This window comes from Ranitomeya imitator, chromosome 6 (assembly GCF_032444005.1).
Source record: "Ranitomeya imitator isolate aRanImi1 chromosome 6, aRanImi1.pri, whole genome shotgun sequence".
Lineage (NCBI taxonomy): Eukaryota > Metazoa > Chordata > Amphibia > Anura > Dendrobatidae > Ranitomeya > Ranitomeya imitator.
In genome coordinates this window covers 50848431-50992609 of record NC_091287.1, presented here as the reverse complement: position 1 = coordinate 50992609, position 144179 = coordinate 50848431, and the positions used below count along the sequence as shown (strand labels likewise).

General features: G+C 45.0%; 1 protein-coding gene across 11 annotated transcripts; it reads left to right on the top strand.

Annotated features, from left to right (window-relative positions):
* The first annotated feature begins 42668 nt into the window (after positions 1 to 42668).
* On the top strand, positions 42669 to 136180 carry ARHGAP12 (Rho GTPase activating protein 12). Of its 11 annotated transcripts, XM_069729647.1 has the most exons (19): positions 42674 to 42836; positions 59183 to 59886; positions 97022 to 97279; positions 104851 to 104994; positions 105606 to 105686; positions 107524 to 107652; positions 107842 to 107922; positions 112145 to 112219; positions 113756 to 113817; positions 114065 to 114137; positions 116539 to 116643; positions 117788 to 117886; positions 119216 to 119327; positions 119524 to 119640; positions 120471 to 120569; positions 128157 to 128234; positions 129349 to 129483; positions 130759 to 130861; positions 132157 to 136180. In XM_069729647.1, the coding sequence occupies exons 2-19, from the start codon at positions 59248 to 59250 to the stop codon at positions 132329 to 132331; spliced, it is 2565 nt and encodes an 854-aa protein (XP_069585748.1). In that variant the 5' UTR covers positions 42674 to 42836; positions 59183 to 59247; the 3' UTR covers positions 132332 to 136180. The 11 variants fall into 11 exon arrangements, with proteins under 11 accessions (XP_069585749.1, XP_069585755.1, XP_069585748.1 ...); XM_069729648.1 differs by lacking the exon at positions 107842 to 107922 and having other exon boundaries at positions 42669 to 42836; XM_069729652.1 differs by lacking the exon at positions 97022 to 97279 and having other exon boundaries at positions 42701 to 42836.
* The last annotated feature ends 7999 nt before the right edge of the window (positions 136181 to 144179 follow it).

Here is a 144179-nt window from a genome sequence, read left to right as displayed (position 1 = left end):
CTAGTGATGTGTTGGAGTGGTTTTTTGGTTTGTTTGTTTTTTCATGATTCCATATTCTTTTCCTCAGAATTGAGTGATTCCATAATTTTTTTCCTATGCTTTGTTAAAAAAAGTAACCATTAAAGGGACTCTGTCACCTGAATTTGGCGGGACTGGTTTGGGGTCATATGGGCGGAGTTTTCGGGTGTTTGATTCACCCTTTCCTTACCCGCCGGCTGCATGCTGGCTGCAATATTGGATTGAAGTTCATTCTCTGACCTCCATAGTACACGCCTGCACAAGGCAAGATATACCGTATATATATATGTGTGTGTATCAATAGCATGTTCACAAAAAGCACAAAAGTACAGCTTAGACTTTGTTCACATGTGTGTTGGCAAAATACTGATCAGTTGGATCCCATTAGGCAGTGGGGTAGTATGTAATAGAAATACAGAGATAAGAACACAGTTTCAGTATTGTAAAAATACATCATTCTATTGCATCATTGCAAAAATAAAAGAACAGAAAACATTTTGGAATTTTGAAATACAAGGAACCAAAAAAAATGGTTTGGAAAAGATTTATAAAACTGTCTAAAAAAACTGTTTGGCTTGCCATGTCAACCAGCCATAGCAAATATTTTAACAAAGACAATTTTCTTTTAGATAGTTTTCATGACTCTGTCCTTTGCTCCAAAATGCTAAAACCTGCTTAAAGGGGCTTTCCACTACTTTTGTATTGATGATCTACGTATTTTTAGAGAATATCAGATTCGTGGAGGTCCGGCACCAGCACCCGTACTGATCAGCTGTCATCATCTTCATATTTAACAGTGTGCGGAGCAGAAGAGCTCAGCTTTTTAGGAGGTGTAGTGGGCGCTGCCGAGTGCTGCAGCTCAGAGCCTACAGAAGAGCATCGAGCCTGATCCACCCGGCAGCAGACAGCAATGTGATGGAGCTGGTCTGTTCCGCACACTTTTTGCATCCAGCTGCCAGAGGGGGTAATAGTGGATCAGCAGGTGACGGACCCTCCCCAATCTTATATTTATTCCCTATCCTAAATATAGTCTATGAATATAAAAGAAGTGGACTGGGTCTGGTATCGCATCTCAACTCCATTAGAATGACTTAGGATGAACTACAATAACGCACACAACCTGCGCGTGGCACTGTTTTTGGAAGAAAGCAGCCGTGTTGTTTTCTTTCTGTACAACCCTTTTAAGAAGAGTGATAGAACCTCTCTCACTCAGATCTTAAGGAAGGTCTTTAGGAATAAAAAAAGAGCGTGATTGAGGTGAACGGCGTTAATTGGATATGAACTTCGCTCACCTTTCTCACAACACCACGAGGCACCAATGATGCGCTATGACGCACAGCTCCGTGTCTCTGCTGGCTGCCAGGCTGAACACTCACATCATACCAGCATTCAGCCTGGCAACTAGATGTAGCTAGACTCGTCAAGGGACAAATCTTCTCGTAAGAGAGGGGAGAAATATGGTTGCTTGTTTTTCTTTTACGGGGACATGGAGGATAATCTTCATGTTGTACAGGTGAGGGACATGGTGGTTAATTATTTTTGGTCTTTTACAGGGGACATGGGCTTCAGTGGCTTAGGTGTCAAGTATAACTTTCACATTGAGAGAAATAGTCAGCACCACCAGACCACAGCTTTTATTAAAAAAAATGTATTTATCACCCTTTTGATAGAACAACTAGCTTTGTCAATAAAATGGAATGGTGGTTCAAGGCTAACAAAAATAGTAGTTGATCCATTCCATAGAAAGAGAAAAAGCAGCACTCACCATTTTGAGGATTAAAAGTCCTTTATTGTGGCAATCAGGATATGCTGGCAGCATTCGGGGGAATGAGAACAACTGCCATTTCGTACCTACTGTGACATGGGCTTCAGTGGATTAGGTGTAAAGGTGAGTATAACTTTGCTTTTTTATTTTTAATTAAAATAAAGGTGTGTCTTTTCTCAATGAAAGTACTTTATTCAGGGTGTTTTTTGCTTACAATATGAGAGCGTTTTTAGATGCCACTCCATTACTAACCCCTGGGCTTGATGTCAGTTGCCAAAACAAAGCTGACATCAACCTCAATACTATTACCCCACTTGCCACAGTGCCAAAGCAAGTGGGAAGAGCGAGGCTAAGTGCCAGAATTGGTGCATCTTATGGATATGTCATTTCTGGGAAGGCTGAGAGCTGATGTTTTTAGTCTGGGAGTGGGTCAATATGCATGGCCCCTAGGCTGTCTGCTTAGCCATTGCTGGTTATTAATTATAGGGGGCCCCGTGTCTTTTTTTTGGGGTTCCCCCTATTTTAATCACCAGTAAAGATGAGCAGGGAATCATAGAATAACATTAGTCAGATTGCAATCAGATTTTTTATCAGATTGCACTGATCCGTTTTTCTCGCATATGCGTATGAGCCCTTACTCTCATGCCTTTACTTAGGAGTGTAATATCTTTATGATAGGTTCCCTTTAATATAGGGCAATTCAAAACATTAAAAAAAAATGTGTAATGCATGTGAAAATTCTAAACTTGATCTCCCAGAACAAAACAGCTAAAAAAAATAAACAATGAAAAAATGCAGAAGCCTACTGTATCCAGGCAGTATAAATGGTGAGTGATGACTCCCACTATCTCACAAACAGAAGGCCACAGGCATAATAATAGCAGGTTAACGTTGACACTAAGGGTACCGTCACACATAGCGACGCTGCAGCGATACCGACAACGATCCGGATCGCTGCAGCGTCGCTGTTTGGTCGCTGGAGAGCTGTCACACAGACAGCTCTCCAGCGACCAACGATCCCGAGGTCCCCGGTAACCAGGGTAAACATCGGGTAACTAAGCGCAGGGCCGCGCTTAGTAACCCGATGTTTACCCTGGTTACCATCCTAAAAAGTAAAAAAACAAACGCTACATACTTACCTACCGCTGTCTGTCCTCGGCGCTCTGCTTCTCTGGTCTGGCTGTGAGCGCCGGGCAGCCAGAAAGCAGAGCGGTGACGTCACCGCTCTGCTTTCCGGCTGACCGACGCTCACAGCCAGAGCAGGAGGAGAGCAGAGCACAGCGCTGGAGGACAGACGGCTGTAGGTAAGTATGTAGTGTTTGTTTTTTTACTTTTAGGATGGTAACCAGGGTAAACATCGGGTTACTAAGCGCGGCCCTGCGCTTAGTTACCCGATGTTTACCCTGGTTACCAGCAAAGACATCGCTGAATCGGTGTCACACACGCCGATTCAGCGATGTCTACGGGGAGTCCAGCGACGAAATAAAGTTCTGGACTTTCTTCCCCGACCAGCGATCTCCCAGCAGGGGCCTGATCGCTGCTGCCTGTCACACTGGACGATATCGCTAGCGAGGACGCTGCAACGTCACGGATCGCTAGCGATATCGTCTAGTGTGACAGTACCTTAAAACCCACAGATTACAACCAGCTACGGCCAAAAGCAAACAAAATCTAATTTAACAACTTTTTGTTGCCTTTATCTTTTTCTCTCTATTCTATGTCATATGTCATGGTGCCGTATATAATTGAAGGACAAAATATTAAAAATGTGCAGAGGGTGAAAGTAGAAAACACATTTTGTAGGGGTCTCGGCTAAAATTGCAACCCAAGCACTATGGCCCACATGTGAAGAACTATAACATTCATGGCAATATAATAACTTCAATAATAACACAGAATAAAATATTTTTTTCAACACTATTGGTAGTGATGGATGTCATTATTTTGTGTCTACCTGTATCCACAAAGTTAAAATAAAATGTTCTCACATAACGTGTTAGAATGTGAGAATTTTCTTTTCTTTTTGATCTTTCTTCAGTTTCCTTGTTCAGGAGAGATTTCAGAGAAACTAAAATTTTGCGCATCTGCCATGTACTCCTTGCCCAGTGCATTAGCGGTCTTCTCCATACTTTAGGTGATGGCCGGACTCATGTACTGCACATATTAGGGGGGCTGTTGATCAGAGCAGTAAGAGATTTTAGTGCCGGTCGGAACAGTGCAGTCAATTAATCAAGACCACGTGGGAGACGTTAGGCAGAGTTTAATGAGAACTAGAGAACGAGTGTGGACCACCATCAGGGAACTCGCCAGCTCATTTGCCTAATAAAAAAGTTGATTTTCGCGACAACACAAAATTCACCTGGGGCCACATGGGTAAAGTCCCCCACCCAGCTCTATGGATAGTTCAGACGGCATAAACCATCTAACAGACTCCCTTTAAAGTGCTTTAACACAAACAATGAATTCTTGACTCTTCGATGTAGGATTGAAGAAATTTTGAAGGACAATTGTAATAAAAGGCAAAATTAGTCATTTAAGATATTTACATAAACCCTTCTAATATGTCTTAATTTATTATAGTTGAGCGTTCACTTGGGTTCATGTGGCATGGGGTCACCTGGTGAGATGAATTCTATAAAATGTAGGTCAGGGTGAGTAACAGGGAACGAAGGTGATAGCACAGCTGATAGGACTTGCACCTGGATGAGGATATGCACGTCAACAGGCAGACAAACAGAAAAAGAGAAACTAGAACAAACAGAGCCAGAAGTTTAGACACACAGACAGGAACTGTAGACGTACAATTATTCCGGGGCTTGCAGCAAACAAATGAATAAAAACAGAGTTGTATGATATCGGCAAATAGATGGTGCATAGCGGGGAGAAATGCAGCAGTGATGAAAAGGAAAACGGTATACTTGCATGTAGACAAGATATACACTGTCACATCAGGGTTTTTAGTTTGAACAGCACCAGAGAAGAGTTTATGCTTACAGCAGGTAAAGGGCTAACTGCAGGCCTGAACCAAATACAATTTTGCAGAAAAGAGGATTACCAGCTCAGAGAAATTAATGTTGAGGTACACTAGAAAGGAAAGGGTATCTGAACAGAAAGCTTACTGAATACTCAAAAAGACATAGAGTGAGAAAGTCATGGATGTTCGCCAGGCTGCTTGAAAACACCACAGTAAAGGTTAGTAGCCATATGGGAAGGGAGTGGGGCCCAACCATAGAGCCGTCACCATGCTTGCTTTTAGTGGGCACTTGGGTACTCATGATCTGTACCTGACTGACCCCTAACGACCCCTACGATGCCAAAAATAATGGAGAATATTGTAATTATTTTTAAAGGGATTGTGTCATCAAGACAAATTACTTCTTATGCCCTATTCCTTAGTCCATCCAAAATCACCCAGTAATGTGAATGGCCACCATACAATTCCACATTAGTAGCTTTCCCCTGAGATAATGGTTTTCTTGACTTACAGCAATCAGCAGATTTCTGAGCCAGAATCAATCTAAATAAGGGTTTGGTAGGCTGAAACATCAAGGGTCATCCATTACAATGGTTTTATAGTGGAAACACTGTTTGCAGATCCTGACCTCAGTGATCAGCCCAGGAGTGGACTAACGAGTGTAGACTTCAGTGTCTATTATAAGAACTTCCATAAAATTCAGTAGAAAATAATTCGAAAAACTTCGATGCCAGCGGCATATTTCCTAGCTGCATGGATCTTGGGATTCGTCCAGTCCCGCAACCCTTCAAGTCGTCCACTGGGACTTTCTGCATGAATCCTCTATTAACTAATCATCAACTTTTCAGTGTGATGGAGACGACTGCAATATTTATCTGGAGTATTCAGCAATAAACCTATCACTATCTTAGCAGACGATAACATAAATAAATGTAAGAAGTAGAACACCGCGCAGCTGGGATTCATGCATGAATGTAGGAACGTTATTGGACGTATGCGAATCAAGAATTTTATTTTTGGTTAAATAACTAAAAAAGGATAATGCGGAGCACAGATGGAATAGCATTGCCAAGAAGAAACATCACCATTCTTAAAGCAAGAAAAAAAACACACTTCTTATTCTCTAAAGACAATACGGTCTAACGTGTCCAAATCTGGAAGAAAAATCTGATGCTCAAATGTGAAAAAAATAAGCCAAGAAGAGAAAACTGAACCTCGGTACATACCGGACACATCTGGTTCTCTGTAATGCGGCATGTGTGGAGTAATAGAATCAGTTTATTGTATATTATGTATTTTTATAAAAATGCTACTAGTTTGTGAACGTTTCTTGAAAAGCCGTGTCCGTACACCCTATAATGGGATTTGGTTGTCATAGTGGAGTTCCACTTGTGCAAGACGCCATTTTATAAGGTAAAGAGTAGTTCCCCATACGGAGGACTCAGCACGGACGAGTTTGTTACTAGCATCGGATAATATCACATTTCTTCAACAGAAGTCAATAATGCAGGAGAAATGTACGACTCTCCCTAAAGAGAAAAAAATGGTCACCGAACGTTTCAGGTACCCAACCCAAAACAATGACCCTATTAGCAGCGGTGTTGTTGTAGACAATGGGTTGTCCAATGTGTACAAAGTTCTAAAACTTTCTAAGAAACTTCATCTTTCAGTTATCATCCCTAAGGTCTCTTGTCTCTGCTTATATCCAGTAGCTGAAAACCATTATGGGTATAATATGTCATACAACTGAAGATTTCCCAACAGTTAACCTAAATATTATTAGGACAGAAACTTGTAAGTTGGTGGACCTTAGGAATGGGCAATTAACGTGAGACACCGTGACTGTTGTATGGAGCTGAACCTAGGCTGAAATTAATTCTGCTCAATATTAATGTTAATATATTAATTATAATTATAACTATTATTTTATTTAATATTACTACTTAATATTGAGCAGAATTAAGTATGCTGACATCCCTATATATCGTATGAGCCCGCACACAGTGCCCTTATATACAGTGTGAGTCCCCCACAGCACCCTTCTAACAGTATGAACCTCACATTGCCCCTCAATATAAAGTATGAGCCCCCTATATACATATAGTCTCTGTATATACTCTGTGAGCTCCTATACAGCCTCTCTATATACAATTTGAGCCCCCAAATAGCTCTCTATATACAAAATAAGCCCCACATAACCCTATTTATACAGTGTTAGCCCCCTATATGCAGTATGAGACCTTACATAGCCTCTTTATACAGTGTGAGCCCCTCACATAGCCTTCTAAACACAATATAAGCCCCCACTTAGCCTCTTAAATACAGTATGAGCCCCCACATAGCCTCTTAAATATAGTATGAGCCCCCACATAGCCTCCTAAATACAGTATGAGCCGCCACATAGCCTCTTAAATACAGTATGAGCCCCCACATAGCCTCTTAAATACAGTATGAGCCCCCACATAGCCTCCTAAATACAGTATGAGCCCCCACATAGCCTCTTAAATACAGTATGAGCCCCCACATAGCCTCTTAAATGCAATATGAGCCTCCACATTGCCTCTTAAATACAGTATGAGCCCACACATAGCTTCTTAAATACAGTATGAGCCCCCACATAGCCTCTTAAAGGGAACCTGTCACCCCGTTTTTTCAGTAGGAGATAAAAATACCGTTAAATAGGGCCTGAGCTGTGCTTTACAATAGGGTATTTTTTGTCCCCTGATTCCCTCCCTATGCTGCCAAAATACCTTACAAAAGTGGCCTTTTTCGCCTGTCAATCAGGCTGGTCAGGTCGGATGGGCGTGGTCACAGCGCTGTTTCTCCCCCACATCTTGCTTATGTTCCCGTTGGTGGCGTAGTGCTTCTCGCATGCGCAAGTGCCGAATGCACTGCGCAGCTGTAGAAAAAGAGCGCGCTCGCCGCTATTCAGCGGTTTCTCGGTGGGCGCGGCCATCTTCCAGAGGCCGCGCGTGCGCAGATGGAGTCTCCTGCTTCCCGGGGCTTCAGGAAAATGGCTGTGGGATGCCGCGCGTGCGCAGATGGACATCGCGGCGGCCATTTTCTTGAAGCCGAGATTCGAACTCGGCTTCAGGAAAATGGCCGCCGCGATGTCCATCTGCGCACGCGCGGCATCCCGCGGCCATTTTCCTGAAGCCCCGGGAAGCAGGAGACTCCATCTGCACACGCGCGGCCTCTGGAAGATGGCCGCGCCCACCGAGAAACCGCTGAATAGCGGCGAGCGCGCTCTTTTTCTACAGCTGTGCAGTGCATTCGGCACTTGCGCATGCGAGAAGCACTACGCCACCAACGGGAACATAAGCAAGATGTGGGGGAGAAACAGCGCTGTGACCACGCCCATCCGACCTGACCAGCCTGATTGACAGGCGAAAAAGGCCACTTTTGTAAGGTATTTCGGCAGCATAGGGAGGGAATCAGGGGACAAAAAATACCCTATTGTAAAGCACAGCTCAGGCCCTATTTAACGGTATTTTTATCTCCTACTGAAAAAAGGGGGTGACAGGTTCCCTTTAAATGCAATATGAGCCCCCACATAGCCTCTTAAATACAGTATGAGCCCCCACATAGCCTCTTAAATGCAATATGAGCCCCCACATTGCCCCTTAAATACAGTATGAGCCCCCACATAGCCTCTTAAATACAGTATGAGCCCCCACATAGCCTCTTAAATGCAATATGAGCCCCCACATAGCCTCTTAAATGCAGTATGAGCCCCCACATTGCCTCTTAAATACAGTATGAACCCCCACATAGTCTCTTAAATATAGTATGAGCCCCCACATAGCCTCTTAAATACAGTATGAGCCCCCACATAGCCTCTTAAATACAGTATGAGCCCCCACATAGCCTCTTAAATGCAATATGAGCCCCCACATTGCCTCTTAAATACAGTATGAGCCCCCACATAGCCTCTTAAATACAGTATGAGCCCCCACATAGCCTCTTAAATACAGTATGAGCCCCCACATAGCCTCTTAAATACAGTATGAGCCCCCACATAGCCTCTAAAATGCAGTATGAGCCCTCACATTGCCTCTTAAATACAGTATGAACCCCCACATAGTCTCTTAAATATAGTATGAGCCCCCACATAGCCTCTTAAATGCAGTATGAGCCCCCACATAGCCTCTTAAATACAGTATGAGCTCCCACATAGCCTCTTCAATACAGTATGAGTCCCCACATAGCCCCCTATATATAGTACGAGCCCCCACATAGCCCCCTATATACATGCAAACAAAGTAGCGGGCAAAGACATGGTGCGGCCCGTGAGCCACTATTTTCAGCCCTTCGATTGTCTTGGTCCGTGGGCAAGATTGGAATTGCCAGAGGGCCGGATATGACCTGTGGGCCGTACTTTGTCCAGCTCTGGAATAGAATAATATTCAGTCGAAAAGTAATGTAACGGATTAGCCCTCTGTAGCAGTGAGGGTGGTAGAAGGGAAGGTAATTTCATCTGCCCACTTGCAAATTTGGGGCCTTTGAATGGGCCAAATTAGTAACCACTATTTTAATCTGAAATTAGTAACCACTATTGTAACCTGAAAATATGCAATACTGTAGAATTCTTATTAAAGGCTCTGGACACCTTTGATATGAAAAAAAAAAATACTTTCACGTATGTTAGTGTTATCTTTAGTTAATAACATCGGAGTCTGCAATCTCCAGTCCTTAATTCATTTTCAGATGTCTTGGTGTGCAATTTGCAGCTTTATCCAAGTCTTACATTTTTCTATTGTGCCCCTCCCAGTAATATAGGCTCGATGTGAGCTCTATGTGTATCCAGGGTGCTGCTGCCTTCATTAGCTCATATATTAGTACTGCTCCAATACTGTACTTAATTCCTCTCCATTTTTTGTCCTCATCATCTATAGCCAGTTTTCTCTGCCCTTCCTAAGATACTTTCTCCCCTCTCCACTGCAGATCTGTATCCACCTGCTGTTGGTGGACTCGGCCAGGGCCAGGCAGGTAAATGGAATCATTGCTTGGTAGCTGCTCTGTGCTCCGGCTTATAGAGGGAAATGATGTTCTGCGGACCCCCGGCCCCACTACAATATCTACACGTCCTAATAGAATGCAAAGCACCTGATTACTGTGGGGGAAAGAAATGAAGTACTGTGTCTATTAGGAAGATTACATATGAATTCCAAACATTTTTCAAGTTGTTGTTTTCTAAAACTGTCCAAAATTTCCCAGATGAAATGGAATTCATATTCTTCACATCTGTTTTTGCACATAATTGGCGAAGTAATAGCTGTAAATGGGCGCCAAGTGCTCACTGGAAAATATCTCACACTGAATCAAATCTGGCACGTTATCTGCAGAATCTGACGCCAAAAGTAAATGACTTTGCTGCTCTAACTCCATATTTAATAAACATGAGGCATTAGTCTGACAATAGCTCTGTACTTGGATGACACCTATGGGTAATCTGCATGAAGATTTTGATTTGCATATAAAGTCACGTGATAAAAGTAAGGATACCCAATGTACCAAAAAAAAGTAGTATTTTTTTTAAGTAATATATGCAAAGAATTCATATGCCAAAACTTTAAAATGGCATAAGGTCTAAGGGGTGACGTTTCTCATTGTGGAGAGTGACATACCGGCTCGGGCATGCCAATGTAAGGAGGCTTATTCGCCGTGCAATGCTCCTCTGGGAAATTTAATATGCAAATTGCCTCTTCAGAGAGGAAAAGGACTTGAATTCTATAGCGCCACCTGTTGGAAGCAGCAATTCTACAAGTCACAATTGACCCCTTAACAAGTCTTGCAGTATGACTTGGGATAGCAGCAATACCTGATCGTGGGCACGTACCCAGAAAGGGTAGATTGTGACATGTAGGATCACTGCTTCCAACAGGTGGCGCTATAGAATAGTCCTCTTCCTCTCTGAAGAGGCAATTTGCATATTAAATTTCCCAGAGGAGCATTGCACGGCGAATAAGCCTCCTTACATTGGCATGCCCGAGCCGGTATGTCACTCTCCACAATGAGAAACGTCACCCCTTAGACCTTATGCCATTTTAAAGTTTTTTCTTCTTCTGTGCAATGACCTTAAAGATGAAACTTTAATCAGAAAAAAATTACTCACTGTTTAAATCAGATTTTTGTGTTAAATGTATTTGGGGGGAGATATTGGCCAATGTTTTTTTTTTTCATATCAGATTCTTTATTAAAAGATAAACATTTGAAATCTTGCAATTTTCACATTGGCCACTGTGGATTTTTAGGCTCTAACTTCCTACTGTTTCAGGAAAACACACATGTACATTAGCCACAATGGTCAGACCAGGATCCTATCTTTTAAATTGAAGCATCTAATGAGCGTGTGCAATGGTCGTTGTGTAGGAAAGGGGAGCAGTGTCACCTGTGACATCACCTATTGTGATTGGTGGATCCTGTGTTATCAGCTGTGAATAGGTGTTATGCACCTGTCCTGGATCCGCGCCTTGTTTCCCTCACCCCGATCCGCTAGACCCTGTTGTGCTTCATGTTGGGATTTGCATTTGGCTTGACATGATCCCATGTGATCATCAGCCTGGGCCAATATAAAGCTCACCAAGAGACACACCTGCATTTTGGTATTAAGACTTCAGTGTTGATAGACTCTGGTTTGCTCTGCACACCTTGACCTACTCAGCTGCTGTCTAAAGTCTCCTGGATGTCTCCTGCCTCCTTGACTGCAGTCTCTTGGATGTCTACCACTTGCCTACCTGTTGTCTTTTGGACATCTCCTGCCTGGCTTGCCTATGGTGTCCTGGACATCTCCCGCCTGCTTGCCTGTGGTCTCTTGGGCGTTTCCCACCTACCAGTGGTTTCCGGCACCTCGCCTGCTTGCTTATGGTCTCCTGGACATCTCCCAAATGCCTGCAGCTTCCATCATCACGCCTGCCTGTGGTCTCCTGGACGTCTCCCGCCTGCCTGCGGTTTCTATCATCTCACCCGCCTGCCTGTGGTTTCCTGGACGTCTTCTGCTTGCCCGTGGTTTCCTACATCCCACCTACCTGCCTGTGTTCTCCTACCTCTCGGCTATCTGTGCCCCATCTATCTGCTGCACCAAGACCCTTGTGCCCACCCAGACCATGGGATTGGAGGATCCACCTCACCTGATGAGTCAAGCAATAAGATGCTATCAGTCATCCTAATCCTGCCTGTGATGATAAAGAAACTGCTGTAAACTCTCTCTGAAAAGACAGCAAGTTTGAGCCTAAAATAACTCCGATGGCCAATGTGAAAATTGCGAGATTACCAAGTTATTTTTCTTTACAAAGATTGTGATTTAAAGACAAATTGAACTGTATTTTTTAATTTTAAAGTAATTTAACAAAAAACAAACAAACCCATATTTAAAGAATAGGTAGTTTTCTGAAGACACATTTCCTTTAAAGGTAGGAACACATGTAGCCACGAAGGAGTCAAAAATCACCCAGCTAGTCTAAACACGAGTTTTGTAACAGAGCAATGAATATTGATCAGAAATTGGCTGCTTATTGGTATTCGTTGCATGGTTTTGCAGGTTTCCCATTTACAATAAGCAATCAATTAAAATTCAGTTTCTAATACACAGTCAATGGCGGGGTCTTCAGTTGCATTGCAGCCGTGTCGGTGCCATCAGCCGGCTGCGTTCTTTGTCCTAAGCCTCCCACACTGCCAGAGAAATTTAAGTCTTTCAATGAAGCAACACAAGACGTCCCTGGAAAATGACTCATCAGCAGCAACATGACGAGAGAATACATCATGAGCCCTATCCTATTTGTGTTACCAGGCTGCGGATATTATCTTTATCTTATATATCCACGTCTTTTCTCTTTCACCTAGGGTTGTACATGAAACAACACTATAGGGCTTGAAGAGTGACGTTCACATGGATTCTGCACATAAAGTTTCCGCCTGTGGCTTTCTAGAACAAATACAAAAGACAACAATGAATTGAGACAAATAAAGGACACAGATGAATAGACAAAAGCCGCGTTCTGGACTGTTTCAATAATTGGTGAATACAGATGGCCTCCACCCGTGATACAAGTGTTACTGCCCCTGACATTACTGCAGATCACTAAAATATTTAGAATTGAGAGTCCTCAGTGGTTGATACCTTTTAATGGCTAAAGGCCCCTTCACATTAAGCGACGCTGCAGCGATACCGACAACGATCCGGATCACTGCAGCGTCGCTGTTTGGTCGCTGGAGAGCTGTCACACAGACCGCTCTCCAGCGACCAACGATCCCGAGGTCCCCGGTAACCAGGGTAAACATCGGGTAACTAAGCGCAGGGCCGCGCTTAGTAACCCGATGTTTACCCTGGTTACCATGCTAAAAGTAAAAAAAAACAAACACTACATACTTACCTACCGCTGTCTGTCCTCCAGCGCTGCGCTCTGCTTCTCTGCTCTCCTCCTGTACTGTCTGGGAGCCGGAAAGCAGAGCGGTGACGTCACCGCTCTGCTTTCCGGCTCACAGACAGTACAGGAGGAGAGCAGAGCACAGCGCTGGAGGACAGACGGCTGTAGGTAAGTATGTAGTGTTTGTTTTTTTTTGTCACACACGCCGATCCAGCGATGTCAGCAGGGAGTCCAGCGACGAAATAAAGTTCTGGACTTTATTCAGCGACCAACGATCTCCCAGCAGGGGCCTGATCGTTGGTCGCTGTCACACATAACGATTTCATTAACGATATCGTTGCTACGTCACAAATAGCAACGATATCGTTAACGATATCGTTATGTGTGAAGGTACCTTAACTGAAAAGATGGTAACAAATTGCAAGCTTTCGAGACTACATACATCTCTTCATCAGGCAAAGACTAAAAGAAATTCTGAAGAATCACATATTTATGCACAACATAGCACAGAAAAACAAAAACAAAAAACAAACCCATGGATAAGACAGGTGACATGAAGCTGAATTACCATGAGTGATAAACAGTTATGTCCATAAATATTGGACCAGTTCTTAGATAAGGAATGTTCTATTGTCCTCTGGGGTCTGGTTCTGTTGTGATGACCCCTCATAGTCTGAGGGGCAAGTTCCTTAGTTGATGTAAAAAGACATAAATCCATGCGACACATTCATTCCTGCACTAAGACTGTCAAAGCTCGTCATCAGTTTATATTCCCAGACTCTTCTGTCTCTCTTAGATTTGAAGCTACCTTTTAACAGAAGTAATTTCATGTCCATAATGTTATGATTTGGGAGACAAAAATGTATTGCCACAGGTAGATCCATTCTTTTTTCTCTTATTGTGTGGTGGCGAGAATTCATTCTTGTTCTAAGCTTTTGCCCTTTCTCCACCACATACAGACCCCCAGTTGGACATTTAGTACAAATAATTAAGTACACCACATTAGAAGTGTAAATATTTTTCTATCTACTGGCTAACACGGTACCAAGATATATAGCTTTCCTGTATGCAGATCACTAGATACTGATTGTGCGGGGTCATCGGATAATATGCTGGTAAGCTTTACCCCTTATGAATATAAATCAAATCATATACTCAATGTATGAACATCAAGTCAAGTGCAACTTTGAAGTGTGAATGTACAGATGAATAATGAATGTATTCAGGAAATATTACGGCAAACTAAGTACACGGGAGGGATGTTCTAACATTGGGGAATTTAGTAATGAAATATATTTTGCAGATAAAAGATTTAATCAACATAATGACTTGTTTAGAATTAAAGCTAGGAGGCAACTTAAAGGGGTTGTCTACTACTTTTTATTATTTAAAAAATGGGTCAAAAACATGTATTCGTAAGTCCAGAGTTGTTCCATGCAACTGATGTCAGTGTCTGTCCAATTCCTCTTCCAGAGGGATATTGTCAGGCTCACTAAGTGAGGTGCTTCCTCAAAGCCCAAGATCCAGGTAGGCACACGGGCCACAGTTCAGCTGGCAGTTGAGGCACGTGGGAATCAGAAAGCAGATGTCCTGAAAACTGCCGACAGGTAGAAGTCCTGGAAACTGCAGGCTGGAAGTAGAGGTCCTGGAAACCATAGGCTAGAAGCAGAGGTCCTAGAAAGTGCAGGCAGGAAGCAGAGGTCCAGGAAACCATAGGCTGGAAGTAGAGGTCCTGGAAACCGCAGGCATGAGAAAGCAGAGGTCCTCGAAGCCGCTAGCTAAGAGGAAATGTTCTGGAAGCCGCAAACACATGACAGAGGTTTTGGAAGATCAGGAAGTGCAATAGAACAATATTAATATAGCATAGAGTCATTGTTAGAGAATGGGACTGAAGTTTAGCATCCCCCTCAGTACATCAGTGGCGAAAAATTGGACAGTGGAGTACTCCAAGGCATGATCAGCAGGGCAAAAGAACAAAATAGAGTAATCATAAACCACCAAAAAGGTTATGAAAAATCAATTATTGAAACAATTCACTTAAAAATTATTACCATTAGGTACAAGATGAGCCAAATAATGAGGAAAAAGGATCAGGAGCTGCAAAAGAAATCCTAAACATAAAGCAGCACACAGTGGGCACAACACCTAAACAACCAGTCTAAAGGAACCATATGTTATAAAGAGGGACAAGTAGTCTCAGACACAGGGTGGAACAAAAGAAATTAATTAAATATGGCGTTGCTTTCCCATGGTGAGAGGATTAGTTGAGCCCACCAGCACTGCCCCGATGCAGTGTAGCTTGGGTGTAGCTTTCTCAAGGGGAGGTATCGTGTGATGGAGTCCTATCCATTATGCTGGTCACCATCTGCCAAGGTTTGGATTCCCCGGAGGATATCCCCAAGTACCGCCTATGCTGGTCAGAGCCAAGTTCTGCGCCCCGCGCTGGTCAAGCCACCGAGGCCCAACTATGTCTAGAGATGAGGCCCCGTCCTCTCCGCTCCAAGTCTAAGAGACTTCTGCCAACGGTCAAGATGAGAAGAGCTGTGTGGAGACTGTGACAGGAGAGGCACGCCTGCAAATGTGAAGGAACAGTGCAAGCTACCACCTACGATAGCGGGGTCGGCTGAGACTGGGATTACAGGTTGGGAGGGGGCCGGTTGGTACATAGGAGGCTCAACGGGATTTGAAAGAGTACATCAGGAAGAGACTTGCAGCCTAGCGGGAAAACCCGGTAACCACCGCTAGGGCAAGAGCTTCAGAGAGAACTTACGTGGTGACTTCCATGACTGGCGCACCACCTTTGTGAAAAGAACATTAATATTAAATAGTGACTTTCTTGGTTATTCTAAACTTATTGTTATTCGTCCTACTGTTGATTTGCATAGTTGCTAACACTAGTTGTTTAAAGTTGCTGCTGTATATAAATTATTATAATTATATTAATTTATATAGCACCATTGAGTCCATGGTGCTGTACATGAGAAGGGGTTACATAAAAATTACAGATATCACTTACAGTAAGCAAACTAACAATTACAGACTGATACAGAGGGGCGAGGACCCTGCCCTTGCGGGCTTACATTCTACAGGATTATGGGGAAGGGGACAATAGGTTGGGGGTTGCAGGAGCTCCGGCGTTGGTGAGGCGGTAGCTTCTGTAGTGATGAGGAGGCAGCGGGGTCAGTGCAGGCTGTAGGCTTTCCTGAAGAGGTGGGTTTTCAGGTTCCATCTGAAGGATCCGAATGTGGTTGATAGTTGGACATGTTGGGGCCAAGAATTCCAGAGGATGGGGGATATTCTGGAGAAGTCTTGGAGGCGGTTGGATGAGGAGCGAATAAGTGTGGAGGAGAGAAGGAGGTCTTGGGAGGACCGGAGATTACGTGAGGGAAGATATCAGGAGATTAGTTCAGAGATATATGGAGGAGACAGGTTATGGATGGCTTTATAGGTCAGTATTAGTAATTTGAACTGTATACAATGAGGGAATGGGAGCCAGTGAAGAGATTTGCAAAAGGGGGAAGCGGAGGAGTAGCGAGGAAAGAGATGAATTAGTCGGGCAGCGGAGTTTAGGATGGACTGGAGAGGTGCAAGGGTGTTAGCAAGGAGGCCACAGAAAAGGAAGTTGCAGTAGTCAAGGTGGGAGATGATGAGGGCATGCACAAGAATTTTTATAGATTGAGGGTTGAGGAAAGGACAGATTCTAGAAACATTTTTGAGCTGGAGGTGACAGGAGGTGGAAAGAGCTGGATGTGTGGTTTGAAGGACGTTGCATCCAGACACCTGCATTACAATCACATGGGATAACCCCAGGCCACCTGCAAAGCCCGACATGGGGCACTGCGCAGTTCAGCAAACCGGGTTGAGGAGAGCACTGCGGGATCTGGGACAGGTGCGCAACAGATATTACATGTGACTGCTGCAACCAATCAATGGCCATTGATTGGCTGAAGTGGCCTTATGCTGTCTGAGATGGAAAAGAGAGCTAGGAGACAGTGTTATCCAGCACCTAACTGCGGCAGTACATTGGTACCTGCTGCAGCACATTGGTAGCTGCTGATTGGCTGCAGCAATCAAGTGATATCACCTGACGAAAGATGGAGTAAGAACACTGGTGGTGAACATAGGCAGCAGTACTGAGAAACGACAGGGTCCGGTAGGTGATATGTTTTTTTTTTATATACCACCATGGACCTATTTTTTTTTAAAGTAATGAACAGTAGTGGACAATCTTTGAGCGGACATGTGAACAGAGCCTTACTACCTGTGCTCCCGATTATAGATCTTCTGAGTGATCTTTGAGCGATGTGTTAACGCCCCATAGTAAAACATTCCAGTGTATCCATCTGCACATAACTGTGTGTACACAGAAATAGCGAGTCACCAGTATCGGAAGATTGTTCGCTGGATGCAGTACATTTCCTTACTCTTTGCAACAGTCTTGAATGACAAGGACATCACGTTTGACAAGGACTGCCGAAAATGTTGCTTTGCTACATTTGTAGAACACAGAAAAGGTTCACACATCCTCCCTCCCTTCCAACTCTCCATACTTCTATATATCAAACAGAAAGAAATGATAAACGCTCTTCATACAGATAGACATAGATTTCAGTCTCATTCAAGAAGGTGTTCCAGTTTTATGTAAATAAAGCTTAAAGTGTTTGTCCAGAATTTAAAGAAAAAATGTTCCAGAAAGCAACAAATGTGACCACAAAAAAAAAATACACAAAAAACCCCCCAGAACAACTCATGCTCTCTTTGTAAATCCTGTTGTCTAGTGCTGTGCTCCGGTTGTGCCATTGGTCTTTGTTAAATGTCCCGCGGTCAGAAAGTGTCAATTAACTGCAAAAAGTTCAATCATTTAATATTTTTTTGATGCAAGAAGTATCTCCCGATTATTGATTAATACTTACCATAGTTCACATTTGCATTAGAGGCTTTGTCACAGAGAAAAGTACTGTTTTGTTTTTTTTTTTAAACAAACTTCGCCAAGAGAATGGGATTTTCCGATTTTGCTGCTTAGGCCACGTTCACGCGTTCAGTATTTTACATCAGAATTTGTAAGTCAAAATCGGGAGTGAAAAAGTATAAAAACACGTCATCACCACTTCTGAATTTTTCACCCACTCCTGATTTCGGCTTACAAATACTGATGAAAGATACTGACCAGATACTGAACGTGGCCTTAAAGTTAGATTTCCTGTATAACACAACCCCTTTTATGCAGTTTGGATCCAGCTCCTTCCAGGGACATGGCAGCCATTCAGGTGGGTCAGCTCCCTATTATCATACATCAATACTACAGATGAAGCTTCCTATCAGTCCTTTCTGCAGGCACAAGTTGACAAACAAAGGTTACATAAGGTACAGTACAAATGATTACCGAGTAAGCAATAATAACGATTGAATAATTAAACCTCATAATAATGGCTCAGCTTTTCTCCGTGAGCTATAAAATAAAATAAAGAAAGCTGCCAAATCCCATCCAAATATTAATTACCTTCCTTTGTAACTTTTGAATAGTATTTGCAATACTGAAGGTATTAAAGCAAAGTTACGAGTAGGTGGCAGAGGGAAGGAACGGTAACACTTTACAGTTCTCAAGCTGTCAGCTTCTCTTGTAATTAATGTCTAAAGTCTCATTCAAAAGACTGATTTTCTATATTCACACCGTGGGTGAAATTGGCGAGAGCTGTGACAAGAACATGCTGTAAGTCAAGCTAAAGCACATATTAACCGTGGACCTATAGGATAAATGTATGACAGCCCAGTAAGGAACATATATCCATTCCAAATTGTACAAGTATAAAGTTGTTATATACGGTATTTTAAGACGTATGCCTTCCCAAATTAATTTTTGTTTACAATAGATTTGATTAACCTTTGGGTTCACAAACTCATTTTACAGTTAAGATAAACATGCACTTTATATAAATTGTGTGTGTTATTATATAGCTATAAAAAAATTCCCCATCCTCTGATGATTCTGTCCCAGTCTATCCAGCAAAGCTGACATGTGAGATAATTGGAAATATCAGCTTATTAAATGCGCTCCTGTGAAAAATACACTTGAAGAGTTACATAAAGAATGAATTTAAAAGATTTGCAATTCTAATGACACACTTTCCTTTGATCATTGTATACCCTTCCAAAATAGAGAACAGAATCAACAGTCATTTCATAAACTGTAATCCCTGGTTCAGAACTTGCTGCTCTCTCCCACGGTGCTAGCCATATAGGCACAGACCTTTCAGAACTAATGAAAGCCAACCCTGGTACTGTTATATTGTATCATGTGAACTAAGTTTTTGGCAATAAGCTTGTTATTTCCAGTGGCAAAAAGCAGAATTGAGAATGCAGCTCTGGACACATTTTTCTGAAGGAGGTCATCTATATGTAAAATGGTGCAGAAGTAGACATGACCTTTTTGGAATCCTGGCGAAATGTTACTCAGGGCGACCATTAGTTATAATTCTTCACAGTAGAGGGGAGGTAACGGTGTACAGGCACACAGCTATGACACAGTTGTGAGCTGGAGTTGATCACAGGTGTTTTATTCAAGCTTCTTTTCATCACACAGAATCACTTCTCTTCATGCAATGCTTCATCAACATATATGAAAGTCTCTTTATAGATAACTTCTCTTTACACAGTGTTTTAAACTAAGCAGAACTGTACCTTGCTCATGCATTGAGGTGGGGGGGGGGCATGAGTCCAGTGCTGTAGCTCTCTCACTTCTATCTTGAGGTAGTAAAGATGCTCCCTGGCTGTCCTGAGGAAGAACTGGTCTATACAGCTTGTCTGATTTCAATCTGGCAGGAGATTCTCTAGCAAGCACCTTACTCTTGGATGTTCCGGACACAATAACAACTTTCCCAGTATCCCCTGGGGATGAGCTAACCACTCCCTGTCTGCTACTACCATTTTAACCCCTATAGTTGCTGGATGATTCTAAATCAACAGTGCAGCATCTATCTGTCACATATGGCTTACCAGTGAGATACCTCACTGATCCTAAGAGCGGGAAAGTGGGGTGTAATCACCTATAGCAGCTATATGCACTGCTGACCATTAGATCCAATGGAAATAGCAATACAGCCAAGCTGGACTATAATGGAGTGATATCGCACTTCTCATACATTCATATATCCATGCGCAGCTTTAGTCTCTGTTCACATGTGTTATAGTTTCCATTCCTACCAGGAGTCACTGCAATGTGCCATCATACAATAAATCCCAAAGGTGCTCAGTGTATATAAATAGGATATAAATTATGCATAAATATTGTCACAATTCTCTTACACGTCCTTTATTACAGTAGGGTTAGTGTTATAACAGCCGCCTTGTCAGTCTTTAGTTACCTCGGCCGTATTTATGCCTCTGGTATTGTACCCTGCAGACCACATTTCAGCACCACTTTAATTAGTAAATCGGCAGAGGACAAGTTAATCTTTTTTCCGTTTGCCATTATATATATTTTTTTTCCTATGACAAATGGTTTCCACTGAAACGTCAGGTGAAACAAATGATTGATCATGAAGTATAACAGCGGGAACCTGCCAAGAAAATACCTTTCATGCACAATTTATGAATGGTATAATTTAGTTTTCGACATATGGCAGCCAGCCTGGTAACAAGCTGAATATAGGGAACGATGTACAATCCGGCTCATGGGCTGATAGTTTGTCATTTATTTTAGCCTACGATACTTCTAAAGCAATTGTGGGATGATTACATGTAATATGTATTAGTGAATCCGTATGACTTCTAGAAACCAGACTCACAAAATTAGAATATCATCAAAAAGTTACTTTATTTCAGCTCTTCAATACAAATAGTGAAACTCATATATTATATAGAGTCATTACAAACAGAGTGATCTATTTCAAGTGTTTATTTCTGTTAATGTTGATGATTGTGGCTTACAGCCAATGAAAAACCAAAAGTCATTATCTCAGTAAATTAGAATAATTAATAAAAAAAAACTGCAAAGCATTCTAAAGCATTAAAAAGGTCCCTTAGTCTGTTTCAATAGCTCCACAATCATGGGGAAGACTGCTGACTTGACAGATGTCCAGAAGGCAGTCACAGACACTCTCCACAAGGAGGGTAAGCCACAAAAGGTCATTGCTAAAGAAGCTGGCTGTTCACAGAGTGCTGTATCCAAGCATATTAATGGAAAGTTGAGTGGAAGGAAAAAGTGTGGTAGAAAAAGGTGCACAAGCAACCGGGATCATCACAGTCTTGACAGGATTGTTAAACAAAGGCCATTCAAAAATTTGGGGGAGATTCACAAGGAGTGGACTGCTGCTGGAGTCATTGCTTCAAGAGCCACCACACACAGATGTATCCAGGACATGGGCTACAAGTGTCACATTCCTTGTGTCAGGCCACTCTTGACCAATAGACAACGCCAGAAGCGTCTTACCAGGGCCAAGGAGAAAAAGAGCTGGACTGTTACTCAGTGGTCCAAGGTGTTTTCAGATGAAAGTAAATTTTATATTTCACTTGGAAATCAAGGTCCCACAGTCTGGAGGAAGAGTGGAGAGGCCACAATCCAAGCTGCTGGAGGTCTAGTGTGAAGTTTCCACAATCAGTGATGGTTTGGGGAGCCGTGTCATCTGCTGGTGTAGGTCCACTGTGTTTTATCAAGACCAAAGTCAGCGCAGCCGTCTACCAGGAAATTTTAGAGCACTTCATGCTTCCCTCTGCCGACAAGGTTTTAGGAGTTGGAAATTTCATTCTCCAGCAGGGCTTGGCACCTGTCCACACGGCCAAAAGTACCAAATACCTGGTTTACAAGCAACAGAATCAATGCAGAATCCAACCAGAGGAGCAGCACTTTTAGACCTAATACTATCTAATAGACCTGACAGAATAACAAATCTGCAGGTGGTTGGGCATTTAGGAAATAGCGACCACAATATTGTGCAGTTTCACCTGTCTTTCACTAGGGGGACTTGTCAGGGAGTCACAAAAACATTGAACTTTAGGAAGGCAAAGTTTGACCAGCTTAGAGATGCCCTTAATCTGGTAGACTGGGACAATATCCTCAGAAATGAGAATACAGATAATAAATGGGAAATGTTTAAGAACATCCTAAATAGGCAGTGTAAGCGGTTTATACCTTGTGGGAATAAAAGGACTAGAAATAGGAAAAACCCAATGTGGCTAAACAAAGAAGTAAGACAGGCAATTAACAGTAAAAAGAAAGCATTTGCACTACTAAAGCAGGATGGCACCATTGAAGCTCTAAAAAACTATAGAGAGAAAAATACTTTATCTAAAAAACTAATTAAAGCTGCCAAAAAGGAAACAGAGAAGCACATTGCTAAGGAGAGTAAAACTAATCCCAAACTGTTCTTCAACTATATCAATAGTAAAAGAATAAAAACTGAAAATGTAGGCCCCTTAAAAAATAGTGAGGAAAGAATGGTTGTAGATGACGAGGAAAAAGCTAACATATTAAACACCTTCTTCTCCACGGTATTCACGGTGGAAAATGAAATGCTAGGTGAAATCCCAAGAAACAATGAAAACCCTATATTAAGGGTCACCAATCTAACCCAAGAAGAGGTGCGAAACCGGCTAAATAAGATTAAAATAGATAAATCTCCGGGTCCGGATGGCATACACCCACGAGTACTAAGAGAACTAAGTAATGTAATAGATAAACCATTATTTCTTATTTTTAGTGACTCTATAGCGACAGGGTCTGTTCCGCAGGACTGGCGCATAGCAAATGTGGTGCCAATATTCAAAAAGGGCTCTAAAAGTGAACCTGGAAATTATAGGCCAGTAAGTCTAACCTCTATTGTTGGTAAAATATTTGAAGGGTTTCTGAGGGATGTTATTCTGGATTATCTCAATGAGAATAGCTGTTTAACTCCATATCAGCATGGGTTTATGAGAAATCGCTCCTGTCAAACCAATCTAATCAGTTTTTATGAAGAGGTAAGCTATAGACTGGACCACGGTGAGTCATTGGACGTGGTATATCTCGATTTTTCCAAAGCGTTTGATACCGTGCCGCACAAGAGGTTGGTACACAAAATGAGAATGCTTGGTCTGGGGGAAAATGTGTGTAAATGGGTTAGTAACTGGCTTAGTGATAGAAAGCAGAGGGTGGTTATAAATGGTATAGTCTCTAACTGGGTCGCTGTGACCAGTGGGGTACCGCAGGGGTCAGTATTGGGACCTGTTCTCTTCAACATATTCATTAATGATCTGGTAAAAGGTTTACACAGTAAAATATCGATATTTGCAGATGATACAAAACTATGTAAAGCAGTTAATACAAGAGAAGATAGTATTCTGCTACAGATGGATCTGGATAAGTTGGAAACTTGGGCTGAAAGGTGGCAGATGAGGTTTAACAATGATAAATGTAAGGTTATACACATGGGAAGAGGGAATCAATATCACCATTACACACTGAACGGGAAACCACTGGGTAAATCTGACAGGGAGAAGGACTTGGGGATCCTAGTTAATGATAAACTTACCTGGAGCAGCCAGTGCCAGGCAGCAGCTGCCAAGGCAAACAGGATCATGGGGTGCATTAAAAGAGGTCTGGATACACATGATGAGAGCATTATACTGCCTCTGTACAAATCCCTAGTTAGACCGCACATGGAGTACTGTGTCCAGTTTTGGGCACCGGTGCTCAGGAAGGATATAATGGAACTAGAGAGAGTACAAAGGAGGGCAACAAAATTAATAAAGGGGATGGGAGAACTACAATACCCAGATAGATTAGCGAAATTAGGATTATTTAGTCTAGAAAAAAGACGACTGAGGGGCGATCTAATAACCATGTATAAGTATATAAGGGGACAATACAAATATCTCGCTGAGGATCTGTTTATACCAAGGAAGGTGACAGGCACAAGGGGGCATTCTTTGCGTCTGGAGGAGAGAAGGTTTTTCCACCAACATAGAAGAGGATTCTTTACTGTTAGGGCAGTGAGAATCTGGAATTGCTTGCCTGAGGAGGTGGTGATGGCGAACTCAGTCGAGGGGTTCAAGAGAGGCCTGGATGTCTTCCTGGAGCAGAACAATATTGTATCATACAATTATTAGGTTCTGTAGCAGGACGTAGATCTGGGTATTTATTATGATGGAATATAGGCTGAACTGGATGGACAAATGTCTTTTTTCAGCCTTACTAACTATGTTACTATGTATGTTACTATGATTGGCCAGCAAACTCGTCTGACAATCTGCACATGCGCGGCCTCCGGCGGCCATTTTCCTGAAATCAAGTCTTGACAAAGAGCACATGTCGCTAGAAACGCATCAAAAGATGCCTGTATTCTCTTTTTGTGACCACACAATTTTAATCTTTGCGTCATGTACCTTGGATAATAAAATGCACTTTTTTGGATTTCATCTGTGAGCTGGATTTTTCTACTTTCTCCATTAAAATTTTCACCTACCCAAACGATTGATGATAATTTGCTGATCAGGAGACACCAGAACGGAGCAGTGGTTGCGCATGCAAGCCACCTCTCCATTCATTATGGGACTGCTGGAGATGTCTGAGCTTTATACTTGACTATAGCATGGGGCCGTGCATTTCAGGGGTGCACGTTGCTTCTATTTCCATACTAAACCACTATATATGACGCCATACTTTCATCGCATATAACCATCATTGGCAACTTTGGAGCAGGACATCTGTGAATGCCGCACACATTTTTCTCTTCAGCATCATCCATTTATGGATCGCTCACCCTAAGGCATTTCACTCACAAACAGTATATGTGACACCATCCATAACACCCCAAAATGAATATAGGACACACATCAGACCCCTGACATGTCCGCTGACCCCACACAGTCACTGTAAAATATAAGAAATGGCTTTGTAATAAAGCATAATGCTATGCACAGTAATCGGGAGACCCTATGTAATAAAAGAACGGTGCTTTACATAATTCGAGGTCACTTTGTATGTACCGGTATATAAAATATGGGAGGAGATTGTATGTAATAAAGTAAAAGGCTATAGATAATATGGGAGGACACTATTTAACAAAGGATGGCACTATACATAATAAGGGAGGACACAATGTGATAAAGTGTAATGCTATATGAAGGGAGGGGGGAGATAAACATCTGAGTGTACAGTGGCAACAGGACTGATGAGGCAGAATAATAATTTTCAATTTATCAGTTCTTTATAGGTGACATCTACTCTGGAGTCGTTCTTGTTTTTTTCTTCTCCACCAGATCCTGACAATCACGGCGGCTTCTCCCAGCTATGACTTGTCTCTGCACAGGTTATCACCCAGATCACTTTGGTTTTTTACTTTTCAGCATATTCACATATTATAGCCCTGAAAATAACAATGTCACATTTTAACTATCTGTCCCTTATATAAACAATATCTTGCGTATTCTATGAATATATAACTAGCCAATATGTCCCCCTGAATATAAATCTATCCACAACTGTGACCCTGAATTAGTCAACCGAGTGCCCCTAAATTGTTTTTCAAAACTCTGCCCCTTGAATATATTAGCCAGCACTGTGCCCCCTGAGTATATTAGTCACTATTGTGCCCCATGAACATATGATTAACCACCACGGTACCCCCCCTGAATATTATATTATCCATTATGTTGCTCCTGAATATAACATTAGCGACTACTGTGTCACCTAAAAATATTATTTGCCTCATAAATAAAAGAAAATAACACAATCATGCCCCAACCAAGGATCCTGCATGTTTTTTTCCATCTATCCTCCTGATCGGTGGCAGCGGTACAATGACATCACATCAGCGCACTGATGGCATCATAGAGAAACAAGGCAGTAAGCCGAGTGGTCTCTATAACGTCACAGAGACGTTTCCTATTTTTAGTCCGTGAGACAAATCGTACAGAACTTGGATATAATCCAATCCATGTGCCGTTTGATTTTCACAGAATGTTTTAAGAATTTGGGAAACCATTTTTTTTTTCATTGGACAGCCAGCTCTAATTTGTAGTGAGCCGGGTTAGTCAGTGCCAGGAGCACGGTTGCAGGCGCCGCTGTCCATGCACAGAGGGGTGAATGAAACCGCACCGGTGCCACCCCAATGGCTGAGGAAGCGAGGCTTCCAGGAGGCATGAAGTAGATTTTCTTCAGGCAGTGGGGCTCTCAGTGTGGACGCCGCACAGTGAAAGTTATTAACCTGCAGGTTAACTCCATATTTGCAGGGTAATAGCGTTACTTTACATGACAGGTTTCCTTTTAAGGGGTTATCCCACATTTACAGCTTATCACCTATGGAATAGTCATTGGGGCGGTGCAGGGGGTGTAAAAGTCACTGCTCAGTATACAGCGAGCACGATGTAATCACTTTCCAGCACACTGATTGACAGCCGGTGCTTCAGCCTGACTGTGCAGAGGAAGCTGTCAATCAATGTGACGGGCAGCGATTACAACTCGCTCACTTTATAATGGACAGTGACTGTAACTGCTCCCTGCACCGCCCTTATGACTGTGGTGGCTGCAAAGAGGATAAACGCTTTATTTTCTCCCTGTAGCTGCTGCTCTAGTAACGGGGGCAGGCGGGATTTTAACATTACCTGCAAATTAACCCTATATTGGCTGGTAATTAGGGTTTCTGCATATGACAGGTTCCCTTTGATACAAAGTTTTTATTATCTATGAACGTTCCTGCATTTACTTACATTTGTTGCACACTTGACGATTTTTTTTGTGCACAGCTTTGTCCTGATGACAGCTATAAAGTTTGTCTGTTTCCTGGGGAAACATCTTGGAACACACTCACTTTGCATTACAAACACTTTTTTAATATCTCGGGAACACAAGTGATGCCAGGCCTTTGTTCCCCAGACATCCGCAAGCTCCGGAGTTTATTTGTTCTTCAGAAGCTGATCATGGGGTGATTTTAAGAGAACTTTTTCACACGTGTACACTAAACTCGTAACTTGTGACGCAGCTCAGAGAAAGGATTGGACAGGACAGAATAACATGGCGTGAAGACATGATGATCGGGGCCGAGCGTCACTCCAGAGACGAGTGATCTAACCAATGTTCTCAGGCCTGGGCTGCAAAATCAATGTGGCATAGACGTTGCTCCAAACACCTGGTGCGTAAGCGAGCCCAAAGGCCCTGTGCGATATAAGATGATGGCACATAGTAGTTGGGGACCTTATTACAGAGTTTGCATTACGGCCCAGGAGCTCCATGTTACAACTATAGAAAAAGATGTAACGTTCCTGCTCACTACAGCCATTCTACTCGCATGTCAAGTGGATTTGCAGGTGTTTTTTTTGTTAATTATTCTAATTTACTGAGATAATCACTTTTGGGTTTTTATAGGCTGTAAGCAATAATCATCAACATTAACAGAAGCAGTTGAAATAGATCACTATCTTTGTAATGACTATATAATGTATGAGTTTCACTTTTTGCATTGAAAAACTGAAATAAATTAACTTTTTGATGATATTCTAATTTTGTGAGAAGCACTTGTGCATTTGTATCACATAAACCTACAGCTCCCAGTATACCATTAACATGGTTAGGAGATGCTAGGAGTTGTTGTTATCAGCCATCTTCAGCAGGAAGAATCACAAATAATCATTTACATCCATGTGACATCTATCTGATCATTCCCATCTCTTTTGTCTCCACATAGTATTGATACCATGATGAGATTTTATGCCCAGAGCTCGTCCCTACAAACTTCCCTCTGCTCCATGTTCAGCAGCACATCCCGACATGGTGCCCTTAGAAATAAAAGTATCATTATACTGCCCCATAAAGATATCACCCATGCTGGACTACTGAATAAATGATTGCCATTGTGCTTCCTGCACAAAATATCCATCCCACACAGCCCCTCTCCATAACATCCTCCCCACACTGCCCCTCTCTATAATATCCTCTCCACACTGCCCCTCTCTATAATATCCTCCACACACAGCCCCTCTCCATAATATCCTCCCCACACTGCCCCTCTCAGTAATGTCTCCTTGCATTGCCTGTCTCCACCCCTCTCTGTAATATTCAGTCTCACAGAGTTCCTCTTTAGAAGATTTCCCCACACACAGCTCCTCTCTGTAATTTCCCCCCACACACAGCTCCTCTCTGTAATTTCCCCCCACACAACTATCTAGATTTCCCCACACAGCTCCTCTCTGTATTTTCCCCACACACACAGCTCCTCTCTGTAATTTCCACCCACACAACTACCTAGATTTCCCCACACAGCTCCTCTCTGTAATTTCCCCCCACACACAGCTCCTCTCTGTAATTTCCCCCCACACACAGCTCCTCTGTAATTTCCCCCCACACACAGCTCCTCTCTGTACTTTCCCCCCACACACAGCTCCTCTCTGTAATTTCCCCCCACACACAGCTCCTCTCTGTAATTTCCCCCCACACAGCTCCTCTCTGTAATTTCCCCCCACACACAACTCCTCTCTGTAATTTCCCCCCACACACAACTCCTCTCTGTAATTTCCCCCCACACACAGCTCCTCTCTGTAATTTCCCCCCACACACAGCTCCTCTCTGTAATTTCCCCCCACACACAACTCCTCTCTGTAATTTCCCCCCACACACAACTCCTCTCTGTAATTTCCCCCACACACAACTCCTCTCTGTAATTTCCCCCCACACACAGCTCCTCTCTGTAATTTCCCCCCACACAGCTCCTCTCTGTAATTTCCCCCACACAGCTCCTCTCTAGAAGATTTCCCCCCACACAGCTCCTCTCTAGAAGATTTCCCCCCACACAGCTCCTGTCCGTAATTTCCCCCCACACACATCTTTTTCATAATATTTCCCCCCACACACATCTCTTTTTCATAATATTTCCCCACACACACACAGCGCCTCTGCATACTGTGCCTCCTTCACAATCCTCTCCCCCATAATGTGGCCTGATATTAACAGCATCTCTCCTCCTACAATTGGATGTTTTGGCTCCGACTAGAGCGCTTACTATTTCTGGCACCAGCAGGATGATTAGGTCACGGCGTGGTGTGATGACCTCATCACGCTGCTGCACGTCGGGGGGCACTGCTCTGCCCCAGTACCGGTGCCAAAGTATTTCACTGTATTTGAATCTGAAAGATGCAAATACAGTTCAATATACGGAGTCTTCTGTCTTCGGTGGGCTGTATGCGGCTCCTATGTCGTGCAGGCTTGAGCTCAGGGTTTGCCCCCACTGGACGGTTTCAAACACATATTGATGGATTTGACAATTCACAAGGTGGTATTACAGCACGTGTGACTGTGGAGCCACAAACAGCCTTGGAAATTGAAAAGATTATTGTACTGCACCAAGTGATTCACTGGTTTGTTTCCTAGGAAACCTGACATTGCATTCTGCTATGTACCTAGTGAAAGTTATGTAAGTGGATCTGCGTGTTCCAACACATTATCTCTATGACTAATGCCAGGCCCAAGTCAAGGGCGCCACAGAGAACCGCCAGGGGCTCCACCATCCGATCTGCATCTTTATGTCTTTTTTTAAGGTATATGGTTTAGCTTGTAATATGGTTTTAGTTATTTAGTATATACGGTCATAACATCGGGGGGCAATTCATCACTGGGGATCGCCGTCTGCTGGGTCACATGGATCACGGACACTCATCGATCTACAGGGAATTAAAGGGTCTCAAAAGAAAAAACGATCTACAGGGTATTAAAGGGTCTAAAAAATATATATATTTTTAAATTTGAAAGTCTCTAATATAGATGTCCTGCTTTAGACAATGCAAAACACGGATATGTATTTATAAAATATATATATACCGTAGTAATAAACATAGTAGATTGCAGCTGTCTAAGGTGAAAAACGCTTAGCTACAAAACTGAAAACCTGAGATTGCACAGAGTGGCCAAATCCTGAGTGTGCCGCTTGGCCTGACCCTGTGTGCGGCGGCCGCCGGCCCGCGGTTTCTGAGCGCTGCAGTATTTGGCAATCATCCACATATTTAGAGTGAAGCTGACCCATGAAGATTGCAGAGTAGGGATGAGAGTGTAACAGGCCACGGCACGCCTGCTGCAGCACATCGCTTAGGTGATGAAGCCGGATGACTATGTGTGTATTGTATAAGGAGCCCAGGGCACAATAATTGTGAGGAGGAACGTCACACATACATTTATAGAAAAAAGTAATTCCGGATTGAATAAGACAAGGTTAGAAACAGGAAACTACTTTATTTTATATAATTTCAAATTTTTTTGAGCATGCCCCTGCTCTCCCTTTTCTTTTTACACAAATCCCAAGCTATTAGAATATTTTAAGCAAGATCACAGACATGCCATTCTCATAACTTTTTTAGAGAATAATTTTTTAAATTCCTAATAAATCGTTTTTATGTAGTTTATACAATTCTTGTTTGTTGGATTGTGCTGAAGCTCCCAATGATTACTGATAAATTACCAATAAGCTGGCGCTATGTACCGTAAGTAAAGAGCAGGTAAATTGCTGTTTAATTGCAAGAAAATCCCCAAATATATTACATTGCTTCACTGTGATCTTCTGTTGACATGAACTAAAAAATAATAATAATAATTGAAATGTCTGCCAAAGGATCATACTGACACACTGACAACCAAAGGATCCTCTGCATGTCAAAGAATGCAAACAACCACAGGGGCCCATACATCCAGCGCCACCCACAGGGGCCCATACATCCAGCGCCAGCCACAGGGGCCCATACATCCAGCGCCAGCCACAGGAGCCCATACATCCAGTGCCAGCCACAGGAGCCCATACATCCAGCGCCAGCCACAGGAGCCCATACATCCAGCGCCAGCCACAGGAGCCCATACATCCAGCGCCAGTCACAGGGGCCCATACATCCAGTGCCAGCCACAGGAGCCCATACATCCAGTGCCAGCCACAGGAGCCCATACATCCAGCACCACCCACAGGGGCCCATACATCCAGCGCCAGCCACAGGAGCCCATACATCCAGCGCCAGCCACAGGAGCCCATACACCCAGCACCACCCACAGGGGCCCATACATCCAGCACCACCCACAGGAGCCCATACATCCAGTGCCAGCCACAGGAGCCCATACATCCAGCGCCAGCCACAGGAGCCCATACATCCAGTGCCAGCCACAGGAGCCCATACATCCAGCGCCAGCCACAGGGGCCCATACATCCAGCGCCAGCCACAGGAGCCCATACATCCAGTGCCAGCCACAGGAGCCCATACATCCAGCGCCAGCCACAGGAGCCCATACATCCAGCGCCAGCCACAGGAGCCCATACATCCAGTGCCAGCCACAGGAGCCCATACATCCAGCGCCAGTCACAGGAGCCCATACACCCAGCACCACCCACAGGGGCCCATACATCCAGCACCACCCACAGGGGCCCATACATCCAGTGCCAGCCACAGGAGCCCATACATCCAGCGCCAGCCACAGGAGCCCATACATCCAGTGCCAGCCACAGGAGCCCATACATCCAGTGCCAGCCACAGGGGCCCATACATCCAGCGCCAGCCACAGGAGCCCATACATCCAGTGCCAGCCACAGGAGCCCATACATCCAGTGCCAGCCACAGGGGCCCATACATCCAGTGCCAGCCACAGGAGCCCATACATCCAGCGCCAGCCACAGGAGCCCATACATCCAGCGCCAGTCACAGGAGCCCATACATCCAGCGCCAGCCACAGGAGCCCATACATCCAGTTCCAGCCACAGAAGCCCATACATCCAGCGCCAGCCACAGGAGCCCATACATCCAGCGCCAGCCACAGGAGCCCATACATCCAGTGCCAGCCACAGGGGCCCATACATCCAGCGCCAGCCACAGGAGCCCATACATCCAGCGCCAGCCACAGGAGCCCATACATCCAGCGCCAGCCACAGGAGCCCATACATCCAGCGCCAGCCACAGGAGCCCATACATCCAGGGCCAGCCACAGGAGCCCATACATCCAGCGCCAGCCACAGGAGCCCATACATCCAGCGCCAGTCACAGGAGCCCATACATCCAGCGCCAGCCACAGGAGCCCATACATCCAGTGCCAGCCACAGGAGCCCATACATCCAGCGCCAGCCACAGGAGCCCATACATCCAGTTCCAGCCACAGGAGCCCATACATCCAGCGCCAGCCACAGGAGCCCATACATCCAGTGCCAGCCACAGGAGCCCATACATCCAGTGCCAGCCACAGGGGCCCATACATCCAGTTCCAGCCACAGGAGCCCATACATCCAGCGCCAGCCACAGGAGCCCATACATCCAGCGCCAGCCACAGGAGCCCATACATCCAGTGCCAGCCACAGGAGCCCATACATCCAGCGCCAGCCACAGGAGCCCATACATCCAGCGCCAGCCACAGGAGCCCATACATCCAGTGCCAGCCACAGGAGCCCATACATCCAGGGCCAGCCACAGGAGCCCATACATCCAGCGCCAGCCACAGGAGCCCATACATCCAGTGCCAGCCACAGGAGCCCATACATCCAGTGCCAGCCACAGGAGCCCATACATCCAGTGCCAGCCACAGGGGCCCATACATCCAGTGCCAGCCACAGGAGCCCATACATCCAGCGCCAGCCACAGGAGCCCATACATCCAGCGCCAGTCACAGGAGCCCATACATCCAGCGCCAGCCACAGGAGCCCATACATCCAGTGCCAGCCACAGGAGCCCATACGTCCAGCGCCAGTCACAGGAGCCCATACATCCAGTGCCAGCCACAGGGGCCCATACATCCAGTGCCAGCCACAGGAGCCCATACATCCAGTGCCAGCCACAGGGGCCCATACATCCAGTGCCAGCCACAGGGGCCCATACATCCAGTTCCAGTCACAGGAGCCCATACATCCAGTGCCAGCCACAGGAGCCCATACATCCAGTGCCAGCCACAGGGGCCCATACATCCAGTGCCAGCCACAGGAGCCCATACATCCAGCGCCAGCCACAGGAGCCCATACATCCAGTGCCAGCCACAGGAGCCCATACATCCAGTTCCAGTCACAGGAGCCTATACATCCAGTGCCAGCCACAGGAGCCCATACATCCAGCGCCAGCCACAGGGGCCCATACATCCAGTGCCAGCCACAGGAGCCCATACATCCAGTTCCAGTCACAGGAGCCCATACATCCAGTGCCAGCCACAGGAGCCCATACATCCAGTGCCAGCCACAGGGGCCCATACATCCAGTGCCAGCCACAGGAGCCCATACATCCAGCGCCAGCCACAGGAGCCCATACATCCAGCGCCAGTCACAGGAGCCCATACATCCAGTGCCAGCCACAGGAGCCCATACATCCAGCGCCAGCCACAGGAGCCCATACATCCAGCGCCAGTCACAGGAGCCCATACATCCAGCGCCAGCCACAGGAGCCCATACATCTAGTGCCAGCCACAGGGGCCCATACATCCAGTGCCAGCCACAGGGGCCCATACATCCAGTGCCAGCCACAGGAGCCCATACATCCAGCGCCAGCCACAGGAGCCCATACATCCAGTGCCAGCCACAGGAGCCCATACATCCAGTTCCAGTCACAGGAGCCTATACATCCAGTGCCAGCCACAGGAGCCCATACATCCAGCGCCAGCCACAGGGGCCCATACATCCAGTGCCAGCCACAGGAGCCCATACATCCAGTTCCAGTCACAGGAGCCCATACATCCAGTGCCAGCCACAGGAGCCCATACATCCAGTGCCAGCCACAGGAGCCCATACATCCAGTGCCAGCCACAGGGGCCCATACATCCAGCGCCAGCCACAGGAGCCCATACATCCAGCGCCAGCCACAGGAGCCCATACATCCAGCGCCAGTCACAGGAGCCCATACATCCAGCGCCAGCCACAGGAGCCCATACATCCAGCGCCAGCCACAGGAGCCCATACATCCAGCGCCAGTCACAGGAGCCCATACATCCAGTGCCAGCCACAGGAGCCCATACATCCAGTGCCAGCCACAGGGGCCCATACATCCAGTGCCAGCCACAGGAGCCCATATATCCAGTGCCAGCCACAGGGGCCCATACATCCAGTGCCAGCCACAGGGGCCCATACATCCAGTGCCAGCCACAAGAGCCCATACATCCAGTGCCAGCCACAGGAGCCCATACATCCAGCGCCAGCCACAGGAGCCCATACATCCAGCGCCAGCCACGGGAGCCCATACATCCAGCACCAGCCACGGGAGCCCATACATCCAGTGTCAGCCACAGGAGCCCATAAATCCAGTGCCAGCCACGGGAGCCCATATATCCAGTGCTAACCACGGGATCCCATAAATTCAGTGCCAACCACAGGAGCCCATATATTCAGTGCCAACCACAGGAGCCCGTATATCCATTGCCAGCCACAGGAGCCCATACATCCTGTGTTAGCCACGGGAGCCTATAAATCCTGTGCCAACGACGGGAGCCCATAAATCCTGTGCCAGCCACAGGCTTCATGCCCACAGGAAGAGAAGAGACCACAATTACAGAGGAATGAGTAAAGAGACTGAAAGGAGTACAAAATTCCCGTAAACTGGTGTTAATATTTCTTTGACATAGTTAAATTAAGGATTTGGATGACTCCTGAGATTTACCTATTTCCTTTTCCTATTTGTGGGATTAACCCCTTTAACTGTTTCTTGCCTCTTTTGATCTTGCAGTAATCTTAGCATAAGATTAACAAGAATGTTTTCCTGGAGCTGTCAGGTCTGGGGACCCATCCGACATGTATGCATAATTACCTGGTGAAGATTATGTACCATTATTTCAAAAACCCTCCATTATCCGCAGCTAGATAACGCCAATTCTTAGACTTCCTTCTGGATTTTTGCATTATTACAGGTTTACACTGATTTAATCGAGGTGTTTGAGAACTGTGATCGTACTAGTTTAGTTTTGCATTATCTTTACGGTGACAGATTGTGGAAATTGCTGGTTTAGCCGAGTCCATTTGGCCGATGAAGTTACCCTGTGACACAAAAGATTATTCTTCATGAAAATTTGCAAAATATACAGAAAACACAAAAATAAATACAAAATATAACAACATGAACCCCTTAGGCTACTTTCACACAATACGTTTTTGTGGTGAGGCACAATCCGGCAAAATTTTCAAAAAATGTATCCGTTTTTTTCTCATAGAGTTTTATTAGGCTATGTGCACACGTAGGAAATGTGGTGCAGAATTTTCTACACAAAACCCGCATCTCCTGGCAGAATCCGCAGCTGTGGATTTGCCGCAATTGTTATGCGGATTTGCCGCGGAATTGATGCAGATTTTATGCAGTTTTTGCCACTGCGGATTTCTATCATGGAGGGGTGCAAAAACACTGCAGATCCGCACAAAAGAAGTGACATGCACTTCTTTTAAATCCGCAGCAATTCCGCATTGATTTTTCCGCACAGCTTTTTTTTTTACCCATTGATTTACATTGTACTATACATCACAGCAAATCCGCATCGTGTGCACATAGCCTTAGCAATGGATTGTGCCTGATGGCCTAACGTTTTCTCTCTCTCTCTCTATCCTCCCCGCAACAGGAAATCCAAACTTTATCCATGGTTAAACCCCCCCACAAATAATGGATCCAGAAAAAAAACTGATCTGTTGCATCAGTTTTTCACATTTTGCAATGGATCCGTTTTTTGAAAAATTCAACGGATCCTTCCTGACAGCAAAAAACGGATGTGTGAAAGTAGCCTCAGTGACCATTTGTGCTGCAACTTCACATGCCTGCCACCTCTTACAATGGGCCAGCTGGTCGGGCTTCCTACACAGGCCAACAGCCCGTCCATGTCTTCACCCTCCATTATCAGTCACTCTCGATCAGAATTATAGTGCAGCGCTCTGGTGCCAGAAGGCACATACCCACGTCCGCATCAGGCCCTACATCGGCCCACAATGAAGTCCCTACTTCACCCAACTGGAAGGCAAGAGACCAAATATTCTCACTGTCAGCCATGTTACATGGGAGGGTGATGTGGTGAGAGCACAACTATCCTCAGCAGTCTGCAGACAACAGTCTCATCAGGTGCGGATGGACTCATTAATGTTGGTGGGACCGCACCACTCTCTCCAACGACGCTCATTCCTTTTAGGATTGGGGGAAGAGAAGTCACCACCACAAATGTCAGGTAGCGGCTTCTACAATTCTCCCTTTTTGGAAACACATGTATGATTAACCAAGCAGAGCGTGCATGCGTAAGGGGGCAGAGGAGGGAACCGCTGTCAGCCAAACAACAAGCCAACTGAAGGCATAAAGCCAGCTGTATAGTGAGGGAGCTGAAAAGGGAGTATATGTTGATCCATCTAACAAGCAGGCACACACAGAAGGGCAAAAGGCCGAGCCCATAAGATTACGAATAGAGTTGAGCGAATTTTTCAAATTTTGATTCCGATTGGCACCGAATATCGGGAGTAGAAATTACCGAACATGTTCAGAACCGATCCTCAAACATAAATAGATTAACAATATTGTATGAATATGGCAAATTCAGATTCAGTGATCAATTCCGAACATATTCGCTCAACTCAGGATCTACAAGGAAAGCGATAAACCCATATTTTCCAATATCTTAAAACTGCTTCCATAAAGAACTAGCGCCCATCTGTGCTTCCACATAGTAATAGTACCCGCAATATAATAGTGCCTCCACACTGTAATAATGCCACCTCTGTGCCTCCACGTGGTAACAGTACCCCACATTATAATAGTGCAGCTCTGTGCCTCTACATAGTAATAGTGCCCCACACTATAATGGCGCCACCTCTGTGCCTCCACATAGTAATAGTACCCACAATATAATAGTGCCTCCACACTGTAATAATGCCACCTCTGTGCCTCCACGTGGTAACAGTACCCCACATTATAATAGTGCCACCTCTGTGCCTCCTCATAGGAATAGTACCCACAATACAATAGTGCCTCCACACTGTAATAATGCCACCTCTGTGCCTCCACATGGTATCAGTACCCCACAATATAATAGTGCCACCTCTGTGCCTCCTCATAGGAATAGAACCCACAATACAATAGTGCCTCTCTGTGCCTCCACACTGTAATAATGCCACCTATGTGCCTCCACATGGTATCAGTACCCCACAATATAATAGTGCCACCTCTGTGCCTCCTCATAGGAATAGAACCCACAATACAATAGTGCCTCTCTGTGCCTCCACACTGTAATAATGCCACCTATGTGCCTCCACATGGTATCAGTACCCCACAATATAATAGTGCCACTCTGTGCCTCCACACTGTAATAATGCCACCTCTGTGCCTCCACATGGTATCAGTACCCCACAATATAATAGTGCCACTCTGTGCCTCCACATAGGAATACTACCCCACACTATAATTGTGCAGATCTGTGCCTCCACATAGTAATAGTACCCACAATATAATAGTGGCTCCACAATGCCACCTGTGTGCCTCTACATAGTAATACTATCCCACACTATAAGGCTGCCGTCACACTTGCAGTATTTGGTCAGTATTTTACATCAGTATTTGTAAGCCAAAACCAGGAGTGGAACAATCAGTGGATAAGTATAATACAAATATATGCACCACTTCTGTATTTATCACCCACTCCTGGTTTTGGCTTACAAATACTGATGTAAAATACTGACCAAATACTGCTAGTGTGACGGCAGCCTAAGGCCGGCGTCACACTAGAGAGTTTTACGGACGTATGAGAGGCGCAAAAACTACGCATTGCACACGGACCAATGATTCTCTATGAGGCAGCTCCTATCTGCCGTATAGTTCTCCGCCGTATTCTACGTGCGTAGAAAATCGCAACATGCTGCATTTGTCAGCGTATTGCACTTTTTTGTGCACTTTTTTGCCACTGAAAGTCTCTGGGGGCGAGAAAAATATGGATTACCATCAGTGTGACTCGCGAGAAATACCGTATATACTCGAGAATAAGCCGAGATTTTCAGCCCATTTTTTGGGGCTGAAAGTCCCCCTCTTGGCTTATACCCAGGGGTCGGCAGGGGAGGGGGAGCGGGGGCTGTCTAAATATACTCACCTGCTCCTGGCACGGTCCCTGGTTCTCGGCGCACCAACTTCTTCCTGTACTGAGCGGTCACATGGTACCGCTCATTACAGTAATGAATATGCTGCTCCACCTCCCATAGAGGTAATGAGCGGGACCAGTGACCGCTCAGTACAGGGAGAAGCAGCAGCGCCGGGGAAGCAGGAACTGCACCAGGAGCAGGTGAGTATAACGGGGAGGGGGAGCGCTGCGCGATATTCACCTGCTCCTCGTTGCGGCACCGCTCTGTCTTCAGCAGTGACGCTCAGGTCAGAGGGCGCGGTGACGTGGTTAGTGCGCACCCTCTGCTGAACGTCAGTGCAGGAGACGCTGAAGATGAAGCGGCACCGGAACGAAGTCAGGTGAATATAGCAAGTGCCGGGGGCCTGAGCGACGGAGAGGCGAGTATGTGATTTTTTTTTTTTATCGCAGCAACAGCAAATGGGGCAAGTGTCTATATAGAGCATCATATGGGGCCATAACGTTTGTGCAGCATTATGTGGGGCAAGTGTCTGTATGGGGCCATAATGTTTGTGCAGCATTATATGAGGCAAGTGTCTGTATGAGGCCATAATCAATGTTTGTGGAGCATTACGGTATATGGGGCATCTTATGGGGCCATTATAAACCTTTATGCACCATTATATGGGGCATATTTTAATATGGAGCATCTTATGGGGCCATCATGAACTGTATGGAGCATTATATGGGGCTCCTGATTCAATATAGATATTCAAAAACACTTAACCTACTGATGTCTCAATTAATGTTACTTTTATTGGTATCTATTTTTACTTTTGACATTTACTGGTAGCTGCTGTATTTTCCACCCTAGGCTTATACTCGAGTCATTAAGTTTTCCCAGTTTTTTGTGGCAAAATTAGGGGGATCGGCTTATACTCGAGTATATACGGTATATATACAGACTGTATGTATGTTTTCACGAATATTTGAGCCCATGGATCCATTCTATGTCCATTTTGCAAGCCGGCGATAAAATCTCACCGTACGGATGCTATACGGAGGTTTACATGCGCAAAATACGTAGCCACACCTTGCCTACGGATGACATACGGATCACTGTTTTGGGATCATTTGTGTGACGCCGGCCTAATAGTGCCTCCACATAGTAATAGTACCCCACAATATAATATTGCCCACCCATGTGCCTCCACATAGTAGTAGTACCCTACATTGTAGTAATAATGCCCACCTGTGCCGCTGTATAGTATTAGTATGCCACACTGTAATAGTGCCGCTCTGTGCCTCCACATAGTAGTAAAGCACACCCATGTGCCTCCACATAGTAGTACCCTACACTGTAGTAATAATGCCCACCTCTATGCCTCCATATAGTATTCCACACTGCAATAGTGCCCCTCTGTGCCTCCATATGGTAATACTGTCCATTTTGTGGCTCCAAATTATAAACGTTCCCCCACACAATAATCAGCCCCCATTTCTACCCCACACAATTCTATGTCCAAAGAAAACAACACAAACCAGGTCATCCCACCCTGATGAGGAGCGGTGGCACCCTACAGTACATAATAATAATTTTATTTATATAGCGCCAACATATTCCGCAGCGCTTTACAAATTATAGAGGGGACTTGTACAGACAATAGACATTACAGCATAACAGAAATACAGTTCAAAACAGATACCAGGAGGAGTGAGGGCCCTGCTCGCAAGCTTACAAACTATGAGGAAAAGGGGAGACACGAGAGGTGGATGGTAACAATTGCTTTAGTTATCCGGACCGGCCATAGTGTAAGGTTCCGCTGTTCATGTAAAGCTGCATGAACCAGTTATCTGCCTAAGTATGTAACACTACAGACACAGAGGGCTATTAACTGCATAAAGTGTATGAGAACATGATACGAGGCACCTGATTATGTTTTTTTTTTTTTTTTTAAATGGGCCACACAGGGATCGTTAGGTTAATGCATTGAGGCAGTAGGCCAATCTGAACAAATGAGTTTTTAGGGCACGCTTAAAACTGTGGGGATTGGGGATTAATCGTATTAACCTGGGTAGTGCATTCCAAAGAATCGGCGCAGCACGTGTAAAGTCTTGGAGACGGGAGTGGGAGGTTCTGATTATTGAGGATGCTAACCTGAGGTCATTAGCGGAGCGGAGGGCACGGGTAGGGTGGTAGACTGATACCAGGGAGGAGATGTAGGGTGGTGCTGAGCCATGGAGTGCTTTGTGGATGAGGGTAGTAGTTTTGTACTGGATTCTGGAGTGGATGGGTAACCAGTGTAATGACTGGCACAGGGTAGAGGCATCGGTGTAACGGTTGGTGAGGAATATGATCCTGGCTGCAGCATTCAGGACAGATTGGAGCGGGGAGAGTTTTGCAAGAGGGAGGCCGATTAGTAGAGAGTTACAATAGTCCAGACGAGAATGAATAAGTGAAACAGTCAGAGTTTTTGCAGAGTCTAAAGTAAGAAAAGGGCGAATTCTAGAAATGTTTTTGAGATGCAGATAAGAAGAGCGAGCCAGTGATCGGATGTGGGGGGTGAATGAAAGCTCGGAATCAAGGATGACCCCAAGGCAGCGGGCATGTTGCTTTGGAGTAATGGTGGAACCGCACACGGAGATGGCAATGTCAGGCAAAGGTAGGTTAGTAGAGGGAGAGAACACGAGGAGTTCAGTTTTTGACAGGTTCAGTTTCAGATAGAGGGAGGACATGATGTTAGAGACAGCAGTAAGACAATCACTGGTGTTTTCTAAAAAGGTCGGTGTGATATCGGGAGCAGAAGTGTATAATTGGGTGTCGTCAGCATAGAGATGGTACTGGAAACCAAATCTACTGATTGTTTGTCCAATAGGGGCAGTATACAAAGAGAAGAGGAGGGGGCCTAGGACTGATCCTTGAGGAACCCCAACAGTAAGGGGAAGGTGAGAGGAGGAGGAACCAGCAAAACATACAGTGAAGGATCGGTCAGAGAGATAGGAGGAGAACCAGGAGAGAACGGTGTCCTTGAGGCCGATGATCCACAGTGTCGAATACTGCAGAGGGACCCAAGAGAATTAGCAGGGAGTAGTGACCGTTAGATTTAGCTGTTGGTCCGGAGCAGGCAGCACAGTGAGGTAGCATCCTTGTGTTGCCGCCATCCTCCAGAATAAGAATCTTCAGTAAGCCGAGCCTAAAGCTGTGCACTGCCAGAGTAAGCGGGGGAGCTGGAGGCGCTGCTCCACCATAGCCGTCACCTGTAGCCGAGGATGAACACATCCTGAGGAAACGAAGTAAGACAAAAAGTGTAAAGCTGGCATCTTAACCCCTTGTTCATGATGTTCCATCACTTCATGGAGCAGGGGGGAGTGTATGGAAGGGCTCAGGCATTGAGCTGTTTGTACAGCAGCAACCAGAGCTAGCTCCAATCGCTGCTGTTTAACTACTTAAATGCCACCGCCAACCAGTAACAAAGGCATTTAAGTCATACAGTGTCGCTGGTGCATCGGTTGGGAGCCCATTGGCCCCTTTGTGACGTGATCGCAGGGAGCTGATGGGTTGCAATGGCAGCTGGGAGCTTGTTCGGGCCACACTGGTGTTCTCCTGTACAAGCTCGGCTTCACAGATCAGATTTACTATACACTGTACATCGCCCAAGCAATCAAACAACTGCAGGTTCAATTCTAACAAATAAAAGTATTAAAATAAGTTTTTGAAAAACACAAATCATAAAAATTGAACTCTGGCGGCTCTATCCATGAAATAACAATGGTTATGACTCTTGGAAAAAGGAGGGAAAAAAAAGTAAATGCAAAAATGTAAATTTGCCATGTTATTTAAGGGGCTGTCAACTTCAAGGGAACATTTTTATTTTATGCACTTAAATGCATCAATTTGGGGCTACAAATCAGTTTGGCAATAAAGTTTCATTAAAAAAAATGGCTACTACAGGCTGCTTTCTGCACATTCTACTTTGGGGTGGTCTGTGGTCAGCAGCCAGGCGCTCAGGTAGACATAAAAGGGTTAAGCTGTAGCCAGAGCCGGCTCACTGACAGATCCTCAGTTAGCTCATTCTGCAGCCAGCACCACAATGAGGATAGAGAAGGCAAGTGGGGCAGAATTTGTAAGGAAACACAATTGCAAAAAGTATTTTTAGCCATAATTACAGGCATTTAAATAAAAATAAAAGAAGTCTCCTCCTAAAACCATGAAGTAATGATGTCTCCATCCTCGTGGCCACACTGCACAGCGCACCTGCCGCCCGTGACACGCAGGCTCAGTCTCCAGAGGCCGGCCGTGACACGCAGGCTCAGTCTCCAGAGGCCGGCCGTGACACGCAGGCTCAGTCTCCAGAGGCCGGCCGTGACACGCAGGCTCAGTCTCCAGAGGCCGGCCGTGACACGCAGGCTCAGTCTCCAGAGGCCGGCCCCGGCTTTTCCCGCTCCCGCCTGCGCCAGTGCCACACTGGAGTGACTAGTGAGTCCTCTCTACACACAGAAGTTCCGGGGACGAGTGGGCGGAGCTTTGCCGACAGAGGCGGGCGCTCAGCGTGACGTCACGTGTGTAGGCGGAGCACTGCCGCAGCACTCGGGGGGCGGGGCCGCGGCAGAACACACGGGCGACTGCTGCGTGTTGACTTCCTCAAAGTGGTCGCTGTTGCGGCTGTTGCGGCTGTTGCGGCTGCTGCTCCGACCGCGGAAGGTCGTCTGGGAAGCGAGGGACGCACCGCGGTGGTCGCTGAGGAGGCGGTAAGTCCGGGAGCCCCATTGGCTGCGGACGGTGAAAGGTCGGGGTGACAGAGAGGGAAAGCGGCTCTTAAACCTTTGTTAGAACAGGGGCTGCTAGAAGTTACGGGAGGGGACGGGGGTCAGAAAGAGGGGAAAGTCGCATCTGGAAACAAAACTCCTGTGTACAGTGTGTCTGTGGCTGTCATTGTCTTCCTGTGTCCTGTGCTGAGCGGACACTTCCTCCTCCTCCTCCTCTCACCTGAAGGAATGAGCAGCGCCCTCCGCCCAGCCATGTCCCTGTGTCACCTGTAGGTGCCATGTAATGTGACCATCCCCACACATCTCATGTGTCCGCCATACAGTCCCATTCACTTCAATGGGGTCAGACTGCTGCACCCCTACAGCCCAGCGCCATGCCAGTGTCCTAGTGGTATGTACAATGGCTGCTGCCCCCCGGGGCGCTGCCATCGCTCTGGAGTGACTCCACATGTGATGTTTTGTTGTACCTGGGCCGTATGCATGTAGCTATACACCGGTGTGACTGTGGGTGGCGCTGTAGCCAATGGTCAACCACACAGCGTGCACCTGAGACGAGGGGGCGTGACGTCTTCTCCTTGTGTCACTGACACTAAAAACCGCTTGGGTGCATCACTGACCCCAGTGGCCGAGGTGTCCTGCCCTCTAGGTGCCCTGCCCGTAGAGGCCCTCTATGTGCCCTGCCCGTAGAGGCCCTCTATGTGCCCTGCCCGTAGAGGCCCTCTATGTGCCCACCGCCTGTAGCGCACGATGCCACCTAGTGGTCAGAAAACCATGATATGTGCATCTCTTTTCTCATTCGTTAGTTTCTGATGGTCCCATTCACACCAGTGGTGATCGCAGAGTGAGCGCGCACTCACCTACTTGATCAAGCGACTGTAAATGTTCATTAATTTCCATGTTGGCCTGAAAAGCCTCAGTAAGAGTGAGGAGACCCAGAGGTTAGACCGCTGCACTTCTCTCCTGGGTTATAATGCTCAAATGGCATTTTATAAGGCAGTGCCATCACTCTGTGATCCGTGGGGGGCAGATCTCTGGGACCCCTACTCCTCAGGAGGGTGAAGGGACAGCGGCAGTAATTCAGCACCGGATGCCACAGTCGCCCGGCTTTGCTGCAGCTTCCCTGCCCAGTGCCCAGTGTGCCAGCGCGGGACTGTGCAGCATCCCAGAAGTCTGTACCCCCGCCATTGATGGGAGCTTTGTTTGCTCAATCTAACCTGGGATTTGGGAAAATTGTGCTGCTGTCTGTAAATTGCACAGTAAAATCAGCTCATGGATTTGCAGCATAAATCTTATTATTCTTATAGACACATTGCAAAACCTTCCCAAATTCTGCCCTGTATTTGGCTGCACGGCACATTACCACCCGGTGATGACCCCGCTGGTGTAAGTGATGGGGGCGCATTCCTCTGCAGTTACTTTGCAATGATTATAAAACATGAAATGGTGCGCTGTGAAGTCAATGGGCCGTTCACATATTGCAGAGACGCCAGCTGCCCTTCCAGGCTGCTCCCATCTTCCCTAATAAAGAACCTCTTGATAGCGGAGCAATAATGCAGCAGGTTGATCTACAGCCTTATGTAATAGTCATGGGGTCGGCTCTGCGTCATCTGCGTGTGTCCTGTAATTATGACTGCGGATTGCACTGGCTCAGTTTTCTCCTTCACATTCTTGTGGCATCGTCTCAGCGATGGAGTAATACGACCGCCGCAGTGCTCTGTCATCCGCTGCGTGCTGTGACTTTACGTTTCTGCGGCTTCCAGGCCTCTCTGTTTGCTTTTGTATATTACTCATGCTTTGCTGCATTCCTTAAGTTTTGCGGATCACTGATACAACAGCCTCTCCTGGCAGAAAAATGTCTATTATTGGAGTCACATTAAAGGAATTCTCCAACAGAATCCGTTTATCCACGGGAGAGGTGATAAAGCGCTGATCACTGGGATCTGACTATGTAACCCCATGTGCAGATACCAGAGGCATCTCTGTGTATAGAGCAATTGTCGTGCACGCAGTATGTCTCCGTTCACACAGGGAACTTTGGAGCCTCCCAGAGATCTGACATATGTTAAAGTTGGTAGTGAGTTCTTGGTTGATCCCCAGCTCGCTTGCTTTGGTTCCCATCTTTAAGGGGTCTTCACTATTGTCACTTTGGCACAACTGTGTGTCTCTAAAGCGGCGGTCTCCAACCTGTGCGAGTCTAGTTGTCAGAGTGAGCTGGTCCCCTGAATGGTTGGAATTGTGTAGGATTTCTATAAAGATTAATGTCAAGTGTCAAAAATGATTAACAGGGAATGTGCTGCCAATGCCACGGTGCTGCGTGCTTATGCCACGGTGCTGCGTGCTTATGCCGTGGTACTGTGTCCTGGGTGAAGACTTGACATAAAGTCATTTGGTTAAAACCACAGATGCACCGAAAATTGCTCCAATCAATATATAAGAACAATATAAAATATGTGTAAAAAAATGCAGATTCAATAATCCGATACTCTCTGAAAGAAGTGGAAACCACAAAACCAGGAGAAACAGCTCAAACAAACAATCTATTGGTTACCAGGGAAGCAACACACAGGAATACATTATAAAATGCCTTTATTACATATTGATGGCAAAGTAAAAACAGAAAATATATGCTCATAGCAGGACTAGGAAACACATATACGGTAATTGTTTCACAACTTGGGTAATACTGGCCGACCCAATATATATCTACGGTATATCTCTAGAGTGAAAAAGTAGAAAATAATGTGCGATAATATAACATGAAAAATACAGAAATAGAATTATCAAAAAAGCGCAACGTGCAAAGCAGCAATCGAAAGCTGGTGTGAATATATAGCAGTATACTCAAATAATTCATAGGTATAATAAATCCGGTCCAGACATAATATACTATATTATCCAAAGTGCAATGTGCAAAGCAGCAATTTAAATATCAAAACCTGGTCACACAGCAAGTGCATCAATAAAAAAAAGTGCTATGTGCAAGAGGAGGGATAAGAAGTACTCAATATCTACCTTAGGGAGTCGCCACGTCCTGTATTTGCGCACCCCGACGCGCGTTTCGGAAGTTATCCATTGTCAGGGGGATGACCTAAGTTGTGAAACAATTGCGTTGTTTCCTAGTCCTGCTATGCGCACTGATATTTGCTCTTTTTACTTTGCCATCAATATCTAATAAAGGCATTTTATAATTTATTCCTGTGTGGTGCTTCCCTGGTAATCAATAGTCATTTGGGGCTTGTTAATGTATCAGTGAGCGAAATAAGCGCTTCTAAATGCATCATTATTCAGTTAGTAGTGAGGATCCTCTCTAAGGCTCCGTGCACACATTGTTTTTTTCGTATTCAGACTAGGAAATGCTGGCTTTTTTTTCCCCTTCCCTGAAGCGTTTATTTATTTTTTGTTTACTGAGCATTTCACTATCTGTTTTGTGTTTATTTGTTTATTTTTATTTGTATCTTTCTCCCATGGTTTTTGTGAATTCTACTGTCATATTCTGTGGGGGGTTTTTTCACTCCATTGAATAATGAAGAAACATCTAGCTTTTTTTTTTTAAGCTAAAACGCTAAACGCTCCAATAGACGTCCGAGCATCTTCCTAGCTCATCCATATACCATACTTGTATTTTAAAGTACAAAACTTCTTGCGAGTGGGAAAACTCCTGAAGAATGATTGGGACAATTCTTTTAACCGCTTGGAGTTTTTAGGAAAGAAAAAAAAAATGTTAAAAATCCTGAATATAGGCACAAGATGTTTTTTTTTTTTTTTTCAAAGATGTGCCTGTTTTGATGCTTTTTCTGCCTGAGCAAAAGTTCGTGTGAACATACCCAGTGGCCGTATTCACACAGTAAAGATTTAGGAACGGGCAAACACCTCGTGACCAAAAATCAACAGTGTTGTAAGTTGTATTGCAACCCTGCTGACAGTCATTAGATGCGATGTTGTGCGACCACGTAACCACAGCCCTATAGCACGTGTGCGGTGTTGATAGCGTTACGACCCAACACACCTGTCAAGACGCAGATATCGTGCATGTATCATCACAGGTGTGCGGGTTGTAGCACCATTGCACCTCTCACTTACGATGTGGGTCTGAAAGGCTCTGGAACGTGTCTATATATTAATAATGTGAAATCCATAGGAGCCGATTGCTGCCTGCGCTGCTATACACTCTCGCCTCCGCGCAGAATTCTGACTGTAAGCGTCTAAGTGGCCGTATTGGACCAGCGGCATTACAGGATGAAGGGATTTTGTATGTTTCTCACTAAAGGGATGTTTGCCGCTCTGCGAGTCCAGTCCAAGGTTGATTTTGTCAAAGGGGCTTACAAGGCATTAATGCTGTTAACTCCGCCAGTGCCGCTGCACGCCATCGTCTGTCATCGTCCCAGTGTCCCCCGTGCAGCGTGGCGACGTTTGCAAAAAAAAATGGATCAAGTGAATTCCTGACCCGAGGTGCTTTGTAATGTGGAATGTTATGCGAACGGCACTAGATACACAGGCACATGGAGCTGTACGCAGCAACATGTGGTGAGAGGGAGGCGCAGGCATTACTGTTTGCTTCAGTTGCTTGGGAGTGCATTTCTTTTTATTGTCAAACCGCTTAACCTCCATCCTGCCGGCAGGAATTTTAATTTGCATGTAACGATCGGAGACGTTTGAAGCTTTTCAGTGGCCGTGCAAATTGGAATGTGATATTGTGGGGGGCCCTGGTGGTTGGGCACACTTGGGGGGGGCCCTGGTGGTTGGGCACACTTTGCCCTGGTGGTTGGGCACACTTTTTTAGTCCCTGGTGGTTGGGCACACTTGGGGGGGGTAGGCCCTGATGGTTGGGCACACTTGGGGGGGTAGGCCCTGTTGGTTGGGCACACTTGGGGTGGGGGTAGAACCTGGTGGTTGGGCACACTTGGGGGGGTAGGCCCTGTTGGTTGGGCACACTTGGGGTGGGGGTAGAACCTGGTGGTTGGGCACACTTGGGGGGGTAGGCCCTGTTGGTTGGGCACACTTGGGGTGGGGGCAGAACCTGGTGGTTGGGCACACTTGGGGGGGGGGGGGGGGGGGGGAATGAGCCCTGGTGGTTGGGCACACTTGTTTTAATAGCCAATGGAATGTGGTGATAAGAAAACCTACCTTCAAATTGTCAAGTTAAAAAACAGGGTCTTTGGTTCAGACATTCGTCTTTTAAGGCCCCATCATTGTCAGAATCAACCCCACTGCCACTGAGTTGTCAGGAACACCAGTCGCAACACGTGCCCCGCATTCTACTATAAAGGGGTCCCCACTTTCCTCTCATCTATAGGCTGACAACGAGTTAAGCGCACCCCACACCCAGTTCTCTCATCCACACCACACTTTTGCTGCCACCATGTGCTGTTTTGATAGACCAATGAGATGCCTGCACTGGGGCACACACCCCACCCAGCTTTCCCGAGCACCTGATAGGTACTCTTTCACTGTCACGTACACATGGTAACACAATCAGGCTATTCTTGCCCTCTTCAGAGTTTGGAGGTATGATTAGAGAATATTAAATTTTAGATTTAATATACACAGTACAGTTCCTAAAAGGGTTACAGAAGATGAAATACAAAAATCAGTATGAAATAAAAGGGATAAAATGCAGAGACGTCTTATGAATTGGATCCGTGAGCGCTTCTGGCAGAGGAGAGCCCTGCAGGAAATATGGACAGGTCTGCAATACTCATTCCTCTCCTGGGGTCTGAGATTTCTGCTCAGTAGATGAGATGCTATAAAGGGTCTCGCTAGACCCCTCACTCCCCCCTGAGGTCAGAGGAGGACCGCTCATTGGATGCGATTAAACCTCAGTTTTGTCCCTAATTTCTATTGTTGGTCATATTTCCCCTAGGAACCTCCTAGAAATGCAACATGGCCGTCATCGTACCGAACACACCACTTATTCTATACATGTGAATATGATCTCCATAATTCAAGGAGATATTGTTTTACTGTGTGTTTCCAGGTGGCAAAACTTCTGCGATTTTACCCACTGGTGTGAGTATGTTCCCTGACCATGGATATATTCTTGGATTGTGTCAAACTGGTATTTTATAGATGTGGCATGGACAATATTGTACTTCCATTGCCATGTTAGAGACCCCCTGCCTTCGGGCAATATTCTGAGCCTTGCATTGATCTTTAGTAATTGGGATGTACACAGTTCTAGTTTGCCCTTCCAAAAATGGTCATCCACTTGATAGTTACACTGTGTACACACTCCATGTCTGCTCTCCATCAGGTAGCCCGCTTCAGTTTCCTGTACAGAGTGGGTGGGGGGCGGCCAGAGATGTAAGACCCTTCAGCCTTTGATCTGTATAACTATACTCCATTTATGACATCCTCACATACATTGGCCAATTTTTTCGATGGGATCATCTGACCATCTCATGTGCAAGGAAACCTCCAGTCTCCTAAGAAATGTCAGGGGAGAGACGAATCTGGCCTGGTGGATTCCTATTTCCTACCCATTAGTTTGGCGCGGAGATAAGTCGCTGCCCGTGAGATCGTCTCTGGCTCTGGAGGTCCGTTGATTTCAATGAGAATGGTGTTGAATTTAGGTTAGCCCACATGTGTAAACAATGGCTGCCAAATCTGCTTAGGTGCCATGTAGACTTTTGGGCCTGTGGCGCAGTTTTTGGAAGCCTGTATTCCACTGATGGCATCACTGCCTGCCCACCCCCTCCATTTGTGATAAATGGGGCCCTGCTCAATATCCTACAGCGAGCCATTACAGAATTACTGCAGTTATGTTATATAATGTGCAAATCAGTAAACTTGTAGTTAGCAGCCTTGGCTGTGCTTTTCACTATTGTTCCCTGTTATCAGCCATCTCAGATGTCTAGCCGGGGTGTGGCTGACGCTTTGGTCTTTTTTTGATCTGCTTGCTTTATGTTTAGGATGCAAGATGTAGCCGTCGGCTCAGAATCGGGGCATCCTTCGAGGGTTTGTAACCGCAGTATTACTTCCTTTTCCTGCTACCTGCTGCTGTTTGTTGCGCGGAGCAGTTCTCGGCAGTGAAGGAAGCGGCACATCGCTATGAATGCAATACTTCAGGTTTTGGTAATGATTTGCTTCTGCGACCACATTTCTGTAGTGCTTCTATTTCGAGTCTTATTCTCCCATTGAGGTCTGTGCTTATAAGGTGTAGTCGCTCTTCAGAGACGCCGCCATATAAAGGCCAGAAATACTGCAGATGTGTTACTGCTCTCAAGTGTTTCCAGAGACTGTTTTCCTTTAAACACAAAACCTTTTGGTGTGACAGTGGCCTCAGTTTAGGTTCAGTTTACCCCTGGCGGTGAAATAATTTTTCTTTTAGGCATCTATAGTTTCAGAATAAATGAACTCCTATCCACCTTCATGTGGATCCACCACAGACCATTCCAGAGGTCTGCGGCTGCACCAGGATCTGTCTGCTCTGTTCAGAGGTCACAGGACCGCTGCAGCCAATCAGATGGAGCTGACGCCGCTTCCAGAGTAACCTGCGCTGGATCCCCGGCGGCACTAGAAGGGGAGTTTGTCTTATGATGCGTCCTGTGCACACAAACCCTTATGGTTGATATGACGGAGGTCTGGTAGTTTTGCGCATTGATCGTCTGCACACTTGGGGAGAGGTGAAAAGATAACATTGTTTTATCCTTTTGTCTCTTCTATAGGGCATGCACGTTGTCATCAGAGACGCCCGGAGTCTGGTGATCTGCTCACTGCTAAGCCCCAGTAACTATTGGTTAATGATTCTCGTTTCTTTTCTGTTATTAGTTAAATATTGTCCGGTTGTCCATGTTGTAGAAGACATTTTTATTTTTCCATTTTTTTTTTTTTTTTTTTCAATGTGATTTTATTATATAAAACTTTACAATTTTACTCCAAAGAATGGATTGAATTTCTTTATTTTGAGCAGGTCCTTGCTCTGGTAAGCGGTCAGCACTATAGTCAGAGGTGGCCCGTTTCTTAAACGGAGTCTTTCAGCACAGAATGACTGTACAAACCAAGTACAGGCGCTCGGTGCATGATGGCGGGGCCGAACATTTTAAGTGCTCCTTCCCGCCTGCTTTGTTTTCTCCTATATATCGATCTTCTTTAATTGACAGCTCTGGTGTTATAAAGCCAGAGAAGGGCACAACTCATTGGGGAAAAAAGTTAGTGGAAAGTTGCACTAGAATGTGTGACCATGATAAGTGTGCACCTGTGCTTGGATTGAACAGTCATTTTGTGCTTAGAGTTTCATTAAGCAAGGAGCACGTGCTTGCAGGCAGTTTGCTATGAAGTGTATAGGTGCCGGATCTGGCGCTTATTTCTACAGTGGGAAAACTGTCTCCACTGGCCCCATAGAAGAGCGCAGCTCGGGCAGGAACCTCGTCCGAATTGTCACTCATCAGGAGCGCAACGACCCCCGGTAAGAAGGAAACTGAGGCAGAGGAACGCTGCACACCTGAAAAGCAGACCTAAAAGCAACTTTTTAAAGTCAAAGCATTTTCCCCCTTTTCTCTAGTGCATATGTCATCCTTTTACCCATGTGCTACGAATGTGATGTCAACTGAACTGTGGTCATTAATTTTTGTTTAATTTATGGTAAATACGTGACACAACTTGTTTTTTATTGGCTGATATTACAGGGGAATGTGTAACATTTTGACGCTCAAGTGCAGTATGACATTGTGGTCATTCAGAGAAACAGCTAATCTCTTGGATAGGTGCCAAAAAACAGCGCTACTCTTTAAGGGGGTCTTGACTAGTGTGTGATATGGAAGACGTGGTCCCTGACAGCTTGGTCTGGGCTCCGGCTCCACAGCCCTGTGTGTATAGCGGTCCAGTGACATCTGCAGTTCAGTCGTTCCCACATCTTTCTATTTCCTTTTCTCATAGGTGACAGCGCTCCTTTTTTATTTTATTTTTTCCCTTCTTCAGTCCCGTGACGGACTTATTTTTGGTCCATGTCCACTCTTACAATCTACGTTGCATCCGTTATTAACTTTTGAAGGAAAAAAAAAAATCTTCGATTCTGGCAAATAAAATACTAACAGCACAGATTATATCCATTCTATTGGTTTTTGTTTTTTTTCATGGTCTGTCGGTCTTTCCACACTTCTGCCAGCAGAAACCAATGTGTTGCCACCGTGTCATTTCTCATAACCGCCGTGGTCAGATTCGGCTTTCTTCTCAGCGGAGCGCGCAATCTGATATCTATTCACACTCCCTCAAGTCTGCAAAATCCAAGGTGTCAACCACATTGCACTTAAGATTTTTCAAAAAGCAGCTGAAGCAGAGGATTACTGCGGTGCAGGCGGCGTTTTCTCATATGGCCATTACTATCCCTTTTATACAGAGGAATCGGGGTCCTGTGAAGAGTATGGCGTCACCTGGCAGTGTGCAAGTCCATGGACCGGGCTGAGTGCTGGAGGTCACACGTGCTCAGTCACTGTACCCACAGACTGCTCACTACAGATCAGACAATAGGGATGGCTGCCAGAGGGGGAAGTAGATTGATACTGCTCCAAGTATGTGTTAAACTGCTTGCATAGAGGTAACTTAAATGAATGTCTGCCCATGTAATGCGTGGATAGGCCAGGCCTCACAAAACGCCTCTACGCACTGTCCCTACCTATAAAAGCCATAAGCCGTAACAGGCCATAGTTAGACAACTCCTTAAAGGAGCTAGATAGTGGACTTCAAAGTGACTGTGAATGGCAGCCAATGATTTTTTTATTTTAACTTTCTTTGCTGCCTGCCCCATATTTGTTCCTGTTATTGTGCAGAGTTTATTTTTATGCTTAGTTTTGTGTTTTGCTTTCTTTTTTTTTTTTTACCATGTAGGTGAATGAGCCTCTTATCCTTTTTTTTTTTTTTTTTTAATCACCGATGGTCAGCTGCAGTTATACATTTTATATTTGTTTGCATGAAACAATAAATCATGCTGTTTGGTTTTTTTTTTTGTTAAGTAATCCTCACTCCTATCATGTTCTCATATCAGCGACTACTCACTACTTTCTTCTTCTTACAAGACCGTTCTGCAGTGAGCTGATTATTATGAATCTGTGTCAGTGGGTCCCTGGTGGGTTACCCCAGAGCCCCGAGCTGTCTACTTTGCCCTATTTAAAGGAATACATCAAACCTAGAAATTATGATTAATGTCAATCTGATATAACTTGCCCCAGATGTTTGTCAGTCTACAGCATATTTTTTTGCATGCACCTAAAACAAAAAAAAAATCTTGTAGGGAATGTGGAATTGAGATTTTTCCATAAAGTGTGGCAGATTGCTGAAGGGGTACAATTTTAGCGCAGGGCTTTGTGTAGTGAGAAGTTTTTCTGTAACCGGCTGACAGCCAGTCCTAAAATTATGATTGTGAGGAGGGAGGACATGGGTGAGAGTAGGGATGGGCTCACCGGTGGAAGTTCTGGTACCTGACCCAAACTTTTTAAAAAAGTTCAGGTACCAGAACAGTACTCACTCCCCATTGAAAATGATGAATACCCAAACTACTACGAAGAGAAATTCTGTCTTGCCCCCCTAGCTGTCTGTCTTGCCCCCCTAGCTGTCTGTCTTGCCCCCCTAGCTGTCTGTCTTGCCCCCCTAGCTGTCTGTCTTGCCCCCCCTAGCTGTCTGTCTTGCCCCCCCTAGCTGTCTGTCTTGCCCCCCCTAGCTGTCTGTCTTGCCCCCCCTAGCTGTCTGTCTTGCCCCCCTAGCTGTCTGTCTTGCCCCCCCAGCTGTCTGTCTTGCCCCCCTAGCTGTCTGTCTTGCCCCCCCTAGCTGTCTTGCCCCCCCTAGCTGTCTGTCTTGCCCCCCTAGCTGTCTGTCTTGCCCCCCTAGCTGTCTGTCTTGCCCCCCTAGCTGTCTGTCTTGCCCCCCTAGCTGTCTGTCTTGCCCCCCTAGCTGTCTGTCTTGCCCCCCTAGCTGTCTGTCTTGCCCCCCCTAGCTGTCTGTCTTGCCCCCCCTAGCTGTCTGTCTTGCCCCCCCTAGCTGTCTGTCTTGCCCCCCCTAGCTGTCTGTCTTGCCCCCCCAGCTGTCTGTCTTGCCCCCCTAGCTGTCTGTCTTGCCCCCCCTAGCTGTCTTGCCCCCCCTAGCTGTCTGTCTTGCCCCCCTAGCTGTCTGTCTTGCCCCCCTAGCTGTCTGTCTTGCCCCCCTAGCTGTCTGTCTTGCCCCCCTAGCTGTCTGTCTTGCCCCCCTAGCTGTCTGTCTTGCCCCCCTAGCTGTCTGTCTTGCCCCCCCTAGCTGTCTGTCTTGCCCCCCCTAGCTGTCTGTCTTGCCCCCGCGCTGTCTGTCTTGCCCCCCTAGCTGTCTGTCTTGCCCCCCCTAGCTGTCTGTCTTGCCCCCCCTAGCTGTCTGTCTTGCCCCCCTAGCTGTCTGTCTTGCCCCCCTAGCTGTCTGTCTTGCCCCCCTAGCTGTCTGTCTTGCCCCCCCTAGCTGTCTGTCTTGCCCCCCCTAGCTGTCTGTCTTGCCCCCCCTAGCTGTCTGTCTTGCCCCCCCTAGCTGTGTGTCTTGCCCCCCCTAGCTGTCTGTCTTGCCCCCCCAGCTGTCTGTCTTGCCCCCCTAGCTGTCTGTCTTGCCCCCCCTAGCTGTCTTGCCCCCCCTAGCTGTCTGTCTTGCCCCCCTAGCTGTCTGTCTTGCCCCCCTAGCTGTCTGTCTTGCCCCCCTAGCTGTCTGTCTTGCCCCCCTAGCTGTCTGTCTTGCCCCCCCTAGCTGTCTGTCTTGCCCCCCCTAGCTGTCTGTCTTGCCCCCCCAGCTGTCTGTCTTGCCCCCCTAGCTGTCTGTCTTGCCCCCCCTAGCTGTCTTGCCCCCCCTAGCTGTCTGTCTTGCCCCCCTAGCTGTCTGTCTTGCCCCCCTAGCTGTCTGTCTTGCCCCCCTAGCTGTCTGTCTTGCCCCCCTAGCTGTCTGTCTTGCCCCCCCTAGCTGTCTGTCTTGCCCCCCCTAGCTGTCTGTCTTGCCCCCCCTAGCTGTCTGTCTTGCCCCCCCTAGCTGTCTGTCTTGCCCCCCCTAGCTGTCTGTCTTGCCCCCCCTAGCTGTCTTGCCCCCCCTAGCTGTCTGTCTTGCCCCCCCTAGCTGTCTGTCTTGCCCCCCTAGCTGTCTGTCTTGCCCCCCGCGCTGTCTGTCTTGCCCCCCGCGCTGTCTGTCTTGCCCCCCGCGCTGTCTGTCTTGCCCCCCGCGCTGTCTGTCTTGCCCCCCGCGCTGTCTGTCTTGCCCCCCGCGCTGTCTGTCTTGCCCCCCGCGCTGTCTGTCTTGCCCCCCGCGCTGTCTGTCTTGCCCCCCGCGCTGTCTGTCTTGCCCCCCGCGCTGTCTGTCTTGCCCCCCGCGCTGTCTGTCTTGCCCCCCGCGCTGTCTGTCTTGCCCCCCGCGCTGTCTGTCTTGCCCCCCGCGCTGTCTGTCTTGCCCCCCGCGCTGTCTGTCTTGCCCCCCGCGCTGTCTGTCTTGCCCCCCGCGCTGTCTGTCTTGCCCCCCGCGCTGTCTGTCTTGCCCCCCGCGCTGTCTGTCTTGCCCCCCGCGCTGTCTGTCTTGCCCCCCGCGCTGTCTGTCTTGCCCCCCGCGCTGTCTGTCTTGCCCCCCGCGCTGTCTGTCTTGCCCCCCGCGCTGTCTGTCTTGCCCCCCGCGCTGTCTGTCTTGCCCCCCGCGCTGTCTGTCTTGCCCCCCGCGCTGTCTGTCTTGCCCCCCGCGCTGTCTGTCTTGCCCCCCGCGCTGTCTGTCTTGCCCCCCGCGCTGTCTGTCTTGCCCCCCGCGCTGTCTGTCTTGCCCCCCGCGCTGTCTGTCTTGCCCCCCGCGCTGTCTGTCTTGCCCCCCGCGCTGTCTGTCTTGCCCCCCGCGCTGTCTGTCTTGCCCCCCGCGCTGTCTGTCTTGCCCCCCGCGCTGTCTGTCTTGCCCCCCGCGCTGTCTGTCTTGCCCCCCGCGCTGTCTGTCTTGCCCCCCGCGCTGTCTGTCTTGCCCCCCGCGCTGTCTGTCTTGCCCCCCGCGCTGTCTGTCTTGCCCCCCGCGCTGTCTGTCTTGCCCCCCGCGCTGTCTGTCTTGCCCCCCGCGCTGTCTGTCTTGCCCCCCGCGCTGTCTGTCTTGCCCCCCGCGCTGTCTGTCTTGCCCCCCGCGCTGTCTGTCTTGCCCCCCGCGCTGTCTGTCTTGCCCCCCGCGCTGTCTGTCTTGCCCCCCGCGCTGTCTGTCTTGCCCCCCGCGCTGTCTGTCTTGCCCCCCGCGCTGTCTGTCTTGCCCCCCGCGCTGTCTGTCTTGCCCCCCGCGCTGTCTGTCTTGCCCCCCGCGCTGTCTGTCTTGCCCCCCGCGCTGTCTGTCTTGCCCCCCGCTCATCAAAATTGCCCATTCAAGTCAATGGGGCCATGAAAAAAAAGCCTTATTATGCCATCTTAGTGTCTTCCCAGTGATGTCCACGTTTTACATTTTATTGGGTAGGAGACACTTGAAACTTGGAATTGTATTTTATGTTTTTGCATGCAAAAGCACTGATGGTGAAATCAGACAAACGGACCATAAATGAAAGAAAATTGGATAAAAAGAAAAACAAAACAAAATTGCTCCATTTTCTTGTATGCTAAGAAACTTAAACGAAGGCCTGAAGGGGTCACAGTGCTGAAGGGGTGCGGCCCCCTTTTCTCAGGATTGATGGAGATCCCAGCGATTGGTCCTCCAGTGATTATTAGCGATATGCTGTCTCTTGGATATTATACCCCTTTAATTGTTGGAATTACTTTAGAAATATTTTTTTGTGTATTTTCTTTGTGCTGACTCTATTTTGTATGATGTCACCATGTGTTACCAGCAGGGCACTTGTGGATATAAATCGCTTTGGTGAATGGTCGGTTCTTGTGTGAGCCTTCTGTATGGGCACTGCGGAGCGGGCACCTCTGGCACTGTACTGGCAGTCGCTGTGTTATTTGGTCGGTTCTTGTGTGAGCCTTCTGTATGAGCACTGTGGAGCGGGCACCTCTGGACACTGTACTGGCAGGGGCTGTTATTTGGTCAGGTCTTGTGTGAGCCCTCTGTATGGGTACTGTGGAGTGGGCACTTTTGGGCACTGTAGTGGCAGAGGCTGTTATCTGATTATTGTGTGAGCCTTCTGTATGGGCACTGTAGTGGCAGGGGCTGTTATTTGGTCAGGTCTTGTGTGAGCCTTCTGTATGGGTACTGTGGAGTGGGCACCTTTGGGCACTGTAGTGGCAGAGGCTGTTATCTGATTATTGTGTGAGCCTTCTGTATGGGCACTGTAGTGGCAGGGGCTGTTATTTGGTCAGGTCTTGTGTGAGCCTTCTGTATGAGCACTGTGGAGTGGGCACCTTTGGGCACTGTAGTGGCAGAGGCTGTTATCTGATTATTGTGTGAGCCTTCTGTATGGGCACTGTAGTGGCAGGGGCTGTTATCTGGTTGGTTGTGTGAGCCTTCTGTATGAGCACTGTGAAGCGGGCACCTCTGGGCACTGTACTGGCAGGGGCTGTTATTTGGTTGGTTCTTGTGTGAGCCTTCTGTAGGGGCACTGTGAAGCGGGCACCATTGGGCACCGTAGTGGCAGGGGCTGTGTTATCTAGTTGCAGTCTGTAGGGATATATTCTAGGTGCTGCTATGTAGCGATTTTCTGCTTTGTAATGACAATTCTGTACCTCCCTAGTTGCTGTGTGGGCAGAAACTGTGGCAGTACTGCTGTGTGGGCGCAATTTCACTGTTAGAACTGTATTTCCAGAGAACACATATTCATACCAGTATGTAAGCTAGAAAATCAGTTTTTAGGCCTTAGTAGATTGTAGGCTCTTAAGGACATTGATTTACTGCTGGGATGTTATTTTTTTTTTCCTTTGCTACACTCATAGGTTCTCTTTAAATATACAAAAATGCATCGTGTAGTGAAAATGGCCTGACATGTTAATGCAAAGGAAGAACATTTCTGTAAAAAAATAAAAAATAAATCTGCGCAATTCAGAGCCACTTGTACACTGCTCAAAAAAAATAAAGGGAACACATAAACAATACAACATAACTCCAAGTGAATCACACTTTTGTGAAATCAACCTGTCCAGTTGTGAAGCAACGCTGATTGTGAGTTGATTTCTCCTGCTGTTGTGCAAATGGGACAGACAACAGGTAGAAATGATCGGCAATTAGCAAGACACATTATAGGAGTGATTCTGCAGGGGGTGACCACAGACCATTTCTCTGTTCTCATCCTTTTTGCTGCTGTTTTTGTCACTTTTGTCATTGCTCTCACCCCTAGAGGTACTGTACAATGGCATGAGGCAGTATCTACAACCCACAGAAGTTGCTCAGGTAGTGCAGCCCTTTCAGGATGGCATATCAATGCGAGCTGTGGCAAGAAGATTAGCTGTGTCTGTCAGCACAGTGTCCAGAGCATGGAGCAGATACCAGGCAACATGGAGGGGGCCGTAGGAGGGCAACAACCCAGCAGCAGGACCGCTACCTCCTTTGTGCAAGGAGGTACAGAAGGAGCCCTGCCAGAGCCCTGCAAAATGACCTCCAGCAGACCACTAATATCCATGTGTCTGCTTAAACTGTTAGAAACAGACTCCATGAGGGGGTTATGAGGGCCCGACGTCCACAAGCCCAACACCGTGCAGGGCGATTTGGTATTTGCCAGAGAACACCAAGATTGGCAGATTTGGCATTGGCGCCCTGTACTCTTTACGGATGAGAGCAAGGACATCATGTCTCATTTCATCCACCAATGCCATGTTGCACCACAGACTGTCCAGAAGTTGACTGATGCTTTAATCCACGTCTGGGAGGAGATCTCTCAGGAGAACATCCGCCGCCTCATCAGGAGCATGCCCAGGCATTGTAGGGAGGTCATACAGGCACGTGGAGGCCACACACAATACTGAGCATCATTACCTTGTCTTGAGGCATTTCCTATGAAGTTGGATCAGCCTGTAATTTGATTTTCCACTTTGATTATTTTAATTTACATAGATTTTTATGTTTTATTGTTCTTAACACATTCCACTATGAATATTTAATTCAGTGATATCTAGGATGTGGTACCCCTATCCATGATTTGTAGTTTCTGCGCCACCCCCTCCCCCATACACTTATTTTGAGGTTTCTCCCTCTGCATGGTAAGACTGACACACCTAACAATCGGGCAGGAGGGCATAGAGGAGCCCACTTATTACTGGATTTCTTGCTGCAGTTCTGATCATACAATGCAAAAAATGCAATGTAAATAAAACCTTTGATTTAATAGGGGCCATGAACATGTGTTATCCTGTTGGGGCAAACTTCTGTAATAGGTTATTAGCATGATTTTTGCCGTACTTGCAAAATAATTGAGCTGAATTAACTTGCATAATTTTATTTTCCCTTTTTTTGTCTTTTGCCTGTAGAGTTTTCATTTGAAGCTCTCATAATGCACACCGTTCTTCTAAAGAGGTGATCAACGTCATTGAAAATGGCTGACAAAAGCGGCAGGCCCGCACCCGGTCCGGTGTTCATTGAGGTCGACTACGACTATGAATATGAATATAAGAACAAGAAGATCATCATTAAACAAGGCGAGCGGTATATATTGATTAAAAAGTCAAATGAAGACTGGTGGCAGGTGAAGAAGGATGAAAACGCTAAACCGCTGTATGTTCCCGCTCAGTATGTGAGGGAGGTGGGCAGGAAGGCATTGATGCCACCCATTAAACAGGGCGTTCTGCCCAATAGTCCTCTGAAAGTCATGCAAGGGCTGCAGAGGTCGACAGAGAACGTTAATAAATCTCCAGAGCTTTCAAGTTTTGGGAAAACGTCAAGTATTCGGGATGCCAATCAGAACTTTGGACCCAGTAGTAGCCCTGGACAGACGAGAGGACTTACTCTAGACCTGGTACACAACAATGGTAAGCAGTGCACAGATTTGCATTCACCAAAGGCCACGAGCAGGAGCCCCTCAGCCATGCACTTTCCTGGCCCGGAACTTATGGAAATCGAAAAGACTAGCTTCTCTAATGATCACTCGGACTCCGCCGGGGAAAACTCTGAAAAACTTCTCGCGGATTCCGAATCTGGTGATGAACTGAGCAGCAGCTCTACCGAGCAGCTACAGGTAACTTTTCCACTTTATGATTGCACCATTGGCACGGAGGGTTCCTGATTTCTGGCTGTGATATTAGATAATTGTATTATAAGGGCTGACTTCATTGTATCTTGTACAGCTCTTTTTATAAATGGGAGGGGAGCAGTTCAGGTAATGATGGAAATCATACGTCTGAGTTGACACAAACACGTGTAAGTGTGGTCGTAGTTGAAGGAAAACCACAGCGATTTGTGTGCTGTCTGCAAATTCAGGCAGAATGATGTACTAAGATGAGACAACCTGGAGAATTTTGACCATTGATTGTAATAAGAAAACATCCTATAAAGGTGCATAGTATGCAGCCATCTGATTTTTGTTTTGGCCAGTTAGCTGTCAAACATGCGTTCAAACATGCCACAATCACGCCTATCCTTAAAAAGCCAACCCTCGATCCAACTGCTATGTCCAGCTATCGCCCAATATCGCTGCTCCCATTTGCTTCCAAACTCCTGGAGCAGCACGTCCATGCTGAACTCTCCTCCCACCTCTCATCTAACTTGTTGTACGACAATCTACAATCTGGTTTCCGCCCCCATCACTCAACTGAGACTGCCCTGACCAAAATCACTAACGACCTACTTACCGCCAAAGCTACTGGACAATACTCTGTACTCCTCCTTCTAGACCTGTCCTCTGCTTTCGACACAGTTGACCACTGCCTCCTACTACAGATCCTCTCCTCCTTTGGCATCAAAGACCTCGCCCTTTCCTGGATCGCCTCGTACCTTTCCAACCACACATTCAGCGTTTCCCACTCCCATACTACCTCCTCATCCCACCCTCTCTCTGTTGGAGTCCCCCAAGGCTCTGTTCTAGGACCCCTACTCTTCTCAATCTATACACTTGGCATGGGACAACTCATAAAGTCCCATGGATTCCAGTACCACCTCTATGCTGACGACACTCAGATCTACCTCTCTGGCCCAGACGTCACCGCTCTACTGTCCAGAATCCCAGAGTGCCTATCAGCCATATCCTCCTTCTTCTCCTCTCGCTTCCTCAAACTCAATGTGGACAAATCTGAACTCATCATCTTTCCTCCATCCCACAAATCTTCCTTACTTGACCTATCTATCGCAGTCAATGACATCATGCTTTCCCCTGTACCCGAAGTCCGCTGCCTCGGAGTAACCTTCGACTCTGCCCTGTCCTTCAAACCACACATCCAAGCTCTTTCCACCTCCTGTCGCCTCCAGCTCAAAAATATCTCCAGGATCCGTCCTTTCCTCAACCCCCAATCTACTAAAATGCTTGTGCACGCCCTCATCATTTCCCGCCTTGACTACTGCAACATCCTTTTCTGTGGCCTCCCTGCTAACACCCTTGCACCTCTCCAGTCCATCCTTAACTCTGCTGCCCGACTAATCCATCTCTCTCCTCGCTACTCCTCCGCTTCCCCCCTCTGCAAATCTCTTCACTGGCTCCCATTCCCTCAGCGTATCCAGTTCAAATTGCTAATACTGACCTACAAAGCCATCCATAACCTGTCTCCTCCATATATCTCTGAACTAATCTCCCAATATCTTCCCTCACGTGACCTCCGGTCCTCCCAAGACCTCCTTCTCTCCTCCACACTTATTCGCTCCTCATCCAATCGCCTCCAAGACTTCTCCCGAATATCCCCCATCCTCTGGAACTCTCTGCCCCAACACGTCCGACTATCAACCACAGTCGGATCCTTCAGACGGAACCTGAAAACTCATCTCTTCAGGAAAGCCTACAGCCTGCACTGACACCGCTGCTGCCTCATCACCAACGAAGCTACCGCCTCACCAACACCGGAGCTACCGCCTCACCAACACCGGAGCTCCTGCAACCCTCAACCTACTGTCTCCTTCCCCATAATCCTGTAGAATGTAAGCCCGCAAGGGCAGGGTCCTCGCCCCTCTGTATCAGTCCGTCATTGTTAGTTTGTTTACTGTATGTGATATCTGTAACTTGTATGTAACCCCTTCTCATGTACAGCACCATGGAATCAATGGTGCTATATAAATAAATAATAATAATCTCGAGTATTAGATCAGATACACAGGGTGGACAGCAGTGTGAGCAGCCTCTTCTTCTTTCCTCAGTGTTCCTGGTATCTCCAGTATTAGATCAGATATACAGGGTAGACAGCAGTGTGAGCAGCCTCTTCTTACCTCAGTACTCCTGGTATCTCGAGTATTAGATCAGATACACAGGGTGGACAGCAGTGTGAGCAGCCTCTTCTTACCTCAGTATTCCTGGTATCTCCAGTATTAGATCAGATACACAGGATGGACAGCAGTGTGAGCAGCTCTTCTTACCTCAGCATTAACATTTTAGAACAGGGTTCTGTCTGCATATAGCCCAGTATGAGGCCATAGTGGAGTTGGTTGATGCACGGACTGATGTCTGGGTAATATCTTCTCACTTTTCTTTTTTCGGGTACAGGCATTTCCTTTGTGTATAACCATCATTGTTATTGTAGTGTCCTCAACGTAAAGGCTTCTCCATCCCCAAAGTGGGGAAGTTAAATGAATTGCTGACATTATCTAGTGTCCCTCTTTAAATCCTGCACCTTGTACTTTAGCCGTGTGTTTTCATTGTTTTCTGCGTTTTTATAGAAGTGATTCATATATCATTACTGCTGCAGTTTTGCATTTTGTACTGTTGTATTTCACATTTATGATGTCGTTTTATTATTTGATTTTGCTTGTGCTGCTTTTGTGCCCTAGATACAAGCAAATTAATATCCTCCGTTGTGACTTGCATCATTATGATATTGCTGTGCCATTTGTTGCTAGGAACAACCGGCCTCTTTAGGGATTTTTTTTTAGCATGCTGTTTCTTTATTATGTAGAGCAAAAAAACATATTTTATGATTTCTGCTTTATAAAAAAAGGTCATGTACCTATTTCACTGAAAATTTGAGACAAAATGCCCTTCAGCCCACCACATTGGTACCATTAAAAATAAAAAAAATATAAGCACAAGGACAAGCAAAACAATGTATTGCCATGCAGAAATGCATAAAAAATATATAATTTTTTAAAAATATTTTTTACGCATTTCTGCATGGCAATGCATCTTTTTTTGTGCATATATTTTTTGTGCCAATAGTTAGATAATCATTTCTGTTGGCGAAGGTTAAGTCTGAGCCCTGTTACGGTAATTTAAAGGGAATTAGTCGGCACAAAAAGACTGTTCAAACCAAGCAGAGGGGCTCGGTGTACCCCTGTCATGGCCAAGGAGCTCAGTGGAAATCCCTACCTGTTTGTTTTCCATCCTTATCTTCCTTAGGCGACAGCTCTGGCTTTACAGGAGCTAGAGAAGGACGAAGAAATGGAAAAAAAAGTGGGTGGAAATGTCCGTGCTGCTTTGAGCGCCTGAGCTTTGTTTGATCAGTCGTTTTGTGCCGACATATTCTAGGAACATACTGCATGCCACATTAATAATTGAATTACAGAACTGTTTTATTTAAAAAATAAAGCAAATTTGCATCAGTTCTTTTGTGTCATTTTGTTACTACAGTGACTATGCAGTTCCATGTGTCTCCATAGCAACAGACAACTTAGACAAGTAGTCAGACTTTCCTTCCTTTTCTACTTTTTGGTAACTTATGCTCAGCATATTAGCAAGAAATGAATGACCGCTAGAAACCTATTTTATTGAGTGCAGGGTTTGTTTTTAGTCTGTTACCATGGAGACACATAGCTTTGTATTGGAATTGTAAACCAGCAGTAGTAGATTTTTAATTGCAACCTGTTGCAAAAAATGCATAATTTTCTAGTTTTCGAAATAATAAAATGTTGGTAAAAGTGGAATTAGCCTTTAGGAAAAAAAAATTCCATGTTTCCTTTTGTCATGTAGTGCCAGGAGGAGCATCTGGCCTCCCCAAACACATTAGATTGCTGTCTGATCCCATCAAATTGGTGTTATCTGCCATGTAAAGCCTAATGCCCACGGCCGGCTTACACTTTCCGCTGTAGTGCGTGGCTGCGCTATGCAGAAGTTCAGATAAATGATTAATGATGGAAATGCAAATTAGACTGTTTGTTTCTCCTTTAGAAAGTTCAAACCATTTTATAACGTGTAAATGTTTTATGCTCTTTTTTTTTTGTCAGGGATTCAGCTTTGTAAAGTGGTGTAATTATGTCAGCCAGAAATAAGAGAATAACATCGCCTCCTTAGTTCTGCATGTCAGGAGCCTGGCTGCCGAACGTTCTGGACGTCACTAATTTTTGTTGTAATTAAACCTAAAAACATTTCCTCCACTTTGAAAAATTACTTTTTGATGGAGTACCCTCATGAAAATTAGCCGATAACTGCCCGGACCCCAGCATTCGGCTATAATCGGCTGGATCCGTGTGGTTTTTTTACATTGAAATCAATGTAAAACGGCTCCGTTAATTATCAATCTGTTAATCTCCTATCTGTTTTTTTGCTCACTGAGGTGCAAACATAAATATTTAACATGTACTATTGGATGTGTGAACTTTCAAGTACCGTATTTTTTGGACCATAAGACGCACTTTATTTCCTCCAAATTTGGGAGGAAAGTGTGGGGTGCGTCTTATGGTCCGAATGTAACGTGTGCGAGGGGGCAGCGGCGGAGTGGGATCGTACTCGCAGGAGGAAGGAAAATGTCGCCGCTGGGGAAACAACGTGGTCCCGATGCTTCAAGTGAAGGAATATTCATTAGTCGCTTCCCTGCCCACCTGTCAGCGGGGAGCAGCACATGAATATTCCTTCACTCAAACAGCAGACGCACATGGTTTCCCCAGTGCCGGATTTCTGCAGTGGCTGGGGAGATCTGTGTCCAGTGGAGAAGTTGGTGGCAGGAGCAGGGGGCCAGAGGAGGGATCACAGTCACATACCTGGCAGCACAGCGCGGGCTGTGCTGATGCCGAGTGCTCCCGTATGGGACCTGTGGTGACATACTGAAGAGGGCGGGCTGGAGCATCACATGACAGCACAAAGCCCTCCCTCTCCATTATGTCACCACAGGTCCTTCAGACACCGCACTAGCTTCCTCTTTCAGGACCTGTGGTGAGGTAATAAGAGGGAGGGCTCTGTGCGGTAATGTGATGCTCCAGCCCTTCATTACCTCACCCAGGTCCTGTACGCTGCACAGAGAGAGAATTTGTATTCTAGCGTGGCTGGCTGGCTGCAGAACCTGCACTGATGTGACCACAGCCTGTACAAGTGGCACGCTGCCACTCCTCCCAGCGTGCCATAGGATCTGCAGGACATGCTGGTAGTTCTCCCATGGGATCTTAAAGCAGCACTCCAGTGTTATTTTTCAGTGCTGAAGTAGTGCTTTAAATATAAGCCTTGTGCCCCCATTCTTATACTCACCCTCCAGCGTATTCACATAGTACTTTACAGACACCACAATGGTCCCGCAGCACCATCTTCTACCCGTAGCTTCCAACATAACATACTATTATATATTATATTAATATTATATATAATAACACATAATAGTATGTTATTTAATATTTTACCACGTATTTTGCTTTAAATATTTTTTCCCCCTATTTTCCACTTTTAAAACCTGGGTGTGTCTCATAGTCCGGTGCGTCTTATAGTCCGAAAAATATGGTAGCAATCTATCTTAAACTGATCCAGTAAGCAAAAAACGGATCTGATTCAAATGGGAGAACGGATGTATAATTGACCGTTTTTCCATTGACTTCAAGAAAAAAAAAAACTTTTGCAGCTAAAATCTATTTAAAAAAAATAAAATAAAAAAAAATTAAAGACAAAAAAGTTGTCGTCTTATTACTGGACATATGAACATGCCCTAATACAGCACTGTCCCGCCGTCTCATGGACACGATGACTTGGTTTTAGTGAACGTTGCCTACAGATGAAGCACCGGCCTCGATCACGCTTGTATCAGTGACTGGTTTAATTATTCTTGTTGATCTCTTGAGAAACCACCTTGTTTGCTCTTGAAGGTGTATGGCGGCACTCCCTAAAGGGACATTATCCTTCAGTGTGATGGTTTCAGATCATCCCACATCTGTAGGAGTGACAACACAAAGCCTAAAATTCACGGGAAAGCTTGTAAATTCTTGACACCATGTAACAAGGTGGTCCACTGCATCGCTTTCTAAACTGGCCAAACACATGACGGAGCGGTGAGTCACTGCGTGAGTAGCTGCTACTTCTCCTTACAAGATCGCCATAAACATCCGCTGGTAAAGATGTTTGCTTTCTGGACAGGGCTTCCTAACATAAGAGGTTTGCAGGCGCCTTCTCTCCGCTGCAGGCGCCTTCTCTCCTCTGCAGGCGCCTTCTCTCCTCTGCAGGCGCCTTCTCTCCGCTGCAGGCGCCTTCTCTCCTCTGCAGGCGCCTTCTCTCCTCTGCAGGCGCCTTCTCTCCTCTGCAGGCGCCTTCTCTCCCCTGCAGGCGCCTTCTCTTCGCTGCAGGCGCCTTCTCTCCGCTGCAGGCGCCTTCTCTCCGCTGCAGGCGCCTTCTCTCCTCTGCAGGCGCCTTCTCTCCGCTGCAGGCGCCTTCTCTCCTCTGCAGGCGCCTTCTCTCCTCTGCAGGCGCCTTCTCTCCTCTGCAGGCGCCTTCTCTCCTCTGCAGGCGCCTTCTCTCCTCTGCAGGCGCCTTCTCTCCTCTGCAGGCGCCTTCTCTCCCCTGGAGGCGCCTTCTCTCCCCTGCAGGCGCCTTCTCTCCGCTGCAGGCGCCTTCTCTCCTCTGCAGGCGCCTTCTCTCCTCTGCAGGCGCCTTCTCTCCGCTGCAGGCGCCTTCTCTCCTCTGCAGGCGCCTTCTCTCCGCTGCAGGCGCCTTCTCTCCGCTGCAGGCGCCTTCTCTCCTCTGCAGGCGCCTTCTCTCCTCTGCAGGCGCCTTCTCTCCTCTGCAGGCGCCTTCTCTCCTCTGCAGGCGCCTTCTCTCCTCTGCAGGCGCCTTCTCTCCTCTGCAGGCGCCTTCTCTCCGCTGCAGGCGCCTTCTCTTCGCTGCAATGCTCATAGAGAAATAGCCGCACACTGAAGATTTGAAGAATATTCATTCTTTATTAGTGCGTACAGACATCACCAGGTGCTCAATAGCATAAACAGGATCTGGCGGACAATAAGGTTAACGTTTCGACCAGGAGTGGTCTTTGTCAAAACCTCACTTTCAGTAGAGGTGAACGGCGTGCAAGAAAGGAGAGACTGAGTCCAGTGTGAGCAGTATCTGCAGAAGCATAAAGGCGCTATGTCCGTTCCGTTGGTGATGCAAAGACCACTCCTGCTCGAAAAGTTAACCTTATTGTCCGCCCAATCCTGTTTATGCTATTGAGTACCTGGTGATATCTGTACGCACTAATAAAGAAAGAATATTCTTTGCATAACCTTCAAATCTTCAGTGTGCGGCTATTACTCTATGAACATTGTGACTATTTGTTTAGCCTGCACCTATCGCTCTAAGATACAGAGTGCATCACATTTCTTCAGCCTTCTCTCCGCTGCAGGCGCCTTCTCTCCGCTGCAGGCGCCTTCTCTCCGCTGCAGGCGCCTTCTCTCCGCTGCAGGCGCCGGCTCTCCTCCGCTGCAGGCGAACTTCCGTCAGTCAGCACATTAAAAAAAATATCTTGCCTATATTCCTCCAAGGGATTTTCCAGGCTGAAGATAAATTTCTGCAGTCGTTCTTGATGACCATAGATTGCAGAGTCACGACAGTGCAATATGCTCACTGTCTGGATGATAAGCTAGTTGGCACTTAACCGCTAGTGTGCAAATCCCATACTAGCAATCACGTGACCGCCCGTTAGTGCTGAAAATAGAGGGGAATCCTTGTCACGATCCAGCAATCTGCAGTCACATAGTGACAGCAGAAATAGATCTCTTGAGCTTGCAAAACCATTTTAATAAACCTTAAACAGATACAAATGTTTTCCCCTTACAGGGACCCCCAGCTGTAACCTTTGGGGAGTCTTCGCTGTAAGTGTAGAAATACCCTGCAGCACCCCCCGCAGGAGAAATGAAGTGTTACACAGTGTCCATTCTTATCAGTGGGCTGGACAGAGCTTCTCATTTTAACAGTTAGAACGGATCCTTTTTAGGTTTTTGGAGCGAAAACTCTCCAAATCATCCTCCAAAACGCCTTAAAAAAAAGAAATTAATTTCTGCTCCAAAAAACTCTGCAAAATGACTGAACACAGAGCATTAAATGGATCCCTGTAGTAGGCTCTGCAGATCCCCGCATTGTAGGCTCAGGACAGTCCGGCCCATTGTGCTGTTTATGCAGAGTGTGTGAATGGAGCCTTCCAGATATCCGAGCTGGGTACAGTGGTGTCACTTTTTGTTCTGGTGTTCGGAGGAAGTCATTAATGTGGTGGTCTTCTTACTTGTTTCTATTAGGATGGCATTTCCCCTTTTTTTTGCTTTGCCAAAAATCATTTGAATTCTGAAGTTGCAAAAAGAAATTGTGACGACCACATGCGGTTCTGTGCAGAAGTGATGGCGGTGTCGGCATATGACGTCTGACTGCGATCTGAGGGCTGGGATCTCGGCCCCAGCAGTGCCCGGCCAGTGCGGGCTTCTCCACCGCAGCAGCGGCCCCCACACTTGTTATCATTCAATTATACTCATTGTTCTTCGTGAATCAGCTGTGCAAAATGAGCACTTTCATAAGGTCCTTTTCCATTCGGCTTTTTTTTTTCCCCCCACTAGAACATGAAGTTCCCCCAGAAACTCACTGCACATACCAAACCGCACACAAAAAGAAAAATAGGACAATTGTACAAACCTGCTGCATCTATTGATTCCCTAAAAATACAGATCTGGATACTGAGGCGCTGCAGTGTCAGTTGGCAAAATTATTGGGTCTGTGTCAGTTCTGGTTCTTGCAATTATAAGCAGTCAGGTTTGTGTACATGAGGAACACCATTATTTATGGCCATTATGTATCCTGATTTTTCACAAACTTTCCCCTCAATTTTCAGTTGTCACTAAACTGGTGGGAGCAGACCAGCTGCTGAGATGTCTCCTTTACACGGTACAGTGCACACAGATAAGGGATTTCTTCTCCTCTACCTGTGTATAACTTACTAAGAATCTGCAGCAGACTGGAGGATATTATGCTGCAGTACTGAGCAGTAAAGCTGTGAATCCATCTCCGAGATGAAATGACACACTTACAAACACGTGCTGCTGCTTCCTAGTATCTTTCCTCTCCTCCTTAGTCTTATATAGACAACTGCAGTCTGATTACTCAGTGATGGGGAGCAGTCATACGGATGTATAAATCGGAGCTGGGTTGGATCACTGTCCACGGATCGGCCGGTGGCTCTCCAGACCAGAGTGTGACTGCTGTATAGAACTACATGAAGCTGTCACACTCTGGTCGGGAGAGCTGCCTGCAGTCCGTGCACTGCGGCCCGACCTCGCTATAATTTATACTGCCGTCTGTCTGCAATTACATTGCAATCCATGTTTTAAACCAGATGGATTTGAGGCTATTTGCACACGTTCAGGAATTCATGCAGAAAATTCCTGTGGAAATCCGGACATTTCTGCCAGATTTCCGCATGCGTTTTTTTGTGCGGTTTTGACGCGTTTTTTGCGCGGTTTTTCCCGGACATTTCCCAATGCATTAGACAGTGGGAAATCCGCGAAAAAAACGCAAAATTAATGAACAGGTTCATTATTTTTCCGCAATGCGTTTTTCATGTGGAAAAACGCACATCATGTGAACAGAAATTGCGGATTCCATTATAAATGATGGGATGCTTAATGTATGCAGATTATTTGCGGTTTTATAGCGTTTTTATAGAGCAAAAACGCTAAAAAAACCGCAAATAATCTGCAACGTGTGCACATAGCCTGAGTCAGGTTTTTTTCCAGAGTGAGTTCAGGACGTGGGTGGATGAGAAATGGCTCATAAGTGGAGAAAGAAGAAATTTCTCTAAGATGTATTTGAACGTTTGTTATATTCACTTGTCCGATTTGTTGAAACGACTGTGATTAATGACGTTTTTTATTCTTGTGATGTTTCTTTTTCTAAATCCAATAGCTGGGTTTCTGAGTAAGGAGTTTTGCACGCGGCCATATTGTGGATACACTTTTTTTTATAGCTTTGTTTTTAACTCTCCCGATTAGATACGGTACATACCTGCCAATTTTATCGCTCCACCTTTTATATGAATGTTTAAGATTCTGGTAAAATAAAAGGGTGTATTCCCCCTCCTAATGTATTTTATGGCTCGGTAATAGTGTCGGATATAAGGCGGACGCCTGACATTTCGTTGTACATTGTGTTTCTGCTTTTCGCTGAACTCTGATGCATCGCTGTATAACTGTGGTGGTGAATCTAGAGAGGCGTGAGGATGCGGTCCCCCTATCTGCGCCGGTGGCGATTCCCCTCCTCTGCGCTGGCGGCGGTTCCCCTCCTCTGCGCTGGCGGCGGTTCCCCTCCTCTGCGCTGGCGGCGGTTCCCCTCCTCTGCGCTGGCGGCGGTTCCCCTCCTCTGCGCTGGCGGCGGTTCCCCTCCTCTGCGCTGGCGGCGGTTCCCCTCCTCTGCGCTGGCGGCGGTTCCCCTCCTCTGCGCTGACGGCGGTTCCCCTCCTCTGCGCTGGTGGCGATTCCCCTCCTCTGCGCTGACGGCGGTTCCCCTCCTCTGCGCTGACAGCGGTTCCCCTCCTCTGCGCTGGCGGCAGTTCCTCTCCTCTGCGCTGGCGGCGGTTCCCCTCCTCTGCGCTGGCGGCGGTTCCCCTCCTCTGCGCTGGCGGCGGTTCCCCCCTCTGCGCTGTTCTGCCTGCCTGCGAGCTCATGAGATCTTCACCTCCGCACCTCGTACAACAGATGGAGACGCCGAGGGCTGGATCCTGTCATCGGTCCCTGCAGTGCGGCCGTACTCGACATGACGAGCCACCGGAGGAGGCGAACGCTGCTCCCAGCTCTCTGTGATCTCTGTCTTGGAAGATCCTATAAAATGAATCATTTATATATTGGGGGTTCATTTTACCTGAATCCGTCAAGGATTTGGAGAAAGTCCAGTTTTCCGTGCCCTTCGCCCATGGCAGCAGTCTGTGTGGTGGTGTACAGCTTTTGTGCGGGGGTACATACACTGCTTCTTGTGCCATTTTTCACCTCCTGATCTATAAGTATTACGGCCCGGTTATTGAGATACTTCGCCTTACATTTGGCATACGCTGCAGATTGTCACCTCTGGTTACTCCTACTTCCTCCGCACTTGTAGACCATTATCAGACTTCTATGTAATGGGGAGCAGAGTTCTTGAGGTTATGAGTGCACATGGGGCAGATGCATTGTACTCGGTTTTCGTTGGGTACGTTTGCCGGTGCATTAGGTGCATGGCACGTCGGCATTTGCAGCATACCAGGGGTAGCCCCCCAGAGATGTGGTCTCCTGTGGTCAGTGCTGCTTGCAAACAGCGGTATAGCAGGGCTGAGGAACATCTACTTGGCAGAAAGTCTATCTCCCCCCCCCCCCCCCCCCCCCCAATTTCATGTTTATGGGGCCTACCTGGTACTTCAGCTCAGCCCCATTCAAATAAATGCTACTGACGTGCACTTCAAGAGCCTACGGATGAGCCTACCCACATGAGCATATGCATCGGACAAGTGCTATCTGAGTTATCGGACAGCACACAGACCAATGTTATACTATGGGGCAATGCTGATCCGCGTTTTTTTTCTCGTGAAAAAGTCAGCTTGCTACGAGTTGCTGTGCAAATCAGATGTCACGCACCCATTCAAGTCTGAGTATGTGGGAAAACACTTGACTGCACTCAGATGACATCTGAGTGCAGTCCGATTTCTTCAGACTCAAACAATGGAGAAGATGTTCTCCATCTTCTCCTTGCTTGTACTACGATTCTCTCATCCAGGAGAATCAGATCACACTAAGGTGACACTCTGATCTAACTCCATGTGTCCGCTTAGTGTCATCTGACTCTGTTCTGATTTACACAATCGATCCAATTCTCTTATGTTACTGAAAATAGTCACGTGACCCCAGCCTATAAAGAAAAGTGGTGCTGTCAGTGGTAGAGAGAAGCAAACTATTTTTTTTTTCTAACAGAGGGATATTAAACCCGCTGCCATGTAGTCCTCCATATTCCTGAGCTCTGTATAACCCTGCCCCACCACTGATTGGCTGCTTTCTGTGTACACTGTGCATAGGCAGACAGCTGCCAATCAGTGGTGTGGGTGGAGTTATGCACTGCTCAGCATTCAGAGAACTGAGAGATCAACAGCAGAAAAAAACAGGAATTGGATCAAAACTGAAACAAGCAGCCCAGTAAGTAACACATCATTGGAATCAGACTTTCTGCCTCTACATCATTTTTGCACTCAGATTACATGACAAAAACCTGTTGACAGATTCCCTTTAAATGGTTAACCACTCAAATATAACTGCAGTAAGCAGCCCAGTAAGTGACGCATCACTGGAATCAGGGTCTCTGCCCCCATAGCATGCTTCTCTCACACTTGGTAGCAGCCTTCTTGGGGGTTCACACAGAATTTTTGTTACATGGATTTTGTAGCAGGTTGTGCTCCAAAATGTAAATCAAGAACCCCTTCAAATACTCAATTTCAATTGAAAAAACACTCCTATCGTCCACATTTACTTTCTTTTTAATTTTAAGGAAGCGTGTATTTTTTTTTTCTTCATTTTTTTTTGTGGCGAATAGCTGCATTTCTTTCTGAGTGAGGGGGGAAAAAAGCATTTTTTGTGCATTTTTCAGACGGAAATCCACTTACCGGTACATAATTGTGTGAACTTGCTCTTATATAGCCAGACGTGCTCTGGGGACACAGAAGATGGGTGCAGCTAATCCGCCCTCCCTGTGGGGCCTAGGACTTAGCCTTCTAGGCCTCTGGGAAGAGATCTGTCATGGTGGAACAGCGGAGTGGTGCAGATTGGCAGCCGTGTAATCCGTTCCCAGCAGCCCGGGTCTCTCCGGCACTTACGGTGCGTCTGCGCTTCCCTTTTGTGGTCAGTATTGGCTTGGCACTGTGCTATCTCTGCCAGCTGCCGCTTGGACCCTGCATGCACAGACGGCAGATGTGTTCGGTCTCTTTGTGCCCTTTTAGCTCTTCTTTAGTCCTCTTTATCACGTGGTTTAATTAGTGTTGGGGTCTTCCTGACCCCCTTTGCCAGCGGGCCGCGCCGCACATGGTCGCTACTAATACCCACAACGTATTCTCCAATGTGTTTATGTAATTTGCCGGCACACAAAGCACTGACCTATTTGCAAAGGTTGTTATTAGTCTTTTATCCTCTTAAGTAGTTGACTATTGCTTCGATTGTGTAGCCGGGGGATTATAAGGCGGATGACTGTCTTATTTTGATTAATTGTGAGTGGTTAAGCCTCTCTTTTCTTGTAATACACAATTTTTGCCCTCTCTTGGCACTGACGCACAAATGTCTTGTAGCGGGCGCCTGATCTTTTAGATGTTCTTTGAGCTCAGTTGTTAATATTTGCATCACTTTCTGGACTTCCGGAAAGGATTTTTTGCAAACGAGGATAATAATTTGGTGTCAGGAGAAGTTCTTCAGAATTTTTTTTTTTTTTTTTAGAAACCAGTGTTTTTAGTTCTTCCCTATTTTGAGAATCTTCTGTCTGTCTGTAAATGAAAACACTTTTACTTATATACAGAAAACTATTTTTTTGCATTGTATCCAGTCTAGTCAGTGTTACCGGAGTGGTTCTGTTACTGAACTTCACAAAACAATCTGCATACTTTAAAAACATGACTAAGATCTAATGTGACAAGTGTAGTTACTATGATCATCCATGTCAGACTGACTGATAATTTCAAAAATTTTACACTCAATTTCTACCCAGTTCCCTGAATTTGTCTCCTCAGTATACCTGCTCCCTGCTGCTGCTGAGAGCTCACACTGCTCGGTACAAGCTGCAGCTGGCAGGATGGGTTAGGTTGCATCCACTTGAACTTGGGCGCTCTCTCAAGCTTTATCTTGTCTCATAAAATGCTTGTTTTAATGTCCGGGGTTCAAATTTCACCAAAGTCAACATCTGCAAGGAGTTTGTATGTTCTCCCCCTGTTTGCGTGGCGTTCTTCCAGGGTCTCCGGTTTCCTCCCACATTCCAAAGACATACTGATAAGGAATTTAGATTGCGAGCCCCAATGGGGACAGTGATGTTTGTAAAGCACTGTGGAATTAGTGGAGCTACAGCCCCTGGCAAAAATTATGGAATCACCAGCCTTGGAGGATGTTCATTCAATTGTTTAATTTTGTAGAAAAAAAGCAGATCACAGACACGGCACAAAACTAAAGTCATTTCAAATGGCAACTCTCTGGCTTTAAGAAACACTAAAAGAAATCAAGAACAAAAAAATATTTAAAAAAATGTCTACAATTGAGGACGTTTTTCCTTATCAAATATAATTACCCTATGAACTTTTTCATATGCAAACAAACGTTAAAGTCGTTGCCCCTCAAACAAAGTACGGTATTTTTGAATGAATAGATGTTGCCGTATATACTCGAGTAAAAGCCGACCCCCCAATTTTGCCACAAAAAACTGGGAAAACTTAATGACTCGAGTATAAGCCTAGGGTGGAAAATGCAGCAGCTACCGGTAAATGTCAAAAGTAAAAATAGATACCAATAAAAGTAAAATTAATTGAGACATCAGTAGGTTGTGTTTTTGAATATCCATATTGAATCAGGAGCCTCATATAATGCTCCATACAGTTTGATGGGCCCCATTAAATGCTCCATGTTAAAATATGCCCCATATAATCCTGCATAAAGGGTAATAAGGGCCTCATAAGATGCTCCATAGACACATTTGCCCAATATAGTGCTGCACAAACATTATGGCCCCATAAGATGCTCCATACAGTCACTTGCCCCTTATAGTGCTGCACAACGTTATGGCCTTATAAGACGATCCGTACAGTCACTTGCCCCTTATAGTGCTGCACAAATGTTATGGCCCCATAAGATGCTCCATACAGTGACTTGCCCCATATAGTGCTGCACAAAAGTTATGGCCCCATAAGATGCTCCATACAGTGACTTGCCCCATATAATGCTGCACAAGCGTTATGGCTCCATAAGATGCTCCATACAGTCACTTGCCCCTTATAGTGCTGCACAAATGTTATGGCCCCATAATATGCTCCATACAGTGACTTGCCCCATATAGTGCTGCACAAGTGTTATGGCCCCATAAGATGCTCCATGCAGTCACTTGCTCCTTATAGTGCTGCACAAGTGTTATGGCCCCATAAGATTCTTTATACAGTGACTTGCCCCATATAGTGCTGCACAAACGTTATGGCCCCATAAGATGCTCCATACAGTCACTTGCCCCTTATAGTGCTGCACAAGTGTTATGGCCCCATAAGATGCTCCATACAGTCACTTGCCCCATTTGCTGTGGCTGCGATAAAAAAAGAAATCACATACTCACCTCTCCGTCGCTCAGGACCCCGCCACTTTCACTTGCTCCTCGTTCGGGTGGGGCTCCGTCTAGCACTGACGTTCAGCAGAGGGTGCGCACTGACCACGTCATCGCGCCCTCTGACCTGTGCGTCACAGCCAGAGGACGCTGATGACTGAGCCGCACCGGAACAAGGAGAGGTAAATACTTACCTGCTCCTGGCGCGGTCCCTGCAGGTCCCTGCTTCTCCCGGCGCTGCATATTCTTCCTGTACTGAGCGGTCACCGTTACCGCTCACTACAGTAATGAATATGCGGCTCCACCCCTATGGGAGGTGGAGCCGCATATTCATTACTGTAATGAGCGGTACCATGTGACCGCTAAGAACAGGAAGAATATGCAGCGCTGGAAGAAGCAGGGACCGCGCCAGGAGCAGGTAAGTATAATTACACAACCCCCGCTCCTCCTCCCCTGCCGACCCCCGGGTATGACTCGAGTATAAGCCGAGAGGGGGACTTTCAGCCCCAAAAAATAGGCTGAAAATCTCGGCTTATACTCGAGTATATACGGTAACTTATTATAATATTCCAATATTTTATTCACTGTAAGAGCAGTAAAAATAACACAGGATAAACTTGAAAAATGCAGATAATAAAGTAAGATGCAAACAAAAGTACCTGTGCAATGGGATTCCCTACTGTATCAAACTTTTCTAAATCCCCCCCAACAAGGAATGGTGACCCATCACAGTATGGTTTTTCAACTGTTCTCCCCACACAGCCCTCCATACAGTATAATGACCTTATATAGTGCACATGCAGTATAGTGGTCCCGCATAGTGCACCACAAGGCCGTGGAGTCGGTAAGCCAAACCTCAGATTCCTCAATTTCCCTGACTTACGACTCCACGACTCAAACTCCAACTCATCTCAACTAAAAGACCAGATCTTTAGATCAGGAACAGAACAGACCTTTATAGGACATATCATAACTTTCTCAAATTATTATGAAAAAAAATTTACATCACATCCTGCATTGTATTACTGTACTAATTTATTATATATAGTTGGAGTCGGTATAAAATGCAGTGACTCGGACTCCTAAAATATATAATAAATTGGGTACAGTAGTACAATGCAGGATGTAATGTCAATTTTTTTTTCAGAATAATTTGAAAGTTGAAGTTATGAAATGTTCTATAAATGTCTGTTTTGTTCCTGAACTAAAGATCTGGGCTTTTAGTGGAGATGAATCTGTGCTGCACTTTATGTACATGCTCAGTACATCAAAGCAAAAAGTGGCTACTTTGAAGAATCTAGAATATAAGACATATTTTCAGTTGTTTCACACTTTTTTGTTAAGTATATTATTCCATATATGTTAATTCATAGTTTTGATGCCTTCAGTGTGAATGTACAATTTTCATAGTCATGAAAATACAGAAAAATCTTTAAATGAGAAGGTGTGTCCAAACTTTTGGTCTGTACTGTACATGACCAGTGGAGTCGGAGGTTTGGCTTTGGAAGCAAGACTGATGTATGACTAGTTGTTAGTTGTAAATACCTATGAACGACTCAATATGTGAAAGGCACTCCTTCATTATGGAGAGCCTGACAGCTGATATATGCTGTCCGATCCACGTGCAGCATGTATCAGACGCTGGCTGAATGATTCCAGCCATATATGTTTAGCTCTGAAACCCTATATATATATATATATATATATATATATATATATATATATATATATATATATATATATATATATATATATATATATATATATATATATATATAAAAAAAGGAACAGCACAACACTTGTACTTATCTTCGGGTGCAGGGCCCCAGGCAACCAGTCCAACGATTGCACCAGATTCACAGAGATTCAAAAAAGAGGCAGCACTCCATTGTTAAAATGAAAAAAAGTGGAAGGTTTTAATCAACCCACATAGCCGGGCGACGTTTCAGCTCCATCTGAGCCTTTTTCAAGCTTGAAAAAGGCTCAGATGGAGCTGAAACGTCGCCCGGCTATGTGGGTTGATTAAAACCTTCTACTTTTTTTCACTTTAACAATGGAGTGCTGCCTCTTTTTTGAATATGTACACACACACACATATATACACATATATCACTCACACACACACACCTTTTTGTTTCAGGAAACAACACGTGTACATTAACCACAATAGTTAGATGCCAACCCCATCTTTTATAATGAAATGTCTGTTGTGAAAGGTGGGGTATCAGTGTCAGTGGAGACAGCACAGGACCCACCGTTCACAAAAGGTGACATCAGGGTTAGGATAAACCCTCACCCTGACCCTGTAATCCTATTTCTATTGTTAAAGTTTTCCTGAAGGACCGGAAGTAGGAGTTTAAAGTCCCAGTGACCATTATGAAAATTGCAAGATTGCAAATTTTATTTTTTAAAATTCATATAGGAAAATGGGGAAAAAAATAGCATTGGCAAATTTTTGTTTTGAAAAATACATGTAACACAAAAATCTGATTTAAATGTAAGCTGTCAGGCGATTCATGCTGCCCTAACCATGCGGCCAGGTATGTTATTATCTGGAACAGTCTGGCAGTTCAGAATAAATCTACTTTTGGGGTGAAGCCGGCATAGTCTGCTCCCTGGCCGGCCACTACAGGTGATTGACAGGTCTCCCCCTTGCCTGCACATTACAGGAGACCTGTCACTCGCCTCTCGCAGCTTTGGGATCTACACTCGCTGCCTGTGGTTGGTGATCGGATTGCAGAGCCTCTCATAGCCTGTTAGTCTGTGACTTAGGTTCTGGGCTAGGAGCTGACTTGTGGCAATGCTGCTGCAGAACCTCTCCTTGTTCGGTGGCTTGTGGTGTGATTGCAGGCTGATTTTCACGGTGGCAGCCGCACTGTTTGCAGCTCTCAGCAGCGTGTTTAGTGAAGGCGTAATAGTCTCCGTGCCAGGAGGGAGAGAACAATCGCAGAGCCGAGCTTTGGCAGCAGAAAGTAAGGTTTCGTCATGCAGCAAGTAATCCCGGCTGGTTGAGTTCACTGTGGAGGTTGTTAGTTTTCCAGATAGTGTCAGTGGGTGTTCAGCACAGATCTGTGCGGCTGCCATGGTGTTGGTGAATTTATCTCCATGTAGATGAGCCACTATGGGATGGCAGTATGTGGGACCTGTGGTACAGGTCCTTGTAGTAGCCCCATAGTCCTCAGCACTTTGTACTAGGGCTGTTCTTTGCTGTACGCACAATGGAAAGCTATAATCCTAGCAGCCGGCAGGACTGGTGATCTGAACATTTAGTTTAGATTACACAAAGCTGAGAGCAAGATATTGTAGTTCTGAGCATTTTATCTAGAACGGACGGTGTAATGCCAGTCACTTGTACAAAGATCCCTAGAACTGAAAATGATCTATGTCCTCGGCGAGTCCGATTCTTGGTGACTTCTCAGGATGAATCGCCTCTGTCCCTGGTGTGACCGGCCCTATAGCTGCTGGATTCTGGGGAACTCTGCCCACGAATGCAAGTCCAGTGACTCCGACATATTCACCGGGTCACATATCAATGGGCGAATTCCAGTAAAACCCACCGAATCATCAGAAGATGAATGCCGGCCATCCAGAGTGGCATCTGTTCTTCACTCTATTTTTTGGTTTCTTTCATTTCTGTGCACACGAAAAGAGCTTCCCGATAGACTCTGATGGGTACGGAAAAAACTCATGTCAGAATTAGGCCCCTTTCACACGTTAGTTTATTGCTATCAGCCGCAATCCGTCGAATTTTGAAAAATATGGATCTGGCGACTGATGCCGCCGGATCCGTTTTTTCCCTCATAGACGTGTATTAGCGATGGATTGCAACGGATGGTCTCACGTTTCTTCCGTCGTTCGCTGGATCCGTCAAAAAGTTTGTCCAGCGGTCGGAGACAATGGACATAGTAACATTTTTTTTTTTTTTGTGTACGTTGAAAAAATGGACAGCGATGGATCCGTCGTCATCAGTCGTTTGCTCGAATGGAAGCCTACGGCAGTGGATCCGTCAAACAACAGAATCCGGCGATGGATTCTGTTTTTGAAACTGAGCATGCCCCGAATTTAATTAATTTATTTTATTTTTTAATTTTTAGGATCAAATTAGTCAGATCCGGCGAAAAAACAGATTTGTCGCATTAGTTATTCTCAATCTGCGACGGATCCATTTAGCCAACAGATTGTGGCTGACAGCAAAAAACTGATGTGTGAGAGGGGCCTTAGACCTAAAGATATGAGTGTAGGGTGCTTATTCCCCCCTGTATATTGAGAATATGGGGCTCATTAGGATTGGTGGTTGGTCTGATGAACGGCTGTCTAATGTGAATGACCTGTACAGACTCCACTGTGGGTTTCGCCCCTTATCTGACATTGGTCCCTGGCCCCATCCTGCAGAGTGTCAGGCACTCTCTATACCGCCACGTGGTGCTCTGAATGAAGGTGGAGGCATGCAGAGATGCAGCAGGCTCCGCTGAGGTTCAGGGTTCATTTATTATGGTTCTGTACAACTTGGAGTTATCTGCAGACTAATTATATGATTGCTTGGAAGGTCCCATCACATCCATAAGGTGGTCACTGTGCGCTGGCCTCTTTGTTCTGCTGGTACTTACTGGTCCCAGTTATGAGACTCCACCAATAGACTCTGTCATCAGTCTGCAGTTAATGTCTGGTCGGGCAGTATACGGTGATGCTTTACTACCAGCTGCGCTCACAGTATACCCTGTATGCGGAGCGGCATATCACCTGCCAGCACCATCGTCCCCTCTTTCATCACTTTAAATATAACTTTTTTGTAAATCATTTCCCAGACAGTAAAATGACTGATATGATGTTCCTGTTCCACGCAATTTTACAGCGATTCAGCAAGACAAGAAATGATTCCTGTACGCCACGAACCGAAAGTGCTGTTCTGATACAAGACCTTCAGCTAGAGGTTTCTTAACCATTAATTGCATAACTGGTTGGTAAAGCTTCCTACTAATTGTCTGGGATGGCGCCTTCTATATGTGAACAGTTCCACCATCATCTTCACGGATGTGTTCTCCAGTTTAGACCTCTGTGCTTCTATAGCTTAGACATTAAATAATATTTCTAGTGATCCACTTTTGTGTATGAATTCAAATATCTATTCTGGAATAAAAACATTTACCAAAGCTAAAATGATTGCACATTCCATCCATTTCCATAGATTGCCAAGTAATATTGGATTTAATTAGTACAGCCCTTTACTCTCTCCCTGCTGAGCTACCAAGGAGGAGGGGGGACTCCTACATTAACCAAACAGACAAACAAAACATGGAAAAGAATGTTCTCAGCCCATTTGTAAGATGAAGTAAAGATAAAAAAGAAGTGGCATCCTTTACAAGTAGAACAAGTTGAATTTTCCATATGGAGAATAAGCGGACTGTGTATCTGTACTTACAAGGTAATGCAGTCCTGTGATCACAGCAGCATCGGCATAAAAACTTTAAGACTTGTGCTGCTTTAGGGTATGTGTCCACGGTCAGGAAACGCTGCGTAGAGCCGCAGCGTCAAACACGCAGCGTCCAGATGTTACAGCATAGTGGAGGGGAAAACACGCAGGCGGCAGACCCCCGGAAACGGACATGCGCCGCGTCTTTTCAGAATGCAGCATGTCTGTCTACAGTGCAGCGACGCTCCGTCGCCGCGCTGTAAATTTTCCATAGATAATCATTAGATCCGGTAAAACCACATCTAATGATTAGTGAAATGCGTAGAAACTGTGTTAATGCAGCTTACTACACGTCACATGCCGGCTTACCTTTCCCGCCACCGGAAGCCCCGCGTCCACTGCACTTCTCGCGGTAAGATAAGTTCTCGCTGTGCACGTGACCGGGGGTTATCTCTGGTCACGCTAGGCTGGTTCTCTGCTGACCGTGAGTGGTAGAATGTAGGTGATCGCTGGAGAGACTGTTGTGCAGTGAGGAGCAATGGGGGCTGGACACTACCCTTAGTACGGTAATCATGGGGGTCTCCGTGCAGGTCCGTAGGCGATCAGACCGTTATCAGCTATTAAGTAGAGAAACATCCTGAGGGGAATGATTCATGCAAGGTAAAGAGCTTCCTGTTTCTACATGGAGAAAAGAGAATAATTATCTGGGTAGAAAGGCAAAATTAGTAATTGTAAGTACACAGTGCTATATAATATGATTGCAATATATTAAGAGGATAAAAACTTTGATAGGAGGAGGAGTGCTACTATAAATGGTGATTTGGAATTAGGGAGGGTTTTGATGCAGACAGCTTGGTTGATTTTGCCATTCAGGAGTCTGGAAAAGCTGGAAAATAAATTCTATAAATATGTTACTTGGCTCCTGTTTTCATTGTGCTGACACTTCTCCCCTTGTGACAATTCAGAGAATAAAAAAATCCGTTCCATCTTTTGTTTCTTGAACTTTTAAACCTGCACCTTGAAAGGAGAGCCGGATTTGCAGTAGATTAGTGGTGGCTTATGGCAGGCGAGCGTGGATCCCAGAACATCATTAGTCTTGTTCCCGTCACGTCTCTAGCGTTTGTGAGCTGCTGTCACCAGACAGTTCTGTCCCATAAATATGCTGTAAATATCCCGGTTACACTCATTAGAGGTCGTCCCCTATAAAAATCTAAGCTTTTAATAATCGCCTTGTATGCTGCAGCATTCCCGCTGAAGGCATGTTCTTTTATGAGGTTTGTTTTTTTGTGCAGGTGGAGTTTATTTAGTGCATCAGATAAGGCGGCGTAGTGCGACCTGTGAGGAGAGATGTTGGCGGAAGTGGATGACTGTAGCGCCGTAAAATACACAACTAATAATTAACGCGGCCCTTCTTGCATCAAAAAAGTTGCTTCCTATTTACAAAACTCAAAACTTTTTTTTTTCTTTTATTACAGTGTACTTGTGGCTGCGTAAATATATATTTTTTTCTAAATCCTGTTTTTAGCATTTCAGCCGTGTTCACAGCTAGGATAAATTCCCTTGTTCTGGTTCATTAAGAGAAGTCCAAGATTTGTGACATTCGGGTCTCCATTAAAGAGGTTGTCCACTACTTTCACACTGATGGCATATCTTTAGGATGGGTCATCAATGTCTGATCGGCCGGGACCCAGTACCCCCGCCGATCAGCAGTTATCGCTGTCTGTGGCCGCCGATCAGCAGGGGTGCTGGGTGTCGGACCCCGGCCGATCAGACATTGATGACCTATTCTAAGGCCATCAATGTAAAAGTAGTGGACAACCTCTAACTATAAGTGGTACGATTATCTGGGGGTAAATGAGGCTCAAATGCAAGTGTGAACAGAATCCTTACCTGCTCATGTGTGGGGAAACTGACAGCAGGATGTCACCCCTCAAGCTGTTTATATACCCATCTAGCTCTTTCAAAGACAAGTCAGGCAATACCTTTTACATGGTCAGTCCATTCCTGAAAAATCAGTATTTGAATTGATATGCAAATGAGGCTGAAGAGCTATGGTAGATCTGAAGCCTCTGTCACTCCAGCTCTATTCCCCACCAAGCTCTGCCGCATCCTGCTTAACTGACTACTTTTTTTTTCCTGAAATCACAGCACAGAGGCTCTGTCAAGCAGGAATAGAGCTGGAGTGACAGATGCTTCTACATTTGCATATCAATTCAAAATCTTGATTTCTCAGCAATGGAAAGACAGACCGGCCATGTAAAAGTATAGCTGGACTCGTCTTTGAAAAAGCTTCCTGGGCATATAAATAGTTTGGGGGGTGAAATTCTGCTGACAGATTCCCTTTAAATCCGATGGCTGTAAGAGTTCTGTAACGCAGCCAATGGAGGCCCTACCGCTGCCTAGGACAGGACTGTATTGTCTGTGTGTGCTGCTGTTCCATATGGAAAAAGCCGGTTTGGTTGGAATGTGACTGCTGCAGTCGATCAGCGGTCACTGATTTGGCTGCAGCCGATCAGCGGTCACTGATTTGGCTGCAGCCGATCAGCGGTCACCGATTTGGCTGCAGTCGATCAGCGGTCACCGATTTGGCTGTAGCCGATCAGCGGTCACCGATTTGGCTGCAGCCGATCAGCGGTCACCGATTTGGCTGCAGCCGATCAGCGGTCACCGATTTGGCTGCAGCCGATCAGCGGTCACAGATTTGGCTGCAGCCGATCAGCGGTCACTGATTTGGCTGCAGCCGATCAGCGGTCACGGATTTGGCTGCAGCCGATCAGCGGTCACCGATTTGGCTGCAGCCGATCAGCGGTCACCGATTTGGCTGCAGCCGATCAGCGGTCACGGATTTGGCTGCAGCCGATCAGCGGTCACGGATTTGGCTGCAGCCGATCAGCGGTCACCGATTTGGCTGCAGCCGATCAGCGGTCACCGATTTGGCTGCAGTCGATCAGCGGTCACCGATTTGGCTGCAGCTTGACGCCAAATGTTGGTGCCCAGAGAGAGGTGGCTGGATCAGTGGAGTATGGAGGCGCACCCGCGTTGGTAGTGGAGTATTGCTTAATGGGAATGTGTGCAATGTCAATGACTATGTCCTCCCTGTGTGGCCACTCGTGACCCGTTGGAAATCTGGGTGCCGCCATTTAATGCCTGCTTACAGGGATAAATCTGCATAATTCAACATTCAATTATTTTACTTTTTTTGTGATTTATACAGAATCGGTGAGCAAAAAGACTTTGTATAGAAAGTTCATGGCCTCAAAATTGCTCATGTGCAAAAAAAAAACAAAAAAAAAAACTTTTGCACATGTCTTGTAGACTTTTTCTTTTAAGACTAAATTGTGCGTAATGACTGGTCTTAATAATCAATTTTAAAGTGTCTGGCTGCTTTTCGTTTGGGAGTGACCAGACATTGTGCTGAGCCCGTCAGAAAAGCATTCGCGTATGACGGAGGCGTCCAGTCCCATCATGTTGGATCTGGCTGTACAAACTACACAACTTGCCCCGGAGGACACCTCCCGACTGTTTGGGGCAAACATTTCCCCAACTCAGTGTATGCAGAGGATCGCAGCGAGGACGTGCCAAGCAATCTGCTGCTTCTCGCCCCGGTCTGCGAAATGCTGATCCCAAATTCTGCCTGGATCCTGTGGGAGGGAGAGGACATGTTTGTTATAATTAATGGCAGAATTCCAGGTCCCTTCTGCTGCTTCCTCAGCACATAACTACAAGTCGCTTCTTCCTGCCACCTCGGCTGTAATAATGAGCAAGTGGATTTTTGTTGTTCGTCCCGGCTATACGGTCCAGTTGCTTAATATTCTGAAAACATTCCTCATGTGCTGCAGCTTGGTTTAAAGTTTTCATCCAGCGCTGCTGGTTTCTCGCCAAGTTTCCTGAAATCTAACAATTGATGTCTAAGCTGCATTGTAATTAGTGATCGTTGTGCAAAGTGATGGTTAAAGGGCATCTATCAGCAGGTTTAATCTGAAAGCAGCATAATGTAGGGGCAGAGACCCTGATTCCAGGGATGTCACTTCCTCAGTATCTTGCTGCAGCTTCAATACAGTCAGTGTTTTATCAGCAGGAGATTATCATTAGAGGACTAGGTGTCGCGTGCCAGGCAGTCCAGATTAATCTGTGTAACCCCACTCCCACCATTGATTGGCAGCTTGCTGACTGGGTACACAAGTTTGCATTGAAAATGGTGCTCGATATAGTCTATTGACCTGGGATTTGGAGCGTTTCCTATGAAGAGACACTAGCCAGTCTTGTTCCTTTCTTGATTAAAATCTGTCAGGCCTGAGGTGTCATCACAACTCACATCTGGCGCATGAGATGTGAGATGAGGTGTACGGCGGCAGCTACAGAAGTGCACCGCGCATGCTTAGTGCTGCATGGCCGCCGCTTGTGACGACCAACAAGTCAGGGAGAGGACTGGCCAGAAAAGCCTATGGAGGCTTCTTCTTCATTCATTGACTCATTATAATATAGCACAGGCCGACACTCTTTAATGGGAAGCGAGGAACATATCGTAGACTGTTCCTCTCCATATTTCCTACCATGGCATATGGACAGTATTGAGGAAATCCATTTTCCAAGACCCTCCCTCTGAACCAGGCTTTGCCGTAGAAAACAATACCATTTTAACCACTGTTAGGATATGGTCACATGGAGTTTTTTTTGATGATTTTTCTGGCTGAAAATTCAAATTCTAAAAACCGCTTCTAAAAGATGTAAATTTTAAGGTTGTTTCAGAAGAACAAAATTTTTGACTTTTTTTCTTCTTTTCCAGCATGTCTTTTGATGTGTTTTTAAGTATTGTGTTATGTATCAATATGTATTTTTTTAATATTTTTTTTTTTGGAAGCATTACTTCTGCAAAAACAATGCCAAAAATGTATTAAAACTGCGCCTATGAATTCCCATGTGGCTCTTTCTAACATGCATTAAAGAAAAGTGCAGAAAATAATGTGATGAATGAATGGGACGATTGATGCAAGCAGATTAGAAGTACGGTATTTTTTATATGGATTTTGGCCCGGATTCTGCCCCCATAGAAATGAGACTAACGTCGGCCCAACTTGCTGACATCTGTGGGCTCGGCTGACTGTTCAGTGTGTATGGAGGGCCGGCACGTCAGATTTCTGTCTGTCGATCGATTTGTTTCCTGTGAAATAATCCACCAAAATAGTGAGCAATTCTGTGTATGGAGGAGTCTGGAGAGGACGCCACCGGCCCGCCATCAGTTCAGCTGACAGCATTGCGTACCAGGCCCCTTCGGCTGCTTTCACACATCAGTTTTTTGCCATCGGTCACAATCCGTAGAATTTTGAAATTAAAAAAAAAAAAAAAAAAAAAAAAAGGGATCTGTCACAGATTGTGAAAAACTGATGCGACGTATCTGGTTTTTTATTCCCGAATCCGACTAGCTGATCCAGCTAATTGGATCCAAAACAAATCAGGGCATGCTCCGTTAAAAAAAAAAAAAAAAGCATTCTGTCTCTAGATTCTGTCATTTGACGGATCCGACGCCATAGGCTTCCATTCTAGCAAATGACGGAACCGACGGACACAAAAAAAAACGTTACTATGTCTGTTTTCTCCAGCCGCCGGATAAACAATTTATGATGGCGAAAAACGGATGAAACCGGAGGCCATCCATCGCAATCCGTCACTAATATGTCTGAGAAAAAAACTGATCCGGTGGCAACTTTTGCCGGATCCGTTTTTTCAGAATTTGACTGACGGCAAAAAACTGATGTGTGAAAGGGGCCTTATACGTCATTCCCCCCATAGCGCTGGTTGTAGATGTGATGGATCTGCTTTCAGTGTAAGGAACAGCTGAAGTGTGAAGTGCATAGCCCTCTGAGCCGGGGTTAGGGGGTCCAGCATTCGGCCCCCCGGGAAGCCCCCATTTTCTAATGATCATTGCAGCGTATGGGGATCAGAGTCTTGTGGCTTCTGGCAGATACTCGGTTCTTCCAGGGCCGGCAGCGAATGTGCAGAGACAGCTGTACAAGGGAGGGTGAAGCACACAGGACAGGTTGTGCCTGCAGGTTTCGTTGCCAGGATCTGTTCTGTAGGCGACCGCACAATTGTATTTCTAGTGTTTTTATTTTTTTATTTTTTTTGCTTTTATTATTATTATTTTTTTTTTATAAGTGTGTGATCCACTGTGCCTTCTATGGTTATTTTTACATTGGTTTGCTCGGTACAATATTTTAATCTGCCCCTTTTCCTTAATTTTTCCTGTCTTTGCCTGACGCCTCCCTCCAAGTTCTTATCTGCAGGACAAGAATGTAACACTGGAAAGCGAAGTTGCCAACATCTGTTCTCCATTGTGGGCTGGAGAGCGGCTTTCCAAGAAATACTGACCACCGACTATCATCTGTTCCGTTCTCCATCTTCTGAATGAGCTGTTCTCTGGGGGGGCGAATGTGCTGCACAAGTCGCAGGCTTCATAGTGATCAGTGGATATCAGGAAGGACTCCGGCTTCTGCCTCCGCAATGTTCTAGTGTCAGATCACGGTGACATTGTAGAAAGGAATGTGCTCGTCTTTCCTCATTCCAATAGGTTGATTTATTTTTTTTGTATCTTAGTAAATTCTTACATAACTATTCTGGAGCACTTTTCCCTTTTGAAATCTGTGTTTTGGAAATCCAGTTATTCCTCCGGGAAATGTAGAAATTGAATAAATGGATGATACCATTCCTGGTCTGTACAGACTCCGACATTGTCAGTGCGTGCCGGCAGTATAGGGCTCTGGGGGGTCACACAGATTTATCCTTTAAATGAGATTTCTGAAAATTCTTTTACCATCACTAGTTTTTTTTTATTTCTGGCTTTTCTCACCCTACCCAGGTCCAGCTCTGAACCTCCGCCAATGTCGCGGATCTTTGAGCTGATTTATCGGCTGCAGCGTCGCTGATAGTAACAGATGTCTGCAGCAGTGGGGGAGACGTGGCGCTGGACTTGGATAGTAGAAAAAAGAATTGCAGCTTGGGGACAGGAGTTTTCCAAAACTGGAAAACCCATTTAAGGGACTGTAGACACTTTCGAATGAATTTTTCCATATGTTAATGCAATTTTTTTTTTTAACCTATAAAGGTAGCCACTCTAGTTTTAGTCTTCAACTTCATTCCTCGCACTTTTGATCAATAGTTTACGACAGATCCCAAGTTTCATATTGAATTTTCTATTGTGGGAACATTTCTCTCAGTAATATAGGCTGGACATGAGATCTATATGAATCTATGATGCTGAGGTCTTCACTGCTCAGTTATCTGCTAATTATCTTCTGTCCTGCACTTGCTCCTTCTTTATGCGTTTTCTTCCATTGTTAGGCCACCTTCACATGTTCAGTATTTGGTCAGTATTTTATATCCGTATTTGTAAACCAAAACCAGGAGAGGAACAATCGGAGGAAAAGTATCATAGAAACACGGCACCACTTTTGGATTTATCACCCACTCCTGGTTTTGGCTTACAAATACTGATCTAAAATACTGACCAAATACTGAAGGTGTGAACGCGGCCTTATTGCTGGTGTGAATGTTAGGAGTGGAAATAAAGTTGAGCGTTTCCTCGGATGACTATCGTGTCTTTTCGTGCATACATATGTTTCTCTTACGTCTTCTATATAGTGTTTTGCCATCGATGGCCAACAGAGTTTTAAAAGAATTGCCTGTAGCGTTTTCTCTTTAGTTCCCCTACTTGTGTTGAGCACTGTCTTTGATTATGGCATGTGGCTATGACGTGCTACGCTCCCCGATGACGGTTATGGTAACGGTCACTTCATAGGAACTTCTGTATCTTATTATCATACAAGATGTTTGATATTCTGGAAATATTTGGAAATATCGCTACATACAGAGATAGGACGTTATGGAACCCACTACAGCGGTCCTTGGCTCCCATAGCCATGGATATGTAGGGTCCCTCTAGGCTGATTTACTATATAGGTGTGGTGGAGCATGGACCCGACATTCCTACATTTCTCAGATATACTGCGTATAGATGATTTATGTATATATTACCACTTCTCCAAGGCGCGGAGCCTCATACAACACCTTATATCTGTTCCTTGAGGTCCTAGAAATATGAAAAAGGGGTCATCCACGATGACTGTATTTTATCCTTTTGAAAAGAATCAGTATGAGGGAGTAAGAAAAATAAAAATAGAAAAATCCGTACTCGCCTTCCTGGCTGATCTCTACTTCCTGTATAGATGATGTAGGGTCATGTGATCACTACAGCCAATCACTGGCAGGGAAGAGTCAGCCTCGGTCAGGCATGGGCTTGGCTGAGATGTCTTTTCCATGGCAGTGACGTGACAATGGGGTGATGTCCCCGAATCTTTAAGGAATTGGTAATCTCTCTCTGTGTATATATGTATGTATGTATGTAAAATATAATATAAAATATAGATGTATACATTTTCACACACACCTATATGTATTTACGTAGATGCATTCACTTTTTTGTGTGTGTGTGTGTGTGTATATATATATATATATATATATATATGATTATCCTCTTGTGCACTCCTTTCTGTGCTGATACCTACAGTGCTGTATACCTTTTCTGAATACAGGTGCATGTGTTAATTATTGTACTATGATGGGGGCAGATGATTGGTTGCTATTTTGGCGACCTCTCTAATTCTTCCTTTCCATAAATGATCTCCATGATTTGGGAACAATCGATCCAATGATCCTAACTATTCTCTGGGATTCATCTATTGCTGCCATTTGTTTCTTCTCCAAAAATGATTAAAGTGTGTTTCCTCTTCTACAATATTGGTATTGATCTGTCTCCATATGGGGTCGCTGGGGGGCAGACACCTCACTGTCTCAGTCGCCACATCCGGCTGTGGCTCCGTCACACTGTGCAGTGGCCGCAGCCGGGTTTTGCCGTTTAGCGCTCATTATGGAGGGTGTGACGGGTGTAGGACTGCCACCGATCTGATATTGATATCCTACATATTGTAGTAGTGGGAAACCCTTTTGAAATGTGAACACTTTGGTAATTTTCAGTGCGGAAATAAATGGAAGCGATGGAGTGAGCCAGAAGAAGCTGCCATTTTGCTTGAGCGTAGACGACTACAGAGATGAGCGGTTATTGTATTTGGTACCACAGCGCCTGCGCTCCGTCATACAAGGTCATGTGGCACCAAACGGGGAAAGTGAAGTGAGTCTGGCACTTGTAGTCAGCAGGTGCGATGGCTAATGGTGTAGGGGCGCAGAGCTCTGTGCTGTCACCGCAGGGCGCTCTTCAACTTCTCTCTGATTTCATACAGCCCATGGTATAACACTTCTGCATTGCTCCGTTTATGGCGCCGCCTCTCAGCTCTGAAACTTGATGAGCTCCAAATATTTCAGATAACCAGTAGTGATGAGTGTTTGTGCTGGGATAAGGTGTTATCTGAGCATGCTCAGGTGCTAATGAGTGACTTCAGTGTGCTTGAATATTATGTTCGAGTCCTCGCAGCTGCATGTCTCGCGGTTGTTAGACCGCCACCATACATGCAGGGACTGCCTAACAAATAGACAATCTCTGGGGGCGTGGCCTGAGAGACCATGTGAGCGGACGTGCGGCTGTGAGCTCCCGCCGCTGTATATTGTAAAATCCTGCAGAGCCGCTGCTGTTTGGTCCCTGCGGGGGCTTACTGGCTGCGGGGAGACTTGGAGAGGCCGGCGGTGCTGTTCGGTAGCGCTGGAACCGACGAACATGACCAGGAGACGGCAGAAGGACGCGGGAGCCGGGGATGCAGGCGCAATCCAAGATGGCGCCGACTTGAGGGAAAAAGCAGACAAGGAGAACGCCGCATGCAGAAAGCGCATGGAGGTAGCGGCAAAGCTCCAGCAGTTTGCGAGAGCGGAGGCCGCAGAGGAGGGAGCCGGAGCTGATACCGAAGAGGAGGAGGAGGAGGAGAGCCCAGCAGGAGAACATGAGGTACAACAGGGGAGAAAGGAGAGCAAAATGGCGGTGGCAGAAGGGGGACCCGAGGAAATGGCGCCAGAAGCTGAGCCTACCCTAAGAGACGTTTTTGCGCTAGTCTCTTCATGTAAACAATCTCTGACCATACAGATACAGGAGGTTAAGGGGGACACAGCCCAGATAAACGCAGCCATGCAGAAGATTGACAAACGTGTGGGGGAGGTAGAGGAGAGAGTGAGCACTGCAGAAGATCATATAGTGCAGCTGCAAAAAGCAGAGAAAAAGTTCACTCAAGCAATAGCTGAATTGGCTGCGAAAAATGAGGACCTTGAGAACAGGTCCAGAAGAAATAATATTCGCATAGTGGGCATCCCTGAAAAAGCTGAAGGGAGGAATCCAACGGAATATATTGAAAAATGGCTGTTAGAGACATTTGGAGATATGGCGCTAACAAAAGTGTTCGCGGTAGAAAGAGCGCATAGGGTCCCGCCGAAACCACCTGTCCCTGGAGCGAATCCCCGTACCATGCTCGCCAAAATTCTAAACTATAGAGACAGAGACATTATCCTGAGGAAGGCCAGAGACATGACGGATCTGACAGTTGAAGGTCAAAAGATTGCTATATACCCAGACTATTCTACTCTGGTGCAGAAACAACGGATGATGTTCACGGGTATCAAGAGACGGCTGAGGGAATTGGGTGTGCAGTATTCCATGATGTTCCCAGCAAGACTGAGGGTGGTGGCGTTTGATAAAATTCATTTTTTCCAGAAGCCGGAGGACGCTACCCAGTGGATCGATATTAATGCTAAAAAGCTTAAAGGAAAAGGAGACTGAAACTGTGGGAAGAGTCTGAAGTTGTTTACTTATCTGTCAGTTGGAAAAGAGTCATGTGATTGACAAGCCAAGGGGTTTGGGGGGGGAAGAAGGGAAAGGGATGGTGTAATGGCTGCTGGGAAAGGGGGAGGAAGGGTTTGCGACATATTTTAAGTTTATGCAGACTTCTTGTGTGTGCAAATAATTCTAAGTTAAAATGTTTTGAGAACGTTATTTTTCAAAATGTCTGAAATCCTGTTATGTACAGTGGTGGGAGGAGGGTTGGGAAGGTAATGCCAAACGGAGTGTTCGCTATGGGCGATGATGCCCCACTCTTGGAAAGAGGTGGAATGGTTAGATGTGAGGGGGGAAGGGTGGGAGGGGGAGTTGGGAGGGGGGGAGGGGGAGGGTAGTTAGACAGCCTGAGCTCAAAATTGATGATACTTATAGTGAAGATGAGCCAAGTGATGGGGACCCGTTTTAAGATTTTGTGCTGGAATGTGAGAGGCCTAGGGGAGAAATCTAGACGTGCTGCGTGTTTGCAATATGCAAGAGACCAAAGGGCCTCAATGATATGCTTGCTGGAGACGCATTTGGTAAGGGAAAAAGTGGATGTTTTGAATAGACGATGGATCCAGAGGGGATATCATTCTACCTTCTCCACGTATGCAAGAGGAGTCTCAATCTTGGTTCCAGCGGGAGTTCAGTATGAGGAGGTGAAGGTATGTGTGGATGTGGATGGGCAGTACGTACTAATACGGTGTATACTGTATGGAGTGATGCTGTGTGTTGCCGCGATGTATATTCCGCCTCCCTACTCTAGCAGGAAGATTAGAGAAGTAATGGAGCGAGTGGAAAAATGGGGACCGACACCGTTAATAATTATCGGAGATCTAAATAACATCTGTGATGAATATTGGGATAAAAATAAGAATACTCAGAATAGGTCGGAGGCACACATAACAACATTTGGCACCTATATACAGGAGATAGGTTTGATTGATCTGTGGAGGGTTAGACATGTGGGGGAGAGAGGGTACTCATGTTATTCACCGGCACATGCCACACTCTCTAGGATTGATATGGCTCTGGGTAACAGGATTTTGGACACATTGGTTGGGGAGGTGAGATATCTACCAAGGGCCTTGTCGGACCATAGTCCAATTGAAGTAGAGGTTAGATTGGAGGGGGCTCGCTCGCTAAGTGGGAGAGAATGGAAGATTCATCCTAATTGGTTACAGAGTATTGAGTTGGAAAGTATAGGACGGGAGGTGGCGGAATTCTTTCTCTTAAATGATGGAAGCGCCGACGCTCTTACAATTTGGGATGCAATGAAGGCGTACCTGAGGGGACTACTGTTTAGGGACATTAGTAGGTGTAAGCGGAGGACGAGAGAGGTAGAAAAAGCGGCAGTTGAGGAGTTGAAGGAAGCAGAGGATGGGATGGCCACACTGGGAACCCCTGAGGCAGAGAGAAGAATGAAAAACGCACAAAATCATTTGGAAAAAATTCTGCTAGGCAAAGCTGAGAGGAAACGAGATTTCCAAAGGGTATTGTTCTATCAGGAGGGAGAAACAGTGGGACATATGCTGTCGGTAGTGGCTGCTGCTCAGAGAGGTTCTTCATATATACACTCTTTGGATTCTGCTAGTGGAGGTAAAATAACGGAAACACCTGAAATTTTGAGAGCCTTTGCGGACTTCTATGCAGATTTGTATTCCTCTCGGGTTGGTGAATCGGTCGAGGATGCACTGACTTTCTTGGAAGGTCTGGATTTGCCGAGACTGAGTGAGGCAGATAGGGAGAGCCTTGAGGCCCCTATCACTGAGGAGGAATTGAGTCGGGCATTGATGTCTATGGCCAATGGGAAGGCGCCTGGGGTCGATGGGTTACCCGCTGAGATCTATAAAGGGTTGGCAGAAGTGTTGATTCCTAGATTAAAAATGGTATTGGAGGAAGCTAGGTCTTGTGGGCGCTTGCCAGCCTCTATGAGAGAGGCCATAATAGTGGTCATTCCAAAGGAGGATAAGGACTTGGGGAAACCGGAGTCGTACCGCCCAATTTCTTTACTAACAATTGATGTCAAGCTTCTGGCCAAGGTGTTGGCTCTCCGCCTCTCTAGTGTTATTGCGAGTCTGGTGCATTCGGACCAATCTGGCTTTATGCCGGATAGATCAACGGCGATCAATTTGCGGAGGTTATATGTAAATTTGCAGGTAGAGTCTGATAACTGTGGTCGAAGAGTGATTGTATCGCTAGATGCACACAAGGCGTTTGACAGCGTCGAATGGGGGTACCTCTGGCAGGTGCTGGAATGTATGGGGTTTGGCCCGCAGTTTGTGGCCTGGATACAGCTGTTGTACTCATTACCATCCGCCAGAATTAGAGTAAATGGGGAGCTATCTCGTCCTATAGGGCTGGCTAGGGGTACTAGGCAGGGATGCCCGCTTTCACCCCTCCTGTTCGCGTTGGCTGTAGAACCTCTTGCTGCTAAGATTCGGCAGTCGGATGGGGTCCCTGGGTTTAGGTATGGCAAAGTAGAGGAAAAAATAGCGTTATATGCGGATGATGTTTTGCTGTTCCTGGAGGATCCAGACAATTCACTAAGAGGGGCCGTTGAAATTGTTGAGAGATTTGGTACTGTGTCGGGACTAACAATTAATTGGGATAAGACGGTTCTTTTTAGAGTGGATGACGTAGGAGAGAATGTGAGTGAGGATGTTGGGGATGAGAGGCTGAAGGTGGTTTCCCAATTTAAATATCTTGGAATATGGATTTCGGTGCCGGTGGCGGAGTTTCTGCAAAGAAATTTGACTCCTGTTATGGGGGTACTCAAGGCAAAGGTAGACGCCTGGAATAAGCTACATCTATCGGTCGTCGGTAGGGTAAACCTTATTAAAATGGTCCTTATGCCCAAAATTCTTTATGTTCTGCATAACGCACCAATTTGGATCCCTCGGGGGAAGTTCAGGCAGATTAATGCCCTCTTTAGAAGTTTGATATGGGGTAGACAATATCCACGTATTAGCTTGGAGACGCTTCAACGACCCAAGGAAGATGGTGGTTTGGCTTTGCCCAACCCGGAAATATACTTCCTTGCGGCCCAGAGCCAGCATTTGAAGGGCTGGGCGCGAGGGGCGTCATCCAGTGCAGTACAACAGCTATTGGAAGAGGTGACGGACCGACGACCGATGGCCAGGTGTTTGGAGGATGGCTCATTGGGCGCGCTGGGGAAAATATACCCAACCCTGTTCCTGATTCGTAAATTATGGAATAGATTAAGGCAGATTCGTGGGGTTACAGGGTTGACTAAATTCACACCGATATGGTCTAACCACAACTTAAAGGATTTTGAGGCCCTGGGAGGATTGATGGAATGGCAGAATAAGGGAATTTGCTTTGTTCACCAGATAATCCAGCAGCAGGAGCTGAAGTCCTTTTCCCAATTGCAGGAAGAATTTGGTTTGCGATCCACAGGGGAATTTCAGTATGCGCAGATGAGACATGCCTTTAGAGCTCAGAATAAGAAGGCTGATATCAGGGTTCAAGATGATATAGTGTTGGAGTATGTGTGTGGTGAGGGTACTACAAGGGGAGTTATTTCCACTCTGTATAAGGACCTTATGCACACATTTCTGCTAGATTTCCCTATAAAGGCGAGAGCTAAGTGGGAGAGAGAAGTGGGGCCGATGGAAAATGAAACCTGGGAATCGGTGATGGAGTGGGTTCCGCGACTATCCTTGAGTGAACCATATAGGCTCTCGCAGCTATACATTTTGCATAGGGTATATAAATCTCCGGAAGTGTTATACAAAGCGGGATTGCGTGCCAATTCTGGGTGTCCGAGGTGTGCGAGTGAGAAGGCAGGAATATATCACATGATGTGGACGTGTCCGAGACTGGCTGCCTTTTGGGTGGTGGTTTTGAGCCGAGTTGAAGCAGCGTATAAGTGCAGAGTTGTTAGAGACCCGATAGTATGTGTGCTGGGATATGTGGAAGAAATTGGAGTTGACAATACTTGGAAGATTGCAATTGCTAGGCTACTCTACATGGCCAGGAAAGTAATAGCACGAAATTGGATAAACGCGGAACCACCTGTGAGAAGGGAATTTCTCCAATATGTTCAACATGGTCTAAAATTGGAAAAGGGGGTGTACAGTAAAAGGGGGAAAATAGAACTCTTTAATAAAATATGGTCTCCTTGGCTTGATTTGGATTGAGGAGTATAGGCGTCGTGTTTCCTAAGACCTGGAAGAGGATAAATTACAAGAGGCAGATAATGCCTCGGTGGGGTGGAGATTGAGACTGAGCTGTCTTATGGGGGAGGGGGGTAGTTGGGGTAATGTTGGGGTTTATTAAAGTAAGAAAATGTGTATCTGATATAATGCAATGTAAATGGCATTCTGTTGTTCTCCTTTTTTTTTTATATATTGTTAATAAAAATCTATTTAAATTAAAAAAAAAAAACAAATAGACAATCTCTGCATGTGTTGCAGCTGTCATCCATGAGACATGAAGCCGCGAGGACTCGAACATAGTATTCCACCACGCTGAAGTCACGCATTTAGCACCTGAGCATGCTCAGATAACACCTTATCCCAGCACGTTCGCTCATCACTAATGCAGTTACCCATCTAGGTCCATCTATCCCGCCAAGGATGAATCAGCCGAAAACACCAAGATACGTTCAGACCCAACAACGTTGCAGTGCAGAAGTGTTTTACACTTAGTCTTTGCTAAGTGTAAAGCCTAGCTCTACTCAAAACCCCGAAATTCAGACAGTTAAAGGGATGGTGCAGACTTAGGACAAATTTGCTTTTTTCCCCCCCACCAGAACCAGCATAAGAATTGCCCATGGGTTTTGTCTTTTATTGCAGTTAGTCCCTTTTGACCATTTTGTTTACTGCAAAACCGGACACAACCTGTAGCTAAGGGTGGTGCTGTTTCTGGGGGATAATAAAGCCTGTCATATTATTTTTTTCTAATCTATAGACCACACCCTCAATCTGTTTGCTGCTCCCTTATGATGCTGCATCCCTTCCATTTTGTCGTTGATGTGGCACACAGAGCCATGACTTTTAGCCTGGTACCCCAGCGTTCCTATCAGAAGGACATCCAGAATTTTAGTGCAAGGAGCACCATACAGCACTGTAAATATCTGCCTCCTATAGGGGGACGTTGGAGATTGTGCTGCCAGATCTCAGGCTTTGAGTAGAGCTATCCTTTTAATTAGTCAATCAGCACAACGTGACTGTACAAACAAAGCACAGATGCTCCAAACAATCCAGGTCACTTTCCCACCTACATAGGTCTCCAGCCTCCTGTCAATCACAGAAGATGTGAATGGAGATAGTCCAGTGCACTCTCCCACCTTCATCTTTTGGCCACCCTGAGGGTGCACCGAGCACCTGTGCTTGGTTTGAACAGTCATTTTGTGCATGGACCTCGGTTATGGAAGGTCTCGCTTTCCTCTGCTAGTGTCTGCTGCCCAGCAATATGGCAGTGCTGTGGGAAATGTAATGGTGGTGCTGGTGGTCTCTTCTCTAGTAATCTGTTTTCTCTCTGGTGTCTGTTCTCTTCAGTTCTCTGTCTCTCCTGCCACTGCAAGACCCGATTCTCCCGTGTATGCAAATCTGCAAGAGCTGAAGATTTCTCAGTCCAATCTCCCCCCACAGCCCAGTGCAGCCCCCGTGCAAATCACAGGGGAGTGGGAAACGCACAAAGATAACACTGGACGTTTCTATTACTATAATAAGGCGACCCAGGAGCGAACATGGAAGCCGCCGCGCTGCACCAAGGACGCCAGTAGGGGAGAGTCCTTTTCTCAGGCAGATCACGAGGTAGGTAGTCGAAAATCAGCGTGATACTGCTGGGGTCACAGAGGAGCTGTATGGCCACGTGCAGACCACCTACAGGAAAACGCACCAAGGCTTGTCGCAGAATGCACGCGTTTCTGGTTCCAACCATGTTCCTGGGTTTAATGTGGGACACAACCCCTCCTTACTCTATGGGACAGAGGTATCAAAAGGATCTAAACAAAACAAATTAGCATTTTTGCCCATAACCAATCACAGCGCACCTTTCATTGTACAAGCGCTGTATAAAAAATGAAAACCAAGCTCTGATTGGTTGATATAGGCAAGACAGTCTCCGTTTTGATAAATCAGACCCTATATGCTTAGGTAGGATGAGAAAACCTTTAGGCTATGTTCACACTTTGCGGATTTTGCTGCGGATCCGCAGCAGATTTGACCGCTGCGGATCCGCAGCAGTTTCCCATGAGTTTACAGTACAATGTAAACCTATTGGAAACAAAAAACGCTGTGCACATGTTGCGGAAAAAACCGCGAGGAAACGCTGCGGATTACATTCCGCAGCATGTCACTTCTTTTCTGCAGATTTTCACCTGCTCCAATAGGAAACTGCAGATGAAAATCCACATAAGAAACCGCAGTAAAAACCGCGACGGGTTTTCACTGTGGATTTTGGAATTCCGCTGCGGAAAAATCCGCAGTGGAAACCGCAAAGTGTGAACATAGCCTTACGGTAGTTTCTCCTTAGCTGTCGGGCAGATACTCACATCAGTTGTAGCGGAGCTGCAGTACCGGAGAACCGCCACTATGCGGTATACAGGGCTGTAAACACCTGATATTGGGGAGGTCAGGGGTCAGACTTCCGCCAACTAATACAGTGGCATGTAAACGTTTGGGAACTCCTGGTAAAAATTACTGTTGTGAACAATTAAGCAAGTTGAATATGCAATTAACTCTAAAAGGTCTAAAGTTAAAGTTGTCACATTCCATTTGTATTTTAGGCAAAAAAAAATAGTATGTTTTCATCTTTTACATTTTAAAAATTGGAAAACTTGAGCAGCTCTCTGAAATGTTGCTTGGTCTTCCGGACCTTATCTTGACCTCCACTGTTCCTGTTAACTGCCATTTCTTAATTACATTTTGAAGTGAGGAAAGGGGAACTTGAAAACACTTTGCTATCTTCTCAGAGCCTTCTCCTGCTTTGTGGGCCTCCACCATTGTCATTTTCAGAGTGCTAGGTAGCTGCTTAGAAGAACCCATGGGCTAATTAAAGGGAATCTGTCACCCCAAAATTCTGTAATGCTGTAGATAATCCCCTGATGTCACCTGAAAGAGAAGAACAGGTTACCGTATTTTTCGGCGTATAAGACAACCCCCAACTTTTCGGGGGTCATCTTATACACAGGGTGTCCTCTTATACGGCATGTGCAGGGAGTGGTCCCGGATGGTTCCCAGGGTCTGGAGGAGAATCGACAAACGTCCTTCGCGGTGTTCAATGCATCTCTGGGAATGGAAGCCGCCGCATTTTTTTTTTTTTTTTACACAAATATGGATCCCAGGGCCTGAAGGAGTCTCCTCTCCTCCAGACCCTGGGACCCATCTGGCTCCCTGCACCATATGCGGCGACCTCAGAGCTCCGCACAAACTGTACCTGGCGTATAAGACGACCCCCAGCTTTTAAGAAGATTTTCAGGGGTTAAAAAGTTGTCTTATACGCCGGAAAATACGGTGTATTATATACTCACCCAGGTGCGGTCCGGTCCGATGGGCGTCGCGGTCCGGGCACAGGCGTACTTTGTCTGCCCTGTTGAGGGCAGCATAAAGTTCTGCAGTGATCATTTTAAAGGTCACAGAGGCCCCGGCGCCTGCGCACTGCAGTACTTTGCTCTGCCCTCAGGGCAGATAAAGTACGCCGGCGCCAGGACAGGAAGAAAAGAAGAGGACGTCATTGTATGAAGATGAGAGGCGCTGGACCCGCACCGACACCCATCGGACCCGAACTGGGACCGCCCCTGGGTGAGTATAATATAACCTGTTTTTCTGCTCTTTCAGGATACATCGGGGGCTTATCTACAGCATTACAGAATGCTGCAGATAAGCCCCTGATGCCGGTGGCCGCAGCTTATAGGCGAATTTTGGTGTGACAGATTCCCTTTAAGGTCTGAAACCTTGCTGAAAACTTGGTCAAAGGTATCTGAGCACAAAAATCTCCCAAGTGTTCCCAAGCTTTTGCATCGTCCCATTTTCTTTTTTTGTAATTTTTAAAATGTAAAAAGTGACAATATACCGTAAATTTATTTGCCTAAAAGACAAATTAAATGTATCATCTTTAACTTTTTAGGCCTTTTAGAGATAATTTCATCTACAACTTGTTTAACTGTTCAGAATAACAGTAATTTGGACCAGGGGTGCCCAAACATTTACACTGTATCATATATATTGATGACTTGTCAATGGGGTAGGTCCTCAGTAAATCGGTTTATAACCTGGGAGATCTCCCAATGTATTTGCAGACCTTGTTTGTAGGGCTTCAGTAGTCGGACGATTTTCGGGGTTCTCTTTTGACCTCCGTCTGACTTGCTTACTTTGGGAAACTAGGACCCTTCCTCCGGTGTGGTCCTTATAATACTGTGTACCCATAGGTGACATGCGGCTGCTTGGTTTCCGTCACAGACATCCGATGAAGGAATAGCTTTTCGGGAAATCTGTTAAACAGATACTATTTTGGCCTATAGTTGACAGATGGGATTCTAAGGCCTCCGTCACAGCCTCCATTTACCATACGTTGGTAGTATTTCCTGCCAAAAAAAACGTTTTCAACATAGACTTACTAGTCGGCTAGTGAAGCCGTATAAAGCAAAGCCGACCCACCAAATTGTCACAGAAAAGCCTTCTCCACCGTTAAAAGGGCTTTCTACTTTCAGGAAAATGGACCCCAAACATTCCACAATAACAAACTGAGCCGGTGCTCGCCCTCCCCGAGCCCAGCGCTGCCATCCTGCCGCTGCAATGGTGACGTTGTTCCAGCGCATGTATCGTCACCGTTCAGAGCTCAGCAGCTCTTTCCAAGCTAGACGGCACTAGCCGCAGAACTCAGCTCAATGTGCATTGTATAGTCAATCACTGCGCCATCCAAGACCTGAGCAGATGCGGGAAGCCAGGGCTAGACCGGGGGAGGCTGTTGTTTTACAGCATTTTGGGCCCACTCTCTTGAAAGTGGAAATTGTATTATCTATCCCAAGCTGCTTTATTAATCTTTTTTTTTTTTTTTTAATCATTTTTATATTAAGAACTTATGTATATAGTTAAATAAAAAGTTTTGAAGGACCCTGATCAAGTAGCTGCGCTGGACCATAGCCCTGCGAACCTCCTCGTAATTGTCGGCATCCTGGCACCTCTTCTGATTATAAGGCCTTGCACGACGTCTTTCACATGACATAAGCCAAGTCATCGTTCTGGGCGCTCTAATCAGAAGGGGCTCCAGGGATGGAGGAGGTTCACAGAGCTTTGGTTGGGCGGCAACGGACCATGGACATGTCTGCTGGACCAGGGTCCTGCAAATGTTTTTTTCTCAATTTTACAATTTTTTTCATAAACTCTCCTTTTGTATGAAATAAAAAAGTGGCCAAGCCACAAAAGAGACATCAGTAAGAGAATCCTTCTTTTTTCCCATTGTTGTTCATGCCCCTATCCATATTATTGTTGGCTGTTTATATCTCTCCGTCTTAGTCTTTCACACCTATACTCATTTTATTATCAGCTGTTGTCCATGCCCCTACCCATTTTATTATGGCCCATTGTCCATGCCCCTACCCATTTTATTATCTGCTGTTGTCCATGCCCCTACCCATTTTATTATAGCCTGTTGTCCATGCCCCTACCCATTATATTATCGCTTGTTGTCCATGCCCCTACCCATTTTTTTATGGCCTGTTGTCCATGCCCCTACCCATTTTATTATCGGCTGTTGTCCATGCCCCTACCCATTTAATTATGGCCTGTTGTCCATGCTCCTACCCATTTAATTATTGCCTGTTGTCCATGCCCCTACCCATTTTATTATCGGCTGTTGTCCATGCCCCTACCCATTTTATTATCGGCTGTTGTCCATGCCCCTACCTATTTTATTATTGCCTGTTGTCCATGCCCCTACCCATTTTATTATCGGCTGTTGTCCATGCCCCTACCTATTTTATTATCGGCTGTTGTCCATGCCCCTACCTATTTTATTATCGGCTGTTGTCCATGCCCCTACCTATTTTATTATCAGCTGTTGTCCATGCCCCTACCCATTTTATTATTGCATTTTCTCCATGCCCCTAACCATTTTATTATCGGCTGTTGCCCATGCCCCTACCTATTTTATATTATTGGCTGTTGTCCATGCCCCTACCCATTTAATTATTGCCTGTTGTCCATGCCCCTACCCATTTTATTATCGGCTGTTGTCCATGCCCCTACCCATTTTATTATCGGCTGTTGTCCATGCCCCTACCTATTTTATTATTGCCTGTTGTCCATTCCCCTACCTATTTTATTATCGGCTGTTGTCCATGCCCCTACCCATTTTATTATCGGCTGTTGTCCATGCCCCTACCTATTTTATTATCGGCTGTTGTCCATGCCCCTACCCATTTTATTATCGGCTGTTGTCCATGCCCCTACCCATTTTATTATCGGCTGTTGTCCATGCCCCTACCCATTTTATTATCGGCTGTTGTCCATGCCCCTACCCATTTTATTATCGGCTGTTGTCCATGCCCCTACCCATTTTATTATCGGCTGTTGTCCATGCCCCTACCCATTTTATTATCGGCTGTTGTCCATGCCCCTACCCATTTTATTATCGGCTGTTGTCCATGCCCCTACCCATTTTATTATCGGCTGTTGTCCATGCCCCTACCCATTTTATTATCGGCTGTTGTCCATGCCCCTACCCATTTTATTATCGGCTGTTGCCCATGCCCCTACCCATTTTATTATCGGCTGTTGCCCATGCCCCTACCCATTTTATATTATTGGCTGTTTTAGCATGCCTCAACCCATTTTGTTATTGGCTTTAGTAAAGCTAGTTTGTCACTCAATATTTTTTTTTTTTTTTTTTTTAAATCCATGGGAGATGTTTCTCAAACGATTGCCTATCTCCAAACCCACTCACAGCGACGGAATCATTTAAAATCTCAATGGGTTTCCGCCATGCGGTAAAGTATTGGTCTATAACGGGTTGTTCTGTGGGATATGGAGCCTGTCCATTCCATTCTGGTGCTGGTTTAATCTGCTATGGTCCTATATGTGACAGATTAAACATTACTGTGCCTTCACAGCATTACGATCTGATCTTCTAACTTTAAGGAAGCTTCTTGTTTTTTTTCTTCCTTTTAACGCATTTTAAAGAGTAGCTGTTTCATTTTTCCATTTCATAAGCAATTTTGTGATATTTCCTAATCCGAGAAATCTTCAGCTTTTAGCTCCTGGATTGATCTTTTACTCTCAATTCATATGTAAAATCCAGGATTCTGTATTCAGGGACGACACATTTTCCAATTACTTAGATGGGAGGAGACAGTTGGTGTTTTTAAAATTCTATGGAGGGAGGAGCTAGAGGCGGAGACAAGACATTCTACTGCAAGTTCTCCTGAAACCACGGTTACAGTTCTCCATAGAACTTAATGAGCACCAACGGTCATCTGTCTCGCTAATGGGAAAATCTGTGTTTACTAAAGACCGTTTTTTACTGTGAATGGATAAATCTGAGTATTAGGGATCAGTTCAAGAGTAAAGTAGATTTCTGTAAAAAGATATATTACAACGTTACTTATTTTCACGTGCACTATTGATTTCTGAAAAAAAGGTTTAAACAGTGGTTACGAATGGTATTGTATCAGTAGTATCAACCTTCCTAAGCCGTCTGTATAAGCATAGGAAGGTCATAAGAAGTTGTAGAAAATGATACCTCGATATTTGTAATCTGATGTCTTATTCCAGTGACATTCACATTTTTATTAATTTTTAAATGATTTAAGATCTATGGGCGGGACATAGATCTCCCTGAGAATCTGCCTCCAGAGCTTATTGTTAAATAAAAGGAAGAGTTACCAGTGTGAGACATGTAAATCAGGAGATCAGGCTGTCAGTCATTACTTGTCTCACGCTGGTAACTCTCCCTTTTGTTTATAATGATCTCTGGAGGCAGATCTATGCCTGGCTCATAGATCTTAACAGCTCATATAAGAAAACTTGGATTTCTCTGGGATAAGACATCATATCGCCGATATCAAGGTATCATTATATTTATCTTTATTAAAGGGGATGGCCACTTTATTTTTTACATTTTTCTGGTAAGTCATTCAAAATGCAAAAGTTAGTCTTTAATTGAAATACGGTAATTTAAAATACTCCTGTCTAGATATTGCTGTTATATACGCTGTAATGTTATATGTGGGCGGCACGGTGGCTCAGTTGATATTACTGGGGTCCTGGGTTCGAATCCCACCAAGGACAACATCTGCAAGGCGTTTGTATGTTCTCCCCATGTTTATGTGGGTTTCCTCCCAGACTCCAAAGACATACTGGGGATTCTGGAGTGTGATTTTCCCCCCCATGGAGACAATGATCATCATATCTGTAATATGATGGCGCCATATAAGTAATATAAAATATGTAATGGCGCCCTCTGCTGGTCTTTGTCTTCCTTCTCTGAACGCCCACCTGATGTGTGTGGTACCAGCGGTCACACATGCCCGGTAGCCCAGTCCCATCTCGTAGATCCTCTTGTATGGGAGCAGCGGGCTGGTTCCTGCTTTTATTCGGTGGAGGCAATGAGAAGAAATTAATAGAATCCTATTGGTGCCAAAATAAGTTTTATAATAGCAATATCTACACAGTATTTTTTTTTTTTAAGACAAGACCAAAGTAATGCATAATTTATGACATTGCTACTTAAAGGGAATGTGTCATCAGAAAGTCCCCTATTCCTTAAATCAGGTTTGTGTGCTAAATAAATTTCTCATGTTTCCTTATTTATATCTGTGTTGTATTATGACACAATTCTTGCAATTTTCACTCCAGCCACGAAGTCTTGTATTAGACTCCCCCCTTCCTGTTCTGTACAGATGATTTTTCAGTAGTCTCATTATCACCACAGACAGGATTACAATGAAAGGTAACGCCGCTATGCTCAGTAGATAACACAAGGCTCACTGAAGGCTCCTCATCCTTCTCAGTTGCCCAGATTAGAGCATGCCCAGTTTATACTTCTATACAAAAATGGGTCCAGAGCCAGTATAAAAGTCCATGTGAAGAAGAGGAAGCAGGAGTCTATTATTGGGTCTGGTGACCATTGTGAAACATGCAAGATTTTATTATATTTATTCATGTTCAATACCGATCATGATATAAAAGAAAAACAGGAAAAATATTTAAAAGAAACATTTAACTTATCTACTGTCATTTTCTGATTACACATTCCCTTTTAAGTAAAAAATTACACTTTTCACAATTCGTATCTTCGCTTTTTTTGCTTATTGATTTTTTTTTCTCTCCTTACTTGCACTGATCATCTTTGTGCTTGAGCTTTACTTTTTTCCAACTCTTTCTAGCAAATTTCCTCCGAAGAAAACTTTCACAACGCTTGTGACAACAATCAGTCAGATAGTCTATATGGTTCTCCTCCCAAGGGTTGGTCAGAAGAACTGGATCAGCATGGCCATACCTTCTTTATCAATGACCAAACCAATGAGAAGGTACTTCTGTGATCATTTCCATGTTTTCTTCCCCATTTCTGTCTCTGATGATCTCCTTGTAATTTGCCTGATCTAGTCTAGTTTAGGTAACTTATATGGTTAAAGTTAGAGTTTGCGATTTGGGGGCACTGGTGGGTGGGTGGTCTGGTCTGTATGCCAGAGATGGGGAGAAGCAACTGGTACTAGTGATCAGTGAATGTGCTGGGATAAGGTGTTATCTGAGCATGCTCTGGTGCTAAGTGTGTGTTTGGCGTGCTCGAAAAATGTTCGAGTCCCTGCGACTACTCGAAAGCCGCAACACATTCAGTGATTGCCTGTTTGTTCTGTCGAACAGCCGCGAGACATGCAACCGCGGGGACTTGAACATATTTTTCGAGCACGCCAAAGATACTCATTTGGCACCCGAGCATGCTCAGATAACACCTTATCCGAGCACGTTCGCTCATCACTAAGTGGCACGAGACTTTTCTTACTCCTCTAATCTAAAAATGTAACCTCTTCTTTTTGCACTATTATAGGACCGAGACATGAAGGAGCACAATGGTTGTCACCAGTGTAAGCTTGTTCGTAATTTTTTATTTCATATTTTTGATATTAAAATCTCATTACAGTGGATAAAGCACGTGGACGATCAAGGCCGACCGTATTACTACAGCGCCGATGGATCGCGCTCGGAGTGGGAGCTGCCAAAGGTAAGTGATTACATGTTCATCACATCGGGAATAGTTACAATTGCAAAGTGCTCGTAAAACCATCAACTTTGCAGTTTACCAAGTCCTCTCTTCTCAAAAATGGGGTTTTCAGTTTTATTGGTTCCCGAGCCTTTTCTAGGGTACCGCTGTAGTCTATCAGTGTCCGAACATGCATGTCGCTTACATGCTCTTTCCTGTAGAGCTGTAGGGTACCGCTGCAGTCTATCAGTGTCCGAACATGCACGTTGCTTACATGTTCTTTCCTGTAGAGCTCTAGGGTATCGCTGCAGTCTATCAGTGTCCAAACATGTGCGTCGCTTACATGCTCTTTCCTGTAGAGCTCTAGGGTACCGCTGCAGTCTATCAGTGTCCGAACATGCACGTTGCTTACATGTTCTTTCCTGTAGAGCTCTAGGGTATCGCTGCAGTCTATCAGTGTCCAAACATGTGCGTCGCTTACATGCTCTTTCCTGTAGAGCTCTAGGGTACCGCTGCAGTCTGTGTCCGAACATGCGCGTCGCTTACATGCTCTTTCCTGTAGAGCTCTAGGGTATCGCTGCAGTCTGTGTCCGAACATGCACGTCGCTTACATGCTCTCTCCTGTAGAGCTCTAGGGTACCGCTGCAGTCTATCAATGTCCGAACATGCACGTCGCTTACATGCTCTCTCCTGTAGAGCTCTAGGGTACCGCTGCAGTCTATCAATGTCCGAACATGCACGTCGCTTACATGCTCTCTCCTGTAGAGCTCTAGGGTACTGCTGCAGTCTATCAATGTCCGAACATGCACGTCGCTTACATGCTCTTTCCTGTAGAGCTCTAGGGTACCGCTGCAGTCTATCAGTGTCCGAACATGCACGTCGCTTACATGCTCTTTCCTGTAGAGCTTGGAAGCGAGCTGGATTCGGTCAGCCTCAGCGCCTCCGTGTTTCTCCAGTGCCGCAGAGGCAAGGCTAGCCACATTTGCAGCATCGCAGAGCGCTTAGTTGTGGTCAGCAGCATGACCGTTCTGCAGGATCGAAGCAGAAGTGCCCTGCAGCCTGGCAAGGTGGAAGCCGAAAGGTGGCAAAAACCTGCAGAAGAAGCTTATAAAACACCTTCAAGGACTATAAGATTGTGCTCATAACATCTATGTAAAATGCAAAGTTAATGGTAGCGGGGTAAATAAATAATAATAATCTTATTGCTATGTGATTTGACAAATCGTTGCTTGCCTAAAAGCTACTCCGATATCATTGTGATGGGAACGTATCCTGTAGTTGGCCCCGAATGTCTCCCCGTAATGGTAGACCTAGACTGAGCCAGGCTACCACAGTCCTGTTATAGGCAGGACTACTGCACAGGGCGTTTCACTACAGAGCGGGACACCACATCGCCGCCCACCTCAGCTTGCCGTGTTAGGCGAGGGCTACATGATGACGTGTCACACTACGTTGAAATTGTAATGTCGCCTTGTGACGTGGCATCTAATGATCTACGGTGGGGCACTGCGACCTCCTGGAACTGCGATAGAGATGCAAATGTGTTGTATTTTGTGTCGATGGTCGCGCACGACTATCTTACCTTAGACTTCATTGCGAGTCACGGGACTTTTGTGCGATTTGGCCATTTTTTTTATTTTTTTTTACAGTAAATCACAGCTCAGATATTTTTGCATCGCGCTGTCGCGTATCTTTATAGCCCCAGCCTCAATCAGACTCTTCTATAATTATGGTGGGATCTATGGGGTCTTTGTGACTGAGCTTGTTACATCCATGTTTCTCAGTATTGCCATCGCTTTTCATTTATCTCCAAAGTTCTACGGTGTTATACTTTTTTTTGTATTTTTTTTTTTTTTAGTATAATTCCTTATTACCCCCTCATCAGAGAGAGATCACTAAAAGCCGGAGTCTTGATAGAAAGTTTCAAGAACCCATTGTTTTAACCAAGTGGCGGCACAGCACCTATCTGCTGGAGGCCAACGACAAGGTAATGTGAAGTCGTCGTTTACCAGGTCACCGTGACATACTGTCAGCGCAGCAGTGACCCAGACGCTCAGGCATTGTTCTATATATCCGGCTATGGCGGTGGCATCAATCACCAGCAGTCGTATTTGTAACCCTATAGCTCCGACAGAAGCCAGGAATGACATTAACAGGTCCATTTTGTTTTTTACAGTTGCATATCAAGCAAAAGCGTAATTCCTCTGAGTATTACATACCTAGCCCTGGTTTTTTGACCTCATCTTATTCTATGAAAGTTAGTATTCTGTCTCCGGTGTGTGCTTGCTTGCCAACACATGTCCACATTCCAAAAATTCTTCCGATCTGTGAATATACTGAATATGCTTGCCTGCCTGCTGTGTGATGGCGGAAAGAAAAGTGCTTCTGATCCTAATAGGACGACTATGGCCCCGAAATCCTTCTCTAGGACACTTCTTTTGGCATCCATGATCAATCTTAATGTTATGGTGGTCAGATTATCCCCCTTGGGAACCCCCTGTAGTCATTTTGCAAAGCCAATGGAGGTTTAAATGATCGGGAAAAGAAGACGCAGGGAAGGAACAACATTTTACCACCCTTTAAAGGGAATGTATCGTTTACCCAGTTCTAGTCATTTTTGGTCATTTACTATGTAGCTTTTTTTTTTTTCTTGTTTTTTTTTTAATACAAAATAAGGCCATATTGGAGGCATTACCAGCCCCCCTGATTAATCTATAGGCCGTGCCTCAAGGTGTGTTTTCTTTATGGCATCTTTAATTAATGCAATTTAATTGTTAGAGATAAGTCGGTAGACATACATCCAAGGAATGAGGGATGAATTCACAGTCCTCTGTATAGTGTTGGGTACAGTACAGCTATTCTTATGTATAGTAGATGTGGATCCCACCAGTGGGACATACACCCCTCTCGAGAACAGGGCTCTGACGTGCGTATCTGACAGTGGGAGGGTTTGTCCGAATTACCATTCATCTGTATCAGTTCTCTGGCCACATCTCCAGTGAAACCAGTATACGACCTATTCCCTAGGTAGATACCAATACCATTGATTGGACCCGCATGTACTATGCATTTATGGTATACTCAGGCTATAAATTTACAAGATACAAAATACCCTTCAGTCCCCATCCACTGCTGACTCTGCCCCAGTCTACACAGCAAAGCTGAGAAGTGAACTGGGACAAGCAGGAATTGTCAGCCTATTGTGTCTGATTTTAGTGGCCATCGTGACAACAGATACTGATATCAAATGACTCCCCTCCAATTTTGTTTCCTTTTTTTTCTTTTTCTGATGATACATTCCCTTTAAATGGAAGTGCATTTTCTGCCCTCTAGTTCGGATTTGACCGGTTACTATACCGATACCCTCATTTAAAGGGATCCTGACAATCTTCTCGTTAGTCTCAAAATTTGACCTTGGTACTCAGGATGTTTGCTCCGATACTTTTCTTTCTGTTTCATTCTGCAATTTATTATAAAATTAGCTAGTACAACAAATCCCAAATCTGAAATAACAGACCGAATCATTCCTGTGTATCTGCATACGCATGTTATTAATTCCTTCTGGTAATTATGGCCTCAGATGGGCTTTTTTTTCTTTTTTTTTTTTTTTTTTGCTGATATCGGGTAACATTACTAACAGTAATTGTATTTATCCAATGTGGATGTGTCCCCCCTCCCCAGTCCCATGTGTCGGATATGGACCTTTTTTGCCCAGTCATTATAATGTCTGTAAAAGTGCCTGTGCAGATACGGTATATTTTAGCCCTCTCCATCTGACCACACGGCCCTGCCTGCTTCTGCGCCCCTGGGCCAAGGAAGTAGATCGCCATTCAATTTGTCAAGGCACAACCGTGGTCAAATTGAATGAAATGCGGTGTTTGAGCCCTTCGCATCGGTCATTTTCTATCTCAGCTGCAACCTGTTTTTCATTGATCCTAACACACTTGGCGGCAGTACCCCGTGTAACTGCGGCTGAGGATCGTGGCACATTTGATCCATACACTGCAATATTCAACCATTATTTGAGACCCTTTAAGAAGGCATGGTTAAGTATGTATTCCTTCCTGTGACTCTGCAGTTGAAAAAGGGCCACATAAAGGGGTTGTTTCCACTTTCATAGATGAATATTGTTAGAAAAACAAAATACTTTTGCAATTTACTGCTTGTTAAAATTTTCACCTGTGAAATATTGAGATAACACTTTTGTTTACATTCTGTTGCCTAGGAGACCGACCACCGCTGCTGTCTAGCTTGTCAAATTAAGCACTGCGCTGAAGCTGGCGAGGGATTAGAAGATAACGTCCTCCTGCGGTCCTGGTCAACTACAAAGCAGTGCTTACAAGCTCATTAAAAAAGAGCTTGTAAGCACTGCACATATTCTGCTGTCTAGCAGTAGTGGTCGGTGTCCAAGGCAATCAGCTGTAAGCAAAAGGAAAAAGTGTTCATATGTCACGGACAGATGACTATTTTTTAGTAAGCCGAAAATTGCAAAACTGCTTGAATTTACAAGCACTTTCCGACAATACCCATATAGGAAGATGGGGGGTGGTTATCCCACAAGTAGCCTCTGTCATCAATCCATAGGATCAGTGATAAATGTATGATTGGTGGAGGTCTGACCACTGGCACCATTATAGTTCCTATAAATGTGGGTCCTGTATCTTCCGCTCCGGTTACTCCTTTGGGTGCAGTAACACTTTTTGATCATTGCTCCCATGAACAGTAAATGGAGCTTTGTCCATACATGCACACTTCTGGCCCATTCACACAGGGACTGTGAGGTTCTCAGCAGTCTGACCCCCCACTAATTATAATTACCACTGATCCTCTGATTAGTTCACAAATGCCATTCAGACAACCACATTTTGATATTATATTGGCTTCACTTGGGGTCCTGGAGCCCTAGATACATTTGGCATAAAAGCTAGGAGTTTTTCCTGAGTTTTCACCAGGGTGAAATGCATAATGAGTCGTGTATGTGGAAATGCTTTCTCCAGATCATGGTTACAGGGAATCTGTCAGCAGGTTTTTTGCTATGTAATCTGAAGGTAGCATGATGTAGGGGCTGAGACCCTGATTCCAGCAATGTCATTTACTAGGCTGTATGCTGTTGTTTCAATAAAATCAATGTTTTATCACCAGGAGATTATCACTACAGGACTAGGTGTCTCGTGCCTTCTGGTCCAACTGCGCCCCCAAAGCGTTGATTGCCATCTTTCTGTAAATATACAATGTACACAGAAAGCTGCCAATCAGTGGTGTGGGTGTTACACAGGGCTCAGCTTTCAGAGCTCTGCTATTTCGGCAGCAAAGAAAGCTGATTGTATTAAAATGATAGCATGCAGACTAGTAAGTGACACATCGCTGGTATCAGGGGCTCAGACGCTACATCATGCTACTCTCACATTACATGGAAAATAACTGCTGACAGCTTCCATTTAAAGGCTTTGTTCACCTTTGCAACAAAATTTGATATGGAAAGAGAAGCAAGTAGGAAATTTTCAAAAAAGACTTTCCACGATTTCTTTCTATAGCTGCTGTATAGACCCATGTCTTCCCGGTTAACAAACTTTCTTGTGGAGCAATCAATCAGAGTTCCCCTTTTTCCCCCTAAACAGCTCGGGTAAAATGAAAGTTGCCCTGACTGTTTGCTGTGGATAAAAAAGATCTTATTTCCTTTTAAATAGATCTTATAAATCTGCCCCTTTACCATCCGATTGTGATCCTTCTGTCTTACTTTTCTAACAACAAAATGTCTCCAATTCAAGAGTAGTGGGGGGCAATGGAAAAAAAAAAAGTATTGACTGTAGGATCTGACTACACAAGATTTGTTGTCTGTTACCTTGGAGACGCATAGATCTGCATAGGAGCTATAGGAAATATGGATTTTATCCATTATGAGCACATTGGAACCACAAAAAATAGGGTTTTGTAAACTAAGCTAAAGATTTCATTTCCACATACATGGGCCTCGTATATCAAAATTGACTTTGCCCCCCCCCCCCTCCCCCCCCCAAAAAAAAAAAAATGTCCCATATGCCAGCAGCAATCAGAGTTTCCAGAAGCAGCGCTCTGATGGCTCCTAGGGGTAGACGCTGCCATTTCTGTAGTGAGCCCGGTACCGGGAGGTTGGTATTGTAGTGTCTACAGGATCTTACCCATGATCTTCAATCTATTCTTTAATCTCTTAATTTGGGCTTCTTTACGGGCACTTCATTGGGCCACAAATTTATTTAGTATTTTTGATAAATATACTAATAATTCCTAGATGCCAATGAAGTAATTTTCAGCCTGTCTGTCGGGTGTCATTTGTCCTGATTTGCTTTTTGGATGTAGTGTACTGTTTGCTGTGGGGTTTTTTTTATTTGTTTTTTTTTTTCATATTCTTTCTAAATTGAGAGTGAAAACCCGGCCATCTCTCACTCCCAGACAGGCGTTATGATCAGAATAAAAATGTAAAACATGCCTTCATTTTATAGGAACCGACCACTCCGTCAAAGCAGCATTTTCCTGATATTGAGACATCGCCGTCTTCTCCAAAGCACCAGTCTACGGTCAGTTCTTCGCTATTTCCAGGGTAATGTCAGGTGGCATGGTCCCTTGTAGCTTCAAGGATGGCGGGAGTTTCTCAGAAGTGGCGGAAGGAAAGAATGTTCGCTTGTTACATTTTTGGAATCACAGTTTTCTCTACAGCAGAGCTCTGAATGCTGAGCTTCTATATAACTTCGCCCACACCACTGACTCGCAACGTTTTGTCAATATATATTGTACACAGAAAGCTGCCGCAGTCAGCGGTGCGGGCGTGGTTGGACTAGAAGGCACTAGACACCTAGTCCTGTTGTGATAAATCACTGTTTTTATTGAAACCGCAAAACACAGGTTAGTAAGTGACACATCACTGGAATCAGGCTCTCTGCCCCTATATCTCATATTGCATAGGAAAAACAGATTTCCTTTAAAGATATATCCATATTATATATAGATGTATAGCATTAATTTTGGTCTAGTGGGGGCTTTGGGTTGAAAACCATGTTGGTTAGTCTGCATGTACACAAGGCTACTTGCTCACTTTTTGTACCTTATTTCTTGAGTCTGTCGGGGGCTACGTTTTGAAGCCCTGACAAACGGGAAGGCTGGGACCTCCAAGTGAGTCATTAAGTACAGCAATGTCCAAAGTCTGCAACTTTGTACTCCATGTAACTTCTTTTTTTTTCTGGCAATGTCTGTCTTAACCCATGCGCTATGGGCAGTAGACTGGCAGGAGGCTCAAACATGGTGTGAAATAAATGTTACACTCATCACATTAGGTGGTGATCAGGGATATATGATTTATTTGTAAAAAAAAAAATCTCCTTCACCTAAATACTCTCGGACACATTGAATGAGTATTCTGTGTGATACTTTACAAAGGTTCCTTTTGCCCCAACCTAATAAAAAAATTTTTTGCGGCAATATATTTTGCATATCCATAATAAGTGGTCTCCAATACCCACTTTTAGTTTCTATAAAATGCACAATGTTTTTTGATTTTTGCTATACAACCCAAACCTTAGGTTTTGTTCACACTAGCATCATCTTTTTGGGTTTTTTTCTGTATCATTATGCATTAAAAATAAATTCCCAAATTGTTGTAATTTTCCCTCTGACCATAATAATAGACCAATACACCCTGATGGAAGTCCTGTTCTGCAGAGGTGACTTGTCAGCCATCATCTCAGCACATAGGTTCAGTACGTAACACCGGATACATCATTTATAGCAGGCGATGGTCACAGCTCGCCTCCTCCCTCTCCCTCCACAATGAGCTCTGGACAGGTGTCAGATCCTGTCTGTGGCTGCTCAAACCATATAATCACCCACCTCTCCCCCCAAAAAATAATGCCCAGAAAATGGAATAAAAAAAATCTACAACCATAAATGTAAAAGTTTATTTAAAAAAAATAAAATAAATTATTTGACAGATTTGCCACACCTGATTTGTGTGAACAGGACCTTACAAATAGGTTTTTTTTTTTTTAAATAAATATTTTTCTTTGTTTTCCATCTTGCAGAATAGAGGCTAATTTTTATCGATTTCTTTTCTCCTGCAGGATCAAGAAAAGTATGGCGTACTAAATGTCACCAAAATCACCGAAAATGGGAAAAAAGTTAGGTCAGTACGATCAGCGATGTATTAACACCTCGTCACATTGTATCCATGAGGAAGAGTTCCGCCGGACTATTCGTCTTTAACCCTTTCCTGACAGCGCAAATACGGTTTTCTGCACCCGATTTCCGGGGAATTACGGCCCCACCTGTGAACATTTTGCACCTCTACCGCATTTCTCCGCAGGCATGTATAATGCTGCGCCTGTTACAGTCACAGGTATGACGCTAAATAATCTCTCCTGGTGTTTCAGAAAGAACTGGACGTCGTCTTGGGCTGTTCTGCAGGGGTCATCGATATTGTTCCAGAGCACCGGAGCCAGCTGGGTAAGGACGGCCGCATTAAATCCTCGCACTGTCTGCTGACGATTGCAGTAAACGCTGGAAACTACACCATTTTATCATGTCGAGACCCCCAGTGTCCAGGCTGCCTGTTCTTAATTACACAAACAGGACTGTATCCGCCAAATTATACATTTATTTCCGTTTCCCCTTTTATAAACTAATTGGCCTTTTTTTTTTTTTTTTTTTTGAGAACTTGTTTATGGAATGCTTTAGAGTTAATTTATTGGTTTTTTTTTATTTATTTATTATAAATTTTTTTATTTTATTTATTTATTTTTTAACCATTTGATAGTTTGGAAACAATGACCTGTTATAAAATTGCTAGCCAGTTTACGGCAGCTGCAAAATGTGAGTTTAGACTTAATAGGATTATTTAAAAACCTACAAAAAAAATGAATTACCACTTGAAAAATAACTCCCAATTATATTTTATTGCTTATATAAATATATTAAGCATTACATATAACGTTACACAAAAGAGGGTTCATGGAAAACGCATCAGACGCATTTTTTTTTTCAGATCTGAAAACCCGTAAACTGTTTATATGCACTATTAAGTTCTCTTGTGTAGGTTAATCGGATTATTTGTTAGGCAGGGCTCCAGGAAAAAAAAGTAAAACAAATTGGACACCATCGTCCATGCACATGCAACTGTCTACAGGATGAACTGACTTTGGAGAGATCATCTGACCAACTAGTCTATGTACTCATGACACCTGATTGGGCATGTTTAATTTCAGCATGCCCAATCCTTCGTCTCCCGTAGGAAATAAGATGCTGCTAGAGAGGGGTCTAACAGCAGCTTGCTTTCCTTTTTCTACTGAAATAATTTCTCCACGCTCTGAGCTATGCACAGAGTAAACCTATAAAATAGAGACCGGGATGTGATGTTCACATATGGTCAGCATTACTTTGTACCCTTGATTGCAATAAAAAAGCCAGTATCTACAGAAATAAGTACTATCCTCTCATCGATATTTTTTTTTTCTTTCTATCATGTCCCAGAGGGTTCTTGACTGTTCCATGAGTTTAAACCTCTTGATAATTATTTTTTACAGTTGAAACTGTTACATTATGGCCTTGGAGATGGTCTTCTACCATTTAGACTGCTCGTGCTTGGTGGTATTAGCATTTCTGGCCTGGATAGACAGCCCTCTTGTCTTTGCCATAGTGATCAAGGAATGGAGAATAAAACTCTGATTTTGAATCAAAGCCACTATTCATAGCCTGATTAAAGTTCTGTGGGGGGGAGTATTAGTTTCTGATTAATTGCTGGTTAGTCTGATTTTTGTCCCTTTTTATCAAGTTCTTATTTTCGTCTCTTTTGCTTTTCTGTTTTAAACATATGAGGTTCTATATGCCTCAGCAGATTCACAAAACTTTATTATGAGGGATATTTTAAATAGTGTATATAATAGTCACAGGTGCCATTAATGTACAGCACAACCTCTCCACCATTGTGCATTATTCCGATTTATTTCTCCCCCCTATTTGGAAACTGTTAGATGAGGTGTAAAGTTGTAGTTGTTCACGTGCTCTGTATGTCTTCTCCTAACCTGTTCCTCTTGTTGTTCCGGGACACTGCCTCTTCCCTTTCCTCCACCAGTCCTTCTGCACCCGTTGTTCCGTCTCTGTGCTCCTCCTGTCTCTCCTCTCTGCCTGGAAAAACTCTTTCCTCCATCGTCAGCATTTTGTCAACTATGTAACTGTCGGTCCTGTATCTTCCATCATTGCATGCGCTTGCTGTTTGCACGATGAGCATTCGACTAGGTTTTCCCTCTATGGAAAACAATTCACCAGTAACATACAAAAAAAAAAAAAAAAAGAGTTTATAAAGTAAAGATCCGCTCACTATAAAGACAGAGTAATAATGATTCAGAATTACCAAAGTATAAACCTTTCTCTTAGAAAAATTGTAAAGGGAAGAACGCCTGTAGGCTGAAATTGTAATGATGGGCAGGGGCCCTGAATCATGGGCCCCATAGCGGCCGCCATGGACAGTAGTACGCCCCTACATTTAGGATGACCACTAAGGATAAGGAAGGTTCATCAATATCTTTGGACTTTAAATTCCATTATCTTTTCTTTTTCCCCCCGATGTTCTTTGCTCCCTTAAAGTAATTTCTTGTGCATTAGACGTTTTGTAAGAGATCCGTGGCCGGAGTTGGAGTTGGAGCTCTAACATGACATTTGTCTGTGCCACCTACTGTCCCGCTAGATGGCATTTCATGGTATGGATCATGCCGCCCCCATCCCATACACGAGAGGGATCTGCCGGATCTCCGTTCTCTCTGTTCGTTCCTTGCATTGCATACCAGCCAAACATGCCACCAAATCCAGGGTCTCGTCATTACTGACCTAACGTGACACTTCTTGTGTTTAGAAGTTCGGCGGAAACCAATCAAAACCAGAGTTCACGGTGGATCTAAAAGGAGCCTCTGTGGAATGGGCCACGAAGGAGAAATCCAGCAAAAAGAACGTTATAGAGGTAAAAGCTTGTCCTGTTCTTCATCCGACTCATGGGAGAGGTAGTATACCCAAAATAGGCGAAACAATTCACATTCCTTCCCTCTGCAATAAGGTAAATTGTTAGCATCTGGATGCCGCGCTTCCCTGGTGTCCGCACGGCACAGTAATGGCTGGCAGCTGTTAGTATGGACTAGAAAAGCATTGCTCAAGATCAGCGCTGCCAGCTCTTACTCACGACCACAGCTCGCATGCTTGTCAGGGTATGTCCACAATAGGTCCATCCAAGGGACTTACCGCACCTGAATCCGATCACTGCTCCCTGATATCTCTATTTGCAAGGGGGTGCAATCCACTAATAACGTGCAGGGTTAGAGGAGAGCTCCCACCCCGTTCAGATGCGCATAGCAGGCACGCAAGATCTCGGGATATCTACTTTGTATAGAGGATTTTCCTGATATTCTAATCCTGTCTGTGATGATGATGAGCCTGCTGAAAAGTCTCCTGTACAGAACAAAGTGTGAGGTTAGTATTACGCTTTTTTTGGCCAGTGCAAAACCAAAGAAATGGCCTGGAGAACATGTTGGCGTACGTGCTATGTGTAGGTGCACATTCACACTGTGGCCATCGTAAGGATAAAGGCTTAAAACAAAATGAGCAAATGCCCTATAGTAACTAAAAAAAGTGATCGTACATGTAAATGCCATAGGGTACACTGCTGACACTGTTTTGATCTAAAAAGCGTAAAAGCCATCCCACCACGACAAGGTGTACCCCGCCATGATGGACCCTAACTAGTGTCAGAATTGTAAGATTTCTGTTATTTTTTTTTGTTATAAAGTAGACGGTGTTATGTAAAACAATTATGAAAAAGTTTTTAAAAAATACTTGTATCATTAAAGTTTGAGATTCTTTTTAAATAGTCGGTCAACTTATTTTACCCACCAAAATCGCTCAGATAACAAAAAGTTATTAAAGCAGGTGAAACAATAAAGATGGAATAAATCTTTTATCTGGTAATGTCACCGTCCGGTTTGGCCAGTAAACCCCCCACCAGACAGAGAGGTTCCGGCCTCCTACTGAAGCCAATCAGGACCACATGTCACTATCCTCATGTCTCCTCTTACTTTCTTATTTATGTATTTTATTTTTCCAATTTCTTATAGCTAAAAACTCCCTCAGGAACAGACCTACTGATACAAACGGAGAATGACAATATGATCAAGGAATGGTACTCGGCACTCTGCAACACCATGGGCATTCCGGTACGGTCCTGCCAGATCCATTTGTGGGCATTTTATGGAGGACGGTGATGACCTAGAATAGATGCAAGTGTAGCGAGATCTCAGCTGTGAAAAAGCATTGGCGCGAATGGGCTTCAGTCTCGGACTATAAACAAGAATGTTCCCATTCACTGACAGCAAGCAAAGATCTCAGAAATGCCCAACAATTTAGATTACGAAGTTGTCACTAGGGTCCTCATCACCGTATCTGTTTCAGCACTAGTATGTGTTAGTCCGGAGCTGCATTTATAATTCTGCGTGCTTCACAGCTGAATTTCTTGCATGTTCCGTGTCTGCAAATAGATCGATCGCTCACTCTATTGTTTCCTACAGCAAGCAGCAGAAGTGAATACACGCACATGTATTCTCTGTTCATCTGAGCACGCATGCAGTTTTAATGGAAAGAAGGGAGTGAGCTGCTTCCAGGCATGTCTGAAGTAGGCCTGTCGCCCCGGTGCGTCGGGGCCTGTCGCCCCGGTGCGTCGGGGCCTGTCGCCCCGGTGCGGCCAACTTTAATGCTTGTAAGGTCCTTTACTTTGAATAAGTACGTGGTAATAATTCATGTAATTTATCTATAAAATGTAAGAACTTTGTGTAAGTGGCATATAGACCGGCTCGGACTGGCCCACCGGATAACAGGAGAATCCTCCGTTAGGCCCCTTTTTTGAAGGCTTCCTAATGAGTAGTGCTACTACACTTGATTCGCAATTTGCAGAAAAAGCTATAATCTAATCATTCATTAAACAAGTTAGCAAATTTAATAATACATAGAAGCAAAAGTACATTTGTCTACTAGGATCAGGTTATTTTTGCATGTAACCGAACAGTGGGCCGAAAGAATGAATGTTACTGGTGGGTCTTTGCCAACCAGTCCAACACTACATGTAGAGATGAATGTGCTCAGCATAGATTGGTGAGGAGGTGATGGGTGACTCTGCCTGTAAAGTATTGTGATTACATATAATGTTTGCTGTTTAGTAGAACACATTTTATTTAACATCGTAAAGGCATTGCCCACTTTGTAATTGTTTTTTTTTTTTAATGTTCAGAAGGGCATTTAAAAAATAAAAATATTCACCCCCCCAATTATCTGCTCTTCCAAGGTTCTATACCGATCTCTGATTTCTGGATATTCTTGGCACACTAAGTGACCACTCGCTGATGTCTCACCTCTGGGGCCACTAATAGACCAAGTTATTGCTGGCGGCCGAACGCTTATTAATTTTTCAATTAATGCCATTCTGGCCATTCTGTAAACAAAATCTACGTAGAAAATACATTTATTAAAGGGATTGTCTTTTTCTTTTTCAGATAATGGAGTCTGAGGAGCCCAGTGAGGATATTGTGCCTGACTCTCCAGTAGAGAAACAAGGGAAGGATAAGCACGAGAAGGAGAAAGATCACGATTCTAAAAAGAATCGATGTAGGTGTGATCAGAGCCGCTGAAGTCACACTAGTAGTGGTCGTAGTACTAACGCACACGGGGAAGGGAAAACCAACCAATCACACCGCCACTTTCATTCCATAAATATACACTTCATTTAGGTCGCTATGACCATATTCATTTTTTATTGCATGAGTAATAATGTAAATATTCCACATATTATTTGTATTTTTAGCCATAAAACAAACGTCTGTTGATAATTCGGAGCAAAAGAAGACGAAAACAAAATTAAAGAAGTTTCTTACAAGGCGTCCAACAATGCAAGCCGTGCGTGAGAAGGGCTACATTAAAGGTGATTTGTTTGGAAGTACAGGATTTCTGCTGAAATCAGAGCAAGTTGGTGCCATAAAATAGTGAATTCACCTTAGGGATCGAGAGAGAGTTCGCATATTGCAACCGAAGTGTTTCTTTTCCACAATTTTCCAAGTTTGTTGTAAAAAAAAAAAAAAAAAATCCACACTATGAATGCAGCTGGTGAATACAGTGCTTATCTAATCCTGCAAGCAGTGGTAACAAGAAGACACTAGTGTTGTTATTTTTGTGTTCACGTCTCCTTTTTGGCTTCATCAGGAGTGCATGCTGAGTATTTGACATTCTTCCTACTGAAGCTATGTATAATTTGATTTGGTTGCGTACAGTGTTTTTTTGTTTTTTTTTTAATGATATTCCTCTGCATAAGAACGCATGGCAGACAGGGGCCATCTTTTCCCAAGAAATGTGGATTGAAATAATTGCAAGAACCACTAGGCTCAGGTTTCCACAGAAGTGCAAATATCTAGCGTTTCGCCCATAGATCGCAATGACTGTCTATAGAAGGACACGGCTTTGTCTGCCAGCTTAATTTGCCCTATCAAATTTAGCAATAAATATTTCAAGGCACTAGCATTAGTATTCTCTTGTGTTTTGTTTTTTTTTGTCAAAAAATTGAGGATTACAATATAGAGAGGAGGTTTTCTGCACCCTAAATTATGATTCGTGATTCTTTTATTTCTGTTGACAAAGTCTAGATTAGATGTGGACGGGTATGTTACCATTTATGTCTCTGGTGTACTGTAGTTTACTGCCGGCTTATTGCGTTGCGTTATTCGAGTGGTCATCCTTCTGTGCTGCTCCTGTTTGCAGATCCTGTATTTGGCTCCAGCCTGGCCAGTCTTTGTCAAAGAGAAAACACTACAGTGCCAAAATTTGTAAAGATGTGCATCGACCATATCGAACAGCAAGGTATGTACTATGTGCACATTAACGAAATGCGTAGGATTTGGCTGCAGCGCCGGTCACAGCCACCCCCAAATGCTTGAAGGATGCAGCGATTGATAGAGCACCGTGCCCAATTTATTGGCGAAACCCTCCATGATCAGATATTGAGGACCTATCCAAGAGGATGTCAAGAATGTCTGGCTTCTCCATTGTAATGAATCTGCACCTTTACCACTCGGATATGAAGAGTGAAGGTTTTCAGCCTCAAAATGTAATCTACAGGTCCTTCTCAAAAAATTAGCATATAGTGTTAAATTTCATTATTTCCCATAATGTAATGATTACAATTAAACTTTCATATATTATAGATTCATTATCCACCAACTGAAATTTGTCAGGTCTTTTATTGTTTTAATACTGATGATTTTGGCATACAACTCCTGATAACCCAAAAAACCTGTCTCAATAAATTAGCATATTTCACCCATCCAATCAAATAAAAGTGTTTTTTAATAACAAACAAAAAAACCATCAAATAATAATGTTCAGTTATGCACTCAATACTTGGTCGGGAATCCTTTGGCAGAAATGACTGCTTCAATGCGGCGTGGCATGGAGGCAATCAGCCTGTGACACTGCTGAGATGTTATGGAGGCCCAGGATGCTTCAATAGCGGCCTTAAGCTCATCCAGAGTGTTGGGTCTTGCGTCTCTCAACTTTCTCTTCACAATATCCACAGATTCTCTATGGGGTTCAGGTCAGGAGAGTTGGCAGGCCAATTGAGCACAGTAATACCATGGTCAGTAAACCATTTACCAGTGGTTTTGGCACTGTGAGCAGGTGCCAGGTCGTGCTGAAAAATGAAATCTTCATCTCCATAAAGCATTTCAGCCGATGGAAGCATGAAGTGCTCCAAAATCTCCTGATAGCTAGCTGCATTGACCCTGCCCTTGATGAAACACAGTGGACCAACACCAGCAGCTGACATGGCACCCCACACCATCACTGACTGTGGGTACTTGACACTGGACTTCAGGCATTTTGGCATTTCCTTCTCCCCAGTCTTCCTCCAGACTCTGGCACCTTGATTTCCGAATGACATGCAAAATTTGCTTTCATCAGAAAAAAGTACTTGGGACCACTTAGCAACAGTCCAGTGCTGCTTCTCTGTAGCCCAGGTCAGGCGCCTCTGCCGCTGTTTATGGTTCAAAAGTGGCTTTACCTGGGGAATGCGGCACCTGTAGCCCATTTCCTGCACACGCCTGTGCACGGTGGCTCTGGATGTTTCCACACCAGACTCAGTCCACTGCTTCCTCAGGTTCCCCAAGGTCTAGAATCGGTCCTTCTCCACAATCTTCCTCAGGGTCCGGTCTCCTCTTTCTGCCACATTGTTTCCTTCCAACAGACTTACCATTGAGGTGCCTTGATACAGCACTCTGGGAACACTCTGGGAACAGCCTGTTTGTTGAGAAATTTCTTTCTGGGTCTTACCCTCTTGCTTGAGGGTGTCAATGATGGCCTTCTTGACATCTGTCAGGTCGCTAGTCTTACCCATGATGGGGGTTTTGAGTAATGAACCAGGCAGGGAGTTTATAAAAGCCTCAGGTATCTTTTGCATGTGTTTAGAGTTAATTAGTTGATTCAGAAGATTAGGGTAATAGGTCGTTTAGAGAACCTTTTCTTGATATGCTAATTTATTGAGACAGGTTTTTTGGGTTATCAGGAGTTGTATGCCAAAATCATCAGTATTAACCCCTTTACCCCCAAGGGTGGTTTGCACGTTAATGACCGGGCCAATTTTTACAATTCTGACCACTGTCCCTTTATGAGGTTATAACTCTGGAACGCTTCAATGGATCCTGGTGATTCTGACATTGTTTTCTCATGACATATTGTACTTCATGACAATGGTAAAAATTATTTGATAGTACCTGCGTTTATTTGTGAAAAAAAACGGAAATTTGGCGAAAATTATGAAAATTTCGCAATTTTCCAACTTTGAATTTTTATGCAATTAAATCACAGAGATATGTCACACAAAATACTTAATAAGTAACATTTCCCACATGTCTACTTTACATCAGCACAATTTTGGAACCAAAATTTTTTTTTGTTAGGGAGTTATAAGGGTTAAAAGTTGACCAGCAATTTCTCATTTCTACAACACCATTTTATTTTAGGGACCACATCTCATTTGAAGTCATTTTGAGGGGTCTATATGATAGAAAATACCCAAGTGTGACACCATTCTAAAAACTACACCCCTCAAGGTGCTCAAAACCATATTCAAGAAGTTTATTAACCCTTCTGGTGCTTCACAGGAATTTTTTGAATGTTTAAATAAAAATGAACATTTAACTTTTTTTCACAAAAAATTTAATTCAGCTCCAATTTGTTTTATTTTACCAAGGGTAACAGGAGAAAATGGACCCCAAACATTGTTGTACAATTTGTTCTGAGTATGCCAATACCCCACATGTGGGGGTAAACCACTGTTTGGGCGCATGGCAGAGCTCGGAAGCGAAGGAGTGCCATTTGACTTTTCAATGCAAAATTGACTGGAATTGAGATGGGACGCCATGTTTCGTTTGGAGAGCCCCTGATGTGGCTAAACATTGAAACCCCCCACAAGTGACACCATTTTGGAAAGTAGACCCCCTAAGGAGCTTATCTAGAGGTGTGGTGAGCACTTTGACCCAACAAGTGCTTCACAGAAGTTTATAATGTAGAACCGTAAAAATAAAAAATCATATTTTTTCACAAAAATTATCTTTTCGCCCCCAATTTTTTATTTTCCCAAGGGTAAGAGAAGAAATTGGACCCCAAAAGTTGTTGTACAATTTGTCCTGAGTAGGCCAATACCCCACATGTGGGGGTAAACCACTGTTTGGGCGCATGGCAGAGCTCGGAAGCGAAGGAGTGCCATTTGACTTTTCAATGCAAAATTGACTGGAATTGAGATGGGACGCCATGTTTCGTTTGGAGAGCCCCTGATGTGGCTAAACATTGAAACCCCCCACAAGTGACACCATTTTGGAAAGTAGACCCCCTAAGGAGCTTATCTAGAGGTGTGGTGAGCACTTTGACCCAACAAGTGCTTCACAGAAGTTTATAATGTAAAACCGTAAAAATAAAAAATCATATTTTTTCACAAAAATTATCTTTTCGCCCCCAATTTTTTATTTTCCCAAGGGTAAGAGAAGAAATTGGACCCCAAAAGTTGTTGTACAATTTGTCCTGAGTACGCTGATAGCCCATATGTGGGGGTAAACCACTGTTTGGGCGGATGGGAGAGCTCGGAAGGGAAGGAGCGCCGTTTGACTTTTCAATGCAAAATTGACAGGAATTGAGATGGGACGTCATGTTGCGTTTGAAGAGCCACTGATGTGCCTAAACATTGAAACCCCCCACAAGTGACACCATTTTGGAAAGTAGACCCCCTAAGGAACTTATCTAGAGGTGTGGTGAGCACTTTGACCCACCAAGTGCTTCACAGAAGTTTATAATGTAGAACCGTAAAAATAAAAAATCATATTTTTTCACAAAAATTATCTTTTTGCCCCCAATTTTTTATTTTCCCAAGGGTAAGAGAAGAAATTGGACCCCAAAAGTTGTTGTACAATTTGTCCTGAGTGCGATGATACACCATATATGGGGGGAACCACTGTTTGGGCACATGGGAGGGCTCAGAAGGGAAGGAGTGCCATTTGAATGCAGACTTAGATGGAATGGTCTGCAGATGTCACATTGCGTTTGCAGAGCCCCTAATGTACCTAAACAGTAGAAACCCCCCACAAGTGACACCATTTTGGAAAGTAGACCCCCTTAGGAACTTACCTAGATGTGTGCTGAGCGCTTTGACCCACCAAGGGCTTCACAGAAGTTTATAATGGAGAGCCGTAAAAATAAAACAAAAATTTTTTCCCACAAAAATTATTTTTTAGCCCCCAGTTTTGTATTTTCCCGAGGGTAACAGGAGAAATTCGACCCCACAATTTGTTGTCCAATTTGTCCTGAGTGCGCTGATACCCCATATGTGGGGGGGAACCACTGTTTGGGCGCATGGGAGGGCTCGGAAGGGAAGGAGCTCCATTTGGAATGAGGACTTAGATGGAATGGTCTGCAGGTGTCACATTGCATTTGCAGAGCCCCTAATGTACCTAAACAGTAGAAACCTCCCACAAGTGACACCATTTTGGAAACTAGACCCCCTAAGGAACTCATCTAGATGTGTTGTGATAGCTTTGAACCCCCAAGTGTTTCACTACAGTTTGTAACGCAGAGCCGTGAAAATTAAAAATCTTTTTTTTTCCCACAAAAAATATGTTTTAGCCCCGAGTTTTGTATTTTCCCAAGGGTAGCAGGAGAAATTGGACCCCAAAAGTTGTTGTCCTATTTGTCCTGAGTACGCTGATACCCCATATGTTGGGGTAAACCCCTGTTTGGGCACACGGGAGAGCTCGGAAGGGAAGAAGCACTGTTTTACTTTTTCAACGCAGAATTGGCTGGAATTGAGATCGGACGCCATGTCGCGTTTGGAGAGCCCCTGATGTGCCTAAACAGTGGAAACCCCCCAATTATAACTGAAACCCTAATCCAAACACATCCCTAACCCTAATCCCAACAGTAACCCTAACCACACCTCTAACCCTGACACACCCCTAATCCCAACCCTATTCCCAACCGTAAATGTAATCTAAACCCTAACTGTAACTTTAGCCCCAACCCAAACTGTAGCCCTAGCCCTAACCCTAACCCTAATCCTTACCCTAGCCCTAACCCTATCCCTAACCCTAGCCCTAGCCCTAACCCTAACCCTAGCCCTAACCCTAGCCCTAACCCTAGCCCTAACCCTAATGGGAAAATGGAAATAAATACATTTTTTTAATTTTTCCCTAACTAAGGGGGTGATGAAGGGGGGTTTGATTTACTTTTATAGCGGGTTTTTTAGCGGATTTTTATGATTGGCAGCCGTCACACACTGAAAGACGCTTTTTATTGCAAAAAATATTTTTTGCGTTACCACATTTTGAGAGCTATAATTTTTCTATATTTTGGTCCACAGAGTCATGTGAGGTCTTGTTTTTTGCGGGACGAGTTGATGTTTTTATTGGTAACATTTTCGGGCACGTGACATTTTTTGATCGCTTTTTATTCCGATTTTTGTGAGGCAGAATGACCAAAAACCAGCTATTCATGAATTTCTTTTGGGGGAGGCGTTTATACCGTTCCGCGTTTGGTAAAATTGATGAAGCAGTTTTATTCTTTGGGTCAGTACGATTACAGCGATACCTCATTTATATCATTTTTTTATGTTTTGGCGCTTTTATACGATAAAAACTATTTTATAGAAAAAATAATTATTTTTGCATCGCTTTATTCTCAGGACTATAACTTTTTTATTTTTTTGCTGATGATGCTGTATGGCGGCTAGTTTTTTGCGGGACAATATGACGCTTTCAGCGGTACCATGGTTAGTTATATCTGTCTTTTTGATCGCGTGTTATTCCACTTTTTGTTCGGCGGTATGATAATAAAGCGTTGTTTTTTGCCTCGTTTTTTTTTTTTTCTTCTTACGGTGTTTAATGAAGGGGTTAACTAGTGGGCCAGTTTTATAGGTCGGGCCGTTACGGACGCGGCGATACTAAATATGTGTACTTTTATTGTTTTTTTTTTTTTATTTAGATAAAGAAATGTATTTATGGGAATAATAATTTTTTTTTTTTTCATTATTTTGGAATATTTTTTTTTACACATTTGAAATTTTTTTTTTTTAACTTTTTTACTTTGTCCCAGGGGGGGACATCACAGATCAGTGATCTGACAGTTTGCACAGCACTCTGTCAGATCACTGATCTGACATGCAGCGCTGCAGCCTTCACAGTGCCTGCTCTGAGCAGGCTCTGTGAAGCCACCTCCCTCCCTGCAGGACCCGGATCCGCGGCCATATTGGATCCGGGGCTGGAGGGAGCAGGGAGGGAGGTGAGACCCTCGCAGCAACGCGATCACATCGCGTTGCTGCGGGGGGCTCAGGGAAGCCCGCAGGGAGCCCCCTCCCTGCGCGGTGCTTCCCTGCACCGCCGGCACATCGCGATCATCTTTGATCGCGGTGTGCCGGGGGTTAATGTGCCGGGGGCGGTCCGTGACCGCTCCTGGCACATAGTGCCGGATGTCAGCTGCGATAAACAGCTGACACCCGGCCGCGATCGGCGGGCTCCCCCCGTGAGCGCTGCCGATCGCATATGACGTACTATTGCGTCCTTGGGAAGTAAAGCCCACCCCACATGGACGCAATAGTACGTCTAATGGCAGAAAGGGGTTAAAACAATAAAAGACCTGACAAATTTCAGTTGGTGGATAATGAATCTATAATATATGAAAGTTTAATTGTAATCATTACATTATGGTAAATAATGAAATTTAACACTATATGCTAACTTTTTGAGAAGGACCTGTAGAGCAGAGGTGTCAAACTGCATTCCTCGAGGGCCGCAAACAGGTCATGTTTTCAGGCTTTCCTTGTATTGCACAGGTGATAATTTAATCACCTGCACAGAATGATTCCAGCACCTTGTGCAATGCAAAGGAAATCTTGAAAACATGCATGGTCTGAGGCCCTCGAGGAATGCAGTTTGACACCCCTAATCTAGAGTGTTTCATTGATTGACAGCAATCACAAGTATTAAAGGTTTATTCTCAATAGGGCGCCGGGGGGGGAGGAGTGTAGGGCGCCGGGGGGGGGGGGGGGGGAGTGTAGGGCGCCGGGGGGGGGAAGAGTGTAGGGCGCGGGGGGGGGGGGGGGGGAGTGTAGGGCGCTGGGGGGGGGGGAGTGTAGGGCGCTGGAGGGGGGGGGGGGGAGTGTAGGGCGCTGGGGGGGGGGAGTGTAGGGCGCTGGGGGGGGAGTGTAGGGCGCTGGGGGGGAGTGTAGGGCGCTGGGGGGGAGTGTAGGTCTCGGGGGTGGGGGGGGGGGGAGTGTAGGGCGCGGGGGGGGGGGGGGAGTGTAGGGCTCTGGGGGGGGAGGTGTAGGGCGCCGGGGGGAGTGTAGGGCGCTGGGGGGGGGGGGCTTTAGTGTAGGCGCAGGCTATGCCTTCCTGAATGATTGGCTGTTCATACCAACAGCATCTTTGTGCCACTGTGTTGTCTATGGCACTGCAATCATAGGCATTTTTTGCCTCTGCAGCAATGGAGGAGCACAGGGCTGGCTGGATCCCTAGACCGGGCCAACTGCACAGCAGCACTTGCATGCTCTATAACAAAGGGCTTGTAAGCGCATGCTCCTTGCCTAGGAGAGTATTTTTAATAACTGGTAAATTACAAAGTTGCTCGTTCTTACAAACACTTTTGCAATTTTAACAATTTATGATATTGCGAACACCTGTATAAAATTACTGTCACTTTACATATTATATCTGCCACGGCTTATTCCATGCATTACGAGGGCTGACCATATCCGCCAACAAGAATCTGGCCGACGTTTCTCCAGTGATTCGATTTTACGTTACTTTTCGTGCACATGTGGAGTTTGCAGGACACATGGATTTGCACAAATAATGGAATTGTGGTGAAGCAAGTGATCATGGAGTGACACCATTATGTTACTTCTTCTTTTAGGACTGGACGTTGACGGCCTGTACAGAGTCAGCGGAAACCTCGCGGTGATACAGAAGCTCAGATTTGCGGTGACACACGGTGAGTTCTGTTTTCCACACGCACATCCCCATAGTCATCATCCTCGTCTGATTGGAAAGATCTTTATTTGCTGCTTCGTCTATTGCTGAGCGGTCTGTAGATCGAGATCCTGACTGGTGATTTTCAGATCTTTCCTGCAGATCATCTCACACCAGTGGTAGTCAGCATAGTATGGTGGCCGTGAGTGCAGCCCGAGTCCACCCATGGTGCCGAGCATTAGTCAGTGTGCTGGTCTGCACAGTCCTGACGATCCTTCCTGTAGGTGTATGGCCACCTCTACCTTACAAGGTTCGGACCCCTCTCCAGTTGCTGTGTATAGATGCTCTTGGCCGCACAGAAGCTGTGGGTTTTAGGACCCCTTAGGACTCATAGCGAAGGACCTATCATGGGATTAGAAATAGCGCCACCCATGTCAGCAGGTTATGTGCAGTATTGCAACTGTCCCATTCACCTCTGTCGTGCTGAGCTGAAAAACCACACACAACCGTACACAGGTGTGGTGCTGTTTTTTGGGGAAAAGCATCCATATTTTTCTCATTCTATATAACCCCTTTATTTTTCTCCAGGCTGTTTGTTCTAACTTGGAATTTGCATTGTGTTCCCTCAGTATATTTGGATGATTTATTGAAACTTGTGACTTTTGTATAAAGTTTGATGCTATTTTCCTAATATTCGGGCATCCCGATAGTTGGCGGTCGCTCGGTTACTGATGCCAACCTTTTTGCCAATTATTCACTTTTTTCTATAAAAAAAAAAAAAATGAAATCCTTGTCCCACAGCTTTGTTTTCCCTTTTATTTCTCTTACTATTTTGGTTTCTTTGTTTTGTGATCTGGATACCTCCACAGAAATGTTTATTCTTTATGGCTGAAAACTAGAATTTTAGTGTCTCATATCCACAAAACCAAAGCTTGGGTTGTGACCCTACTACCTGTGCTGCACGGTGGGCGCTGGGGACGGCGGTATGTATTGGTACCTATGAAGAGCAGACACTTGGCAAACATGCTACATCTCATTAGTATAGGCACACTGGGAATAACCACATACAATGGTGCAGTGACCAGGCATACAGACGCAGCGCCGTGCCCTCCATAACACGCCATGCTTTATTGCAGATGAGAAACTGGACCTGAACGACAGCAAATGGGAAGACATCCACGTGATTACCGGGGCGCTGAAGATGTTCTTCAGGGAGCTGCCCGAGCCGCTCTTCACCTACAGCCATTTCAACGACTTTGTGAATGCAATCAGTAAGTAAAAATCTGATAATCAGTCGTCAGGAATGCATTCATTAGTTTGCCATTTTTAACCCTTTCACTGTTCAGTATGTGTTCAGTATGAACATGGTAGTAAAAAGGGGCTAAATAAGGTAAAGATTCCGGAAACTTTCCCATCTGATCATTACCATCTACATAATAAGTTTGGCAATAAGCCTTCGTCTGGGGGTGGTGAAGACCAAGGCCTGTGCTGAAACCCCCATTCCGGTGGGATTGGACGGGTATATGATGGGTATTCAATAATCTTTTATGACAAGTTTGTCTTTGTATTCACCTCTTGTTACCAATACGCTACTGGTCCATAACTTTGCTGTATGCCCGGCATACACTTTATTATAAATATATAATTTTTTTCCTGCAGTACATGATGCTATTGGTCGATGAGTGCAATTATACACCGTGTATTAATGTATATTTCATGATCATTAATACTATGCCGTAGCCTCAATCGGTGAACCTGTTTGTCCTGCGATTATACCTATCTCCTCCTCTCCTGCTGAAATATCTGTGCACCACCTCCATATTATATACATAGTGGTGCCTGCACTTTTCAGCATTTATATGGATGTGTGAAATGAGACTTTGGCCAGCGTGATGTGTGATGCGGCCATTTCTGCAAGTGCAGCCCCGTTCTAATGACTTGGGATTGATCCTACACCCAAATTACGCTCCTGTCAAATGCACCATTTCACGCGTAGGGGCGGTCTCATATGGGTGCTACCTGTGGTTTTCACCATTAGCACTCGTACCTGTGATAGTCTATGGGACCATTCACATGTCCATGATTTTTTTGCAGACCTGGCGATTCCAAGGAATTTGCTGAGATGTCTGATTTTGATCTGAGTGTCTGATCAAAATCTGCAGTGAAAGTCTATGGGTGCGTGGAAAAAAAATTAGGCAACTCTAATGCCATGTGAGCACAGTCCAATTTTCACTGACTGGTCACACAGGACATTGGTGTAGAAACTTTATTTTTTTCCCCTCCAAAGTCTTATCAAAATAATCTGTTTTTCTCGTACGCGAGAATAACTGACGTCTGAGGCCTAAGAAGATAAAAATTGCGCCTGTATTAAATATTTGATATTTGTGATTTTTTTTTTTTTTTGCTGCAGTTCCTAATTGGGGCCACTAGGGGGCAGTGCAGTACCGCGTACCACCAGTCTTTATGGATGGCAGTGTTAGTGCTCATAATGATTTGTAAGTGACTTTTTTCCTTTCTTTTTTTTTTTTTTCTCCTTCTCTTTTCAGAACAAGAGCCCAAGCTCCGCGTTCAGGCAGTCAGAGATTTAATTAAACAGTTGCCAAAGCCGAACCAAGACACAATGCAGGCTCTCTTCAAGCATCTCAAGCAGTGAGTGGGGAGCATTGAGTACACGATAGATTTGTCATTGGGATTGTCTGATTTTTTTTTTTTTTTCTTTTGTAAGTGGCATTTTAGCTGAGCTCGGTTGTTTCCTTACGCGGGAATCTGAAATCCAAGCATTGCTGCACAGAAAAAGCCTATAATTGGTGCTTAGAGGGGCCGTCACTGCCCGTCCTCTGCATGTTTGTGGATGTGTAAATGTAATACGTAGAGGTGAACAGGTCGGGTATGTGACGGAGGTAAACTTACAGGCATCTCTCTGGTATATGGCAGCGATCTGCTCCATTGGGTACAGTGGATATCTGTGTGGTCCGTGCTGTTGCATGTGTGCAATCACAGCATGCTGCTTGCAAAATTAAAGGCCTCAGAGCAGCGGTTTCAAGTTTTATAATAATAATCTTTATTTTTATTTAGCGCTAACATATTCCGCAGCGCTACCTGCACACATTATCATCACTGTCCCCGATGGGGCTCACAATCTAAATTCTCCATCAGTATGTCTTTGGAATGTGGATGGAAACCCACGCAAACACGGAGAGAACATACAAACTCTTTGCAGATGTTGTCCTTGGTGGGATTAGAACCCAGGACCCCAGCGCTGCAAGGCTGCAGTGCTAACCACTGCGCCACCGTGCTGCCTCCAGCCCCTGATTCCAGTGATGTATCACTTAATGCAGTTTTGATACGGTTTCTCCGCTGTAGATGTAGCAGTGCTATGGATGCTGAGCTGTGTATAACCCCGCCCACACCACTGATTGGCAGTTTGCTGACAATGTGATCAGTAGTGGAGGCGGGGTTACACAGATTAGCCAGACTGCCAGTCACATGACACCCAGTCCTGCAGTGATAATCTCCTGCTGATAAAACTCTAATTCTGCAATCCTGGCTCCATGGAGTTCAACATAGTAACGGAGTTCAGAAAAGCCGGACAAGTGGGGAGGGGCGGGTTGGGGGGAACATTTTCCCCTCTGAACAGTTGCGCCCCCACGCGGATTACAGTTGTGCATTTCACAGCCGGGCACTGTCCTCGGACTGTTCTCCTGGTGGAGATCCAGCTGTGCTCCCTGGGGGGAAAGTATGCAAATGAGCGCTCATCTAAAAGGAAGAAAATGATTTTGCTACAGGTAGTAGCCTCTAAACCAATGTCAGTAAAGAGCCTTGAAACCCCTTGAGATCTGGACCGCCCACCCACCATTTGCGTTTCCTGCCCCCCATACGTGCAGGGCTGGGATCCTAGTTGGCGCATAGGACTAATTCTTATGTCGTCTTTTTTTTTTTCCCAGCGTTGTAGAAACAGGAGAAAAGAACAGAATGACCTTCCAGAGTTTAGCCATCGTCTTTGGTCCAACGTTACTGAAACCGGAACAAGAGACTGGTAATATCGCCATTCACACGGTCTACCAGAACCAGATCGTGGAGCTCATCCTGCTGGAATACAACGCCATATTCGGCCGCTGACGTCACTTTTCTCAATGGGAGCAACCACTCTGACCATCTCGCCCTGAAGGACACCGATATTATTATTATTTACTGATATTTTATTGCGGACCAAACTGTGTTGTGCTGATGTTTGCACTTGTACGAAGATGACGAGACCCCTCTAGGTTTGGACGTTCGGACTCGCGACACTTCCTCTTGACCATATCCATTCGTGACTCTTTATATCATTTTTTTTTTTCCCGCATTCAGTTGCATTTTTTTTTCCCTTAACAGAACTGCAAGTCTAACACAGACACTGGATCGACTGGAAAATAAAACTACTAATCTCAGACCGTAGATACGAACCTTTCTTCGCTGTTGCTTGCGCTGAAGTGTTTGCAGCTAATGATTGGTGGTGAATCATTTGTAGTGAAATTGCATCTCTTACGTCTCTTGATGCCGGCAATGACTTATGTGCAGGCGTGCCGTGTACCGGTCACTAGAAGCTGCCGCTCCATCTACCTGCTCACTGTTTTTGTATCGGAGCTTGGTATTACCGCTGACATTTATGGCCTTGAAGAACTGCACAGTACTAATATTGTCCTACTCCAGTCTCTGAATTCTGGATCCTCGTATTCTCATGAACTGACTTCTGATTGTGTGTAATAGTTGGGTATTCTATTACATTACAGTGTATTAAAGAGCACTTGCCCCTAAATTTATATCTATGATATCTAGTCCTCGAGTTGTGTTCGGTTTGGACTTTTCCTAGTTATATCTGTCTTTAGGTCCCCAGTCACATGAGTCTAAAGTCAGGAGTAGCGGACTGCCATGTGATGTGTATGAGGGCCCCCCCATCCCAACTATTCGCTGATAGATTGTCAGAGGAGTAACGGATCGGGGGCGTTCATTCACACTGCCAGATCATTTTTGTTTCTCTGGGAGATAAACTGCGGCCAGAGGTGGTGTCTACTAGCGGCAGATATCTCTCCTCCTGATTGAAGGGTGTCTACAAGCTGCTGATGTCCCCCTCCTCATTGTAGGGTGTGTACTAGCGGCTGATGTCCCCCTCCTCATTAAAGGGTGTCTACAAGCTGCTGATGTCCCCCTCCTCATTGAAAGGTGTGCACTAGCGGCTGATGTCCCCCTCCTCATTGAAGGGTGTGTACTAGCGGCTGATGTCCCCCTCCTCATTGAAGGGTGTGTACTAGCGGCTGATGTCCCCCTCCTCATTGAAGGGTATCTACTAGCGGCTGATATCTCCCCTCCTGATTTAAGGATATCTACTAGCGGCTGATGTCCCCCTCCTCATTGAAGGGTGTGTACTAGCTGCTGATGTCCCCCTCCTCATTGAAAGGTGTGCACTAGCGGCTGATGTCCCCTTCCTCATTGAAGGGTGTGTACTAGCGGCTGATGTCCCCCTCCTCATTGAAGGGTGTGTACTAGCTGCTGATGTCCCCCTCCTCATTGTAGGGTGTGTACTAGCGGCTGATGTCCCCCTCCTCATTGTAGGGTGTGTACTAGCGGCTGATGTCCCCCTCCTCATTGTAGGGTGTGTACTAGCTGCTGATGTCCCCCTCCTCATTGTAGGGTGTGTACTAGCGGCTGATGTCCCCCTCCTCATTGTAGGGTGTGTACTAGCTGCTGATGTCCCCCTCCTCATTGTAGGGTGTGTACTAGCTGCTGATGTCCCCCTCCTCATTGTAGGGTGTGTACTAGCGGCTGATGTCCCCCTCCTCATTGTAGGGTGTGTACTAGCGGCTGATGTCCCCCTCCTGATTTAAGGATATCTACTAGCGACTGATGTCCCCCTCCTCATTGAAGGGTGTGTACTAGCGGCTGATGTCCCCCTCCCTATGGAAACTAAGCATCCATGTATGTAAGACTGTCATGAGTAATGGCTGTCTGCTAAACAAGCTTCTAGCCAACCCTTATCTGTATGGGTACTTTTATTGTAAAGACATTAAAAGAGGAAAGACGACCAAACCCCCCACTCCCCTCCATTTCGGTGGTCGCAGACGACCATCTTGTGTATGACTACAAATATCTGAGGATAGGAGAGCTATCACTGAGCTTTCTATTTTCAGGGGTGATAAGTCGCAGACTAATGTTTAGTAGCTTATGTCTTCCCTCTCCATGCTGAGAGCGCATGAGCACACTCCGCAGACGAGCACTCGTGTACGGTGGAGTTGGCTGAGATAACCGTCTGCTGAGGAAACTTTTCTCTGGCAGCTCTCTTGTGTGTGGCCAGCTTCTAAGAGTTGTCCATTAATCGGACAACCCCTTCTCAATCTCTGTTTGCCCTCCAATAAAATAACACCAATACCCCCCTTTCAGTGCCGGCGCTGTTCCAGCAGTTTAGGGGATTGCATGATCCTAAACCGGTTGAGCCAGTGCCATCACTGCTACAATGGCACAGCACTGGAGGGGGGGGGAAGTATAGGCGTTATTTTGCTGGTGGGATATCGAAGAGATTCAGAAGGGCTTGTCTGAGCAGTGGACAACCCATTTAAGAAAGGAGTGTAGGAACCAGCTCGCCATGCCGGATGCATATTTTACTCCTGTGCTCGTTACGTGGTCCTATGGAAGAAAAAAAGAGATTCGTTCAGCGCTCAGACTCATTATTTCTGGCTGTATTTGCACTTGTTAAAATATATCCAGAGTAGGGATGATCGAATGGCTTCAGATAAGTCCTTATCCGAATAGCTATAGCACTTACCGAATAACTGCAGGAGGAACCCGGATCCCTGGAGCGCTCCCAATAATCAGGTGTCCGGCGGCGCAGCGGCATGTGTCGCGGCTGTGTGACGGTCAGAACACACGCATGGAGAGCCTGATTGTTGGGATTGTCACACATCGGCGATACATGCCGCTGCGGCGCCGGACACCTGATTATCGGGAGCGCTCCGGGTATCCGGGTTCCCGCTGCAGCTACTGGGATAAGCACTTATCCAAAGCTATTCACTCAACCCCAATCCAGCGCTAAAATAACATCACTAACGCATTTCTAATTCATATACTTTATGACTGAAAACGCGTCACATTCGAAACGCGTCACCAGTGTCATTATCGCTCAACCTGTGTAAATTTATGGATTTTTCACATGTGCCAATAAACCCCAAATCACTTTTACTCTAAGTCTTGGACCTACAGCTCTGTGCTGTCCTAGAGTCCTCGCCGGCTTATACGTCTGGTTATGAAGATATCTAAGGCAGAATCCGATCCCTGGACTTCGCCAAGTTCCATTCTTTCCATCCACCCAGCTCTCCCAGAACCTGATGGATTTTAGAGGTCAATTTGTGGACTCCGATGTATATTGTTATAACTTTAGTGGGAAATGCTCTGGAATCTGCCAACTTCAGCTGTATCCTGTGGCCAGTGATCATTCTGGGGTATTATTACAGTACACTGATGTATATAGGGGCCGGGGCTCATTGTATATAATGGCCGCTGTATAGTTTCGCCTTCTGCTTCTTCTTCCCCCTTTCTAATGCAACACAGGCAGCTTCGCTCCTCCTCATCCTCCTCCTCCATCAATCCTCTGCCTCCCACGACTAACTATATGCACTTTTAGATGGGAACTGTTTTATTTGCTGGTAGAGCTTTTATGCATAGGTACTGGAAATATTTAAAAGGCTCAAGCCGACGGGTTATTTAATATGTACAGTATATTTTAGAGAGAAAAAAAAAAAACGGATACCACGGAAGAAATTTCTATATTTCATTGTGCCTGTTTGGTAAGAAAATGACAAGGTGCCCGTTTATGAATTGGTGTGAACTTTAAAGAACAAATCATTGACCTGTGAAGTTGAAGTATTTCTATTACATTTAACAATGTAAACCAATTTGTAAAATAAAATCGAAATTGGAAGATTTTGTTACTGGGAATATGGTGTGAATTCAATTTTATTAGAGATATATTATAATTATTATTATTATTTTTTTTTTAATCAATCAGTGTTTTTGTTGGCTTCAAAATGTAGATTGTGTTTTTCATGCTCGTCTCAAGTCCCTACAGTCGCAAAATGCTTCTTAGTTGGAGGGGAATCGGATCATTCATGCTGACAATAGTTGTCCATACCAATAATGATCTACATGTACAGAACTGTCGTATTAATGGGCGTTCTGCGTGCGTAGATCTCTGCTCGCCCCGTCTAAACGTGACCCTAAACCACCGCAGATCGGCTTATACATAGAGAAGCGTAAATGAGCCTTCAGTAAGAAAGATACAAAGTGTAGCTGTAAATTAGAAAGAATAAAAACTTATCACATAGAGATGTCAGATGTGATGGTCTTTGTGGAGCTAATTGCTGACACCCCCATCCATTTGTAAACTATAGATGCTGGAAGAAAAAGTTTAGGAAAGTTGCAAAATGTTTGTGCAACACAAGAATTTTGCAACTTTTGGCCTTTCTCCATGCCATTTTTGCCCTGCGTGGGCAGGAAGGAGAGTGTGACGACCCCTGCTCGTCAAATTTGTGAACGCTGGCATTCCTTATGCCATAAATCTTACTCCAGTCCACGACTGGAGTAAGATTTGTGTCGAGGCGCACGCCTCTCATTATTTATTTATATAGCACCATTAAATCCATGGTGCTGTACATGAGAAAGGGGTTACGTACAGAGTTATAGATATCATTTACAGTAAACAAATTTACTAGTACAGAGGGGTACAGAGGGGAGAGGACCCTGTCCTTGCGGACTTACATTCTACGGGATAATGGGGAAGAGATAGAAGGTCGGGGGTGCAGCTGCTCTAGTGGTGGTGAGGCGGCAGGATGGCCTCTTAATGAATTACAACCCCTGGCAAAAATTATGGAATCACCGGCCTTGGAGGATGTTCATTCAGTTTAAATTTGTAGAAAAAAAGCAGATCACAGACATGGCACAAAGCTAAAGTCATTTCAAATGGCAACTTTCTGGCTTTAAGAAACACTAAAAGAAATCTAGAACAAAAAAATGTGGTAGTCATTAATGGTTACTTTTTTTTTAACCAAGCGTAGGAAAAAAATTATGGAATCACCCTGTAAATTTTCATACCCAAAAATAACACCTGCATCAAATTAGATCTGCTTGTTAGTCTGCATTTAAAAAGGAATGATCACACCTTGGAGAGCTGTTGCACCAGGTGGACTGACATGAATCATGGCTCCAACACGAGAGATGTCAATTGAAACAAAGGAGAGGATTATCAAACCCTTAAAAGAGGGTAAATCATCACGTAATGTTCCAAAAGATGTTGGTTGTTCACAGTCAGCTGTGTCTAAAATCAGGACCAAATACAAACATGGGAAGGTTGTTAAAGGCAAACATACTGGTAGACCAAGGAAGACATCAAAGCGTCAAGACCAAAAACTTACTCCCTGACGAAGCAGTACAGAAACGGGTGGGGTGTGCTATTTGGTCAGTATTGTCATATGTATTAACATTCTATTAACCCCTTTCTGCCATTAGACATACTATTCCGTCGATGTGGGGTCGGCCCTACTTCCCAAGGACGGAATAGTACATCATAGGCGATCGGCCGCGCTCACGGGGGGAGCGCGGCCGATCGCGGCCGGGTATCAGCTGCTTATCGCAGCTGACATCCGGCACTATGTGCCAGGAGCGGTCACGGACCGCCCCCGCACATTAACCCCCCGGCACACCGCGATCAAACATGATCGCGATGTGCTGGCGGTGCAAGGAAGCATCGCGCAGGGAGGGGGCTCCCTGCGGGCTTCCCTGAGACCCCTGCAGCAACGCGATGTGATTGCGTTGCTGCGAGGGTCTCCTACCTTCCTCCCTGCAGCAAATCCCGGATCCAAGATGGCCGCGGATCCGGGTCCTGCAGGGAGGGAGGTGGCTTACCTCCACATATGGGGTATCAGCGTACTCAGGACAAATTGTACAACAACTTTTTGGTTCCAATTTCTTCCCTTACCATTGGGAAAATAAAAAATTGGGGGCGAAAAGATAATTTTTGTGAAAAAAAATTTTTTTTTATTTTTACGGTTCTGCATTATAAACTTCTGTGAAGCACTTGGTGGGTCAAAGTGCTCACCACACATCTAGATAAGTTCCTTAGGGGGTCTACTTTCCAAAATGGTGTCACTTGTGGGGGGTTTCAATGTTTAGGCACATCAGTGGCTCTCCAAACGCAACATGGCGTCCCATCTCAATTTCAGTCAATTTTGCATTGAAAAGTCAAATGGCGCTCCTTCCCTTCCGAGCTCTGTCATGCGCCCAAACAGTGGTTTACCTCCACATATGGGGTATCGGCGCACTCAGGACAAATTGTACAACAAAGTTTGGGGTCCATTTTCTCCTGTTACCCTTGGTAAAATAAAACAAATTGGAGCTGAAGTACGTTTTTTGTGAAAAAAAGTTAAATGTTAATTTTTATTTAAACATTCCAAAAATTCCTGTGAAACACCTGAAGAGTTAATAAACTTCTTGAATGTGGTTTTGAGAACCTTGAGGGGTGCAGTTTTTAGAATGGTGTCACACTTGGGTATTTTCTATCATATAGACCCCTCAAAATGACTTCAAATGAGATGTGGTCCCTAAAATAAAATGGTGTTGTAAAAATGAGAAATTGCTGGTCAACTTTTAACCCTTATAACTCCCTAACAAAAAAAAATTTTTGTTCCAAAATTGTGCTGATGTAAAGTAGACATGTGGGAAATGTTACTTATTAAGTATTTTGTGTGGCATATCTCTGTGATTTAAAGGGAACCTGTCACCCCGTTTTTTGAGATTGAGCTATAAATACTGTTAAATAGGGCCTGCGCTGTGTGTTACTATAGTGTATGTAGTGTACCCTGATTCCCCATGTATGCTGAGAAATACATTACCAAAGTTGCCGTTTTCGCCTGTCAATCAGGCTGGTCTGGTCAGGTGGGCGTGTTCACAGCGCTCTTTTCTTCCCCAGCTTTCCGTTGGTGGCGTAGTGGTGTGCGCATGTCCAGAGTTCCGACTTCCCTGCGCCCACGAAGTTTGCATCTCGGCTTTGGGAAAATGGCCGCCGCGATCTCTAATGCGCACGCGCGGCTGCCCGCGGCCATTTTCCTGAAGCCCCGTGCAGCAGAGCACTCCATCTGCGCACGCGCGGCCCCAGGAAGATGGCCGCCCCCACCGATGCAAGGGATTACAGCGCAGATCGCGCGCTGTGTCTTCACGTGGGCGCAGGGAAGTCGGAACTCTGGACATGCGCACACCACTACGCCACCAACGGAAAGCTGGGGAAGAAAAGAGCGCTGTGAACACGCCCACCTGACCAGACCAGCCTGATTGACAGGCGAAAACGGCGACTTTGGTAATGTATTTCTCAGCATACATGGGGAATCGGGGTACACTACATACACTATAGTAACGCACAGCGCAGGCCCTATTTAACAGTATTTATAGCTCAATCTCAAAAAACGGGGGTGACAGGTTCCCTTTAATTGCATAAAAATTCAAATTTGGAAAATTGCAAAATTTTCAAAATTTTCGCCATATTTCCATTTTTTTCACAAATAAACGCAGGTAAAATCAAAGAAATTTTACCACTATCATGAAGTACAATATGTCACGAGAAAACAATGTCAGAATCACCGGGATCCGTTGAAGCGTTCCAGAGTTATAACCTCATAAAGGGACAGTGGTCAGAATTGTAAAAATTGGCCCGGTCCATAACGTGCAAACCACCCTTGGGGGTAAAGGGGTTAATCTTATACTTTTTTTGGTCATTGCTGCCTGTTTATTGATATCATATTGGATATATTTTATATCATGCACTGTGCACTTTCATTGTGATACACATATGTATGGATATTAATTGAATGAACTGTTCTAAGCCACATTACCATTATTATTTCAGTTATCTAACATTTGGTTGATTTTTTTTTCTATTGATTATAATCAATTATCTATGCTGGCCAGGTGGCATACTGTGCACCCCACCCCATCACTTGGTTTTATTATTTGTGTTTTAGCATGCCATGCATGCTTTTTAAATTTTGTTTAAATTTAATTTAAACAATCATGTTTTTCCTTATTGTCATTTAATAAAGTTTATATAATTGTTACTTTGGTATTTTGGATCCTTTTTTTGTTCCTTTGGAATTATTGCACCAAGTGGACGGACATGAATCATGGCTCCAACATGAGAGATGTCAATTGAAACAAAGGAGAGGATTATCAAACTCTTAAGAGGGTAAATCATCACGTAATGTTGCAAAAGATGTTGGTTGTTCACAGTCAGCTGTGTCTAAAATCAGGACCAAATACAAACAACATGGGAAGGTTGTTAAAGGCAAACATACTGGTAGACCAAGGAAGACATCAAAGCATCAAGACCAGAAACTTAAAGCAATGTGTCTCCAAAACAGGAAATGCACAACAAAACAAATGAGGAACGAATGGGTGGAAACTGGAGTCAATTTCCGTGACCGAACTGTAAGAAACCGCCTAAAGGAAATTGGATTTACATACAGAAAAGCTAAACGAAAGCCATCATTAACAACTAAACAGAAAAAAACAAGGTTACAATGGGCTAAGGAAAAGCAATCGTGGACTGTGGATGAGTGGATGAAAGTCATATTCAGTGATGAATCACGAATCTGCATTGGGCAAGGTGATGATGCTGGAACTTTTGTTTGGTGCCGTTCCAATGAGATTTATAAAGATGACTGCCTGAAGAGAACATGCAAATTTCCACAATCATTGATGATATGGGGCTGCATGTCAGGTAAAGGCACTGGGGAGATGGCTGTCATTACATCTTCAATAAATGCACAGGTTTATGTTGATATTTTGGACACTTATTATCCCACCAATTGCAAGGATGTTTGGGATGATGAAATCATTTTTCAAGATGATAATGCATCCTGCCATAGAGCAAAAACTGTGAAAACATTCCTTGAAAAAAGACACAAGGTCAATGTCATGGCCGGCAAATAGTCTGGATCTCTATCCAATTGAAAATCTTTGGTGGAAGTTGAAGAAAATGTTCCATGACAAGAATCCAACCTGCAAAGCTGATCTGGCAACAGCAATCAGAGAAGGTTGGAGCCGGATTGATGACGAGTCCTGTGTGACACTCATTAAGTCCAGGCCTCAGAGACTGCAAGCTGATATAAAAGCCAGAGGTGGTGCAACAAAATACTAGTGAGGTGTTGGAGGTTTTTTTTTTTGTTTTTCATGGTTCCATAATTTTCCCCCTATGGTTAGTTAAAAAAAAAGTAACCATTACTGACTACCACATTTTTTGTTCTTGATTTCTTTTAGTGTTTCTTAAAGCCAGAAAGTTGCCATTTGAAATGACTTTAGTTTTGTGCCATGTCTGTGATCTGCTTTTTTTTCTACAAAATTAAACAACTGAATGAACATCCTCCAAGGCCGGTGATTCCATAATTTTTGCCAGGGGTTGTAGGCGCCTCTCACTCCACAGCTTTATGAAAAATGCCTGTTTTGATGAATCAGGGCCGTAGTTTTTTCTTTCTCCATGCACGCTGAGGGGCGAGCTTTTCTTTGTGTGATCTCAGATCTGTGCTGTGTGCGATAATCCAGTGCTGCTCTAACTGAGTGAGGCTGGCCTCGCCAGTGCGGCGCCCCTTAGCTGCTGGTGTGGTACTTTTCATAAATGATCAGATGGTGGACCGTGCTTCCTATGGCTGCAACAATTCTTGTATTATGCAACTCATTTTTTTAAGAGAGAGAAAAAAAGAAAATTATTTAACCCCTTAGTGACGGAGCCAAATTTTTGAAATCTTACCAGTGTCACTTTATGTGGTAATAACTCTGGAACGCTTCAACAAATCCCAGTGATTTTGAGATTGTTTTTTCGTGACACATTATACTTTATGATAACGGTACATTTAGGTCAATATGTTTGTGTTTATAAAAAAAAAATCAAAAATTTGAGAAAAATGTTAAATTAGCAATTTTCAAACTTTGAAAGACTATCCCTTTTAATCCCGATAGTCATACCATAGCAAACCATTAATCAATAACATTTCCCACATGTCGGCTTTACATCAGCATAATTTGTAAAATGTTATTTTATTTTGTTAGCATTTTAGGAGGATTAAAAATGTAGCAGCAATTTTTCATTTTTTCAAGGAAATTTACTAAATTTATTTTTGTAGAGACTAATCCATGTTTGAAGTGACTTTAGGGGTCTCATATATTGGGAAACCCTCTAACGTGATACCATTTTAAAAACAGCACCCCCTGACATATCTAAAAATGTTGTCAGGTAGTTTATTAACCCTTCAGGTGCTTTACAGGAATTAACGCAAAGTGGTGAGACAGAAATGAAAATGTGTATTTTTACCACCTAAATGCCTCTAACTTCTGAACAGGTTACAACAGCCGTCAGACTCTAAGGCCGCTATTTGGTCGTGAATTGCCATGGCAAATATCAGGACCACACAATCCTGATCTGAGGGCACCAATTTGGATAATGAGGAAGCCCCCACACTCTGTTAACCATTTATAATGATGTAGTCACTATTGACAGCAGCATCTAAGGGGTTAAACAGATATGGACGGTGCAAACCCTGATCGTGGCTGATACAGCAAGTTGTCAGCTATAGTGGACAGTGGACAGCTGCTGGATTGTCACCTGTATGGGGAGGCTATTCTCTTATATCTCAGGTCAGTTAAAAGGTGTATTGGCTGTCATTAAGGGGTTAAACACAGAGACCTGGCATTAATATGGTATAGAGCAGAGTTTCTCAAACTTGTTCCCTTGGAGCCTCACCAGAAGAAACAATCAGACGTCTTCCCGTGCTGCTCCACCTCTGATTGAGACATATCACCGAAACATAGTGATAAACGTCAGCTGCATCCCCCTCCTCTCTTCTTCTTTTCTGCTTAAAGGGGTTTTCCCCCCCCCGAACAAAAGTTCATATTAATCAATAATCTTGGAATAATAATTTCCACAATTAGATGTGTTTTAAAAAAATAAAATGTTCCTGTGCTGAGATAATCTTATGTGTCCCTGCTGTGTACTGTGTAATGACTGTGTCTGATATAATTCCAGTGATGTCACTTACTGGTTGTTCAAGTTTTGGATAAAAACTTGTGTTGCAGAATCTAGCAGTTCTCTAAATGCTGAGTGCTGTAGCCACTGATTGGCTGCTTTCTGTGTACACTGTGCATGGGCAGAAAGCTGCCAATCAGTGGTGGGGGCGTGGCTGGACGACCCGGCTGCAGGTTTGCTAGTTCTTTAGTGATAATCTGCGAAGTGTTATGAAAACTACAGCAAGCAGCCCAGTAAGTAACACATTGCTGGTATAAGGGTCACTGTTACCTAATCTGAGAAGCAGCATAAAGTAGGGTCTGTTTCCCTTGGGATTGCTTTTAAAGGAAAGCTATTTTTTCTAAAGAGTTCTATCAGAAAATAACCAAATGTTTAAATCAGCTTTTTGCCTTTACGGCTATTTAAATTAGATTTTTTTTCTTATTCCATATCACAATCTTTATTAAAAAAAAAATTTAAATTAATAATTTTGCTTTTTTTTTTACACTGGCCGCTGGGTTTTCTTTTAGACTTTTACTTTCTGACCTTTCAGGAAGAGTTTACATAAGTTTCCTTACATGTCACTGTTATCCTGTCTCTGGTGAGAACACCTCTATACACAGCTGATAACACAACTATCACATTAGTTCATAATGACCTATGCACACGATCATTAGACACTTCACTATGAAAGATAGTGCCGGGAGCTGAACATTGTGGCTAATGTACATGTGCATTTCCTGAAGCAATAGTCTAATAAAATCCTTAGTGCCCAGTGTGAAAATTGCAAGATTTCTAATTATTATTTCTCGTTTAATTTTTTTTTAACCCGATTTAAACAATAGGAGGTACTTACTAACTATATTGGTGGGGCGACTAATCTTGACAAAGGGGCTG

Bases quoted from the DNA above. Each gene is read 5' to 3' on its own strand.
- ARHGAP12 (XM_069729647.1), top strand. From the start codon at position 59,248: ATGGCTGACAAAAGCGGCAGGCCCGCACCCGGTCCGGTGTTCATTGAG. The intron at 119,328-119,523 runs GTAGGTGTGATC...TTGTATTTTTAG, and splicing joins CGATTCTAAAAAGAATCGAT to CCATAAAACAAACGTCTGTT. The intron at 130,862-132,156 runs GTGAGTGGGGAG...TTTTTTTCCCAG, and splicing joins CTCTTCAAGCATCTCAAGCA to CGTTGTAGAAACAGGAGAAA.